Raw genomic sequence first — 109,678 nt, 5'->3', positions numbered from 1 at the left:
TCTTCTTGTATTTGTTTTGCGCCCATAAATTCTCTGGGATTATCGTTAAAATGCAGATTTAATTCAGTAAGGTCTGTTGTGGGGCTCAAGAGTCTGCATTTCTAGCAAGCTCCCAACCAGTGCTGGTCTGGCTGGTCCTGGGACCTCGCTTTGAGTGGTAAGACCACAGATTTCAGCTTTGACTCACACATAAAAGTGAGAATTCTCACCCATGAAAGTAAGAATATTCATAGCAATATGTCTGTTAAAGCACAAATACCAAAAATAATCTAAATATTCTTGAATGGGAGAATGGATCAAGTAATTGTGGGTACTTCATCCATAACATACATCACTGAAAACAAACTAGGTTAAGGTCAATGTGGATGATTTATACGAACATAATTTTAAACAAAATGTATATCACACAAAAATGTGGAAAGCAGGGGCGCCTGGGTGGCTCAGTGGGTTGAAGCCTCTGCCTTCAGCTCAGGTCATGATCCCGGAGTCCTGGGATCGAGTCCCGCATCGGGCTCTCTGCTCAGCAGGGAGCCTGCTTCTCTCTCTCTCTGCCTGCCTCTCTGCCTACTTGTGATCTCTGTCAGTCAAATAAATAAATAAAATCTTTAAAAAAATATAGAAAGCATTTCCATAAAGCTTAAAATTATGCAGACTAATACCATATATGTAGGGATGCATATATATGTAGTAAAAACATAAAGACACACCTAGAAATGATAATACCAAATTCAAGCAAGTATTTCCTTTTGTGGGGAGAAAGGGGTATGTCACTAAGGACAGGCAACCAAGAAGATTCTATTCTATTTTATAGTTAACTCCCTGAACTGGGTGATAAAGGTAAATTTACACCTTTGAATGGCTTTAAATATTTCATAATTACATTTACAAAGCATTCTAAATCCATCCAATGTAAGTTTACCCAAGTTACAAACATTCACGAAGGAGATCTCTAGTAGATGCTGCACTTCCCCAAGGTCTTGCGGGGCAGGGGCATAGGGGAGCAGGAGACGAGCCTTAAATCGGGAAAAGAGATCTGAAAGAGGGAAGAGGCTGGTTTTGAGAATTTCGGCTTGCCTCCCCTCCCCCTCAGATTTGTTCACGTCCGGTCGCGGTCAAGCTCGGAGGCAGAGGTCGTCATCCATCGCCACACCCGCTGCTGGTCAAGAGTTCCCACGCCCCGCCTGTCCTGAGCGTGGTTAGTCCAGCGCTGACCTATTGCACAGGCGCTGACCGGCCTCCTTCAAGCACCAGCAGCTCCTGCCTAGGTTACTGGCAACCTCCTGGTTGGCCTTTCTGCTTCCACTCTTGACCCTCAGATGGTCTTTGCCTCATGAGGGTCAAGGTTGTTCTTTCAAGACAAATCAGAAAAGTCATGTATGTACTCCCAACCATCCCTGGCTGGCTCATCGTAATATCTAGAATGAGGTCCCCAGGCCTTAGCATGACCTGCTGGCCTCCGTGAACTGGCCACGCCCACCGCTCTGACCTGGTGTCCTGCTCTCCCCTCTTGACCCTACACTCAGGGGCCCCGGCCTCCATGTACATATCCAATGCACAGACTCATTCTTATTTCAAGGCCTGTAGTGCCTGTTCCCTGCCTGGATTTTCTCTTGGGTCGTTCCTCCCCATCATCCAGGTCTCTGCTCAAATACACCTCCCAAAAGAGGCCCCCCACCACCGACCATCTCATCTAAGGGGGCACTCCTCCCAGCACCTCTCTCGCCCCCTTGGACCACTCCATTGTCCTTCCTTGCCCTGACTGTCATAGACCATTGCCCCTGATCTCAGTTTACCGTCTGCCTCTGCTGAGGCTTGACCATAATCCCTTGGAGAGCAGGGACTTAACTATTTCTTTTCTTTCTTTTTTAAGATGTTATTTGTTTGTTTGACAAAGTGAGACAGAGAGCACAAGCAGGGGGGAGTGGGAGGCAGAGGGAGAGGGAGAAGCAGGCTCCCCAGCAAGGAGCTGACGTGGGGCTCAGGCCCAGGACCCTGGGATCATGACCTGAGGAGAAGGCAGACGCTTAACCGACTGAGCCACCCAGGCGCGCAGGACTTAAGTATTCCATTCTGTGCTTTATCTCCAGGGCTTGGGATGGGGCCTGGCACACAACAGCTCGTCCATAAATCTTTGTGGATCAAACAGACGAATGAATCAATGAATGAGTGGGATGAGTGAGCCAGGGGCTGAGCTGGCCACATTTGATCTACGAATGGACAAAACTCAGGGACAATCTTGATAAAACATATTGGTCATTGATTGTTCTTAGACCTTAAGAAGTTATTAAGCCTTAGTAGCCGCCTTTCCCAGCATACAGTTGAACAAATTTGTATTAAGAAGCAGGATTTATACATTCTCAGGGAAGAATTACCATTTTAGTGCTCACCATGTTCTAGGTACTTTGCATATGTTATAATTTCATTTATTATTCCGTGTCACTTTCCCCCCTGGCAACTCTAATGAGACAAATGTCATCACTTTGTATGGAAGAAATCTGACGTTCAGAGAGGTGAGCTGTTTGCCTAGAACCGCAAAGCTGGGTCCACAATCCACATAGTCTTACACTTTACATAAAGTTGTCTATTTTTTTTAAAGATTTATTTATCTATTTAAGAGAGAGACAGAGCAGGGGCAGAGAGAGAGGGAGAGAGAGAATCTCAAGCAGACTCCCCGCTGAGCACGGAGCCCAATGTAGGGCTCGATCATGCGACCCTGAGATCATGACCTGAGCCTAAATTGCGAGTCAGATGCTTAACCAACAGATAAGTCTGTCCACTGCATGATCACGTGAGGGACATTAACTGCATCCCTGAGTGTTAGTGTCCGGAGGAAACTGAATCCAGACTGTTCCCTGGGCAGCCAGGAGACCGACTTGGATACTTGTCCACTCACCTCCCTGGCAGGAGAGCCCGTCTCAAGGCTCACAGCCCTCTCCCGCGGGGCCTCTCTGGTCCAAGCGTGCACAGCCCTTCCTACACTTAGTGCAGACTCCGTGTTTGTGATGTCATTGACATTGGTGGGGAACCCTCACGTGAGGCCGTGTGTCGGTCACAGCCACAGAGAGTGGTGAACATTCCGAGCTGCCCAGCGGGCACGCTCCCGACTGAGCGCGACAAGGCGGCACTCTGCGTTCTTCCCTTGCTCGGATGCTCTCGGCCACCCCTTCGTGGTCTCTCGAATGCCTTGCTTTTCTGCATCGCTCTGCCTTTCGTGAGTGCCTTTTTGCTGTTGAAAGTGGCCCCCAAGTGCCGTGCGTGGCTGTCTGGCCTTCCTGAGCTCAAGAAGGCTGTGAGGTGCCTTTCAGAGGAGAAACATGTTAGATGCGCTTTACTAGGCCTGAGTTACAGTGCTGGGGCCCATAAGTTCAACGTTAATGGATCAATGGTGTGTGTTAAATAAGGTGTCTTTAAACAAAAACTACATAAAATACGGTGATGTACTGATTGGTTGACGAAAGTGTCTCCAGAGGCTCACAGGAACCTAACCCTGTATTTCCCCTAGGGATTCGCTAGCCCTGTTGGCAGTGACTTTCCAGAAAGTATTTTTGTAATACGCTGTGGAGCTGCGTCTGGTCACAGAGGCCAGTGAGAGGGAGTGATGTTAAAAACAAAGGAAAGCAAACAAACCCCAATCCCGAAGAGCACCCCTTAGCTGTAATTTAAAAGTATTTATGATGCTTTGTGGCTGGGAAACCTTAAAACCTTAGTCAAAACTGTGTGCTTTCGTGATTGATCTGTTTAGAATGGGGACACTGTGAGAACTGTTTTGTTTTGTTTTGTTTTGTTCTTAAAGGGAGTGAATTCTTTCTTTCTTTTTTTTTAGAGACAGCTGGGACAAGGGAGATGGCAGGTGATGGGAGGGACAGAGGGAGAATCCTAAGCAAGCTGTCCCGGGGAGCTGGACTTGGGGCTCGATCTCACCACACTGAGATCATGAGCTGAGCCAGAATCGAGAATCAGATGCTTAACCCACTGAGCCACCCAGGTGCCGCCAAGAACAGCGTTCTTGCTGTCAGTTTCTGATCGCATGCTCTAATTTCAGTGCTCTTATTTTTGACCTTTTCTGAGCGCAGCCGTACATTCTCGTTGTTAAAACGGGAGATAATTGTAGTTCAGTGGAGAGAGCACTCAGTCTGGAGTCAGAAATTCTGGGGATGAGTCAAAGCACAGATGCCTGCCTGGCCGTGTGATCTTAAGCAAATCTCTGACGTTTTCTGGCTCTCAGTTTTCTAATCTGTAAAAAAAAAAAAAAAAAAGACAATAAATAGCCCATATTGGGTAACTCACAATTCTCAGGTGTTCCAAGGGCTTTTCACTGAACCTTCACGACCCCTGTAATAGTTCATTTTACAGGGGAGGAAAGTGAAGCCCAGAGAGGTCAAGTGACTGGGTCAGGATCAGAGACCTAGAGAGAGAGCAGAGCTGGGTCTGTGAGCCCAAGACACCAGCCTTCACCCCAGCCCCTGCCTCCGCAGCCCTCACCACCTGCCATCTCAAACAACGCTGGGGGCTGGGTGGCGTACTTTTATGTGTATAATACATAATCCAGGTAGGATATTACTACTTTTTTCACCAGGATTAGCACTTTGAATGTTAGTATTTCAAAACGGAGTTTCTCCTTAAGATACATGGTTTTCAAAAAGTTTGTTGGAGGGGCGCCTGGGTGGCTCAGTGGGTTAAGCCTCTGCCTTCGGCTCAGGTCATGATCTCAGGGTCCTGGGATCGAGTCCCGCATCGGGATCTCTGCTCAGCAGGGGGCCTGCTTCCTCCTCTCTCTCTCTCTGCCTGCCTCTCTGCCTCCTTGTGATCTCTGTCTGTCAAATAAATAAAATCTTTAAAAACAACAACAACAACAACAAAAAACAACACTTTGTGATGGGATGTTTCAAATGCATGCCGGAGTAGAGAGAACAGTGCTGTGAGCCTTCATGTGCCCAGGGCGCAGCTCCCACAGTTAGCAGCCCATGCTCAGGTCCCGGCTGCCTCCCACCCCACCCCAGGACGGTGGTAAAGGAAATACCAGATAGCGTATCATTTATCCCCAAATATTCAGTATATGTTTCAAAAACACAAGAATGCTCAAAGACCATGTTCACGTCTTCCCCTTGACCATCCAATGACATCTAATGTGGTTTATTCCTCCTTAAACTCTTTTTATTTTTTTAACTGAGGTACAGTTGACATACAAGTATGTTAATTTCAGGTGTACAGCATAGTGATTTGGCAGGTCTGTACATTGTGCTGTGTTCACTGTGGGTATAGCTCCCATATGTCTCCAGACGTTGCTATTATAACACTTTTAAGGGTCCTCCTTAAATTCTTCTTTTCTTCAAATTTTTATTTAAATTCTAGGTCATTAACATATAATGTAATACTGGTTCGAGGAGCAGAATTTAGTGACTCATGGCTCTCATCTAGCAGGGTCTGTCACAAGCGCCCTCCTTAATCCTCACCCCACCTAGCCCATCCCCCGCCCCCACGCCTCCATCAACTCTCTCTAGTTTGTTCTCTCTAGTTATTGGTCTTATGGTTGGCTTTCCTCTCTTTTTTCTGCTTTCCCCGTGTTCATCTGTTTTGTTTCTTAAGTTCCACATATGAGTGAAATCATATGATATTGGTCTTTCTCTGATCGACTTACTTCTCTTATCATAATACCCTCTTAGTTCCATCCACGTCGCTGCAAATGGCAAGATTTCATTTCCCGAGGGCTGAGAGATATTCCAGCGTCCAGACACACCACCTCTTCTTTATGCACTCATCAGTCGACGGACGTTGGGCTGCTTACATAGCTTGGCTATTGTGGACATTGCTGCTATCAACAGTGGGGAGCAGGAGTCCCTTCAAATCAGCATGTTTGTATCCTTTGGGGAAATACGTAGTAGTGCAATTACTGGGTGTTTTGTCCTCCCTAAATCTTGATGACACTATTCTTTCTTACGCTTCTTGGTTGCTCTCTGGCCTCCACGTGGAGATTGTCTTTGTTGGCCCCCACCCCAACACTCCCCCCCACCATCCTCTCCCTCTCCTTGGGGCTCCTCCCTGGTGATGCTGCCGCGTCTCAGACCGCCCAGCAAGCCGGGCCCTCGCCAGGCCACACGTAGCATGTGCTCCCCAGGGTGGAGCCTCCTTTCCTCTGAGCTCCAGGCTCTTTCCAGTTCCCTGCCCCGAAACTCCCCATGATCTCTCCTGCGGACTTCAACTTGACGACTTTGGAACCAAGCTCATCATCTTTCCCTCCTCTCTGAGGTGTTCTCCCTCATTGAAAGACACCACACCCACGCAGGTGCTCAGTCCAGAAAGCCGGGAACCCTCCTTCCCACCCCCTCTTATTTCCTCCCACCCCTACCCCGTAGCTCATCCTCCCATAAATTTAACATCTACTTGCTTCTTCCCCTGCCTTCCTGATCACCGCAGAGTTACTATCATCTTCTGGCTGGGTTCCCAGATTCCTGTAGTTTCCTAACTGGTTCTCCTGCTTCCACTTCAGCCCCCGCCCACACACAGCCACGACACTGAAAATCCTACCTTGTAAGCCACCATCTACAGCCTTTCAGTGACTCTTCATTGTTTTTAGGATAAAGACCAAAATCCTTGGCGAGGTTCAGGACGGAGTCCCTCACCCCGTGGCTCCTGGCTCTCTAGGCTCAGCATGGACTCCCAGCTCTCTAGTTACTGCCAAGGTTTTACAATTATTTTCTGCGGTTTATTGAAAAAGCTGGATTAGGGGGGCACCTTGGTGACTCAGTCGGTTAAGCCTCCAAGTCTTGATTTTGGTTTAGGCCACGATCTCAGGGTCAGGAAATCAAGCGCCGAGGCGGGCTTTGCACTGGGTGTGGAGCCTGCTGAAGATTCTCTCTCTCTCTCTCTCCCTACCTCCGCCTCTCCCCTGTCCCACTGCTCACCTGTGCATGCATGCTCTCTTTCTCACAAAGAAAGAAAAGAGCAAGCTAGATTTAATTGCTACGTATAAAAGAAAATTTAACTGTTAAGCTTACTCTGTGGACCCATTCTGCCTCTGTCTTAGATGAAATTAATGAATATGTCCCATAGCTTTTTTGGGTTTCTGTATCTGTCACCTGAATAACACATTTCAGAAAATTTAAAGTCCCATTAAGAGTTATACTGAAACTCCAAACTTATTTAAATTCAAAATCTCCCCCCTTCCCAAGCTTGGGTCTACTTCAGACTTGGAAATCAGCAGCGAATTCTCACCCCTCCCCCTGGGGGTGGGGTTGGGCAGCATTTCCCATGGTGCTCAGGGCTGGAGTCTGCCATGGGGGCCCTCTGACCCTGCCTGTAAGTGGTCCTGCTTCTAGGTGGTGCTCTTAGTTGAAGTCCTTTGATGACAGCAGGCAGCACGCCACCATGGGTCTGCATGACCCACCATGGGTCCGCATGACCCACACGCCACATTTTCAGGCATCCCTGAAAACAACTCCCTCTGCATGGCCATCAGTGGAAACATAACTCATTCCCAAGTGATTCTCTCTGCTCTGCCCACAGACGGGCAGTTCTGCTATGACCTCTCACCTTTCAAATGCCTGCTGCCATGACCCCAACTCCCAAGTCCTCTTGGGCTTTTTGGAGTCCCTCTGAGTGAGGAGGAAGGAATCTCATCTCTTCCCCTAAGGTGGAGAGGGGACATAGCCCAACTCCAGTCTCCTGACTTCTTACAGGTTAGAACCCAGTGCTGGTGGCAGTGGCCTGGATGTCCCCCTTTACAAGCCCGGGAAAGCTGGTCTAGTCCAGGTGATCCATCAACCAACAAAACAGGCGACTTGGCACCTGTTGTTCACCATTTGGTCTTTGGGGCCCTTCCTGAGCCTCTGGCATTGAGAAGGGTTACTTACCTAATCATCTGGGCACCACATTTGATACTTTATTTGGGAACTCTTTAAAGAACTTTTACAGGGCACCTGGGTGGCTCAATCATTAAGCCTCTGCCTTCAGCTCAGGACATGGTCCCAGGGTCCTGGGATTGAGCCCCGCATGGAGCAAACAGAGCAAGTAACAAAATGAACTCTTGAGTGTCCTTCATCCACTTCAACCATCAACCTCTGACCCTTCCACGTTCATGTGTGTCACCCTAACCCCCCTTTCTGGCTAGAATATTTTAAAGCAAGTCCTAGACATTGTGTTATTTTACCATAAAGACTTCAGTAGCTACCTCTGAGCCATAAGGGCATTTAAACATTTTTGATGTGTCTTTTGATGGTGTTACTACACCTAACCAAATTACCGGTTCCGTCAGCTGGAACCCAGTCCATATTCACATTCCCCTGGATGCCTCAAAAATGTCTTTTTACTTCAGATCGGGACCCAAACAAGGTTCCTGAACTGCCTTTGGTTCCATCTCTTCGAGTTTCTTTTCATCATCCCTCTCACCTGCCATTTTTTTCTCATGACATTTATTAGTTGAAGAAGCCAGGCCATTTGGCTGTAGAATGTTTGCCCTACATTGGATTTGGCTGGTCGATTTCCACTGTGTCATTCAGCTCTATCTGCCGCCCTCCTGTTTCCTGTAACCTCATAGGTACACCCAGGGGCTTGCTCAGGGGCAGGTTTGCAGCTGGAAATACTTGATAGTTTGCCCCGTGCTCCCCATTTCTCACTCTCCAAGATTTTAGTTGAGCGGTTCGTGTGGTAGCCTGATCCCCCCATTTTAAAGTTCCTTTCAGGGGCGCCTGAACCAGGTGGCTCAGTCGGTTGGGCATCTGAACCTTGATTACCATTCAAGTTGTGATCTCAGGGTCACGGGATCGAGCCCCGCGTCGGGCTCTGTGCTGGGTGTGGAGCCTGCTCAAGATCCTCTCTCTCCCTCTGCCCCTCCCCCCATCTCTCTCTCTCTTGAAAAAAAAATTAAAGTTTCCTTCAGCTGATGGTTTTAGTAGCTATTGATGATTGTGGCTTTGACCCATTATTCAATCAATGGCTATCATGGCTTCTGGATTTATTAACCGGATTTCTTCTCAAAGACCTTCCCTTTATCAGCTATTTGGTCACCTGGAAATACAAGCTGAATGGGAAGGCAGGGTCAGTGCTTGATCTGCCTTCATTTGCCAACTTTCAGGAAAATGTGTCATACATTAATCACCTCCACAGACAAGCAATGAGGACTTTTTCTGCTGGTGATGGGAGCTGGGCGGGAGGAGGGTGATCAGTGCCGTGAATGCTTGGATTTTTATAATTTTGTTGTTTTTAATTCACTGGAGTCATTAGTCCTTTTGATGTTCAAATCGTCCCGCTTTTGGCCTCATCAAGTGGGATCCTGTATCTTTTTTTTTTTAAATTTTAAAGATTTTATTTATTTGTCAGAAAGAGGGAGAGAGAGCACAAGCAGGGGGAGGGGCAGGGAAAGGGAGAAGCAGACTCCCCACCGAGCAGGGAGCCCGATGTGGGGCTTGATCCCAGGATGCTGGGATCGTGACCGGAGCTGAAGGCAGACACTTAACTGACTGAGCCACCCAGGCGCCCTGATAGAAATATTTTTATTACTACTTTTCAGATGAAGAAACCAATTCTCAGAGAGGTCAAGTAACTGTTCAAAGTCACATTGTGAATAAGTAAAAAGTCCAGAATTCAGTCACGAGTATGTCTTGTCTAAACCTTGTATTTTTTTTTTTTTTCTATTCTGCCATGTTACCTGGTCAGTAATAATCCCCAAATGTGGGGCGCCTGGGTGGTTCAGTGGGTTAAAACCTCTGCCTTCGGCTCAGATCATGATCCCAGGGTCCTGGGATCGACCCCCGCATCGGGCTCTTTGCTCAGTGGGAAGCCTGCTTCCTCCTCTCTCTCTGCCTGCCTTTCTGCCTACTTGTGATCTCTGTCTGTCAAATAAATAAATAAAATCTTAAAAAAAAAACAATCCCAAAATGTGTGTGATCCTTCAGTCTGGAATCCGTTCTGTCCCATTTCAGGACAGGGTTAGCGTGTTTATTTTCTACGGCTTAAGACTACATCCGGCGAGTTCTAGCAGCTTTCTTGGTAACGGCCCAAACTGGAACCAGCCCAAGAGCTCATCGGCAGGAGAATGAGAAGGAAAGAGTACAACATGGTGAATCTCAGAAATAGAAGGTTAAGCGGAAAAAGCCAAACATAAAAGTATGTACGCTGTAGGTGACCATCTGTGTCAAGTTCTAAAGTAGACAAAAGAGATCTGTGGTCTGCAGGGCAGGGGTCAGGTCAGTGAGTGGGAGCGGGCTGCTCTATTTCCTGATTTGGGTGTTGATTCCAGGAGAGTGTTTGCTTTGCAAAAGGAAATCAGTCTGACTTCGGTATCATTATCCTTGCCCTCCTTGTTTGATGGAAAAGGAAAACCGAGCCTTGGAGAGGTTAGGTGATTTGCCCAAGGTCACACAGAAGTGGCTCGGCTGGGACTCCAACTTGGTTCTCTGGGAGGCCGGAATCTGTTTCTTAACCACGGCAAGTGCATCAGAGGAGGGGCCCCCGAGGAAGGGCCCCCAAGGAGGCTTTCCGGGTGCAGGAGGGGGCATCCGGGGTGTGAGCTGGGAGGAAGCTGAGGGGGTTGGGACACCGTAGGGTACCCAAAGCAGGGGCAAGCCCAGAGCAAATGGTATGCCTGAGGCTCCTGGGAATGTTGTTGAGTGAGAGAGGCTGGATTTTGGCTCTGGGTTGAAGCATGGGGGTCCCGAAATGGCACCAGGGAGTAGGGACAAGCCTTGGTGTCCACCGAGCAGGAGTTCTTCAGCAGCGACCCTCCAGACGTGGCCCTGCAGCCCGTCCCCTCTGCTCTCCTTTCCCTGTTGTCAATCCGCGTCCGATCTCCCCAGCGCCGAGGGGAGGGGGTGTCCTCACGGCAGGAAGGATGTGTCTCTGATGGACTAAGCTGTCAAATCTCAAAAACTCACCAGAATGAGGGGCGCCCGGGTGGCGCAGTTGGTTAAAGAGTTAAAGGGTTGGTTAAAACCAACTCTTGGTTTTGGCTCAGGTCATGACCTGAGGGTCGTGGGATGGAGCCCCATGTTGGGCTCCAAACTCAACGTGGAGTCTGCTTGCGAGTCTCTCTCTCCCTCTCCCTAACCGCCACCCCCCAGCAGGAATTCTCTCTCTCTTTCTCAAGTGAGTAAATAAATCTTTAAAATAAAAAACTAACAAGAATGAGTTTTCTAATGCATTCTACACATACACATCCACGTACCTCATATCATACCTACCGCTGGAGACGTATAGCGAAATGACAGAGTAACAATCAGGTTTCTAAAGAGCAAGATTAACGGCTGAATTATCTCCTGCAGCCTTGCAGCAAAACTGGAAAACCCGAAGCATCTTTTTGTCTTGGCCTATGAGCAATTCATAACCTTTCTATCTCCTTAGCAATACAAAGCACCTGAGACCCATGATTTATTGTGAGAAAGGGGTTGTATGACCCCTTCCCACACTGTGCGGCAGGAGGAACAGGTCTTGGATCCACCGTCCCAACGGCCCCATCTTTGCTCTCTCTAAAGCTGTGGCCCTTGAGAGACCATCACTCACTCCTCATTGGCCCTCAAAGGCTACTATGTTATTCACTGTCCTCCCAGAGCTGGGCGACAAGTTCGATGGAGCATCTGACTAGCCCTTGGGAATTTCTGATCCAGGGACGCCTGGGTGGCTCAGTCGGTTAAGCATCTGCCTTTAGCTCAGGTCATGATCTCCGGGTCCTGGGACTGAGGCATGCGTTGTCGGGCTCCCTGCCCAGCAGGAAGTCTGCTTCTCCCTCTCCCTCTGGCCCCTCTCCCTGCCCCCCACCCACCCCTCATGCTCTCTGTCTCTGTCTCAAAAAGATAAATCCTATCTTAAAAAAAAAAAAAAAGTTCTGGTCCTGCCACCGGGGTGCTCTCATCTCTTATTCAACAGGGCTCTGAACACCACTCACCTGTCCTGCTCCACATGGTAGGTCCTAATGTTTTGTTATGATGGCTCATGAGATAATAATTGATTAAAGAAATTAAACCTTACTCTAAAGGAGAAGACAGCTACACTATTTTTCAGCATCTACACTGTATTTACATCATGAGTCTAATTTTCCAAATAAAATTTGCCAGTAGTGACCCTCACTTATGTAGATGGTGATCAAAGGACAATGGATAAAGGATTGTTTTATCCCAATCCTCACGTGGCATTACAGAAACGTGTGGGGGGGACCCCCCAAAACCCTCTTTCCCAGTGTAAGCGCAGACAGCACACCCTAGTGGCCAACCCTAGTAATTGTTACTACCTTATCAACTACGAAACAAAGTTCCAGAAACCCTCTGTGTGCTTGTGTTGCTGTGAGGAGATATCACAGACTTCTGCCATCCAATTTCTTTATGTTACTTTAGGGATTTTTGTTGGAAAACAAAACACAGATACAGAAACAAAATAAATCTATTGCTTGATCAATCGTAAGGTGTATGTTAGTTTTTAATTTAATACTTAATATTTAAAATTGAGTTGCTAAATTAACATTGAATTTGACATCCTATTATATTAGTATTTAATGTATTATTATTTAATTATAAGGCATATATTCTTATAATGACTATTTACAGAATGAATTATTATAACATCCTCGTAACTACTATCCTGGTCAAGAAAATGGGGAAGACCTTCCACGTGTCTCAATCTCCATCAGACCCTTTTCTCCAAGTGACCAGTGAGATAATCACTTGCTCGTGTTACCTTGTCCTTCCTTCCCCCAGGTGAATACGCTAGGGCTTTACAGTTGTCCGTTTGAAATTTTTGATATGATTTTAAGTATCTAAATTTCCAGGTTTGCCCTTGATCCCTTTCTCAGCCTTACAGTTTATCTGCTGAAAAACCCGAGTCCTTTGGCTGTGGAGATGCCCCGTGGTCTGGATGTGGCCGACCACATGCTCTGGGTGTATTTCAGCATGTTCTTGATATCCTACCACCCGGCGGCTGGCTCAAGCTGAGGCCCGAAGAGACTTAGGTTCATCCCTTCGGCAAAATCTAAGTGGCGACCTTGAGTCAGGAGGCACAGGACTGTTACATTAGCAACCCTGATGCTTAATGCCTAAATCCACTGATTCACCAGGACTGGCAAGTAGTAATATTCCATTTCCATCTCTTCTTTTTTCAATTATTAGTTGTAATATTTTCATAAAGAAACGCTACTCTTCATCCGCCATGTGGTTTCCCAGTGGTTCAATTCATGTAGGGAAGGTAGGAAAAGTGCTTCATTCTTTCTGTTTACATGTCAGTTTTTCAAATTAAAATACTGGTTCCGTAGCAACCTCCAAACGTGATGATTTAAGGGTTTTGTTTGTTTGCTTGTTTTTTAAACTAAGCGCTGTGCTGTGGGTCTTGAACTCACAACCTCAACATCAAGAGTCACATCCTCTATTTTTTTTTTAAAGATTTTATTTATTTATTTGACAGACAGAGATCACAAGTAGGCAGAGATGCAGGCAGAGAGAGAGAGAGGAGGGAGCAGGCTCCCCACTGAGCAGAGAGCCTGATGTGGGGCTCGATCCCAGGACCCTGAGATCATGACCTGAGCCGAAGGCAGTGGCTTAACCCACTGAGCCACCCAGGCGCCCATGAGTCACATGCTCTATGGAATGAACCAGCCGAGTGCCCCAAGTTAAAAAAAAAAAAAAAAAGTAACTTGGAACCTATAGATTTAAACAATTTCAATGCCTTGGAATTAGTGGAGCAGAAATTGCCCCAACTTCGGCAAGTGGATGTCTCTTAAAATTGGCTCCCGAATCCTTTTTACAAGATCTAGTGGTCTACCACAGCTGTGTCGCAATCTGATATGATGAGGTGATACGATGGGGCCAACGTATACATTTTCCAGCCCAAATCAGGAATCAGCCATTTCTTCAAGAAGCCTTGGTTTCTGTTAGTGGGAAATGCCATTTCAAAATAAAAATCAGTACTAAAGATGCTCATTGCTACTGTGTTGGTTATTGTTTTCTTTCTGAGCCTTTTCAGTGGAGGTTATATAAAAATATAATGTAATAAACAAAAGTCTCATCTGTTCATGCTGATGCTTCAGATTCAGAACTACAAGATTTTGCTTAACCTTTTCTGTCTTACAGCTGTATCGCCTTTCTTTCAAAATTGGGCAGATGATTCTCAAAAACATAAATAGATGAGAGAATATCCCATACTTACCCATTTTGCTTTATCCTTAATACACAACGGTCCTAAAGCAACAAGAGTTCTATCACCCCTGCCAACGTGATGACTCAAAACCGGGGGCCCCTGGGGGCTCCGTCAGTTAAGCGTCTGCCTTTGCTCAGGTCATGATCCCAGCGTCCTGGGATCAAGTCCTGTGTCAGGCTGCCTGTTCAGTGGGGAGTCTGCTTCTCCCTCTGCCCACCCCCTCATTCTCTCTCGTCTCTCTCAAATAAATAAAATCTTTTAAAAAATATGATTACTCAAAACAGTTAAAAAAAAAAAACAACAACACCTTTTTTGAATGCTCCCTCATCTTGTTCTTGTCCTATTTTAAAAAAAAATTGTTAGTTACAAATTATACTCACTCTCTTTTAACTCTCATTTATTCTTTTTTTTTTTTTTTTTTTTTTTTAAGATTCTATTTATTGAGACCGAAAACACAGAGGGGTAGAGATTCCGCTCTCATTTTTGTCGGTGGTGTCGTGGGTCATTTCCATCCTCCAAACACAAGAAGATATACACATGTGTGCATAACTCTGTGACGCGATTCTTACATTTTCCTTTTTAGCTAATTTTCTTCGGGGCTGCACCAGGATCCGCCATTACAGGCGGCTCATGACGTTATTGCAAATCGTACCACCAGGTGTCGCCAGAGGACACCTACGCGGGTTTCTTCCGTGGGTGAATTCCGAGGATTGGTATTTCCGCGGATTTTAAGTAAATCTCTCATGCAACTTAAAACAGCCCAAAGACTGTAATGGGGGCTAAAAGGGGTGAATAGAGACGCTGTACAAGAAGACCAATGAAATAGAAACCATGGTAAAAGGGGATATTTTTTCCACCCTGCATCTGGCTTTACATGTAACAAGAAGGCAGATGCTTGACCTTCATTGGGATACATACACTTTTCAGAAAAAGAGTTGGGGAACTGAATGTTTGTGTCTCCCCTCAGAAGTCATATGTCGAAGCCCTAATCCCCAGTGATGGCACCTTGGGGAGGTAATTTTAGAGAATGGGACCCTTATGATGAGACGGATGTCCTTGTAAAAAGAGAGACCTCTCCCACCAGGACCCGGTTCAGCGGGCACCTGATCTTGACTTCTCAGCCTGTCAGGGATAAATTTCTGTTGTTCAAACCACCCAGTCTCTGTGGTATTTTGTTGTATCAGCCCGAGCACTTGAGACAAGTGTCCATATTTCAAATAATGGAGATAAGAAATTTCCAAGGCCCTTCGCATGTTGCTTTTGTAATAGGAAATCCTTGGGCATAATTCGGAGCAGAGTGTTGGGATGGACGATGGGGGAGGTGTGGGATGGATGCTAAGGACATGGAAGGGCAGCTTCTGCTCTCCAGAAGCTTCCAGTCTATCTGCTGAGATAGGCAGACTCTTGTGAAAGCAAAGTAGGCGAGGCAATTTGGGATCCAGGACCAAAATGACTTCAGATCACAAGGGCTGTTGTTGAAGGTTCTATCCCACAGAAAGACGACTCTGAGAGAGACTTTGATGTGCAGAGTACTCATTAAGGATTGCCCTTGGGAGGGGTCAGAAGCAGGACCGTGCAGAGGAAGAAGTCAAGCTGGGATGCAGATTCAGTCAGGTTCAATGACAGCCCTAGCCAACACCGCGGGGAGAGGGGGGACTTCTGGAACTAGAAGGGCCACCACCTTCAGAGATGTCTTGATTTGGGCAGAGATGGTTAGACCATTATACTCCACTGTGTGTCAGCAGTGAATGCGGGTGACCCCAGAAAAGGAGCCAGTTTTTGAAAGTGAATGTGGAAATGTTAATACAAGTCAGAATGACACGCTTGAGTAACCCTGCCATTTGTATGCTGTGAAGACAGATGAGTAATTACACTGACCAGTGTCCAGTATGTGGATGCCATTAACATAAAGGACAAGGAAGTGGGTAGTTGGTCTTCCAAAGGTCAAGACAATACCAAAGCCAGTGAGCAGACTGGGGCCAGATCGAGAAACCGAAGCCCAGTTTGCCTGCATCTCTGAATTTGACCCAGAAATCCCATTTGGAGACATCTATTCTAACCATCAGGGACAAATGTTGACTCTGTCCGGTGTCCATCCTTGTGGGGACAGCATCCCTCCCCCTGGGAAGCTTTCACCCTGGACTAGGAGGCTCTTTGTGGCAGAGCCCCACAGCCCTTGAGCAGCTGGGACGATGAGTTGAACTTGGAGGGGCCATCACAGCGTCCCTCACGGGCTGTCAGAGGTTGCTGTCATGGGAGGGAGGAGCTGTGTGGCAGGAAGTAAGGAAAGCTCCTGAGGGCAGTGGGCTCTGATGATGGGGCGGGGAAAGGAAGCCTTCCAGGGGAAGGGGCTGGAGGAGGGGGTGCCCGGAGGCAGACAAGGACAAGAGTCTGTCAGAGGAGGCCAGTGAGGAAGAGTCATCACGTCTTGCTCGCTTGTGTGGAGGGTGAAGGGGAAGATCGTTAGTTTGTCTCTAAGGCTGTTGTGCCCTCAAGGGCTATGGCCCTGGCGACCTCCAGAAGTAACCTGACTTTGTAACTAACCATCAAAAGACACAAGACCCCCAACTTCAGGCTTGCTTCCTCGGCGGCCATCTTTGTGGATACACCCCTGGCAAATGGTGTAAAGTTTGCAATGTTTTCTCCACTTGGAGGACTGTTACTGAAGCAGAAACGTCTTAGAGAGATCGCACAGATCACAGAAGGAGCTATGGTTTCTACTCAGCTGACTCAGGTGATGTGAAGTCACACACACCTCCTTTCAGGGTTCAAAGATAAGGTATGTGCCGGCAAATGGGAAGGTGAGCTGTAAGCGTTTATTGCTGTTGTGAAAAGGCAACCTGTTTAGCTTTAAATTTGGTGTAAAGAAAATATGTACTAATATTTAAAAATTATGACGAAATGACCCCAGAGTCCTGGGATTGAGTCCTGCCTCGGGCTACTTGCTCAGTGGGGAGCCTGCTTCTCCCTCCGCCTGCCACTCCCCCTGCTTGTGCTCTCTCTCTCTCTGACAAATAAATAAAATCTTTAAAAAATAAATAAAAATGATGACAAAAGACAAAGACTGCTTGATCTCACTTACATGTGGTATCTAAAAAGAAAATAAAAAAGGGAAACACCAAAGTCATAGGAAGAGAGATCGGAAGCGTGGCTGCTAGAGGTGGGGGCAGGGGAGAGGTGTGGGGGGAATGGGGGAAGAAGGTGGACACTTCTGGGTGCAAGATAAATAAATAGCAGGATGTCTCATACAGCACGGTGACTATAGCTGGCATGGCTGTGTCGAATGTAGGGACGTTGTGAAGAGATTAGATCCCAAGGGTTCTTATCACAGAGAAAACATTTTTCTTGTGGTGTATCTACCTGAGATGATGGACATTCGCTGGGCCCGTGGAGATGACCGCTCCACAGTAACATGTACATCAGACCGTCAGGCTGGATGCTTCAACATGGAGAGTGACCTGTGTCAATTATTCCTCCATAAAAGTGGAAAAAATAACAAAACATTATGACAAGACACGAAAGCATGAAACTAGAATGCCGGTCACCAGGAATATTCCACTTTCACAGATGCGCATGTTTGTGTGTGTAAGTTAGAATCATAGTATTTATTTTAGTTTTACACCTTCTTTTTATTTCACAGCATAAGCATTGCCATATCATTGAATATTTTTAAAAACCAATTCTTAAGGATGACACAACATTCTATCAACAGATAAACCATACTCTGTTGAGCCCTTCCCCTTGTGAGGTCTTTTTCTTTGAGGTTATGTACATGGCAGCCTTGTACATTCTTGGTGTGCATCTCTGATAATTTCCTTAGGAAATTAAGGAGAACCTCTGTGGCCAGGGACAGAAGCCCACCTCAAAGTAATGGAAACAAAAAAATGGAATGCATCCCCCCCCCTCAAAAAATGAAATGTGTTTGCTTTTATCATGGACAGAAAATGAGCTGCCCCAGGGACTCAAAATGGTGCCAAGGGCTCCAGCAAGGCACACTCTCTCTGTCGGGTTCGTTTCTCTCTGGGCTTCGTCCCATCGCCTCCTTGGCTCTATAATCTTCCAGTATGAGTCAGCGATATGCCATGAAGTAGCTTTGGGTGGATGTCATCCCACATCATAAACCCCAGAGTAAACAAAATACTTGATTGTCACCCCAGTACACAGCAACCCCTGGAAAGGACCCTGATTCCCTGGCCTGGGGTGTGTGCGGACACCCACTTTGGACCAACCACTGTGTCCAGGGGCTGGTCACTGTGATGGGTAGACTTCAAGAACCACATGGTTCAAAAGGAGGAGAAAAAATTCACCAAGGGAGGGGATGCTGTCCCCACAAGGATGGAGTCGGGACAGAATCAACATTTGTCCCTGGTGGTTAGAAGGGACGTCTCCAAATGGGATTTTTGAGTCAAATTCAGAGATGCACGCAAACTGGGCTTCGGTTTCTCAATCTGGCCCCAGTCTGCTCACTGGCTTTGGTTTTGTCTTGACCTTTGGAAGGCCAACTACCCACTTCCTTGTCCTTTGTGTTAATGGCATCCACGCACTGGACACTGGTCAGTGTGATCACTCATCTGTCTACACAGCATAAAAATGGCAGGGATACTCAAGCGGGTCATTCAGACTTAGTATTAACATTTCCACATTCACTTTCAACTCTAGGTCACATTCTTGAGGTACCTTGGAGTGGAAAATCTCCTTGTCATGTCTATCAGTTAGTGGGGTATACACGTAACATGGAGGCTGCCCACCAGATAAGGCCATAAGCATGGGAAGGAGGAGAGTTCAAAGGGCCTCAGCTGACCTTGGATGACCTTGGATGTTGGGCTCCATCCATGTCTGTTCAAGAGATCAAGAGCCAACGGCTTGAGAGGTGGAGGAAGCCTTTCACTGAGTGGGAAGTTTTACCCAATCTTTTAAGATGATTATTTAAAATGTTTGCACCCATCAAATTTCTGTGCCCGGAGGTGATTCCCCACTGCCATTCCCCGGCTGTGATTCTGTGAACAGGGCATGGTGCAAACAGAACTGCTGGAACCAGACCCTATACCCCGTTCCTTAATACTTCTCCCTTGGAGAAGGGAACGAGAAACAGGGAGATACAGCATTCGATCTTCTTATCCAGGACAGTGATCTCCACCTCTGTTTACCCGGGTAATTTTTAAGACTTTCAGAGGGTTTCAACTTTCCCAAGGGGTGTCTGATTGTTCATCTATAAATAAAATATTTGAGAGTCATTCCCCATGATCGATTTTGCCTAATTCTGTCTCAAGTTCGGATGACCATTGACCCGCCAGTGATCACACTGACCAGTGTCCAGTTGTCCCTTTGCTACTGTCCTATTTGGCTCTGTCGTCCTCCTTGTGGGACCCAATTCAGAGTCATGTGGGGCCCATTCTGTTGTGTCTTGTGTTCATGTTTATTCCAGGGACATTACAATAGCACCAACTCAGTGTTAGTGGTGTTAAAATCCTGGCCGCTAACAACAGCTGTGCCGAGCTTAAAGAGATCACAGGCTGTCAGCAACATTTGGGACTGTGCTCGTTGTCCTTATGGGCGACGTGGTGGCCTCAAGTTGACAATACATTTTTCTTTTCTTTTACTTATTTATTTTTTATTTTTGACAGTACATCTTTCAAGTGGGTTTCTTTTACTTTGTTATTCATATTTTTACTTGCAGTGAAATACACATAAGGTAGCATTTGCCTTCTTGCCCATTTTGAGTGTACAGTTGACTGGTGCTAAGGAAATGCCCATTGCCATGTAACCAAGCTGCAGAGCATTTTCATCTTGCAAAACCGAAACCCTGTTCCCACTAAATATTAATCGCCCTTCCCCTTTCTCCTGAATGAGGTCCTTTCCCTTGAATCCGGGCAGGGTCTGTGTCTGCTCCAACCACTAAAATATGATGGGAGTGATGCTTTCTCAATGTGGGCTCCATGCCTTAAGAAACTGGAAAGTTCCACCTCCTGTCTGTTAGAACACTCTGGGGGGCTCAGACCACCGTATCAGCAGACATCCCGCTACTCAGCCAGCATGCTGAAGAGGCACATTTAGCCTTTTTGGTGGACATTCCTTGTCTTCTAGGAATCCCCGACACCTCACCAGGCAGGTAAAGGAGCTCCTTTGGAGCCTCTTGATCAGCCCATCCACCAGCCAAATGGGATGGTGTCCAGAAGAGCAAGCTTGCAACAGAGGGGTGTGATGGACTCCCAACCCAGCCAGTGCATATGGTAGGGGGAAGGGAGACCTGGGGCCATGGGATGAATGGGTTAGGTGGAGGTCATTTAGGAGCACGTCTATCATGTTTGAATAAAAGTGTAAACATTTGCTGTGGATGGCTCAGTTGGTTAAGCTTCTGGCTCCTAATTTTGCCTCAGGTCATGATCTCAGGGTCCTGAGACTGAGTCCTGCATCAAGCTCTGTGCTCCAAACTCAATGGGGAGTCTGCTTCTCTCCCTCTGCCCATCTCCTTGCTCACATGCTCTCTCTCTCTCTCTCAAATAAATAAATAAATCTTTTTAAAAAAATGACAAACACTTGGGGTGCTTGGGAGGCTCAGTCGGTTGGGGGTCTGCCTTGGACTCAGGTCATGATCCCAGAGTCCTGGGGTGGACCACCACCTTGGGTTCCCTGCCGGCAGGGAGTCTGCTTCTCCCTCTGCCTGCCGCTCTACCTGCTTGTGCTCTCTCTCTGTCAAATAAATAAACAAAAAATTTTTTAAAAAGTGTAAACATTTCTCTCACAGCACTACCCTTGATCACCAAATAAATAAAAAAGACAAAGTAATATTTAAAGAAATAGAAAAGTGCAGCACACGTTATATATATCCTCTTAATCTCTATCAATTACTATGTTGCTCCAGATTTTGTTTCCTGAGTCTGAAGCCCTTCGGTACTTCTCAAACTTAAGTGTGCCCACGGAATGTTTGAATATGCAGATGTAACAGGTTGATTTGAAGCCTGAGATGACACACGTCCACTCTCCACACTTGAAGAGGAAAAGTTGAGGTTCTGGTTGGTGCTGGCTGACATCCAGTGCTCAAGGTGTGGCCTCACCAGAGTTTTTGTTTATTAAAAGTTTTAATGAGATTTTAGTTGCAGATCATGTGATTCACTCAGGTGGACTGTCCAACTCGCTGGCATAGGTGCCAGTCACAGAGCTGAGCAACTGGCAACACGATCAGCTGTGGAACATTTCCTCACCGCAGAGAACTTCCCGTATAAATTAGTGGTCACTTTCCTCCTCCACCCTCCGGACCTGAGGCAAGCACCAATCGGCTTTGTCTCTACAGACTTGCCTATTCTGGACCTTTCAAATGGATAGAATCATACTATGGGTGGTCTTTCATTTGGCATGTTTTGGGGTCCATCTTTCAGGCACGCATCCCTACTTCGTTTCTTTTTTATTGCCCAGTAATATTCCATCGTTCGGATAATCTCACATTTTTTTTTTATCTGTTCACCAGTGGATAGATAGGTGGGGTTGTTCATAGTTTTGGGCTCTCAGGAATAACGCTATCAATGTTCTCATGCGCGTATATGTGCGGACAGTCTCAATTCTCATGCGTGTGTATCTACAAGCGGAATCCCGGAGTCACATGGTAACTTGTGACAGTCTTCTAAGCTGTTGTCTACAGGGACTCTGCCGTGGTTACACTGTTGCCAGGAGTGTGTGGGGGTTCCATTTCTCCACCACCTCTTCAACATTTGTTACCTTTTCTTTTTTAAAATAGGTAACCCTAAAAAGAAAAAAGTTAACACCTTCATTTATTTTTTTTTAGTAATCCCTACACCCCGTGTGGGGCTCAAACTCGCGACCCCAAGATCAAGAGTCATGTGCTCCACCTACAAAGCCAGCCAGGCGCTCCTGTTATTATTATTATTATATGTTCTGAGTGGATGTGAAGTGATATCTTATTCTGGTTTGAATTTACATTTCCCCAAGGGCTAAGGAGCCACTTTTCAGCATCTTTTCTTGTGCTCAATGGCCATTTGTATGTCTTCTTTGAAGAAATGTCTCTTGGTATCTTTTGCTTATTTTTAAATTTTGATATTTGTTTTTTTATTATTGAGTTGTAGAAGTTCTTTGTATGTTCTGGGTGCGCATTCCTCATAACAGAGATAGGACTTGTCAATATTGCCCCCCAATCTCTGGGTTGGATTTTCACCTAGGATATTATTCTAAGAGGCAGAAAAATTTTTAATTTTGGTGAAGTCCATTTTATTTTTTCTTTTGTCACTTATGCTATTGGTGTCACATGTAAGAAGGCTTTCCCCAGGCCAAGGTCATGAATATTTATTTATTCCTATGTTTTCTCCTGAGAGTTATGTAGTTTTTGCTTTGACAACATACATCTTTGAAGAGGGACCACTGTTAAAATCAAACTACAAATAGTTTGGTGCCACTTTAGTTTGCCAAAAAAGGGGCACCTGGGTGGCTCAGTCAGTTAAGCATTGGCTCAGGTCATGATCCTGAGTTCCAGGATTGAGCCCTGCGGGGGGCTCCCTGCTCAGTGGGTGTCTGCTTCTCCCTCTTCCTCTGCTCCTTTCCCTGCTCATGCTCTCTCTCTCTCTCTGTGTCCCTCAAATAAATAAAATATTTCAAAAAAAAAAAACTGAAAAAAAAAAAAAAAAGGAAAGAACACAACCCAACTGTCCACCTACCGTGGATGCGTGACTAAATTGTGGACTTAGGCAAAGAAAAACTCTACAGCAATGAGAATGAGGAAACTGCAGGACCCTCTAGGATCTCCATTAGTTTCACCAACAAAATGTTGAGCTACAGAAGGCAGAGCCAAAAATATATATATATACTCCAGGGATTCCATTTACATAAGGTTCAAATAGTGGCAGACCCAGACAAGCTTCTTTTAACTCGCCAGTGCAATGCTCAGACCCAAACCAGCAGCTCCCCTCACTTTTCTCACTGCTGATATGTATAGTCTCCATTCTGAGGGCCTGCGTGTGTCAGGCGTCATAGCAAGTGTTTTACACACGCAGTGTCGTTTAATCCTTCCATAGACCTCTGATGCCGGGACCATTATGCCCATTTTACTGATTAGGAAACTGAGGTTTAGAGCAATCAAGTGTTTTCCCTGAGATCAAACTACTAGCAAGTGCCAGAGGCTGAAATCAGCTCATTCCCTCCTGGCTCCTTGCACCGGGTTCTGGAGGGCTCTCGGGTCCTCAGTAGCTGGACAGCAGGGAGGCCCACGTAGGCGCTGAAACCTTGCACGTTTTTAAATAACATTTTCTCTCGCGCCCTTACTTTATTATAAGAAGGCAGCGCGGAGGGGTGCCTGGGTGGCTCGGTTGGGTAAGCGGCTGCCTTGGGCTCAGGTCATGATCCTAGGGTCCTGAGCTCGAGTCCCGCCTTCTCCCTCTGCCCCTCGCCATCCCCTACTCCCCCGCTCGTGCGCTCTTTCTCTCTGATAAATAAATAAAATTAAAAAAGAAAGAAAGAAAGAAAAGAATACGGCGTATAATACACATAACACACGAAGTGTTCATGCTGGCCGGGTCGACCGCAGGTGGCTAGTAGTTGGGTTTCCCGGGGGGTCTAAGGTGACACGATTCATGCTGGCCGGGTCCACCGCAGGTGGCTAGTAGTTGGGTTTCCCGGGGGTCTAAGGTGACACCTGCAGTTTTGACTGTGCAGGACGACAGTGCGCCTACGCCCCGGGCTGTTCAAGCGTCGAGTGTACATGGCATTTAAGGCCACTAGACTAGATGGGGGTCGGGGTGGGGTGGGGGGAGTAGAGGGCCAGCCTGGACGCTTTGTGCAAGGGCCAAGCAGCTGTGTTGGGGGCGGGGGCCTCCGAGTGACCACAGGGAGGGAAGGGACGGCCGGGAGAGTCTGCTCTTGCTCCGAGCGCCGTCTTCATGATTTTGTCCCGTGACTGTGTCTCCCACGGTGGACTCAGGGGCAGCTGATTCTTGTCGGAGTGGCTGATGGAGCCAGTGAGGTGTTTTCTTCGTGTGTGCGCCTCGCAGCTTGAGGCTGGGGCCCGGAGGAGGGGTCGGGTGCTCACCCTGTCCGGCCTCGCCCGCGGTAGCTGGTTTGTTTTGCCCGAGGAGCCTGCAGGGGTGAGCAGAGAGGAACGTATCCTGCTCCCGGCTGGGCAGGGGCGGGGGGTCAGGCACGAGGGTGCGTGCGGATCTCGGGGGACAGGGACACGGGGACCCCGTGAGAAGAGCAGAGGTGAGCTGCTTGTGTGGCCTGGAACCCACCCACCCCCCTTAGCCGGGGTGTCCTCCGCGCCTGTCCCTCTCTGGGGGGCCCGTGGACCCTCCCTCTGCCTGCGCCCTGTGGGTCCCGGCACCCTGCTGCCGGCTCTGCAGGTTGCGGTGCTCTTTGCCTGCAGAGAAACCCCGCCCGCGCTCCGTCTCTTGGCCTCTCAGCACCATCGCTCCAGCCTCCTGCTGTGACACCAGGCCGGCGGGGGGCCACCAAGCCCACGAGGGGTTTGATGTCCTCGACGGGGCAGAAGGAGGTGTCAGACCTTGGGAAATCACTGACGCCCCCCGAGGCCTCGCTTCCCAACCCGGAGAATGGGTGCTAATTTATATTTTCCCATAAAGTCGCTAAGATGCTCAAATGAGGTTATTATGAAAGTGCTCTGTTAAGCGTGAGACTCTAAAATAATGACTCATTAATGTTATCGCTGTAGAAAGAACAGCAAATGGAGGCAAGAACCGAGCTGGAGAGAGAGGAGTGAGCAGGAGCTCCATCCTGCGTGGAGGAAAGCCCTAAATAACGCCGCCGGCCGGGAGCCAGCCAGCCCAGCCCAGAGTCCCATAAAAATCAAACGGCAAAGAAATAAAGAAAAGAGGTTCAAGTTCATGGCTGAAAAGCCATGTTTTTCTGCTGGCCCCTGTGGGAGGGGAGTTATTTTCTTAGTGTGGGAATAGGAATAGAGCAGAATCTCTCCCAATCAGCCTTCGGAGGGTTTACTATGATTCACAGGCTGTGACTCAACATATGAAAATTCTCAGTAGTGTATTAGTAACAGTTTCTATCCCTAAAAAAGGAGATAAGATAAGGCAGAGGGATTACGTAATGAGTTTCTTTTCAGCTTCTACCTTGGATTTATCTGACACGCTAATTTCAGGAAGAGAAACTTTCTCTCCTTCCTGCACAGAAAAAAAAAAAAAAAATCTCATTACTTTCTTCAGTAATCACATTTTCAAAATACTTGTTAAGATCAGCCTCCGTGCTGCTGCTGTCACACTTTGCAAACATGGTGTAAGAAATTAATTTTCTCCCATGGTGCCCCCTCAACCCAGTCAGCTTTGCTAGGAAGACGGTTACATTGATATGATCCCTCTCCCCAAGATACCATCACTGCCAATAGTTATTCTAGAATGCACCTGTCATATGTTTTTGAGTTACAGTTGTCATTTTGACTTACGTTTATCAAGACTTAAAAATACAGTTCATGAAAATGCAGTTAAGTAGAATAATTCCCTACCACTTATTCATGTCATCGAAAGGATCGATCGAATGTAATAAAAACATCAAGCCAGCCATGCTAAAGGGATTTAAAAGTAAATTTCATTTGTTCCGTTTTATTAAAGACTTAGGCATACCTAATCACAAATACTCAAATCTGGTAGATTCCAGACCTACAGACGATTTGAACCTTGTCTAGATTCTATAGAAGTGCGTCCTGTTGAATGTAAAACTACAAACTCCCTGAAGAATACAGAGGTTCATGCACTTTTAATTTAATTTTTTAAGATTTTATTTATTTATTTGAGAGAGAGACAGAGAAAGTGAGAGAGGGAACAGAGGAAGGGGAGGGGCAGAGGCAGAGGGAGAAGCAGACTCCCCGCTGAGCAGGGAGCCCGATGTGGGACTCGATCCCAGGACCCCGAGATCATGACCTGAGCTGAAGGCAGACGCTTAACCACCTGAGTCCCCCATGCACCCTATTTGAAGGATGCTAACAAAGGACTTGATTTAGGCCAAAGCATTCATTTGGAGGCCAAAGAATCTACTTATTTTTAAAAAGATTTTATTTATTTAGAGAGAGAGTGTGTGAGCCAGGGGTGGTGCAGAGGGAGAAGGAGAGAGAGAATCTCAAGCAGACTCTTCACTGAGCAGGTAGCCTGATGGGGGGCTCCATCTCACAACCCTGAGCTCCCCAGGTGCCCTTGGAGGCCAAGGAATTTAGATCAGCCCTCTGCCTTGGTTAGCCTAACTGGTCAGTTTCTGCTTCACTAGGTCCCTGTGGATTTGAGTCTCAAATATGCACTTGGAAGGATTAAAAGGGGAAAAAAAATTTCTTTGGCCAGTACATCTTCAAAGTTTATCCAAACTCCCTTTTTGCTGTGGGTCTCCCCCAGAGCCGGATATGAATCAGATTTATAATCAACTTCTTTCTGCCCAGAAATTTCAAAGCAACAAAGGCCCCTCAGAAGGAGACTCAGGGAGAGCAGGACAGCAGGATAAATGGAAGAAAACTTGGCTGCAAAGTTCTTGCACTGTGTCACCTTGATCTGGTCTTGATTTGTGGAGGTTTTCCAGCTGTGGCCTCCGCCAGGATGGGCCTGGATTCCTGTGCTTCCCGCCATAGTGCGAGTGTCCCATAGTCAGGGTGAGCCATTGTCCTTCCTGTTGGGGTCCTCACGTGAGGCACAAGAGATGCCCCTCAACATAACTGAGCTTTAGGGTAAGGGAAACAAACCAGGACCCCATGCCAGGAATTTTGAGAGAATGAAAGATATAGCCAAGAAAACACAGGTTCTTGGAAGGAATTGATGTCAGGATTATCTTCTATTATCTAGATAATTCAATAGATGTTTCCAGAAGAGCAAACACTCACAACCCCCTCACTGCCTACCTTTTAAAATATGCTGAATTGAAACATAACATACTTTCAGAAAAATATATAAATACCTAATGTATACAAATCTTCACAAAGGAGATGTCTATGTAACCAAATTCAACTCCCAAACTACCACTAACAAGTAGCAACTCTCCCTACGTTGTTACATAATAGATTCATTTAGCCCCTGTTTTTACTTTATATAATGAAGATATGTTGTTGTACCCTGTGATGATTACTTTTAAGTATCACCTTGGCTGCGCCATGGGGTTTCTGGACATTTGGTCAAACATTATTCTGTGTATGTCTGAGAGGATGGCTCCGGATGAGATCAACATTTGAATTGGTAGACCGAGTGAAGCAGATTGACCTTCCCTAGCATGGGTGGGCCACACCCAATCAGCTGAAGGCCTGAATACATCAAGAAAGGCTGAAGCTCTTCCTGCCTGCCTTTGAGCTGAGACTCAAGTTTTTCTTACACTTGGACTCACACTATTCCTGTGTCTCCATCCTGCCAGTCTTGGGCTAGAACTTAGATCATCAACCCTCCTGGGTCTCCAGGTTGCTGACGGCAATCTAATGACTTATCTGTCTCTATAATCACATGAGCCAATTCCTTATAGTAAATAAGGAGCTTACTTATATATTTATATATAAAAATATATAATACATAATATATATAATATACATAACATATAAATATATATGTATATAAAATATATGTATATATAAATATATACATAATATATAAATATATAATATAATATATAATACACTATATATTTATACAAAATAAAAAAGATGGTCTCTTTCCCTCTTTCTCTCTATATGTATTTATAATTAGTTCTATTTCTCTAGAGAACCCTAATACATACCCTGCTCACTTCTGCAGTATTTTTATATAATGTAACGAATAAAGTTCTTGTTAATTAACCAACTGGAACTGAGTATGTGGAGTACTTACCTAGCATCTCTCATGTCTTACAAATGAAATGCTCATTTTTCCCATTGTACTTTTTCTTGATTACAATATTGGCGAAATGCTCTGTACACCCCATTTTCAGTCTAGCTGAGATGGCCATATTCACGCCTCCGCAGTTGAGTGCAAAATTTCCCCTACACCCTGAAGACACAGGGTGGAGGACCTGGAGTGGTCCCCTGCATCCAGGCTAAGGAGGGGTGCCCCCCGAATGGATGGTTGACCCAATCTTGAGGCGACCTCAACTCCAAACCCGACTGCCGGCAACACAGTCCAAGTGAGTGTTATCAAATAGACACTTGGGACTGTCCTACACCCAGGGCCTTCCCTGGCCCTCACTTTAACACTTCCTTAAATAGACAGTAGCAGAGTGGAGGAAGAGGGAGGTAAAATACATCTGGGGCCGATGTGCCATCCGCTGGGATCTCCATGATAATCGTCCACACTGGTCAGTCATTTATGGGAATATGATCCAAATGCCAGCCAAGGCCTCCCTGACCCTCTGACTCCCACATCCACATAATGTCTTAAAGCCCCACATCACCCCTCGTATAAGTCTTGGCCCCTTCGCCGATTTCCATCAGAGATCTCTGTGTACCAGCCAGTTGGTGAGTTTTAATAGAATTTTGCTGAAGGTTTTGGAGTAGAAGTGGCTCACTGTGACACAGCGTATGCTGTCTCCGTCTCATTCCCCATGCCCTTTTTGCTTTCCCTCTTTCTCAGAGGCTCCATAAACCACTCTTCTGATCTTACGGGCAGCAATTTAACCACCCTCTTCTGTTGTTGGAGAATGCTTTGGGATGCCTTACTCTTAGCCTGAAGGAGTTGGTCAAACTATTTCTTCGAAACACGTCCAGTGTCTTCCCAAAGAGATCTAATAAAATAAAAATGTCCTGTGTCATTATAATTTGACCAAAGGCCATGAATTTTCTATATGCCCTGCATTTGTCTGGGAAGGGAAGGTACAGGAACATACACAAGAAGCTTCCCTAGCCTCAAGGCACAGAGAGCCCGCATGGGGAGGCCACGTGCCTGACACAGTCAGGAAATGCCTCAGTGCCGAGCTGGGGGGTAACAGTCACAAGTGGGGGCTGCGGAATGGTCCCAGCCGGGGGCACCCAGCTGGGAGAAGGGTCTCTGGCGGGGTCCTGTAGGACGGGCAGGATGCGGTTTGACCGAATGGTGAGGGGAGAAGGGTTCAGGGGGCGCCCACGGCGTCAACAGAGTGGTGAGTGTGGCAAGGCGTGCGAGCCCGAGTGTGAGTGTGTCCTCTGTGTGTGTGAGTGTGTGTGCGAGCCCGGAGGAGACCAGGCACTTGCCAAGAGCTGATGAGACACAGCCTTGTCTGGGAAGATGGGTGAAATTGTGAAGGGCCCCGAAAGCCAGAAAGAGATGTCGCCTCAGGACCAGTGACCTGGGAGAGTCAAAGCAGGCGTGTCTGGGCAGGAAGGGAGACACGGGGAAGCCCCTTGAAGCATCCTTGCCTAGCGGCGGTGAACAGCCTGCGCTGGAGGGGCGAGGGGGACTGGCTGTCACTCCGGGTCCCCACAGACAGGGTCCGGGGGCCGAAGGATGGGAGATGGAGAGGCAAATCTGAGAGGAAAGGTAGCGCGGACTTCCAGGGGGCACGGGCACGGGCAGCGGGGCAGGGCAGCCCCTCTCTGAGTAGGAGCCTCTCGGCCCCCTGTGGCTCTGCCTGGACCAGGCTCCTAGGGACCCAGTGACTAAATCATAAACGAGCTGATCCTACGTCCCCCTGGGAGGGAAATCCTAAGTTATCCACAACCCTGAATGGTTTGTGGGAAAGAAGGGATTATTAACCCGGAGACCTGGTTTCAGGGGGTCCGCAGGATTTGAACGTGTACAAACCTCCCGCCAAAATGCAGCATTTCTTTCATCATAAATACAGGCGACAAACCACAGTCGCATTAGCAGTGCTCCGGGCTTTGTCCCCAATGGAGTTCACAGACACTTTGTATCACATTACCGCTGTTTTGAATGTCATAGTTTAATTCAACCTGCTGCCCGATATTACGATTTTAAAATATTTCATAGTGAAGCAAATACAGTATTTGTCATAAATTGTAAAAAATACTTGATTTGATGTCTTTCCTTTATTTTTTAAGATTTTATTTTTGTAAGCCATCTCGGAGCCCCATCGGGGGCTCGATCTCACAACCCTGCCCTCGAGAGCCTCATGCTCCCTTTTAATGTATATAGAAACGTTATTCTCAGGAGAGGTCTATGAACTTGATGGCCGGACAAGTCTGTGGCCAAGATGGTGATGAACCCCACACGACATTCTCATCAGCGGGAGTTGAAGCTGTGTGCAGAGTTGCCGCAGTTCCCAAAAATATGACGCACGCATCCAAGCACTGCCCAGACACTGCCCAAACTCACCGGAACATGGTTGCCTGGAAACTAAAACCTGCTTAGATTGTTCTTTTTCTTTTTTTTTTTTTTTTTTTTTTTTAAGGAAAGCAAGCTTCAGATGCCTGTAGAAGCAGGTCAGGTGGTCTCCTTAGAAGACCACCCCTGGGGACCTCCAGCCCCCGCCAGAGGGCAGAGGGCACTCCCCCTCCCTGCATTCCCCCACTTGTGCTCTCTTTCATTTCTCCCCGCTGGGGGCTGGGGAGGGCGATCAGCACACCTTAAAATAATCTTAACAATCCTCCTTGTCCAGAAATATTGATTAAGTACTTCCTGCCTGAAAGACCCCGCACTGGGGACTAATGGGTCACAGCAGACCTCGGGGTCCTCGTGAATTCGTGTCTCTCAGTTTATTGCACTTCCCAAATACTTTCGTGTTTCCCATTTGATTCTCTCACTTCTGAAGATGATCCTATAATAATCCCCGTGTTGCAGATGGGGAAGTGAGTCTCAGAAAACAGCAGACACTCGTCCCTGGCCGGCGGCAGAGACATGACTTGAGAACAAGCTCTTTGCTCCCAACCGTCCTCATGATGCTTCTGCAGGGCTGGGGTCTGGTCCGGGATCCTGCTGCAGGGATGACCCCTCCCACCTCCGTCCAGCCTGGGATGGGGTTTTCGGTGGACCCTGGTGACTGTGGTCCCCGGGGTTTTCGGTGGACCCTGGTGACTGAGGTCCCTGCATCTTGACTTCCAGCTGGTTGACCCTGTCACAGATTATCTCCATCCGTTCTGTGTTCATGATGCTGGAGGGGAAGGAGAAATTCAGCCCTGGTCGAGCTGACTTTAAGGAGACCCCAGAGGAAAGTGTCTGCTTGTGAGACGGATCCTTTCAACGTTACCTGGAGACAGGAATTTGGTACCTCCCTTATAGACATCAAAGCCACCAACACGAATCTCTGTGGTGAACCTTGTTCTGGCCCTACTGCCTACCTTTGGATGTTAAAAAAAAACCAGTCCTTCCTTGATTCAGACTTCCCACTAACTTCCTGCCTGAAACAGAGGAAGGGTTGGGGATTTCATTTACAGACCTTGGGGAATGTTCCAATTACAAAGTGTTACCGATTCTACTATCAAGAGTTTACGAATCTATTTGTGTTACCTTCCAAAAATATAAAAGCGCGCCCAGAGACTTTGTAGCATTTCTGCCTGGAGACACCAGGTGAATGGTTCACTGGTAATTCTGCCGCAGAGATTTTTCTCTGTTCTTACAATTGCTTTTGTAGGATGGGAGAGCTAAAAATAGAGCTGAAGATTACATTCATCACTGAAAATACACGTAATTTGGAAGGTGGGCTGGGTTCAGTGATTTCATGGGCTGGCAATTTTCTGCTGGATGCTGGCTGTTTTGGGGGCCCAGCAGCCCCCCTCCCGGATTTTCAGGTCCTAGTGCTGCTGAGTACTTCCGGCCGCCGGCCCTTTTAATTCACATTATCTGGGTAACTGAAGCCGTGTATATGTCATGCCAAGGGAGGTAGCCGCTCTTATTCACAGAGTATGAGCTGACTTTGGATTTGAAAAATCCAAATTCTGGTTTGATTTTCTAGTGAAATGCTGTAGGACCTTGAGACATGGTTTCTCACGACTGTTGAAAAATCTTTGTCGTAGCCAACAGCATGAGTATTTCTTGCTGAAGAGGGTTTTTTTTTTAAGAATTTTATTTATTTATTTTGGGAGAGACAGAGAGAGAGAAGGAGAGAGCATGAGCAAGGGGAGGGACAGAGGCAGAAGGAGAAGGAGTCTCCACGCTGAGCAGGGAGCCCGATGCGGGTCTGGATCCCTAGATCCCAGGATCATGATCTGAGTCGAAGGCAGATGCTTAACTGACGGTGCCACCCAGCACCCCTGGAAAGGGTTTTGAATACATCAAAGGGATAGATAGACACCTCCACATTTATATATATATATATATATATATATATATATATATATATTAAAGATCGGTGTGATGGTGTCCTCACCCCTGAAATCGACACAACTTTCCGGGTCCTGCACCCCCACACATGTCTAACCAGAAACCATCAGGATTCCAGTTCTTGGGGGAGACCATTTCTGGGATGCAGTTTGGGTCTAGCTTGTGGTGGGAGAGGAGCAGAGTCCTTTAACATCAGGGCTGGAGCCGGGGGCAAGGCTCAGACGAGGAAGAGTCCGTGGGACAAACAGTCCTCTCCATCTCCCGGGGCCTCTCCTGGAATCTGGACTGAAACAAATGTTCTGGGCTTCCTTAAGTAAAACATTTGCCAAAGTAAATGCAGCCGTCTGCCTGCTCTTCCAGCAAGGCTGAGGTCGGACGTACTGCTTGTCCGTGTTACCAGGGCTCTGCCCCTGCCCTCGGAGTCCCCCGACTTCATGCCGGGCTACTCTGGGGTTTCCAACAGCTTTATGCCAGCGAAGTCCTCGTCCTCCACTTGACGTTGGCAACAAAGTCTTTGGCGCCAAGGACGGGGGGCGACACCTAGGGAGTTGTGTGTCTTGTCATTAGTGTCCCATTTTGCTGCTTCGTCACCCTGGGTCTCTCAGAGCCTCACAGCCGTTCCAGGCTGCGAGCAAACGTGGGTGTCCCCATCCCGTTATTTCCAGTTTTTTCCCAGGTGTAGAAACTGAGACACAGAGAGAAAGTATCTGGACCTCATGATAATCATTTTGATTTTGTGATTTAGAAATGCCAAGGAGAGTGAGAACGTCATCCCCTGGTTTTCTGGAAAGACTTACCAATTGGTTGGCCTGGCTTCCCCTGCCCTTCTGTGGTAAAAACATAGGGCACGCGCCCCTCCTTGGAGATCTTGCCTCTTGGGATGTCCTCTGGCCTTTGAGGTCTCCACTTTCCAAATTAGGTGACAGTCTAGGTCAGTGTCCCAGGCACATCTCACTTGCCCCTACAAAGGGCTCAGAGTTGAAACTTGGGTGTTTTCAAACTTCGGTTCAAATGACCTGACAAGTTGTCTCTCTCCCCCACCGCACTGCAGCAGGGACCACAGCGACAAACTCTCTGTACGCCAGCCTCTCCAAAGGTTTTTCTTTGAAATTTTCCAGATGTGCAAAACAACAGAGTAGAACAATCTCCACGGACCCCTCACCTCAGCTTTAACAATCACCAACATTTTGCCAGACTTGCTTCATCTACCCATTCTCCCTCTTTTGTTCCTAGATATTTAATTTATTTCTTTATTTCTTTATTTGAGAGAAAGAGTGTGTGACAGAGAGAGAGCACAAGCAGGGTGAGCGGCAGAGGGAGAAGCAGGCTCCCCACTGAGCAGGAAGCCTGACTTGGGACTCGATCCCAGGACTCCGGGATCATGACCTGAGCCAAAGATAGATGCTTCACTGACTGAGCCACCCAGACACCCACCCTCAAAGTTCCACGTGGAGAACTCAGGCAGAGGGTAGAGGAGTGTGGCTGTGTCAGGGTCACAGACCTCTTCTCTCTGAACGTCACCGTTCCTGTAGGAATTCTCTCTGATTCCCTTGGCCATACCCTGGCATGGATATAATTTGTACATAATTCCCATTTAAAACTCTTAGTAACTATTTTTTTTAAGATTTTATTTATTTATTTATTTGTCAGAGAGAGAGAGAGTGAGCACAGGCAGGCAGAGAGGCAGGCAGAGTCAGAGGGAGAAGCAGGCTCCCTGCGGAGCAAGGAGCCCGATGTGGGACTCGATCCCAGGACACTGGGATCATGACCTGAGCCGAAAGCAGCTGCTTAACCAACTGAGCCGCCCAGGCGTCCCTTAGTAACTATTTTTGAAAAAATCTCCTCTTTCTCTATCTTCTTTATTGAAAATTAAGTAGACCGACATCATCTAAAAGAACATTACAAAGAGAGCAAAGAAATTGAAATTAATAAGCCACAGAAAGAACTCAGAGTGTACAAAATTATGTTTGCAAACTGTAGGTCACCAACCGCACAACAGTGAAGGTGAATAACAAGCAAACAGCTGGTTCCTTAGCACATCCGGGTTTAAAACAACCATATTCTCTTCCCAGAAACCTGCTGCAGCTTTGTCCTGGGCCCCTTTCTCCCAGCTCCCTGTCTCCACAAGGCCAGGATCTTCTTTTCCCGACACAAGGCTATATCTAACTGTGTTTTGGCCTTCTCCAAGAACAATATAAAAGGTCCTTCTTGCACAAAAGTCATATATCTTTGCCTGGTTCGAACCTTCCAGCACCCCTTCACCTCTTCCTGGTGGTTCCTGGTTGTCCATCTGTGAGGGCAAGCCCAAGTCCTAATCAAGTCATAAGGCAGGAGCTGTATTTGCGGGCTCTTCCTGCTTTAACCTACTGTCTCTGCTTAGTTCTAGCGCCTTCAACAGCCATCTACGCCTCAAGTGTCCTTGCTTGTGAAATGGGATGCCGTTTCTTTTGCCTCAGAGCCTGGCGTGACACTGAAATGACATCATGCGTGTTACGCCCTTCTATTACAGTGTAATGGCCGGAGCCACTGAATGGTAGTGATGGTGATGGTGATGATGGTGGTGATGGTGATGATAATGATGGTGATGATGGTGGCAGTGATGATGATGGTGGTGGAGATGATGATGATGGTGGAGATGATGGTGGTGCTGCTGATGATGTGGTGATGATGATGATGATGATGGTGCTAATGATGACAATAGTGATAATGATGATGATGATGATGGTGATGGTGGTCATGGTGCTAATAATGATGATGGTGATGATGGTGATGGTGGTGGTGGTGATGATGATGGTGATGGTGGTCATGGTGGTGGTGATGATGATGATGGTGATGATGGTGATGATGGTGGTGTTGGTGATGATGATGATGATGGTGGTGGAGATGATGATGATGGTGGAGATGATGGTGGGGCTGCTGATGATGTGGTGATGATGATGATGATGGTGCTAATGATGACAATGGTGATAATGATGATGGTGATGATGGTGATGGTGGTGGTGGTGATGATGATGGTGATGGTGGTCATGGTGGTGGTGATGATGATGATGGTGATGATGGTGATGATGGTGGTGTTGGTGATGATGATGATGATGATGATGATGGTGGTGGTGGAGATGATGATGATGGTGGAGATGATGGTGGGGCTGCTGATGATATGGTGATGATGATGATGGTGCTAATGATGACAATAGTGATAATGATGATGATGATGATGATGGTGATGGTGGTCATGGTGCTAATAATGATGATGGTGATTATGGTGGTGGTGGTGATGATGGTGATGGTGGTCATGGTGCTAATAATGTTGATGGTGATGATGGTGGTGGTGGTGGTGGTGATGATGGTGATGGTGGTCATGGTGTTAATAATGATGATGGTGATGATGATGGCGGTGGTGATGATGATGGTGATGACAGTGGTAGTGATAATGGTGACAGTGATGATGTTGATTCAAAGTATTCCTCCTTCTTCACTTACCCACCTACCACCTCTGATCCCACAGGGAAGTTGCAAAGGTCTACATTTAATAATAGAAATGTACTTCATGGGGCCCCTGGGTGGCTCAGCTGGCTAAAAGTCCATCTATGATTTCAGCTCAGGTCTTGGCCTCAGGGTTGTGAGTTCAAGCCCAACATTGGGCTCCACGCTGGGTGTGGAGCCTACTTTAAAAAAAAAAAAAAAAGAAATATAGTTCATGTGAGAAGATGATAAGGTATTCTTTTTAGATGGAAAAAAAAAAGAAAAAAAAAGAAATATAGTTCATGTGAGAAGATGATAAGGTATTCTTTTTAGATGGAAATATCTCTCTTTAAGGAAAATATCAAGCTGACTGAGGTAGGTAAGATTCTGAAGTCAGTTGTCCCCAAGAGTCAATATATCAGTAGAAAACTCGTTTGCTATGAACAAGGCAGAGGATTTTGTCTTTCTTCTTTGAAGAAGGAGGAAAGAGACATGGAGAGGAGAGAGGGGCAGGGTTGAGAAGAGCCAGGCAGGGTGAGAAGGCTGGGTTGGGTCAGGGTAGGCCACTGAGGTTACAGAGGTAGAAATCCTGAGCAACATGTCCTTACTGTTGTCCTTATGAAAGTCATTTGTATTTTTACACTGTGAACCCCTTATCCATCTCTGTGTCTGAAATTTCCATGAAACTCTATGAATTTCAGAATGCTTCATGCTTCAAGTGGTAAGGGGTTTTGTGAAAGTCAGAGAGAGAAACGTGTACATAGAGAGATAAAGAATTTGCAGAAATCTGAGGGGGAAGCTTTGGATTTCCACAGGCCATGGTTTTGGGGGTTTCCCTAGGGGAGGCCCTATGTGACTTCAAGGTTGCGCTGGCATTTCAGTAGCCTTGACACAGTGAGGTTAGGATCCACCCGCACACAATAAAGGGGAGAGAATCTAGAGATTGTTCCCTTGTTGTTACTATAATTGCACACAAACATTCAAGGGTGCAATTAGCCAATGTCCTTGGATGCAGAATTGGCTTTCCTGATATGGGAACCAGGCTTTTCCTAGGATGCACTTATTTCATCAAATTTTATCTTAAAATATCTGGGGAAAACATGTGGTTCTTATAATAAAGAACCATTGCGAAATAGTCACCTTGTCAAGTCTGTATACTAGAAGGAAGGCCAAATCCATAAAGAGAAGAGATGAAGTCTGTTCTGTTTTGTACAGATTCCACACTCCACTGCCGCCTGGGTGACTCTGTCGGTTAAGCAGCTGCCTTGGGCTCAGGTCATGATCTTAGGGTCCTGGGATCGAGTCCCACGCTGGGGTCCCTGCACTGCTAGCTCATATGCTCACGTTCTCTCTCTCTCTCTCAAATACATAAATAAAATCTTAAAAAAAATTTCATGCTCCACTTCTGGCCCAGTTATCAATGTAATGGCAGGCGTTGTCCTGGGTGATCTCGCTCTCCCATCACGTGTCTGCTTACAAACGTGTCACCTTTCATATATAGGGGTGATGTCACAGGCTCAGCCTTGATGGAACCGGATGCCGCCTTCGTCTTCCAAGGCTAGGGCTTGGCTGGCGTTGCTCCGCCTGTCCCTGGCTGCACGGGCAGCAGGTGCGTGAGGCGGGGGAGCTGGCTAGAGACGTGAGCAAGAGGTCTTATGGGCTGGGTCCTCTTGGCACTGCACTCGCTCCCGCAGAGCTACCTGACCTTTCACTGTCCATGCTTCACAAAAACCAAAGCCATCTGCTTTCTCCCATCTCGTGTCTCTGCATGCCACGTTTTCCTGGGAAGGTTTCCAGGAGTTTGAGCTCACAAAGCTGGTCATTAGCTCTGGGGCTCCAGAAACAGAGACCCTAATGGGACTCGCGTCAGGAGAACTGTATGTGCCGGGAGTGCTTGGGACAGGAGGTGCAAACTGGCCAAAGGGGAGAGGATTTCAGGACAGCAGAGCAACATTTGTCGAGCACTGGTTTTGCGTCGGGCGCCGTCTAAGGACACACATGCTTGCCTCCTTGCTTGTCATAGTGATGACAGGCAGGACTAGAACTCCCACACTCCAGTGGGACATGAGGCAGAGAGACAGGTCTGTATCATACTCAAGGCCATTTTGCTAATTCTGTTGAGGCTGTATGACCCCACACGTTATGCTTTTAGTTGTGCTATCCCTTTTTTTCTGGATCTGGGGTTACCAAATCTTCTGTCACTTCCTTAAAACTCAGAGGGAAGGAAGGGGGTTCCCATAAGCTGCTCCTGCTTGGGGTTGGAGAATGTGGACAGTGCTCCAGTCTCTGGCCAGTTTTGAAGATCACGTAAGGGACCTGGAGGAGAACCAGCCCCAGAGAGCCTTTTAGGCAGTGTGCCCTTGACCCTCCCCAGGACCCTGGTGGGGTAGAGAATAGAAATACAAATGACCAGTTAAATAATTTATAGAGCCAGTATGCCTATGCAATGTTTGGAATATACTTATAACCGAGAATTGTTCTTTATCTGAAATTCAGATTCTACTGGGTGACCTGTATTTCTTCTGGCCACCCTAGACCCAGGGTCCCCTAGGGCTAGCCCAAGCAGCTGTGGACGGTGACAGGTATCAGAAAACTCCAATCTTTAAGACAGGCCCGTGGCTCTGTCTGAGGTCACCCAGATCTTCCCCAATTGCCTGGTCAGAGCTGTAAAGAGAGCATCCCTAGAAGGTAGCTTTGGGGAACCTGAGCACTGGGATGCCAAGAAAGTGCCTCTTGGTGTTGTGAGAAGGGAGGGCATGGAGGGCTTTATGGCAAAATAATACGGGAGGCAAAGCCAGCGAGCCGGGGTGCCATTTACTAGGGTTGTCATAATAAAACAGCGCATTGCGTGGCTCAGCCACCAGAAATTTATTTTCTCACAATTCTGTAGTCCAAGAGTCCAAGATCAAAGCGTTGGCACCTTTGGTTTCTTCTGAGACCTTTCTCCTCGGCTCGTAGATTGACCACCTTGCCCTGTGTCTTCATACAATCTTCCCTCTGTGTTGGCGTCCTATTCTTCTTATAAGGACACTAGCCATAGTGTCATAGTGAACTAGGGTCACCCTCAAAGCCTCGCTTTAACTCAATTACCTCCTTGGGCCCCATCTTCTCATTCTGAACTTCTAGGAGTTAGCACCTCAACACAGGACTTTTCAGGGGACACAGTTTAGTCCGTGACGGCCAGAAAAAGATTCAGGAAGCACGTGAATTGGTCTGTGCAGGTGAAGGCTCTGTCATGGTACCTGGGGAGGGTCCCAGTAAACATCCACACAGGCCTCATAAGCCAGGCTTGAATGACAGCTGAATCTAGGTCTTGACAGAACCCGTGGTAATTGTCCCAGAAGAGGAGGGCCCGGGAAGCTTGTGGAGCTGTCAGAGCCATCGCTTGCCTCCTAGCTGCCCGGAAGGCTGTTCTAGAAAGTTCCACATCATCTCTCGGCTTCTGATGATGCGTGAGGCTGTCTGTCCCCCCCCCCCCCCACCCAGAGCACAGATGCTCACTGGACTCTAGCTGCAGCAGCCTCAGCAACAGGGGGTCCCAACACTGATGTTTGAGTCCCCAGGTCCCTTTCCTTTCAGGGTTGCCCGGAGCGCAGGGTGTCTGTGGGCATCTGGTATCTCTGGCTCATTCCCCTTTCACTGTCCACGTACATGATCCCCCTGACTCAGGGCTTGTTTCTTTAGCCGCATCTGTCAGTCGGGATTGACCTTGGACTTGACTTCGTGGTGCAGGCAGCAGAAAGCTCACACAACCCGAATATAAGGAGGAAGCACCCGTGGAAAACCCTGGAAAGAGCAAATGAAACAAAGGTGGGGGGGTGCCTGGGGGGCTCAGTGGGCTAAAACCTCTGCCTTCAGCTCAGGTCATCATCCCAGGGTCCTGGGATCGAGCCCTGAATCAGGCTCTCTGCTCAGCGAGGAGCCTGCTTCCTCCTCTCTCTCTCTCTCTGCCTATTTGTAATCTCTGTCTGTCAAGTAAATAAATAAAATCTTAAGAAAACAAAAACAAAACCAAAAAAACAAATGTGGACTCTGTGCCCTCCCACGGAGGGGAAGCGGCAAACAAAATCCGTGTCAGTCAGGATATGCTCAGGGGCTGCGGGGACCAAAAGGCTTCGGCCCAGATGACTGCGAACTTAAAACGTTTCTAGAAATAAGGACTGGGCACAGCTGGGGACTTTTTCCTCCTGTTTTCTGTGCCCAGAGTCTACACAAACATTAAATGCTGACCCTTACCCGTGGGCTGTGGACATTTGGGACGATGGGTGTACTAGAAGGAGGGACATGGAACTGCTAAGGTGAGTAGCTGAGCGCTTAACAGCAGGATGGTCATTTCACATCCTGGGACTCAAAGAATCTGGGTTCAAATCTTTTTCCTTAATTTATAAGCTATGTTTTCCCAGATCAGGGATTTTTAACCTCTTTAGGCTTTACTTTGCTCAGTCAGCACAATGGGAGTATCCACCTGGGAAACACTTCTCTTGAGTTGTGGTTAGGATTGCGTAATAATTGACTCACATGCACTTACTATGTGCCCAGTGTATACCAAATACTCTATATTATCTCATGTAATTCTCACAAGACTCTCCCAGAGGTAGGATTGCTACTACCTCAGTTTTACAGGTGGGTAAGGTGAGGCGCTGAGAAGTCAAGTAACTTGCCGGAAGTTAAAGCTGGTGAATGCTGGAGTCAGCATTCAAAGTCAGGCTTATCTCAGAGCTTGATCACTTACTTGGTGGTGGGCTACCAACGGCACAACTAACAAAACCAAAACCAAAACCAAAACCACCAAACCAAAACAAAAACCAAACCAAACCAAACCAAACCAAAACAACAAAAATCAAAAAACAAAATCAAAACAACAAAACGAGACAAATAGACATGCTAGGTGGACTGCTTAGGACATAAAGACACGACAGATGCTAGCTTACTCTTCTTTTTCCCTCTCCTCCCTTGAATTTGAGAAATTGACAAGTGCAAAAATTTGTATACAAAAGCAGGAAAAAGAGGTTATCTCTTATCTTTTAAAGATATTTTATTTATTTGAGAGAGAGAGGGAGAGAGTGCACAAGCAGAGGGAGTGGCAGAGGGAGAAGCAGGCTCCCCGCTGAGCAGAGCCAGAGAGAAGGGGACTTGATCCCAGGTGAGCTGAAGGCAGATGCCTAACCGGCTGAGCCAGCCAGGTGCCCCAAAAGATGTTTTCTTTGCTGTATTTGTGTTTTTCGATTTTTTCCACACACAAAAAATCTTAACGTCTGCAATCAGGAAAAAATCCTGGAAAAAAAAAAATCGATCATCATCCCACAAGGAAGAGATCCGATGAAGAGTATCAGGTGCTGAGGTCTTTCCTGCAACTCTGGTTCCCGCTGGTGGAAAGCTACAGAACCCCTGAGCCCAGTCCCCCTAAACGACCAGCCTCCAGGGCAACCCAGGCCTGGGGCTGACGTCCAAGCTGGGATCCGGTGGGGGCCGTGCGCGGGCTTAATGTGGGGGTCGAGGGCGGGGGAGGGGGTGCAGGGACCCCGGCAGGCCCTGGAGCCGGTGCCGTCTGTCCGAGGCCGCGGATCTGCCCCTGGAGCCTCGGGCCGACGGATCCCGTTCGCGGCCCGAGAGAGCCCCCGGCGTGGGGGCCGCGCGCTCGACCCCCGGGAGTGGTGGTGGGGGGCGAGGACGGCCGTGCGGGGCATTGTGGGGTCAGCGTTCGGGTTTCCCCGGAGACCGCAGACCGCAGCCCGAGCGCAGGCGGCGGCGACCCCCGGCAGGCGGCGGCCAGGACCCCTCGGCCGAGCGGGGACCCGAGTGCGCGTGCGGAGGCCGCGTGCGGAGGCGGCGAGGGCCGGGCATGGCGGACGTGCGGCCCGGCGGGGCCCGGCGCGGGGGCGCGCAGCACGGGCTGGCGGAGGGGGCGGCGCGCCTGAAGCGCGGGGACGCGGGCGACGGCGGCGCGGGCTGCTGGTGCTGGCGGCGGCTGTTCCGGCGGGGCGCGGCGCGCGGCGGGCGCAGGAAGAAGGCCAAGCGCGCGCGGGGCCGGGCGGCTCCGGAGCGCGGCCTGTGGGCGCACCCGCGCCTGCAGAGGCTGATGCAGCGGCTGGCGGCGTGGAGGAGGCGCTACCTGCGGCGCGGCGAGCGGCCCGAGCGGCTGGAGGAGATCCCGCTGCTGGTGCTGGAGCGCGCGCCGGGCGGCGACTAGGCCGCGGGCGGCCGCCGGGACCCCGGGACCCCGGCCCCTACCCCCCCACCCCGGGCGCCCCAGAGCCTCGGTTTGGTTTGGTTTGACAAAGGCGAGAAAGAAAAATAAACCCGACGTCCTGTGAATGAAAGACCGCGCGGGCTCTTTGGGGCTGGGCGACCCCCGCGCGGGCTTTCACCGACTGGAAGGGCCCGTCCTTCGTCCTTCGTGTCTCCAGGCTGCAGGGCCTCAGGCCTCGAGGCGCTGGGAAGCCCTGGAGGAGCTGGCGGGGGTGCCCGTACCCCACTGCAGCCTTGTCTCCTCCAGGGGCTTCGCATCCTCCTGGGGCCCTGCACCTTCCCAAGCACCAGACCCCCAGTTCCTCTGCCCCCCCCCCCACCCTTGGGGAGCCTCACACCCCCTCTGCTGCTCCTTCGCGGCTGGACACCCCCAAAGGGGATGAGGTGAGAGCGGCCGTTGTTGACAGTCTGTGGATTAAGAATACGTTTGTGTAAGCAGCGGATTGCTGAGCTCCTCAGCCCACATGGAAGTGCTCCAACTCTGCTTTTATCTTTTGTTTTCAGGCATTTGTGAGCTCTGACCTAAGCCAACATTAGAACTAAGGTTTGGGGTTTGCCTGCAGGGACTTTGAAAACCAGCCTTGGAGATAAAAGAGCACAGAGCAAGGAGGAATCCGAGGAATCTGGGGGACCCCTGGATGGGTCTTTAATTTCTTCTTGTGCCTCATCAATAAAAGCCAGCTAATGATACTCTCCACAGGCTTGTGAGGATGGAAGTCAAATATTAGAAGCACAAGTGCTCGGAGCACTTTCTGAAAAGAAAGAAGGAAGGCGGTCAGGGTACTTATTAAACTGTTATGCTGGCCTCTCCTGGGAGCTATTCCCAGATCACTGTCCACACCTGCGGCCCGCCCTCCCCCCATGCCCCCTCTACCCTCCCCCAAACAGCCCTTTGAACTAGCCAGAAGCATCCAGCAATGGGTCTAGAGGCTCTCCGCTTGATGCGGAAGTGGCCCCTGAGCTCCTGGTCCCTAAAAGGGTTCTCCTGGTGCCCTTGACCTAGAAAGTCGCTCCCTTCAAGGAAGGAAGTGCCGAGGATCACCATCCCTGTCCGGTGCATTGTAGTGAGAGAGCAGTGGGCAGGCCTGAGAAGGGCAGAGAAAACGAGGCCTGGGTCAGAAAGCTGGGGACAGGACTCTGTAATTGAGGTCAGGTGCATTTTGAACTTCTACTACCTCTTCATTCCTGACCTTGCCCCCACAGCTTAAATTATTCCGTAGGGCTTCGATAAGGGGATGTGTTTTCAAGGGGAAAGCCATTAAGCCACGTAGCCAGCCGCCCTGTGTGTAGGGGAAGCAATCCCCACACCCCCACACCCCACCCCGCATCTCTCTAGCCGATTAGACAAGGATCCTAAGAAGCCCGAATTAAAACCTCTTCTGTAGGAAGTAGCCCAGTGAAAACGTCCTTGCTTGGAGAGGTCAGAGGTGAGGGACTTAGAAAAGGAGAAACACCCAGTGGCTCAGTCTGTCAGGCGTCTGTCTTTGGGCTCAGGCCATGATCTCACAGTCCTGGGATTGAATCCCGAACCCCTCAAATAAACAAAATCTTAAAAAATCAAAACAAGGAGAAACCCCTCAAAGCAGATACCAAATCACGGAATCCTCCGACCCGGGAAAGTGGGTTCTGTTGTGTAATACGCAAGTCCAGGTTGTGTTTCCTGGATTCCTTTCAGAAAAGCAAGAGCCGCATTAATGCACAGTGAATTCTCTCTGAGCCATCATTTGGCTGTGGCTTTGCCTTTTTGTTTTGACTGACCGTCGACTGCCCCATCATACTTCCCTTTTCAGGAGGCAAGGGAAATTGGGTTCATCTCCGTGAACACATACACGGACTCTGTGTACAGGCACGGGGCCATCACGTCCGTGTGTCAGAGAATCACTGTGGTGATATAATGGGCGTCCTCTGGCATCCGCCCAATGCCACGTGTTTTTGGTAATGCTGCCTGCCTGTGATCGGAGCCTCCTGGCCGTGGGCCATCATTGTTCCCTCCCAGGCCAAGAGAGGGGTAGCTTTGCCTAAATTTGTGGGTCGATATCTCCTATCAAAGACCAGATTCAGCAGAAACAATGGCCTTTGGGTGCTCAGGCTCCCTCCCGGGGTTGGGAAGGAGTATCTGCCCGTGGACACCCCCTTAGGGACCCCCCTCCCACTTCTCATGAACTTGACTATTTCATGGTGACTGTTTGTACTTCTGATCTTCTGGGGCTGGAGTCCGACCAGCATGTGACTCGTTCTTCCTCTTATATCCATCATCCTCCAGGCCGGAAGCCAATAACAAGAAACGCAGTTTTTCATTAGCCGGCCATTTGGGGTGGTCTTCTGGTGCATTCCCCAAACCCTCCATGTGTCCCTGGGGAAGGACCTCAGCCTCCTAAGCAGTCCCACACGCTGAGCTCTGGGCGGTGGCGGCCAGCAAAGAGGGCAACTCGTGGTGGGACTGGTCTTACTGGGATGATCCACAGTGCTCGGTGTTCTTGGAAAAGAGAGTTCCAGATGGTGAATTGCTTTACCCTCTGAAAGAGAAGAGGTGGGGCGCTGTATATTTGGGTCACCACCGATGAGCCCAAGAGGAGGAGCCTCAGCTCTGTGAATCAGCCAGTGTGCTCAGTGTTCCAGAAGCTTCACTCTGCCAGGGGCTCCAAGGAATGTATAGAGGACTAGGCATGCCTAGCAAGGGAGTGCAGTGAGATTTAAGATGCCCGCCACCCCAGTCTGATTTCCACGGGTTCAGGTAGATCTTACTTTGCCTTTATACAATATATTTCTGACCACTACTACATGAGTTGAATCATTTTTTAAAAATTATTTTTAATTGTAGTAAAATGCGCATAACATTTACCATCTGAACTCTTTCTGCATTCGGCGGTATTACACACTTCCATGTTTCGTAGCTATCAACATCCCCCAACCCAGAACTCTTTCCATTTTGCAAAAGTGAAATTCTGTGCGCATTAAACAATGACTTTCCCTGCCCTCGCTTCCCTGAAAACCTGGCTACACTATTCTGCTTTTTGTCTCTCTGAGTTTGACTCTATCCTATAAATGGAATTGCACACTATTTGTGATAAACCACCATGACAGGCTTATGGCTTATTTTTTTATTACTTTTAATTCCAGTTAGTTAACATAGCAGTGACATATTAACTTCAGGTGATCAGTGTAGTGATTCCACACTTCCATACATCACCCAGGGCTCATCACAGCAGGTGGCCTTCATCCCCATCACCTAGTCCACCCCCCCCCACCCACATCCCCTCTGGTGACCCGTCATCGTGTTCGTCATCCATGGACACTCGGGCTGCTTCCATATCTTGGCTCTCGTAAATAATGCTGCTACACACATAGGGATGCATGTATCCCTCTGAATTCGTGTTCTTGTACTCTTTGGGTAAATATCCAGTAGTGGAATTCCTGGATGGGAGAGTCGTTCTATTTTTAACATTTTGAGGAACCTTGTTATTGTTCCCCACAGTGGCTGCACAGGTTTCATTCCCACCCACCCTGCACGAGTCTTCCTATTCCTCCACATCCTCACCCACACCTGTTGTTTCGTGCGTTGTTGATTTTAGTGGTTCTGACAGGTGTGAGGCGAAATCTCACTGTAGTCCCAATTTGCATTTCCCTGACGGTGAGTGGTGATGAGCATGTTTTGAAGTGTCTGTTGGCCATCTGTATGTTTTCTTTGGAGAAATTCCCTTCGTGTCTTTTAACTGGATTAAAATTAATGTTTAATTGCATTATTTGTTTTTCGGCTGTTGGGGTTATAATGTCTTCAGATATTTTGGATACTAACCCTTAATCAGATAAGCCACTTGCATATCTCTTCCCCCATTCCAGAGGTTGCCTTTTAGTTTTGTTGATTATTTCCCTTGCTGTGCAAAAGCTTTTTTATTTTGAGTCCCAATCGTTTATTTTTTTCTTTTGTTTCCCTGGCCTCAGGACACGTGTCTAGAAAAATGCTGTTGTCACTGATGTCAGAAACATTCCTGCCTGTGTTCTCTTCTAGGGTTTTATGGTTTCAGGTCTCACATTTCGGTCTTTAATCCATTTTGAATTCATTCTTGTGCATGGGGTAAGAAAGTGGTCCAATTTCATTCTTTTGCATGTTACTCATCACTGTTCTCAACACCGTTTGTTGAAAAGACTGTTTTTTTTCCCATTGGATGTTCTTTCCTGCTTTGTCAAAGACGAATTGGCCAAATACTTGTGAGTTTATTTCTGGGTTTTCCTTTATTTTCCATTGATCTGTGTGTCTCTTTTGGTGCCATTACCATACTGTTTTGATCACTACAGCTTTGTCATATAACTCAAAGTCTGGAATTGCGATGCCTCCGGCTTTGCTTTTCTTTTTCAAGATTGCTTTGGCTATTTGGGGTCCTTTTTGGGTCCATATCAGTTTTAGGACTGTTTGTTCTAGTTCTGTGAAAAAAGCTGTTGGTATTTTGATAGGAATTGCATTAAATGTGCGGATTGCTTTGGATAGCACAGACGTTTTGACAATATTCTTCTAATCCATGGGCATGTAATGTCTTTCCTTTTCTTTGTGTCACCTTCAGTTTCTTTCACGAGTGTTCTTTTGTTTTCAGAGTACCCTCTTCCACCTCTTTGGTTAGGTTTACTCCTAGGTATCTTATTATATTGGCTGCAACTGGGAATGGAATTGTTGTCTTAATTTTTCCTTCTGCAGCTTCAGTGCTGGTGTACAGAAATACAACAGATTTCTGTGCGTAGAATTTATATCCTGTGACTTGACTGAATTCAAGCAGTTCTAGCAGTTTTTTTGGGTGGAGTCTTTCAAGTTTTCTATATAGAGTAAAATGTCATCGGCAAATAGTGAAAGTTTTGACTTCCTCCCTACTGATGTGTATTTGGAGATTTGAAACCTTGAACTCAGCTCCTGGCCGCTTCAGGCTGGGGCTCCCGGGACAAAGCAGCCCTCCTGGGAGTTCCCATCTGAAAAAACTCCAGGCTGTGGGAAGAATTTGCTGTTTGTTCTAGCCAACACCTGAAGACAGGCCCTTGACCTGCCTTTCTTAGAACTTATACTAAAATGGGATTACAAGTGTGAATTGCTCTTCTGTCCCTTTGAGATGTCTGTATAGCTTCTCAGACTGACCCGTCTCTTTCTCAAGGACCCGAGAGCCATTCCTTTGAAATGGAATCTGCGGGAGCTGCTGGGCAGACTGTGTGGAGGAGAGATTCCTAACTGCGGGGCTTGCCAGCTTGCAGACTTGATCGCCCGATCACATTTCCACTGACCAACCCTTTGTCATTCTTCACTTGAGGCACCTCCCCGCCCCCACCCCTTGTTCCCCCTTAAAAAGCCCGGTCACTTCTGCACAAATGGAACGAGCTCTTTGACCCCAGCCCGCAGAGGCTGGACGCCGTTGCTTAATGGTCTCCTTTTTCGATTACGGACGGATCTACGGACACTGAGAAGTGGTATCAAACTGGACGTCGCAACTGGGGTTTCATTTCAGAATCGGACTAGTAAGAAGCCTGGGTTCCATGTTGAGTACCTGGAAAGGGCGTGAGATTGACTCACTGTGCTGTTTTCCTAGCAGAGCCCTAGACTCTGACTCTTAGTCTCCCCCTTCGCCCTCAGGGGCTCTGGGGGTTGCAGGAGGTGGGAAGAACGTTAAGACTCACTCTCTCACCTGGGAAGGAAAAGTGCAGCTGAGGCGGAGATGCTTATCTCCATATTCAAAACAGAAGCCAGTCAGCAGCCACAGGAAAGGGAGGAACACGGTCTTTTTAAATCCCAGAGCTGTGAGCTCCTGGGATAGGAATCCAGCTGGGCACGTGGTCCTTGACAGTGGCGTTCGGCTCTCATGGGTACACGCTTGTTTGCCACCGAGCATTCATTTCTCAAGCTGCTTGGTAAGAGCATCCCACGTTTCCTTTTGGAACCAGTCTCAGCCATTAGTTTGCAAAAGGTTGACTCTACTCCCAGGTCCAAGGATGGGTTCCAGCTGGCTTTACCAGTGGTCCCCAATCCTGGCTGCACACAGATTCTGCGCCCAGAGATTCTGGTTTAACTGTTATGGTTAGGCCAAGAGAGAGGGTAGAGAGAGTGAGAGAGCATGAGTGTGGGGGAGAAGCAGAGGGAGAAGCAGGCTCCGATATGGGACTCGATCCCAGGACCCTGGGATCCTGATCTGAGCCAAAGACAGACACTTAACCGACAGAGCCACTCTGGAACCCTGGTAGACTTTTTTAGAGCAGGTTTAGGTTCACGGCAGAACTGAGTGGAAAGTACAGAGCTCTCAAATGTGCCTTCCCTGCCCCCTGCCATGGCTTCCCCTCTCAACAGCATCTTCCAGCAGAGTGGAATATTCGTCAGAGTCGCGGACCCTAAACGGACACCCCATTTTATCACCAGAGTTGATAGCTCACACTACGGTTCGCTCTGGTGGTCCACATCCGTCGGGTTTGGACAGACGGACGATGACACGTACCCATCAGCCTGCCATCATCCAGAGCAGGTTCACTGTCTTGAAAACTTTCCGGATATTCAAGGGCGCCCGGAGGGTTCAGTCAGTCAAGCATCTGCCTTCAACCCAGGTCATGATCTCGGAGTCCTGGGACTGAGACCCATGTCGGGCTCCCTGCTCTGCGGAGAGTCTGCTTCTCTCTCTGCCCCTCCCCCCGGTGGTGCTCTCTGATGATATCTCTGTCCCTACTCTGTCTCTCTCAAATACATAAATAAAATCTTAAAAAAAAAAAAAAAAAAAGCTTTCTGATATTTAAATATTTTAAAAGGCTGGGGGGGGGGGTTGCCTGGCTGGCTATGTTGGAAGAACATGCAACGCTTGATCTCAGGGTCATGAGTTCGTGCCCCACACTGGGTGTAGAGATTATTTAAATATTAAAAAAAAAAAAAGAATTTTCTGTGCTCTTCCAATTCATCCCTTCCTCCCCACAGATTCCTGACAACCACTGTTTTCTTGTTGTTGTTGTTGTTACTATTGCTGTAAGTTTGCCTTTTCTACCATGTCACCTAATGGGAATCATACAGTATCTAGGCTTTTGTGATTAGTTTCATACGCATTGTTAAGACCCTTCAGGTAATTCTAATATGCAGCCCTAGTGGAGAGTCTATCTGAAGCCAATTAGCAGATTCCATTTTGTGGCTACTGTTGAGTTCAGGGCCGGGAAAGTTTCCCCAGTGGGTCTAGTCAAGATAGACCTTAGGACCTTGGGACACAGGTTCTTTTCTGTTGGCTCTAAACAAGGGACCCGTACCCTGATACCAGCTGCGGCTACAGTGACATCGCAAGGCGAGGGCCTGTCTCGAGGAGGTGGAGCTAAGAAATGCAGAGGAATCAGGTCTGGGAGAAAGCCACGCACAAAGCCAGCCTGGGCCCTTTCAGATGGATGAGTCGGAATGCTTTTGGCAACGACATAAGAAAGTCAAATCAAAGTAGCATACAAATAGGGACATTATCTCACATTATAAGAAATCCCTAGGGAGACCGGTTCCAGGTTCGGATGATCAGCTCAGCAGAGCGGCAAAGCCCCAAGTTTGTGCATTATTCACGCTCTGCCTATCCTTGGTGCAAGGCTCTGCCTTGAGGCTATTGGATGCAAACCGGCCTCAGCAGGCCCATGTGCCTTCCAGGTGTAACAGTCCAAAAAGAAGAGTATAGCATCTTGCGATCTTCCAGGAGGAGGAAGCCTTCTCAGAATCCCTCCAGCTGGCTCTCCTCCTGTTGCAATGACCAGAAAGGAAATGTGTTCACGGCCAGCACCATCTGGCTTTACCTTCAGCCTGGGGAATATGGTCCAGAGAGTTGAATGTCTGAATAAAATTGGAGTTTTGGGGACCCCCAGTTCCCTAAGGAGAAAATTTTAGAGGTGAAAGGAAGATGAGGGATAAAGAGGTGGTATTTATTGCTCTCCCCCCTCACCCCTTCCTTAAGCCGATATGCCTGTTTAAGTAGGGTTGGCTGTCCCGAGTTAGAATCCCCTGGGGAGCCGGAGAGAAATGCATATTTCCCGGGGCCCCATCTGGTCTGCTGACTCTGCCTAACTGGAGGCGATGCCCGTGGGGATCTGTTTTAAGCTCCCAGGTGATTCTTGGGTTCACAGTTTGGGGAACATGCAGAAGGGTAAGAGCTGCCGGGCGGGGGCACCTCTGGGGGCCCTCTCTTCTCTCTCCCAGCCCCATCTCCTGGGCTGTGCCAGAGTCTGCCACGGCCCCTCAGGCCAGACCCAGAGGAGGAAACGGGCACTGAGAGGGGATGTGAACTTGTCCAGCGGGTCGTGCTGTCTTCTCCTGTCTGCACTGGCAAACGGGACTCTCCATCGAGCTCCCGAAGCGCCAGCTTCAAGCCCCTCGCGGTCCGGCTCCAGAGTCCAGGCGGGGAAGGGAGTCAGGTGCTGAGCAGGAAGCTTTTCCACGCAAACGTTTCGGGGAAACTGCCTATCGCGATCTTGAAAAACAAAAACAAAAGACCTAGAAAGCTCCAAGACTCTAGTCATTTATTCTAATTCCTTTTCTCCTTTGGGCTCCATGGGGACTTGGATGATGTGCAAATGTCACGCCCTGCCCCGCCACCCCCACCTTCCACCAGCGGCTGGGGAGGGTCACTAACTCAAGGCTGTCTCTTGCTCCAAAGTGCCCTTTTGCAAATCAGCACGTGGGAGAGGAAGGGCCCCCTTGGCACGGCGGTGGCTCCAAGTGCACCCCAAGCTGGCCACCCCAAGCCAGAAGCCGAGCTCGCAGACCCAGCTGAGATGCCCAAATGACACGGTGTATGGAGTCCTTGTAAAACCTACGAGCCCCAGCCAGAAGGATGAGCCGGGTAACACACGCAGGGAGAGGACAGGCAGGGCGGAAGGACCAGCCTCCTGAACCCAGGGAGACCCCCTGTTCATCAGGGAAGACATCTGGATTCCGTTCCTCACCCGAATGCTGAGGATCTGGGGGTGCGGGGCTCGAGGCTTGGGTGCCGTTAGCCTCACAGAGAATCCCATCCTCTCACTGTCTGCCCCATCAGCTGGCCCCGCGGTGAGGGGAGGCTTCGAGGACCAGAGCTGAGGACACCCAGGGTGGCTAAAGAGACTGAAGATGTCTGAGGTCATGTTCACTGTCGAGGTGGCCGCAGCTGACTCATCAGGTAGCCGACAGAGCAGCTGGGCGGGGGCAGCTGGGAGGGCTCAGTCGGTTGAGCATCTGACTCTTGTTACTGGCTCAGGTTGTGATCTCAGGGTCCTGGGATCGAGCCCTGCGATGGGCTTCGTGCTAAGCGAGGAGCCCACTTAAGACTCTCTCCCCTGCCCCTCCCCATCGCTCACTCTCTCTAAAACAAAACAAAACAAAACAAAACAAAACAAGTCTTTCAGGGCACCTGGCTGGCTTGGTTGTTAGAGCATGGAACTCTTGATCTCGGGGGTTGTAAATTCCAGCCCAACATTGGGCGTAGACATTACTTAAAATCTTTAAAAAAAAAAACAAATTTTTTTTAAAAAAATGAAAAAAGTCAATTGCATTCATACGTATGAGGAACAATGGGTCTGAAACTATAATTAAGAGATAAAAGATATTAACCGTAGCAAAAAAAAAAAAAGTAAGGAATTGAGGCATAAATCTAACAAAAATATATAAAAGGCCTTTATGGAGAAAACTATAAACCTTTTTGAGGGTCATTAAAAATCAGTGTATATGGAGCGATGTATCATGTTCTTGGATAGACTCAATGTCATTCAGATGTTGGTTCTTTACAAGCTGATCTATAAATTCAATGGAATTTCAATAGGATGTGTGTGTGTGTGTGTGTGTGTGTGTGTGTGTGTGTGACTTGTGAAGCTGATTCTGAAATTTATATGGAAAAAAAACCAAGACTAACCAAAGCACTTCTATAGTAGTTGGGGAGACTTGCTTTTTCACAGACTGGGGCTTATTATAAATCTTAGCAGTTAGGAGAGCGTATCATGAGTCTGGAGATCGTAAACAGCCCAGCGGGACTAGAGGGCGCCCAGAAGGAGGCTCATCTGTGCACAGAAACCTGGTTAACAGGAGATGGGGATGGCCAACCGGGGGGAGACTGACAGGCCATTTGGTGTATTGCGTGAGGGCGAACAGTTATCCATCCGGAAAAAAACTAGATTGAGCTCTACCTCACTTACACACACACACAACATACAACTCTGGATGGATTGAAGACTTAGCTGCGCAAAGGAAACATTAAAATATTTAGAAGAAAATGTAGGAAAATACCTTGATGATCTAAGGGGAGAGATGAATGTCTTCAGATATAAAAAATATTTACCATAGAGAACATTACTAATATTTCTGGCTGCTTTTTTTTTTTTTAAAGATTTTTATTTATCTATTTCACAGAGAGAGATAGTGAGAGAGGGAACACAAGCAGTGGGGGGTGGGAGAGGGAGAAGCAGGCTTCCAGCCGAGTAGGGAGCCCGATGCAGGGCTTGATCCCAGGACACTGGGATCATGACCTGAGCTGAAGTCAGACACTTAATGACTGAGCCACCCAGGCACCCTTATTTCTGACTACTTTAAAATGAACTTCGGTTTCTCCAAACACACCAGAAAGATAGTGAACGAAGTCTCCAGCTGGGAGAATATATCTGTAAGACACAGAACCATTAAAGAAGAGTAGCCAGAATATGTTACTATTTCCTACGAATCAGCAAGAAAAAGACACGTAACCTAGTCCTGGGATCGAGCTCCGCATCAGGCTCTCTGCTCAGTGGGGAGCCAGCTTCCCACTATCTCTCTCCCTCTGCCTACTTGTGATCTCTGTTAAATAAATAAATAAATAAATAAATAAAATCTTAAAAAAAAAAAGTCGAATCGATAAATAAAATTGTGGTATATTTGTACGACAGAATACTATACAGCAATGAAAACCTAGTAGAAAAGGAGACATAAGTACTTAGCCCAGAAACCCTTAAGAGTCTCAATCCTACTAATAATCAGGAAAATGCTGATCAAAAGCACACCTAGGTGCCGATTTCCGCTGGCCAGATTGGTGACCAGCCCCGGAGAGTCAGTCGGTATCAGGTATTGGCAAGGGTGTGGAGTGTCGGGACGAGAATCTTCCGCTGGTGGGACTGGACAGCGTTGCAGCCCCTTGGGAAAATAATTTCGGTGACCCGGTGCTGACAGGAGGACAGGAGAACTTTGGGCTGGTTTGTTAAACAAGATCTCTAGCAGGGGCTTTGGTTTCTCCAAAACGCATGTGGCAGAGAAGTCGCCTGCAGGAAGACTGACTTGCCCTTTGCAACACTGTACGTAAACCAGCGAATTCTCACCTAAGATAATAAAGTGCTAGCAGACGCAGCCGTCCCCCGGAGGTTACGCTCATACGGTGCTTCGTGCTTATCCGCACTGGACACGGCAACGATCTCTAAAGTGTGGACGTCGAACGAGGCCCTGCTGCTCGAACAGAGCTGCAAACAGCTATGAACGTTCACACGGGTCCACTTAGAACCAGGCCTGCTGCAGAACCTTCTTCCAACCACGCCACTCGGACTCTTTGAACTGCTTTTGTGTCTCGAGTGATTTCCTTCCTGGCGGCCGTGTGGGCATACGATACAGTTCTCACCTCTTTGACTCCTTCAGTTAATAATGAAAAAAAAATTTTTTTTTAAAGGCCAGGATCTGAAATTTCATTATATAACATGATTAGAAAATAGCTAGGCTATGGAGCTCTGTTTGGTTAGCAGGCGGAGAGAGGATTTTATTTAATAAAAGGATAATAAGAAGATGGCCTTGTTTCTTCTACATGAATCAAGTTGGGCAGGAACACTCTCTACAGCCTTGCGATTCCCTTCAGGGAGACATCTCTCCACAAGCAGCAGGAGACATGCATTGTAATAGTCACAGAAGCATCGCTCTAAGGGCAGTAAACCGGAAATGCCCCAGATATCCATTAAGAGTCGAATTGATAAGGGCGCCTGGGTGGCTCAGTGGGTTAAAGCCTCTGCCTTTGGCTCAGGACATGATCCTGGAGTCCTGGGATCGAGCTCCGCATCAGGCTCTCTGCTCAGTGGGGAGCCAGCTTCCCACTATTTCTCTCCCTCTGCCTACTTGTGATCTCTGTTAAATAAATAAATAAATAAATAAAATCTTAAAAAAAAAAAGTCGAATCGATAAATAAAATTGTGGTATATTTGTACGACAGAATACTATACAGCAATGAAAATGAATGAAGTATCACTACACGTACTCATGTGCACGAATTCAAAAAAATAGATGGAATTTAAAAAATCACAGGAAAACATTCACAGTGGGATTCCATTTGTATAATGTTTTAAAGTAAGTAAAACCAAATGACATGCCGTCTAGGGATGAAAATGTGGGTGTAAAAACCATGAAGAAAAGCAAAGGGATGATGAGGACAGAGTTCAGGATGAGGGGGGGTGGGGGGACGTGTTGGGGCAAGTGCCTGGCAGATGGGGGAGCCCGGGATCCAGTGGCGAGGGAGGGACTGGTCTTTGGAAAGACTAAGAGACCTTCTCCCATTGGGACAGGGACAATGACTCCGATTACAAATTCAGGTGAGTTTGTAGACTGGGAAATTGGAGGTTGTGAGGTAATAGAAGACAGATACAGCGGGCTTTGCCCCTGGTTCCCGACACGGGCGCCTGAAACCCCTGTCCGTCCTACGTGGTGAGAGCACGAGGAGCAACTCCCGTTCTCCTGAGGTGACTCTGCGTGGGCTCCCGGACGGGGGCGGGTCGGCTGAAAGGCCAAGCCATGATTAGACGCTTGGAATTCGCGGCCCTCCTCACCCCCACTTACCCAGAGAGGGGCAGGGGCTGAAAATGGAGTGGTGATCGGCCCCGCCTGCTTGAAGAATCCTCCGTAGAAATCCCGATGGCACAGGGTTGCGAGAGCCTCTGGGTGGGGGTCGGGGTGCGTGTGGATACTTCCACGGGCGAGAGGGTGACACATTCCAGCTCCACAGGGACAGATTTCCCGCACTCGGGACCCTCCCAGATTCGCCCTATGTATCTCCTCATTCTTTATCATGTCCTTTAGTCAACGGTAAAACTAAGTAAGTGTTTCCCGAGTTCTGTCAGCTGCTCCAGCAAATCAGCTGGACTTAAGAAAGGGAACCTGTGATCGGTCGCTAAGTCAGACAGAGGTTGTGGTCACCTGGGAGCTATTACTTGTGACCGGCACCTGAGCCCTGACCTGGGGGCTGAGACCACCCCCAGGTAGACCACAGCATCACAGCAGAGTTAAATCACTGGACATCCCACTGGCGTCACACAGAATTGCGTGGGTGGGGGCCTTCCCCCTACGTGGGGTGACCAGATGTGTGGGACGTGGACGTTCTGTGTGAAAGTAAAGGAGACGCACAGAGGAGGCAGTACTGGGTTTCGTAATACAGGGGCAGCTGCCTCCGCTGTCTCTGTTGGAGGAAGCACACAGGGAGGGTCTCAGCTGACGTGTGTGAGGACATGGGGGACATCTGAAGTGACCGGGGTACGGTGTTATCCGGAGCATCAGAGCCGTGCGGGCCGGTGGGCAAAGACTTAGAAGAGGGTCAGTCGCGGTGCGGACACGGTCAAGGTTGGAGTGCCGGTGGAAGTGGGGCAGAGACCTTGACCCTGGTTCTCAACCAGGGAACCACCGGCTACCCCCTGGAGGCAAGATGTGTGGGGACCTTTGACGTGGCAATGACTGTGGACTGTCTTGCAGGAGGCACTGTCCCACCCCCGTGGCAACAGACCGGGGGGAGAAACACAGGGCCAGGGTACAGGATGGGACATCTGTGTGACTGGAGTCCCTGCAAATGAATGAGGACAGGAACGTGGTGGAGGGGAAGGTAGGCAGGAGGAGCGAGAGCAGATGGCCGCGCTGAGGGTCACCAGGGAACACGGGCTCAGCGGAGCTGCTGGTTTGGGAATCTTGCATGATATCGTGACACCAGCGGCGCAGAGCTGGTGGTTTGGGAGGGAGGAGGAGGAGGTGTTGGAAGCAGCAATGGCAGGTGCGGGGGGAGGGGGCACAGGCTGGGAGTGCGCACCTGCAGGGGACAGCTGGGCTCCAGAGGAAGCAGAGGAAGCAGTCTGCCTGCTGCAGACTGGGAGTCCCAGTGGGAGGGGCCCAAGCGGCGGGGCAGGCTCGGTGCAGTCAGTGGAGCAGAGTACCGGGTCCTGCACAGACCGCACAGACGGGAGGTGCACACCGCAGGGCTACAGTAAGACCATTTCTCTTTTGTCTGGTCTACAAAATCCACTGACAGATGCAAAGTGACTTTTTTTTTTTTTAAGACTTTATTTATTCATTTGACAGAGGTCACAAGTAGGCAGAGAGAGAGAGAGAGAGAGAGGAAAGCAGGCTCCTTGCTGAGCAGAGAGCCTGATGCAGGGCTCGATCCTAGGACCCTGAGATCATGACCTGAGCCGAAGGCAGAGGCCCAACCCATTGAGCCACCCAGGTGCCCCCAAAGTGACTTTTTTTGCAGAGATGCTGGTCTTCTGTGGATTGTCGGCTGCCCACCAGGGGCCTCTGCGTGGGCCTCTCCCTGGCACCCACCCGCTGACCCTGGTGGGGCGGGGGGTGGGGAGCAGGAGGCTGCAGGGTCCTTCTGCCTTTGATTAGGGCCGAGTCTGGTAGCCCTGTTTGCCTTAGTCTTTCTTGCTTCGGTTTGGTGACCTCAAAACCCCAGTCCCCATTTGGGTGGATAATCACATAGACAGAGCCCTGGGCGGACAGAGTAACTTGTCCTTGTCTAATTTTCTGCTGCCCTACCCAGTGCATATCCCTTTCCCAGCAGAGCCAGCAGAGCGGGTTGTAACCCCTTCCACCTGAGGGGTCTGGCTTCCGGCTTTGCCACCATATTCCCAGGTCCACCTGTCCGCAAAGCTAGGCCAGCCTGTTGGGCTCCCTCTGCATGGCAGCAGCTTCTGGAGCCTCTGAAGGTTGCTCAGGCACTAGCTCCCACCAATCGCTGGGGGTTAGGGGGTGAGGACGCTAGTGTGGTAGCCACTGGCTCCCCTAGTTGGGCCGGCTGAGTAGCCAGAAGTGTTTGGTGGAAACAGGCAACTGCTCCCGAATGAGGGGGTCACAGAAGAGCTCTGGGTACAGGGCTCTACTGTGCTCAACAGCATGGGAATGGAACGTTCCAGATTGGGGCTGTAGAGCCCTCCCCATCGGGACATGGCTGCAGGGTACAGGTACGCCCGTCCAGCCTCTGGAAAAGAATGTCTGCATGACCAAGTTGGGAGAAGGCCCTTCTTAACTCCCGTTAGCTCCCCTCCTTGGTGCTGAGAAGAAGGAGAACATGCCCACTGCCCAGGGTAGGGTCAAGGTGCCATCTTCTTGGGGAGGATGTTCTTTTTGGGGGAAAGGATCAAAGGTAGGAGTCTGGGAGGGCTCAGCAGTTCTCTGGGCTCAGAATCTGTAAGGAAACGGGTAGCTGCCTGCATCCAAGTTACCTCTTGGAAGTACAGCCGAAGCCATTCATCTTTATTAGCACAGATTTCCGCAGACTCAGAACAAGGCCAGGGTCTGGGTAGTGAGAACTTGGGAAGGGTAACGGGGAAAAGGAGCTATTGTCTCTCCGTGTACTCGGCATCTTCTCTGTAGGCAAGACCAGCTGCTTGACCAGATCTGAGTTTGGGACCAACTTGTTGGAGGCTGTTCGGAACCTACTCAGATGGGGCACTGGGAGGGGGGGGAGGTTCCCTTCGGTCCCCGTGCTTGAGGGGAGAACACATGCCTGTCCGTCATTCCTTTTTAGCAGGGAGGGGGCCGCCAGCAGTTATTTAACAGTACTTAATTTAAGAGTTTTTGAGTTAGTGGAGGGACATGCTACTCGGCTAGGTACAAAAAAGCCAGCGGAGAAGGGCAGGGCCATGCTGAATGCACTAGACAGAAGCGGAGCAGGTTTACGGGGAACAGGGAGCCCGCGTGTGCAGCGGGGGCTCTTCCTCTGCGGGCCACCCCCCTGCGCTCTGGGCGCAGAGCAGAGAGGATGTGTTTTCCCTCCCAGCCTGCTCCCATGGCCCGGGAGCCGGGGCACTGACACCCGCCGCTGCTGTGAGGAGTGTGGCCATGCTCTCTGGGAGCTAAGGACTTGGCCAGTGGACTTGGGCTTGAGGGAAGCACGTGAGTCAGCGCGTGGGTTGACCAGAGGGCCGACCGCATCCACAGAGCAGATGGCAGCCTGGGGTTTTAAGAGTCACCGCCCACCGCACCACAGCTGTAGTCAGAAAGCACTAGGAAACATTTCTTATAAAAGTATTTTTTAATAAATTGATGTATTTCAATGTTGTTAACATGATAGCCCAATGCTATATCAAGGTAGCAAAAGTGAAATTCCTGGTATTTTTTTTTTTTTATATATATATAAACACTATGAATGACCGTACATTTGCATTCAACTTCACAAGAAATGATCTTCAGGTTCATGAAGATTCTTTAACAGCTGTAACACCTCTCGAACAGTGAAGATGTGTATGGACTGCGTAGACAAGGCGAGTCTGATGACTGAGCCGCACCCTAAGACCGAACGGAAGGGGAGGGGACGCCGCGGCAGCGTGGCCAGCTTGCGGAACAAAACCCAAAGGAAATACAGCACGGATCGAAACGACCGAGTATCTTGCAGAAACAGAGCCATAAGAAGACAACACAGATTCGAGCCCTGAAGCAGTGAGTGTGTTTCTACCCGTTTCGTGATGGAGAGAAGCCACGGACACGGAGTCCCGCAGCACGTGCAGCGAGGACTCTTCTGGCACACACGAAGGCGCCCATCGGCGAACCCCGGGCCTCCCTGCTCTGTACAGATGCTGGTGAAGGGAGCTGGGCGCTACTGCTGGGGCAGAGCGGCGGCCGGCTGGGGGCAGGCCTCCGCCGGAGCCTCTCTCCGCACCTCCTCCTGCAGTTCCAGAGGCCGCTTTCCAAAGCCGATGCCCCCTTCTTAGGGTTGACAAAACAAACCGACCGACCCAAGCAAGGGCACCGAAAACCAACAGAAACCAGAAGCTCTGACCCCCCCACAGTCTGTCACTGTCCGACCCACCGTGAGAAATGTGTTTCGCTTGGTTCCCACTACAAAGAGCATCTCTAACTCCGCCACGTCATACGTACCCTAATGGACACGGATTTTTCTGAACAGGCCGAGAACAAGGGACAAGGAAGAGCTGGTTAAGTGCTAGTCCATTAAGTCCAACCGCAACTTTGAACTATAGAGGGGAACTAGTTTAAATGAGAGTTTCCAAAGTAAAGACGTTTCTTTCTTTTTCAACCTCAAGTACCCCTGGACGGCAAGCAATCTCACACCCAGGATTTTGGCTGATGACTGCTATTATGAGGAGCAGCCTCAGGCCACTATTTATTTCTACCAGGCCCCTTCACGCTATTTTTCACTCCAAATGCCGCAGATGAAAGTAAATACAACAGGACGATGGAGAAAACATTTGTGCGCGAGGCGCTGGGCTCCGGCTAAGCACTGACGGGATGTCCCTGGCGTTGTAGAGGGGTCTAACGGGCGGCCACTCCTTCATGCGGGTCAGCAGCGCAGACTAAAATCACGTCCACCGGAATGGACAGGAAACAACCGTCACCCACCACCGTATTTAAAAAAATCCCAAGCAAACTGCCTCCGACACTTTCCACTCCCTTGGCTTCTGGCGCTAGGGCTCTCCTCTGAGGGAACACATACCTGGCCAGAGTCTTAGTGTTTGATTCTAAATCTCCTTTTGAGGCCTGAACCGAGTCCACTTCTCACAAAGACCATATACTCCTTCCCTCCTTCGGCCGCGGCTCGTCTCTGAAACCAGCCCTCTGCACCCTCTGAAGAACCAAGGGCAGAATGGCCGAGGCTTTCCTCTCCAGAAACGGAACAGTCAGAAGCGTAAATTAGGTTAAGTGGCTTCATTTTCCTCGGGTCAAAGCTTCTAACCCAAGGTTTGGTTTCCCTAGGAACAGCGTGTGCTTCAGTTGGTAAAAATGAATCAAAATCAGCTGAATGGAAAAGTTAAAAACGTCCTTTACTGAAAGGGATGGATCTTCACAAAGCGCTCTCGCAAACAACCCAATCGAGAAGTCTGCGTGAGAGCAGGTGCCTTTGAAACTAACCGTCTCGACAGAGCTGAAGTCACTGCCTCGGATCAACTTCTACGCTGCATCCAATATTCTATGTAGGACATTCATTCTTAAGGCAGAAAAATTGAATCTGACACGTAATGACTTGGCTCTTACGTCCAGGGGTCAAACGGGAAGCAGCCTGCGCACACCGAGTCCTTGCTAATGAGGACCCGTCCGTGGCAGCCAAGTTCTCCCTCAGAGCAGGTTCTGTAAGAGACACATCTGAGAGAACAGAAAAAGATGACTTTTAAGACACACGAATATCTTCCAACAAAAAGTCAACGAGACTCGGTTTCCTATGATGAGGGGACGCGACTCTCATCACGAGCCGCGGCCTCCGACGTGCTCGGTCGCGAATGGTAGGTAAGACCGCGGGACGGCGGAGTCGCTCGCTGGACGGTGTTACTTCAGCCCCCGGTTCTCAAGGTCTCATGTAACAGGCGGCCCGGCCAGTAAGAAAGCAGCTGCACGTCGCCTCACACGGCTACTCAGAGGTTGTCGCCTGGACCTCCCCCCCCGCCCCCCCCCACCCCCGGCATCGCAGCCCGGGGCGGGGAGGGTAGTGGATGCAGGTGAGGCCCCCAGCGCGTGTGCAAAAACACTCCTCAGTGACCAGCAAGGGAATCTTCAACGAAAACGAACTTAACGACAGAATCCGAGGTGTCTGAGCCGGACGGACCCAGGAAGGGGCCTGCCTGCTGAGCTGGACCAGTATTTGGGACGCAACTGTCCCCCCTTCCCCTCCCCCCCCACCATCCTGGCCTGGATCTGCCTGGGGACCGCGCTCCCTTGCGGGGCTGCGAGCCACCGCCCTCAGCCCCGGGTGCTCCTTCCCCCCTGCGTCCCGAACATGGACAAACCAAACACGAACCTAAAAGACCACTCGTAAGCAGGGGACAGTGACTGGTTGCTCTGGGACCTGTCGCGTGCCTGGGGGCCCCACTGCAGCTCCGGCTGCCGTCGGGAGGCTACAGAGCTGGCCCGCCTCGCCCGCTGGGGCCGCGAATGCTTCCTTCTTCCACGGTGGCAGGAGTCCATGCACGATTTGTAAACAGCGATACAAAATACTGTAAACATAACTGAACAGAGCTCGTATAAAACAGAAGGAAATCCAAATTTACAAGTGGGTAAAAAAAACCAGAGGGCGGCTTCATACAAAGTTCTCCCTCCTGCGCCGAGTGATTCTTTTGATTACAAATATAATCCTGAGCTGAAAAACTGGGATGGGGGGGAGAGCCATCTTTGCATACAGAATGTCCAGAGGACGCGTGCTCTTGTACTTTTCTCTAGCTGACCGTCCCCTGTCCAAGACAGCTCTGGGGGGGGGGGGGGCTTTGGAGACGCTTAGAGTTTGGTGTGGCGCCCGGGCCTGGGGCCGGCCGTGGCGCTGGCCACGGAGGCGGACGCGGCGGCGTCCTCGGCCTCCTCCAGTTCGTCCTGCAGCTCCTGGCTGACGCTGGACTGCAGGGCCGCGGGCGTGAGCCACTCCTTGGGGAGGCAGCTCTGTAGGAAGGGAATGCAGGAGCTGAAGTAGGCCAGTCGGTTGATCCAGCGAGGGATCTCTTTCCCGCAGAGGATCTGCGGACGACAAAGGGTGTCGGGTTAGGTGAGAAGGATGACGTGGGCCTGGCCCGGTGCCAGGGAGTGGGGGACGCAGGGGGCGCCCCGGAAACCTTGCACCCGGGCCTCCGGGGACACGCGGCACCTGCCTTGGGAGCCTGGGCCCTCCCGGCAGCCCCATCCCCCCTTTCTGCGGAGCCTTGTTCGAGGAGCTCGCTCTCTGCATCTCTCTCTACCCCGTGGACTTCTGTCCCTGACCCACTTCTCCCAAAGCACTCGCATCAGCTGAGAAAGCCCATCTCCCCAGACGCAGCCCTGGCTTCGGGAGTCCGGGGCAGGAGCAGGGCCATGCCCAGGACGAGGCCACGATGCCCGGCTGCTTTTTGTCTGCAGACTCCGCTGGGGGTGGCGGGGCGACGTGGGGCCAGGAGGGTCCCTCTGGCTGATGGTGTGTGGCTCTCTGCCCACTTCCTGCCCTGACCCTGTCCTTAGGACTCCGGAGCCACAAGCCACGGGCCACCTATCTCAGAGAGTGAGAATTGGGTCTTCCACAGCGAACTTGACTCTTTCTAACGCTCCTGCCTGTCCGCGGGCAATGCTGGGCTTCCTGAGCCCCCACCCCCGACCCCTGCCCTGCCCTGTCCTCCTGGCAGTTTGGCCTCCAGTCGCGTCACAGTCACAGGCTAGGGTCCGGACATCTTATCTTAGCTGGTGACTCCGGAAAAGATGTCAAAGTATCATAGTCCAAAAATCACTAAAATATAAACAAACCAGGACCTGTAATTAAGCAAGGTATCTCCTCTCTCTGAAGGGGTAGCCCTTCCCTGACAAACGTCACTTTTCCTCACATACAACGTCTCTGACTTAACCACAGGGCAAGTCTCACTTAGGGAAGTGGTGGCCTTGTTCTGACCAAATTCGGTTACCCGCCAGGCAGCACAGAGAGACAGTACTCAAAGTTATCTGGGAGGGGCGCCTGGGTGGCTTGGTTAGTGAAGCGGCTGCCTTCAGCACGGGTCATGATCTCGGGGTCCTGGGATTGAGCCCCACGTCAGGCTCCCAGCTCAGTGGGGACTGAGTCTGCTTCTCCCTCTCCCTCTGCCCCTCCGCTCGTGCTCTTTCAAATAGAATCTTTAAAAAACAAATACATGAGAAACATGTCCGTGAACTTGATCTGGGGGGAAGCTGAGGGGTCACCTTACACGATACCACTCCCGTCTCTCTACCGTCAGAAACCCAGGCAAGCAAGTTTTACGTTGTATTTCAGAGCCGAGATGAACCGGGGAGGGACACCCACACAGCTGCAGGGGAAGCGCGGAGGCGTGGCGAGCACCGTGCGGGGCAGCGACAGCCACCGCGGACTAGTCTCTTCCTCCGAACTACTTCCCAAGTCCTGGTTCTACCCAATGAGCTACCTTCTTCCCAACACCCGGTGGTGTGGCCTGATCAGCCGAAAACATGGTATGAAGAACGACAGCCTCCTGTTCTGGTGGGTGGATCGTGCTGCGACAGGCCACACCCGTGGGCTGAGTTCTTGGTGGCGGAGTCCGGTCTGGGACCAGTCCCTCTCCCCCCGACCCTCTCAGAGGCGTGCTGGTCCTCTGCCAAGCCAACGTCTCGCAACTTCGAGTCCATCCATGAGTCATTCGGCATCGTGACTTGAAGTCTGAAGAGAGGAGGGCCAGCTGTGACACTAAATGCATTACGTACGCCCGTGTACCTGCTGCATCCAGATGTAAAACACACTTCTTACAGTGGGTGGTGGTTTACGGAGCAAAATTACTTCAACCAGTAATTCCCCTTGTAGAAATCCCCCCACCGACACACACTCGCTGGGGGCGAAGAGACAGACGCCCAGGGAGAGCTGGTCCAGCGCTGTGTGGAAGGGCAGGAGGCCGCCCCGGTCTTGTTCGGGATCTTTCCCCACCATGTACGACGGGCACAGTGGGCCTGTCGCTTTCGGCCTTTATTATGGTGAGGTAGTGACCGCTCTACCCACTTCACCGAGAGAAAATTATTGTTAAGCAGATGTTGAATTTTGTCGAGTGCTTTTCTAGACCTACTGAGATGATCATATGATTTTGATTTTTCACTTTAAGGTGGCGTATCACACTGACTGATCTGCAAATGTGGAACTACCCTTGAGTCCCTGGGAAAAGTCCCACCTGATCCTGGTGTAGAATCCTCTTAATGTAGTGTTGGTTCTGGCTTGGTCTATTCCATTGAGGGTTTCTGCGTCTCTGTTCATCCGGGATGTTGGCCTGTGATTTTCCTTTTTTTGTGGTGTCCTTGTCCGGTTTTGGTACCGGGGTGTTGCTGGCCTCACAGAAGGAGTGTGGAAGTGTTCCCTCCTCTTTCTTTTTTGGGGAAAGGTCGGAGATTAGGTATTAAATCCTTGAAGTTCGGTAGAATTCACCAGTCAAGCTGTCTGGTCTTAGACTTTTGTCTGCCGGGAGGTTTTTGATGCAATCTCCTCAGTAGTAACATGTCTAGCCAGATTTTCTATTCCTTATAATTCCGCCTCAGAAGACAGTGTTTCTAGGAATTTGTCCGTCTTTTCTTGGGTCGTCCAGTCTGTTCACAGCGTTTCTCTTACGAGACGGAGAACTTCTCTCTTTTGTTGAACCTGAAGTATTGATTTCGGTTATACCCTTTAGGGTTCCTGGCCTTACGCCAGTTAAAACAAATCCCACTAAGCATCGAGGTTCATTTTAGAAAGCCGGGTGGCGCCCACCTTCAGTGTCGGTACGAACCATCTTTACCGGGTCGGACGCATCATTCAGAACCTGCGTGATCTGGCCAGGAACCCGAAGTCGGCCCAAAGAGGTTTTCAGGCCCGAAGCAATGTCATGACGGGGAACACACCCAGAAAGTAAAACCCCAGAGGGCACGCGGGTTACCCCTAGAACAGTCAGTTTATGCTGTCAGGGCACCCCAAGCAGGACACACGGGTCAGGCAGTCCGGGTTAAAAGGTCTCCAGCCACTGCACTCTGTCTCTGGGAGTGAGCACCAAGGGCCTTGCTCTAGACCGAAGCTTTCTGTCCCCTCTAAGCTGGCGTGCTGCCACCATCCACTATCGTGCATGGAAGAGGGGCCTTTGGGGGACTCGGCCCTGGGGCACAGATTGGTGCGCCAACCAGGGATCTGAGTGCCTCCCACCTCTCCCGCCTGTGACCCACGACACAGACCTCACCAGTCACTGAATCTGCCAGAGCCTCGCCTCAGACCCCTGGCCTCCAGAATGGTGAGAAACAAAGGTCTGCTGTGGAGAAGCAGCCCGGTCTGCGCTCTCGGGCCCCAGCCACCAAACGCACGAGAAGACGGGGCTTCTGCCCAAGGGTTTCCAGTCGAGCCTGGAAAACCGGCTGAATCTTGGTTCCGGAGGGTCTGCCTAGAGACGGTCGGATCCAAAGAGCTGTTTGTCCGCGACGCCAGGTCGTGGGCCTCGCAGGTGTGGAAGCCGCGTGCGGCAGGTGTAGGAACAGGGCGGCAGCCCGGTGGGACTCCAGGTCCCCGCAGCGGCCCAGAGAGGCCGAGCGCAGTGTTTTTCTTTAGGACAAGGGAAGGCGCGGTGTTGGACAAGAAAGGTGATGACGGCCGCTCCACTTCTCTCCTCCTGAGGGGCTGCGGTTTGGGGCTTGTTTGTTCTTGTTGTGAAATCAGCGTGTGCCGTTCAGCAATCCTAACTTTACTTTTTAAAATTGTCCCTGCTCTCATCCAGCTCTCTTTCTGATCTGAAAAGGATGCGCACAGGAGGGACAAAGAGTTCTTACTGGAAATATTTTTATGTACCTGAACTACACAGCCCTATCATGTTTAGGGATTCGTCAGGGTAAAATCCCGAGTTTTCAGAAAATTTCAAAATGGGTTCATACAGCCACTCCCTCTACCCTGACCACTTACCTAGCAAACAGCCTAGAGAAGATGGGCCCGTGTCTGCGGGAGGAGGGCCGTCTGGCTGCCAGGCCCCAACCGCACCAGTCGTGGCCGGAGCCACCCCGAAGCACCCGGGGAGGGGGGCGTCGGGAGCAGCAGGGGCTCACAGTCCCGGTGATGCGCTTTCCCCCCACTTGCAGTTTTGGCAAGAATCACTGGTTACGGATTCAATCATTCCCCGTATTGGAAACTCGAAGCTGATGAGCAACTCAACGCAGCCAGTCCCAGCAGGAAAAAGCCCTTCCCAGGGGCATCTGCAAGGAAGCCAGGCCGGCCGGTCAGCGTCCCTAACTTTCATGGTGTAAGGGTCCGAGGACAGTGTCCTGACCTGCAATGGTCCCCAGGGCCAAGTCCCGTTCCCTGAGCCTCTACCTCTCAGTATAGCAGGGAGGGTGGCAGATGGCACTGGGTTTCAGTCTACGAGTCAAGCCCAGCCAATTAGGATTGTGAATTCAGAATTAAAAAATAAAAAAATAAAAAAAGGCCACGGCATTTCTTCTGGCAGGAGTGAGGCTGAGATGCCTTGAGGCCAGGAAGCAACATGCAAGTATTCCCTAAAGCCCTTTTCTTAAAACCTGCTACAAAATGTGCGCATCAGGCCGGATAATCAGCAACCTCGATGGGTCAGACATCTGATTTTACAAGAGCTCATCAGTATCTAAAAACTGCTTTTTAATACTTTGAAGTCCCCCTGGAAATGGTCTCTTTCACGTCATCTCCCTCACAGCCTCCCAGCAGCAACCTCAGACAGAGGTGACGGCCGTCCGGGGAGACCCCAGCTGGGGCAGGGGAGCAGGGATGCGAGCAGCAGGGAGAGAGTCAGTGTGGTGTCCGCCCTGCTCCCCTTCCTACTTGGCTCAGGCCTGGAAACCTTTTAACCACATTCCCTCTCACGAGGAGAGCAACACAAAAGTTTTAGCACTTTGGGCTGCCTCCAAACTCAATTTTGGGGATTTGGGGGGCTTTTCTCTTCTTGCCGGCAGGAGAGGACAGATCCGGGCATCACCTGGGCCACACTTGGTCCCCCTAACGTCTGCAGCCTGGCGGAAACAGCCGGGGGAGCCAGACGCCGGGTCTCCTGGGGCCGGATCGACCGTTCCAGATCGTGTAGGCTGCCTCCCCTGTAACAACGGATGACAGCCCAGCGGCTCCTCCAGACCCCAGATGAGGCCCAGCGGCCCTGTCACATGAGGTGACTGGACTGGGTGCTTGCTACTGTCTCTGCCAATTTTAACATTTACGGATCCCTATGGGTCCCCGCATGAGGGGACAAGCAGTGTCAAGAAGGATCTGAACCACCTTCTCTCGTTCCCAAAAGGCAACCGGGTCACCTCAACAGTGTCAGCGTGTCGACAAGACTGGTGCTGCCTCTCCGGCTTCCACACCCGGGCGAACCGTCGGGGATCATGCGAATGTGCAGACGCCGACTCCATGCACCGTGGCGGGACCCTCCGTGCGGCGGGCGCAGGACGCATCCTCCAAGCAGCACAGCGTCCGCACCGTGGGTCTGTCCGAGAGCCGAGCTGTGGCAGCTGCGAGGGCCGGCGAGTCGGGGAGCCGGGCGCCCATGCTCAGGCCACCGAGGCAGTGGCTCCACCTGTCCTGCCCGCCGTCCGGGTCCTGCGGGGCCTGGCGCTGCCCCGGCCTCTGGCCGCCCAGAGTCGGCGAACTGGGAAGCTCATCTGCTCGACCTTGTTTCCTAATCTTGTGATTTCTTCCCTCCGTCTCCTGTGTCCAGGTCCTACGATTCTGATCTAGCTCCGATCTCCCACTTGGGACTCAAAAACTCCCAAGGCAAGTGCGTGCCCGTGTGTAAGCCGGCGGAACGAAATTTCCAGAGTGGCAACACAAACAACTTAGGAACAATTTTCAGAGCTGGGGGGACAAAACCTCACACCGGAACTGAAACAGAAAAGGAAGAATCTCGTGGCTGAGAGGCAGCCGTCGCTCAGCCATTGCTTTCTTTCAAGAGCAAGTTCCAGGCTGTAAGAAAATGAATCGGGAGCCGAGGAGACGGTCGTGGGTCATCGGTGCGCCCTCTCCCCGCGGCCGCGGCGTGGTCGGGGGCACGGTCGGAAACTGCGCCCACTCGGAAGCCGCGGACCTCAGGGAGCTCATTCATTCCTACAGGACAAGGGGTGCCACGCTCCCCCGACACGAAGGCCTGTGCTTACAGGAGACACGCAGGCGGCGGCGAAAGCAGACAGCGAGGACGCGGGGCCGTCTTTTGCTCGAAGGATCTGCGGAGAAAGCGGCACTCACCTCCGACAGCGCCGAGGAGAAGTGATTGCAGTTCTTGTGCATGAGGTGGTAGGCGTTGCCCTTGTACTCCTTGCCCAGCTCCTCCACGATCTTCTCGATGTCGTCCTCCAGGAAGTCCGTGCTCCCTAACACCACAGCTTCTCTTGAAGAAAAAGGAGGAGGAAAGAAACACGATCGTGTGAGTCTGAAGTATTTCTAAAGTATTAAGTATTTCTTAAGTATTTCTAAAGGGCACGTTTAAGGACTGGCTTATTCCCGGGACTACTGTGACTGGCCTAACAAAGCCACAACAAACACGACTACAAGGTCAATGCGATACTTTTCAAAAGTTCTGTAGAGGCTCGACTCTCCTACAATAAACTCCGAGGTGCACTACTTCTGAATCATACAGACGCAAACCTAGTCATTTTCTTGATGAAGCAGTGTGTCGTGTATTAAAAATGTGGGAACACATTATTTCCCAAGGCCTGTGTATGCCGTCAGGTTATCAGAGAACCAGATCCATGCCGCAAATTTTCCCGCTCAATTACGCCAGCCCCTAAAGAGCTGGCCACAGTCACGTTCAGAAATTGTCTTTTATGTCATCTGCTTTTGTGCCACTGTGAGCAGAATTAAAACCAACCAATCAACCAAGCCCACCAATTAAAAAATAACCGCCCTGCACCTGACTCCCAGCTACCCTGGACTTGCAACAGACAATATGCAACAGAAAGCAGAATTTTAGTCACATACAAGTTAGGAATCCAAGAAAACTGAAAATACTTAGAAAACCCCTTTACCAGTAGTCCTGTTAAAAGGGAAACCTAAGGATGGCATTATAGCCAATCTGTGACCGGCCAAGAAAACCGATGAACTTCATAGTGATAAAAATGTGTAGCCCTTGAGGTGCCTGGGGGGGCTCAGTTGTTAAGCGTCTGCTTTTGGCTCAGGTTATGATCCCAGGGTCCTGGGACTGAGTCCTGCATCGGGCTCCCTGCTCAGCGGGGAGCCTGCTTCTCCCGCTCCCACTGCCTCTCCCCTTGCTTGTGCTCTGTCAAATGAATAAATAAAAATCTTAAAAAAAAAAAAGAAAAGTTGCGTCCTATCCTGAATTTCAAGGTTATAACCTCATTTCACCACTTTTTACTTGGCAAATTAACGATCACAGGCCCAGAAGTTTCTTTAAAGCTCTTCAAATACAAACCTTCATTAAAAAATGGAAATTGGATTATCAAGCATTCAAATTCTCAGTGCTGCTGACTACTCATAAGGCTCCAGAGTATTTTGGTGTATCCAAACACGTGATATACACACACCTTACTAATAGTTTCTCAGCTAACCAACTGCTCCATTATTTCAAATGTATAAACAGTGTCCCTTTCATTGGGAAAAATGAAAAGATAAAAAAAAAATCCTACTGAATGGGGCACCTGGGTAGCCCAGTCGGTTAAGGGTCCCGACTCTTGATTTCAGCTCAGGTTGTGAGATCGAGTCCTGGGTCAGGCTCCACAGTGAGTGAGGGGCCTGCTTGGGATTCTCTGTCCCTCTGCCCGTCTCTGTCCCTGCTTGCGCTCTTTTGCTCTCTCTTAAACAGGAAAAAAAAAAAAATCCTACCCACCATTTCTTTTCTCTTCATGTATTTTTTTTTTTTTAATTTTAAACTTTATTTGAGTTTAAAATAAACTGTATTTGACACCCAATGTCACATTAGTTTCAGGTGTATGCAGAGTCAACAGCCCCATATGCTCTGCTCACCCCGAGGGTAGCTCCCACCTGAACCATACAGACACCCGTCACTCTCTTCCCTCTCCCCCTGCATGGGAGGTCGAGGGGAAACCACTGCTACATACAAACGTCTTCTAAAGCAGAACCCAAGTCCTACCAAAGTAAGAACGCTTTCCAAGTACACAAGGGAACTTACGTGGGTCCTGAATACAAGCAACAGACTAGGTTACGTCAGGCATTTCAGAGGGCCGATTCCCATCTTTATACAACTTCAGACAGATTCAGTTTTAAATAGTCAGCAACTACAACACCGTCAAAGAAACATTTCAACTTCCTAGATTTTCGTCTCCAGAAGGAATTCTGTATGCTTGTAAACACACTTTGGCACCTAAGATAGCATAATAAAAATTATCCTCCCTACTTACTTAAATTTAAATGTTTCTCCTAGTTCAGAAGCATTTCCTGGGGAAATTTCAAATATTCCAGAAAAGGGGTAAGGATGGCCACCATAAGCAAATTCTGAAAAGAGAAAACTCATGATTTTTAGTATTTATCACACAAAACTTAATCAGAAATGCTGTATTAGCTTTAATAAACCATGAGGGTAATAATGATACCATCTGAACATTTTGCAGGTTATCAATACTTTCACAAACATCTCATTCGGCTGTTACTCGTACACAACAGTTGATTCAGAAAACCTGAAACCACTAAAGAAAGATACTCCGAGGTGACCCATATCTCGTGTAGGCTGGTGAGAGCAGAGTGATTACCACGGGGGAATGTGGTCTCTCTGCCTAGTTACTGTGCCAAACCAAGTGGGTGGTCCGTTCCGTGTGTTGTTTTTTTCTAAATTAAAGCGGTCAAATGTTAAACTCGCACTTTACCGGAAAAACTGTCTAATAACAATGATTTTGCACAGCTCCTGGGTTGAAGACTGTTGGTTTATCTTTGAGTAAGAGTGAAACATTAGCAAGCCTGAAAAACTGAATTCCATTCCCCTCATTCAAGAAAAAAAGAAGCTGCCACATTGACACATACACCTACACACACACTCTCCACAGCACGTCTCTGAGCCAGGAGGGGACGGTGCGTGCTATAGGCTCACGAGAAATCAGCTCTGATCCAGAACAGAAGCAGACAGTGCTTTCAGATAAGGAAGGAACTAAAATTCCTGGGAGGAGATACTCAGATCGTGGTGGACTTATTTTCAAAATCACAAATGTTTAAATGAATCTCCTCGCTGACCATTCACTAAATATAATCGTGAAAGGTCAACGAACAAGGCAGACACCAAGTTTCCTTTTGATCCAGACCTTCCAGAGAAAAAGCAAGGACGTGGATAAGGAATAAAGTGCCTGATCTTAACGACAGGATTTTATAAAACACTGTAGATAATCACGTCAGATGTGGAAAGGTAATGTTTAGTTTTTTTTTTTTTTACTTCAATTCCAGTAAGAAAAGTCATCAGCCATTTATTCCAGAAGTATTATTCCACTTTCAGGAAGATATTGACCTTAGCTTGGATAAGCCTCCCTGAACATGCTTGGACCGTGTTTTTAATTCTTCCTAAATCACTTGACGGAGGGGAGCACTGACTAGACTGGTGTGAGGGTACTGACTAGTAGGCAAGAACACTCGGGTTCAAGTCCCCGTTCTACTGATCAGCAGCAGGACTTTCAGCAGAGCTGAGCTTGGGCTTCTTTGTTTGCAAAATGGAGCAAGTGCCACTTGTCCCCATGTCCTTCTCTATGTCACAGCGGCATGGTCATGTGGCTCAGAACTGGATGGCACTTAAAAGACTGGAACACACCACAGAAAATCAGTTAAAAAGCAACACACACAACTTTGGTAGAAGCCAAATCAAACAAGGGAAGTAAACCCACGGATGACGATGCGGCCTGCAGCGACAATCTGACTGCTAAGCCTTCGGGCAGGAGCCTCCGTGCTCTGGGGGATTACTTGGTAGATGCAGCCTTTCCAGTAAGATGGAGGTCACAAGGCGGATCCCCACAGCAAACATTTCCTATGCTCCGCCGCAGCCAGGGGCAGCTAATGTGGAGCGTGAGGAGGGGACAGTATCAGTGCCCCCGACACATTGGGGTACATGAGCCTTTTTCTCGTGTTCGCGCAAGTTGGTCTGCAACCTCCATGGGTGGCTCCGGGCAGGTTGCCATCACGTGTTCTTGCAAGTCTGGTACAGAGACCGCCTGGCTGAGGCAAATAAAAGACATTTCTGCTACAGGGGGAGTTTATGATGCAAATAATACGGTCTTACAGCCCTGCTGGAACTGGCAATGTGCTCTGCGTTATGCAGACTGTTACCACTTATGGCTCGGTCTGGAGGAAATTACCCCGCACCAACAGTGCGAATCAGAACCAAGGAAAAAGCTGTTGATAACGAGCTGCTTGGCCTGAGTGGCTCCTGTCGTATTTATCGTAATAAAGGACCAAGGGGACTAAAAGGGCTGAGTTAATGACAAAGGCCATCATTCCTGAGCAAAAAGCTAGATGTAATCAAGGGTGGGATTTGCTCTGTGACATTTTTAAACTTTGTAATGACACACTTGCAAGTCTATAAAAACAAATTTAATACTGAAATTCCCTCAGGAAATTGGTTATTTCAAGTCTGACACTCTAGCACCAACTCCTCTCCAACCGCAATGACTGGTTTTCAACGCACAGGTTTTCTTAGGAACTCCAGTATCACTGGCACAAGACTGTCAATGGTAAGACAATCCCAAAAGGCAAGGATCTTTTAAGACCCTGTATGTGAAATAAAAGATAACTTCATGAATGTATGGTGTCACATACTTTCTCCCCCAATACATTCAACTTTGGGCATTTTCTCAAAATACAGTGTAAACGAATGTGGGGAGATTTTCTTCTTACCACAGTAATGTACGGAAGCAGCCGAAAAAAACAGGAAGCGCTACAGACAGAACTGCAAGTCCTCTAAAAGAAAACAATGTTCCGAAAGTCTACTTAGACTGTGTGTACACATACCTCTGCCATATACTTCAATGCCCGAATGAAAAACGCCAATTCCGATGGACGAGGTGTATTCGTTCATCCAGTACTAGGAGAAAAAGAAGAGATTCAGAGTATCTGTCCACTTACCACTTAACTCCACATGATAGGAAACTACTACCCCACGTCCTTCATGGAACAGTCAGGCACTTCTAGCTTCATTTCTTAGTATTTTTCCTTCTGGCCCCCGGACTCAACAATAATGGCTCATTTGGTCCTATCTCTGCGCTTCTGCTTGTAAGACATCCCATGTGGAACGCCTTCCTGGGTCAAAATGACTGCCTCAAAGTTGTAAAGGCTTAGAGCATAAGCCATACAGTCTAAACCTGGTCAGGTTGGGGGAAAAAAATGGATATAAAAGCTCTCCTGCGATTTAAAAAAAAAAAAAAATCACACATAGCATATGCTTTCATATCTATTTTTTTTCTATCTTAAGCCTTCCCTTTCATTCTCTGGTGAGCTCCCTGAGGACTGGGCTATTGTATTTTTTCCAAAACGTTTGAAAAAGACACATAAGACACATATATGGCATGTATGTCCTGATAAAGCTCAAAGTTTGATCACAGTAATACAGGAACAGATAATATGAGGCACAAAGGCTACCACAATCTTACCAGTGACATGCAGTAAACACTCCCAGAAAAGGCAGTATGTGAATTGGGTTTTTAGGAACAAATGAGGTTTCCCCAGGTAGAAAATGCAGGGGGTGTGGCAGAGTGGAAGGGAATGGGGAAAAATGTCTGGAATGGCAAAGAGGGTGCACCAAGCATCACGATGTGGATATCTGGGGGTGAACGCGGAGGCGTGCCAGGAGGACTGGAGAGGGTTTACCTAGAAGGCGGCAGTAAATGAGTCGACAGCTCATTAAACAATACTTAGGCAACACTTAACAGTGTTACAAACCCATTAAGTTTCTTCTAGATTAGAGGATAGGTAATTTGGCCTTAATGTTTCTGGGTTTATTCAAGTCTTAACCTGGTTCCAGATCCCTAGCCAGTTTTCCAGACTTTGGGAAGTGCATGTTCGCATACATATATATATATACTTCACTGGAGGAAGTATAAACGGATAATGTCAATTTATTCTGTCCTAAAGGTACCTGGAAGAAAAATTAAGCAATAATAAAGATGAAATACTTGAAAGAGAACAAGGAACTTTCTCATCTAAATATCAATACACTTGGGCGCCTGGGTGGCTCAGTTGGTTAAGCGACTGCCTCCGGCTCAGGTCATGATCCTGGAGTCCTGGGATCGAGTCCCGCATCGGGCTCCCTGCTTGGCAGGGAGTCTGCTTCTCCGTCTGACCAACCCCCTTCTCATACTCTCTCTCTCAAATAAATAAATAAAATCTTAAAAAAAATATATATATATATATATCAATACACTCATTCACAGGACAGTACTGCTTTAGAACAGATCCTTGCACGTGTAAGAATCTGGTATATGATCAAGATGGTGTTTAGGAACAATGTTAAAGTTTAAACTATTAAAAAGGTGTTGACAAAAAAACTCATGCATAAAAATATGTTTCATGTATCTAAAAATTCTGGTGTGTCTAAAAATAATCATAGAGAAGAAAATTGATAAAAAAAATTCTTAGATGGGAAAAGATGACCTAAGTAAAGCAAAACCTAGAATTTTTATAGGAAAACCACAGATATTCAACAAAAACTTCAAATTTCTTATTGTGTAAAACCACATGCACAACATCAAAGGATGAACAAGACACAAGAAGAAAAGATGAGAATGATAATATGTCTCGCTCTCTATCAGATTCTATTTGGTTCCTGATTTAGGACAGCCTGAATTTGGATGGCAAGTTAGGGATATTATCTGAATTGAATTGATTTTGGGTATTGTAGTGAGGGTACATACAGAAAGGGATTTCTCAAGACTTCCTCAAATCTACTTAATTCTACAGTTTAGGCAGCAAAAATTCAGACAGCAAGGGATACCATACACAAAAGCTCCAGTAAAATAACTCCTTTGGGGTGCCTGGGTGGCTCAGTCACTTAAGCATCTGCCTTTGGCTCAAGTCAGGATCCTGGGATCCTGGGATCGAGCCCCACATCAGGCTCCTTGATCTCTGGGGAGCCTGCTTTTCTCTTCCCTCCCCACTCCTGTGCTCTATCTCTGTCTCTCTCTCAAATAAATAAAAATCTTAAAACGAACAAACCTATTGACAAGTGAGCAATCATGGAAGAAATTAGTGGCTAACAAACATGAACTAACATTTTCACTAGTAAACAGAAAAATACTAATGAAAACAATAAGCTACCATTCTTTTTTTTAAATCCATCAGACTGGCAAATATAAAAAATATTGCTAAATATTGCTGGTGTTGGTAAGGGTGTGAGGAAGCTCCCACTGAAGTGTGAATCTGTAACAGTTAATCAACCATTATACTTCTTGGGCATCTATTCTACAGAAATACTTGAACATATGCAAAGACATTTTCTGGGATATGAACTGTTGTCTATAATACTGAAAACCGAGAAATAACATTGATATCGGTAATGGAATGGTTAAATAAATTATGGTAAATCTGTATTATGAACTATCATACAGCTACTAAAAGAGTAGATATGTATAACTCGATACATATGACATAAAAAGATCCCTAAGACGTATAAGGTAAAACACCAATTATCGTATCTTATCTGTCATGTGATCACATATTTGCAAAATAGATAAATAAATATGCCCTTTGTGTATATTTTGTGCTAAAATGGAAACATACTACAAAACTGTAGTATTTTACTACACTGACTACAGCAAAAGAAAGTTTGAAGGATACAGACCAAACTGTTAACAGTCTGGGAAAGGGGTGCAGACATAGCAGGGGAGGGAGTAGAGCAGTAGAAAGGGCTACTTTCACTTTTATCTGAAATATTTGAAAAAAAAATTACATTTATTGAGGTATAACTGACATACAATATTGGTTTCAGGTGTAGAATACAATGATTTGATATCTACATACATTGTGAAATGGTCACCATTATAAGTCTAGTTCGCATCTATCACCTTACAATGTTAATACTATGCTACGGACTATATTCCTGCATGGGACAATACATCCCAATGACTTATTTACTTTATAAATGGGAAGTCAGATCCAAAAAAACATTAAGACTAGTGTCAAGGAGCTTATCACTGCCTATATTTTCTTGGAGGAGTTTTATAATTTGAAGTGTTACAATCAAGCCTTTAACCCATTTTGAGTTGATTTTGTATCTGGTATAAGACAGTGGTCCAGTTTCATTCGTTTGCATGGAGCTGTCCAGTTTTCCCAACACCATTTGTTAAAGAGACTGTCCTTTCCTTATCTCTATTCTTGCCTCCTTTGTTGTAAATCTACTGACCAAAAATACATGGGTTTAAGTCTGTGAGCTCTATTCAGTTCTAATGATGTATGTGTCTGTTTTTATGCCAATACCATACTGTTTGATTACTGTAGCTCTGTAGTATAGTTTGAAATAAGAGAGAGTGGTATCTCTGGCTTTCTCCTTCTTTTTCAAGATTGGTTTGGCTCTTCGAGGTCATTTGTGGTTTCATACAGATTTTATAATTATTTCTAGGTCTGGGACAATGTCACTGGAATTTTAATATGGATTGCACTGAATCTGTAGATTACTTTGGGTAGTATGGACATCTTAACATTATTAATTCTTTCAGTCTTTGAGGATAAAATCTTGCTATTTCTCCAATTTTTTTCACACATGTATTATAGTTTCGAGTGTACAGGTCTTTCACCTCTTTGGTTACATTTATTCCTGGGTATTTTATTCTTTTTGATGCCATTGTAAATGGGATGTTTTCTTGATTTTTCTTTCTAATACTTTATTAGTGTATTAGAAACTGGTTTTTATATATTAATTTTATATCCAGCAACTGGACTGAATTCTAACAGTTTTAAAACACGTGGAGTTTTCCATATATGGTATCATGTCTTCCATAGGTAGTGCTTCTTCCTCTCCAATTTGCATGCCTTTTATTTCTTTTTCTTGCGTAATTGCTATGGCCAGGAATCCCAATATGATGTTGAGTAAAAGTGGTAAGGGGGGCATCCTGGTTTTGTTCCTGATCTTGGAGAAAAAGGAGAATAATGTTCACTTGGTCTCAAAGTACTGAACCCCACATTTCTCTGTATTATAAGGAAAAAAAGGTATCTTTTAAAAAAATTATATTTATTTGACAGAGAGAGAGAGAGAGAGAGATTACAAGTAGGCAGAGAGGCAGGCAGACAGAGAGGGGGAAGTAGGCTCCCTGCTGAGCAGAGAGTCCCCATGTGGGGCTCTATCCCAGGACCCTGAGATCATGACCCAAGACGAAGGCAGAGGCTTTAACCCACTGAGCCACCCAGGTGCCCCAAAAAAGATTATCTTTGAAAATATGAAAAAAATATGGTGACTATTACTTTATGTAGATGATTAAACACAGTATCACTGACTGATGTTATGTACCTCCTGATGTGATAAAACAGAAAGGCCACATCATTTCCTTTGTTAGTTTTGTCAGATATGTTTAATAGAATATAATCATAAGAAAAAAAATCAGTAACTGGACTGTGGGGCTTTCTATAAGAAAAGTAACCTGGTCTCTTAAAGAAATAGTGACATAAAAGTCAAAAGAAGGGTGGCTATTCTTTAAAGAAGATGAAAAAAATTATGACAACTAAATGCAATGAAGGAACCTTGACTATATCTTAGGTTAAATCCCCCTCTCCCTAAGACATTATTAGGGGAAACAGTAATGGAAAATTTCCTGGGTGTGATAACAGTACTGTGGTTAGGCAGAGAATGTCTTATTAGGAAATACATGTTGAAGTATTTAGAGCTGAAATGCTATAACATTTGTGACTTATTTTCTGCATGGGTGTGAAAATGACTGTGTGCGTAGGATAGGGTACGAGAAAGCAAGTATAGTTAAAAAACTGGTGAATCTAGGGGAAGAGTATACACATTGTACTCTTCTTTCAAGTGTTTTTTTTAAAGATTTTATTTATTTTTATTTATTTCAGAGACAGCATAAGCGGGGGAGCTGCAGGTAGGGCCAGCAGGAGAAGCAGACCCCCCGCTGAGCAGGGAGCCCGATGCAAGAGTGGATCCCAGTGGAGCACGAGCTGAGCCCAAGGCAGCCGCTTAACTGACTGAGCCACCCAAGCGTCCCAAGTTTTTGTTTTGTTTTGTTTTTGAAGTCATAAACATTTTCAAAATAAAAAGTTAGGGGGAACTGAGGAGAATGATCTAGTTCTCATCTCCTTACAGCAGAAGAGCTGCTTTTCCCTGTTGCTTGCTATCCTCCTACTTGCTCTCCCTTCTCAGAAGAGGAAGCAAAAAATCCCACAAGGTGATCAGGCGAGTCTGCATAAAAATTTTGCTAGTTTCCTTCCAGTCAGTGGTTTCCTTGGCAGCCAACTTCTCTTCGACTTAAACTGTCTTTTCCGTTTGAAAAATTCCATTGTTTATACTGTTTGCAACCAATAATTTGGTCTGTATACTGCTGATTTCCTTAACAACAGCACCGACAGCTTTTGTTCCGAACGCAGACAGCTCTCATTTAAAGGTGACCTTTTCTCTTTTTATAGTGTGAGCTTCTCTACCAAAATATAGAACGTTTTCCAAAAAGAATCCATCTTTTCCAAAAAGAAAATCATCCAAAATGGTTTGTCTGCAATAATCAAATGGTTTAAAACTCTTAGCAAATTGAGCATTTTTCTCCATTTAATGTCTAATAGCACTTAATTTTAACAATTTATCTTTTAGTTGCACACTAGTTTTCCAAAAGTGCTTTTATAATAAATTTCTAAAATGGGACTCTAAATGTTTTCTCAGGAGACAGAAAGGTTTTCAGGAAACTAAAAATCATACATAAGCAGTGACTTCTGGCCAGGGTGACAATGGGGACGCATTCGCCAGAGTGGGGATCCTGAACTCAGGAATCTTTTCTTTTCTGCCCTTCCAAGAATAAAGATCATGATCTCTCCCATGCTTAGAACTCCTTTCAGTCGCCTGGGTATGTATGCTACTACTTTAGAGTCTGAAATCTCCCTGTATTCAAGATTTTACATTCTAAAAAAGAAAGGGTATGTTGTGACACATTTTTTGAGAAGGAAAATCTGTAAAATTAGAGAAACTTAAAAACGAGAGAGAAATGTACTATCCAGAAATTTGGCTGGTCCTTTGGAATTCACTATAATAAGACCTGATCTATATAAGATTTCTCGTGAAGTGCTGACGTACCACAGTGAAAAATGAATACTCGGGAGCTTTTCAAGCTCCAGCATCTACTTCTACCCTTGGATGCAAAGTTGGACAATCAGGTCAAATGTTTTGTTCAAGGTTTTAGGAAACTTAGAAGTTGCTAAGGAAAGGCTATCTTTACCCAGATTCCTTTGGGTAGTATTAGACAGCAGAACCTACCTCTCCTAACATCATTTTTCCCCCCCAGCAAAGGTTTTGTCTTAATATTCTGGGCCAGGCAGGAATCAATGGTGATGCTACATATTCACTGTTAGCAGTAACAACGAAGGGCTCAACAGTCCTCTGATGATCACGTTTCTTTGTATTTTCCATCCCTAGAAAGCCCCCAAATTTAGAGTTAATTTCTTTGTGAGATTAAGGTAACTATTTATTAGTTATAAATCTATGAACAGACAGCTTTATGGACCTTACAGAAAAAAAAAAGCATTATAAGAAATGCTATGAACAACCATATACCAATATTAGATAATAGACGGAACGAACAAATTCTTGAAAAGACACAAACTGCCAGAACTGACTCAAGAAGAAATAAAAAATCTGAATTGATCTATAATCAATGAGAATGAAAGAGAACAGATTAGTAATTTAAACCACCCACAAATAAAAGACTGTGACCAAATGATTTTGGTGAATTCCACCCAACATTTAATTTTTAAAATATTATTTGTTTTAGAGGGAGAGAGAGTGCATGCATGAGAGGGAAGAGAGGCGGGGGTAGGGGGTGGGAGCGGGGAGAGAGAGAGAGAAAGAGAGAGAGAAGCAGACTCCCCACCAAGCGCAGAGCCCGATGCGGGGCTGGATCCCACAGCCCTGAGATCATGACTGGAGCTGAAATTAAGAGTCATGCTTAACTGACTGAGCCACCCAGGTGCCCTTCCACCAAATATTTAAACAATAACCAGTACCAATTCTTCACAAACCACTCCAAAAGACAGAAGGGAACATTTCCCAATAATGTGACACCAAAACCAGACAGACATCATGAGAAAACTACAGACCAACATCTCTTAGGAATTTGAACTCAAAAATCCTCAACAAAATACTAGAAAATTGAATCCAGCAACATAGAAAAAGCAAGTGAGAGCTATTCCAGGAATGGAAGTTAGGTTTAATATTCAAAAAAATCAATTCATGTCATATACCATATTGGTAATACACCATACCAACAGAATAAAGGACAAGATCCACAGGATCATCTCCTTAGATGCAAACAAGCACTTGACAAAATCCAACACTCTTTCATGATATAAACACTCAACAGACTAGGAATATAAGGAAACTTCCTCAGTCTGATAAAGGGCATCTGTGAAAACCCACAGTTTGGCCTTTTGGCTAAGATCAAGTGTAAAGTCACACTTAATGGTGAAAGATACAATGCCTTCTTTCCCTTTCGGATCAGGAACAAAACAACGATGTCTGCTCTTGCCCATTCCAAAGATCCTGTCCTGGAATTTCCAGCCCAGTCAATTAGAGAAGAAAAAGAAACAAAAGACACCCAGATTGGAAAAGAAGAAGTAAAATGATCTCTACTTGCAGATGGTGTACTCCTGCATATAGAAAATTACTGGAAGTCCACTAATGACCTATTAAAAACTAATAAACAAGTTCATCAAGACTGCAGGGTACAGGATGATACATAAAACATCAACTGCATTTCTCTATACCAGCAATGAACAATATAGAGATGAAATTAAGAAAATTCCATTTATACTGGAAAGGTATGTGCTATGATGAGTGCTGTGAAGTGTGTAAACCTGGCGATTCACAGACCTGTACTCCTGGGGCTAATAATACATTATATGTTAATAAAATAATTAAAAATAAAAAAAAGAAAATTCCATCAAAAAAATATTTAGGGATAAATTGAACAAAAGAATATAGCTCTGCATCTGAAAATGATTAAAACCTTCCCAGCAGTATTATTTCTAATAGCCAACCAATGGGAACACCTTAAATGCCCGTCAACTGATGAGTGAACAGGGTGTAGTGTTTCTACAATGTAATATTTCTCGACAAAAGGAATGGAGCACTGACGCATGCAATGACATGAAGAGCCCTTGAAAGCATTATGCTAGGTCAGAAAAAACCACCTACTGTAGGATTTCGTTGCCAAGAAATGCCTAGAATAGGTAAATTTAAAAAGCAGTATTATTAGTGGTTATCTACAAAAGGGAGGTTTGCAGGGAAATGGAAGTGATTGCTAACGGGATGGGGTTTCTTTTTTAGGGTGAAGACAAATTTCTAACATGGTCTGATATGATGGTTGTAGAACTCAGTGAACACACGTGGAAATGTGTCCACAGTAGTAAATAGTTTCTCAGAGTAAAGAACACATGAGTTCACATGTCCACTGAATTGTGCACAGGGTGAACTGCATGGAATGTAGATTAAAAACCCGTTTTAAAAAGGCTAGGAATAGAAATAAAGGGTGTACTAACTTGTGTCAAATGGCAGAAAGCCTATTATTTTACAGTTGGCAAACTTAAACGCAAACGGTTCTATAAATAACGTGTCCCCCAAGGATAAGTTTTCCTTTAAATACAATCCACACTTAGCTTCTTGGGAGGGGAGGGAAGGAAAGATGGCATTACAGGGAAGTTTCCCTATATTAACAAAAGGAAAACCAAGAAATTCATGAGGAAAAAAGTTCCCATTTCCCTGTTCTTAGTCTTACAAATGGTCTAATACAAACTTTACTAGGAGTGAAAGAAAACAAACAATTATGAATGTGGGAAATTGACCAAAACCAAACAAAACAAACAAACAAGCAAACACCAGTTAAAAATATATTCGTGACCTTAAAACATTTTATAATAACAGAAAAGATGGTCCAATTCGTTCTTGAACTCTTATCCCCAGTCAAAAACCTTGAAATGGGCTACTTCTCAAATTACAGACTGCATTCCGAAGTCCAGACAGCTGCTTTCTAAAACATGTAGAAACCAGGCTATAAACAAATAACACATCAAGAACAGAAAAAACCAACTCTAAACAGATGTATTCTGGTCAGCTACCAGAATGAACATATGAAGAGCAGCGCGCTGCTGCCAAAACTTTCAGAATTTACGCTATGAAGTAGATTCGATGTTTTTTCCTTTGGTGTGATTTTTTTTTTCCCCCTGAATGAATTCAGAAGAAAAGATGGTAAAGCCTTCCAGGGAACACCGGTCATAGAGAGAGACGCCCTCCAAATGTTTCTGCTCCTGTTCGGGCTTCCTTGCTCTATTATTAGAGCACACGCCTGAAAGGCTCGATCTTGAAAAACTGGCCAGGCTGCTGCTTAATTCAAGGTCAGCGTGCCTCGCCTCCGGGAGTCTTTTGGCCTCAAAGTCCCGCCCAGGCTTTGCAGACAGCAGGAATGGTGCCTGTTTGAAGTGGGGATTCGATCAGGTAACTGGAAACAAACACCACCCTCTGGAGAAGCTAAGCCTTTTACTGAATGGTCTCAGTTGTCAGACTTCCCCGCTGGTTTAACGGCCATCCCTTCCGAGCTCAAGGTGGTTGAAATTAATGGTAGTGCTTCTCAGCGCTTCTCCAACGCTTGCTATTCCTTGGCTTTACTTTGGGAAAGTATTTACTGCTGTGGACACATTTCACGTGGCATCTCCACAGTGAAAACCTCCCTACAAAGCTCAACAGGGCTTCTCGAGCCGCTGTGGGAATTCCTGCTTTTGCAGAACGCCGTAAAACACGGACTCTTCTAAGAGAAAGAAAAATCTAAATCTGCAACATGAAATCCCAGCCAAGAACACGCACGCACGCAAAACAAACAAACAGAACAAGCTGCCGAATTAGACGAGACTGGATGGTAGTGCGACTTCTGTGAATTGTTGCTGGATAACGTCTTCGCTGATTTTGTTGTCTGAACCGTAGCAGCTGCCAGAGTCTACAATGACACACTTGGGGGAAACGCGATAATGCAGAACAGTGTTACCCCAAGGCGTTTCGCTTGAGCTGGAGCAGCCCGCTCCCATTCCTGGAGCTTGGCGCAAGCCTAAGAGGTCGACTAGCAATCCGGGGGTTAGTTCGAGAACTGTGGCTCCTAGAGCTCTAGGGCATGACACCAGGGCCGGCCACCAGAGACCAGGCTGTGTGACACAGAACCTCAGGGGCAGGTCCACTGCAGGTGCCTGGATATCTAAGTTTACCCCGTGCTGAGAAAGGGAGTCCCTCAGAGGCTTCCAGGAGAAGTCAGATGTCTGCATTTGAGAAGTGAACTTACTGTTTGATTGCTCTCAAGTCCTTCCTAACATACTGAAGGAAAACAGTAAACCTGCCGGGCGCTACCACAAAATCCGCTCTCAAACCACGACCCAACAGCAGAGTCACCACGACCCGGCTGCAGAACTGCCCACCTAAATCATGTATAAGAGGCTGTCATGAGGTCTGCTTACTCCAAGGCTCTTTCTCTCGACATCTAACAGGGAAGCCCACAGTGTTCCTCTGTTCCGGGTTAGATCACAAGGATCCGGCTTCTATTATATTCAACTTTCCTCCCGAGATCATGGCTCCGATAAAAAAAAGGCTGATCCAAGTATGACAACTCACCGGAGCTAAAGCCCGTCAATTACAGAGGACAAGACAGTGGACGGAGGGTCGGGGGACTGGAGCACTTTGCCTCGGTTTCTTCTTATACATGCACACACGCCTGCTTAAGGAACCCGATCGGTCTCAGAAAGTGTCTGATTCCAATTCAGGTCCTGGAGCCAGCATGGGTTCGACTTCCGGCTTCACTCTTTGCCAGCGGCACAACCTGCATAACCCCATTATGATATGGGGATGAAACACAGCCTCTACCCCAGGGGACTACTTCAGAATTAACGAATATATACAGACTTAGAACACTTGTCTGGCCCGTGGTAGCCACGTTAGGAGTAGCAAACACATACATTTACCGACCTACACGATCCTTCCCTAATACTTCTGTTTCCCATAGCGGGAATGCACATGTAAATAAGCAGGTTAGCTCTAGCTCTCTTTTAATTCTCTGGAAGTTGATGTCAAATGATCAAGAGCAGTGACTCATTAAACTGAATGGCAAACAATGGCAGAATTAATTGGATTCTACTTTAAGACTCTGACAAGCAATTATTTATGCTCTTGAGAAGCACCGATTTGAGTAAAAGGTCTCTGTTCAGCGAGGCAGCAGGACGACAGCTACTCGAGCCAGAGCAAGGCGCTGCGGAGCTGACTGTGGCACAAGGACCTTAAGGCCTTGCACTTCCTCAGTAAACAGGGAAGGATCACTAACCCACACTTAACCTCTTTTGACACCAAACCCTGCCACTCGAGTTCACAAGGCTTTTCAAAGCATTTTAAGCATTAACATAAAGTAAAAGAACACACTTCAGAGAAAAATTATCTTGAAATATGTGGGAAGGCAACCAAGGCATAAATAAACTATAATTACTTTCGAACTCGATTTTTCCTTAATGCAAAAAAACTGGCCTCGGGATTTCCATTTATTACTTTAAAGCAGTGTTTACAGAAGTGACTTCACTGCGGGATATTATAGTCCTATATTAAAATGCTACATTATTCTTCTGGTTGAGAACTTCCATCAAACTTCATTTTAGTCAGTGATTTGTCTTATCAACTTAATAAAATTTTAAATTTCCTGTTTGAAAGCAGCAATGACAATAAATGCAATCTTTCTAGTCTGGAACTTAAAACACTTAATATAACCACTTAGGTCCTGGGCCTGACTCCCTTAAACCGATCTCAGTATGAAGTGTGAGCATTTCCCCTAAAAATCCTAGAGCCAGTGTTCATATGGATTAAAGCAAATGTCTTTTACTTACTTCCCACAAAAAGGTGCTTAGGGAAAAGACAAGGCATTTCAATTACGGAGTTAAGAATTAAACATAAACGGTGAGCAGTGGAGGCTGTGGGGTAATTACTAGAGGGCAGACTCGCGGAAAACTGTCCTCGGGGTTCACACTGTAGAATCAGCTCAGGAGGTCTTTTTGGCACCACTGGGTTGAGTCCCAGATAATTTTACAGTAAATGCTATTTAATAGTAAATCATATTAAAATGCTATCTATAGAGCCTTGGCATCGAGCTAATTGTAACACAGAGTCAATAAAAACTCACTGAACGAGCGGAGACAGTCTAGTATCTTTTCCAGATGAATCCATATGCATCCGGGGCTATCTGTTAATTTGTGTTGAGCCTGTAAGAAAGATGGCACCACACGGAGACCCTACTCTATTACTGTTTTTAAGAAAATGTCCAATCTTTTCATTACCAGAGAATAATATCTAAAATAAGCATATCACTCACTTTGTAGGTCTTGGTGGGGGGGGGGCAAAACTTTATATTAACAAAAACATTTTCATTATACATTATGTGTGTGTTGTTGATAATGTTGGGTATTAAGCTGCAATCTCTGGAAATGATCTCTCTGATTACAAAAGGTTTGCCAGTATTTTTTAGTTAATAGTGTTTCAAGGTTTGTAAACATGCTGTCAAGTTTATTACCTTTTTGAGACAATGTGATCAAACATACACATGTGCACTAAAGTTCAGGCACGGGTGCTTCCCGATTGCCTGGGACCGTCCCAGTTCACATGTGTTTCTGCGTAACTGTTCACCCTCTTTTATTCCCGAGTCCCAGTTTTGATACATTTTAAGGTGAGCCCATGGCTGGACTTCCTAAGGACTGTCCTTCGAGACTCAAAAGCTCCTAAGCACTGCCCCGGGCTCCCGAGGGGGAGTACACACACCTAAACACGTGTGCGATAATGGAAAACCAAAGAAAACGCAGTGTTCTGTATTTCGTACAAAGTTAAGGTTTCCTCCTCCAATTTTGAAAACACATCATCGTGCTTCTCAAAGGACCCCATTTTAGGACCCACCACAAACTAGACACAGGATCACTGAACCAGTAAGTTATTTAAAGGAGAATTGATTTTTTTTTTTTTAAGATTTTATTTATTTGACAGACGGAAATCACAAGTTGGCAGAGAGGCAGGCAGGGGTGTGTGGGGGGGAGCAGGCTTCCTGCTGAGCAGAGAGCCCGATGCGGGGCTCGATCCCAGGACCCTGAGACCATGACCTGAGCGGAAGGCAGAGGCTTTAACCCACTGAGACACCCAGGCACCCATAAAGGAGAATTGATTTTTAAAAGTCAAATTGCTGGCAAACCAAATGCCCTTTGAATGTATTTCAGACTAAACCTATTTTAGAGAACTTACAGTTAGACTCTTCTGCTGATGAAAAATAGATGGGCGAGGTACTGGGTCCTGATACCACATCTGCAGCAGAAAATCAAGTTCTTGGTAAAACCTCCCTATCCGGCCTTAGCTTTGTTTGTACCTATGGCTGGTGTCAGATATTTCAGTAAAATCTGAAAACTTCTTGTATGGCTTACGTCTACCTGACCATCCCCCTGGACTGGGCTCTAAACTGAACGAGGCCTGAAACTGAGCCTTCGTGCTGCCTAGGACCTAGCAGACCACTCGAAAGCTTGAAGAATCGAAGCGTTGCAGCAAGGAGTTTGCCATGTTCTCCTTTTACTGTCTTCTTAACTGTGGCCCATGGAAAAGAGCACCTCCATTCTTTTACGCACTCAAGCAATGTTTATTGAACACCTACTACGTGTCAAGCACTGGCAATGAAGAAGCAAACATGAAGTTCTTGCTCTCACGGAGCTTGAGTTCTTGACAGGTGTCTTCAACTGTAGGCTGCAACCTGTTAGAGGATCCCAAAATTTTTTCGGGATGTTGTTACCAGCCTTATGCATGATATATATGATTGAAATATAATGGATGAAAAGAATGAATGAAATATAACAGATCAGAACTAATCAGAGGACATGATCCAGAGCAAGGCTGTTTCCTGAACATTTGGTCTCCGTTACCCGTGTATAATTACATGATGTAAAATGTATTTCTGAGTGGGTCCAGGATAAAATTGAGAACCACCGCTCTAGAAGGGTCCCCCCTAAACTGCACCTCAGTTTAAATCTCATTTAAAATCTTTGCTTACAGCAAAGCTATAAATAAAGCAAGTCAGACAAGTCTGATTTAATAACATGCGGGCACCCCTCCTATGTGGCAGGGACTGCTGGGCGCTGGGGATACAAGGATGATTAACTCACAGTCCTTGTCCGTAGGGAACTCAGTAAGAATGAAAACAGTCACAGCTTAGTGTTTAAACAGAAATATGTATATATATAGTAAATTAAAAACTCACTTTTTGAATGTTACCCTACAACACACTTCCACTTACTCTGTCTTCCATAGTGACAGGAGTGCATGTAAAATACATAAACTACTTTAGGGACGTTCTGGCAAGTCACTTGGCCACAGTCACATGACGAGGGGCTGAAATGCAAATGGAGCGCGGGTTTCACAGTTTCCACCTACCGTTTTCCGAACACAGGGCTCTACCTCCAGCAGAGAGTCTCACATGCTCTTGCTTTTCTTTACACGATCTTGAAACTTCCTGAACAACCTCACAGTAAGATGGAGACCATGACTACTAAGTCATCATTTTTCCTTAAGAGTGAAGTTACAGTGACCCCTCAGGCACCACCACAGACCCAGTCTTTGCCTAAATGCCCTATAATGTGTCCACCCGGTCGCTAATTTAGTAACGTAGAGAACTATTCTGGGAGCTGTCCTTCACATCTGAAAGGAGGGGGAGAAATCTAGAAGATACGGTCCTTTCGGAAACGAGCATTGCAACCGTACTCCGAGTGGACCACTCTTTTTATACCGTTTAGGAAACGAGTACGCGCGACAGATTATACTGAGAACCGGAGGAAACAGCGAACGTAGAAAATTCTTTATCTGGTGGTTCCTTTAACTTTTTGCTGGACAATGAGCTAGAAATGATAACTAGGCTATGGTACACAAACCAGTCTCAGGCCGAGTTGTTTATTTTCACAATTTCCATCAATGTTTAAAGGCTTAGAAATAGTTCCCCTAAGTTCATCTGGTCGAAAGGCTATAGACCAGCTGTCAACGCCAACATTCAAGGGGGGAGAAAAGGCTTTATGTAATTAACCCAAGTGTCACGCACACACTACGATGGAGATTTTGGAGCAAATGTCAAACATCCAACAGCCTGCTTCTAATGCCTCAGCTTGGGTGGCACTTTGTTCCCTGAAGGAGAACACTCCTGTTGATCCACTGAGGAAACGCCACAGATCGGGTTACTCAGGTGTCGCATGCAAAGGTGCAAAGCATACAGACAGCTCATTTTGCTCCCATAATCTGGCAACAACTACACTAACACACTGCTAACGCTTTCTAGAGCTTATCATAGGCCACGTCCCATTCTGTGCATTTCATTTAAGTTGCCTCAAGATCATACAACCCTACAGACTTGATACCCTCTGATTTCCGTTCCAGCAAGGAACCCTCTGTTTAGCAGGAAACTTTCCTAGGTCACACAGTTAAAAAGCAGGAGGCGGGATGCAAATTCATGCAGGCTAATTCCAGACTGTGCCACAAAGACAAAGAACTGCACACACTACTTAGGAAAACAGATTCCAGACGACAGGCAGATGGCAGGCCTGACCTGGGAGGGCTGGCTGTCCCAAGCCTCAATCGTGGCTCTTTGTCACATCGATACTCTTGTTTCGAACCAGTGCAGGTGTCTGGGGCTCTCATGTGCCACCTGACAGGCTAGGGAGGTCCGTCAGGACTGCAGAGCAGCAGGTCCCTCGAGGGGAGCAGCAGCTGCGAGCGAGATGACACAGTGGAGAAAGGAACTGTTTCAGGATGACAGGTCCTAAGGGGAACCCAACACACCTTTTAAAAGCCATTACAAAGTACCAAGTTCTGGGAATAAAGAGTAAGACCCTGTCTCCGCCCTCAAGCTCACGGCAGAGTAAGAACTTCAACAGGTGTGCTGCTGAATTACTGTTTATACCCACAGAAGAGAGCAACTGGAATGGATGAAGGGGCCTCACACCCCACAGCTCCGGCTTGCTTCCTTGCTAGCCTTCTGAAAGTGGCACACTTCTAAAGAAGTTGATTAAAAAGACACCCTCGGGCTGGAGGGCATGGTACACAATGGTGGATGGCCAGTGGGGATAATGCGGAAGGAACTCTACTCAGCTCCAAGAGGACAACAGGTACCTACTGCAGCATACGTGCATATACCAACTGGAAGGCCAACGTCGGAGCGAGAAGTCCTTGCACCCTTGCACCTTGCACCCTTGTACCGGAGTGCAGTGCAGGGCTGCGATCCAGCACAGTGGGAGGTCTGACCTCGGATGGGTGGTGCTGACTCCCACCCTGCGCACAGGAGGTAGGGCGGAGCACACCATGATGGCAGACTACAGAATCTAACTCAGATGAGGATGTAGTAAGGGAGTGATTATTTTAAGGCACCAGCTCAAACGACTTTGGGGGGTGCCAAGCATAAAGTTGGCAGGGCCAGCTGGCAGGTTGGAGACCCAGGAAGAGTTGATGTGGCAGCTCCTCTGGAGGCCGGATTCCTTCCCTCTTAGGGGACCTCAGTATTTTCTTGGGGTCTTCAACTGATTGGATGAGGCCCATTCACAACATAGAAGATAATCTGCTTTATTCCAAGTCTACTGACTTAAATGAAGAGACTCTTAACTACAGAGAACAAACTGAGGGTTGCTGGAGGGGCGATGGGGGGCGGGCGATGGGCTAATGGGTGATGGGGACTAAGGAGGGCATCTGTAGTGATGAGCACTGGGTGTCACGTGTAAGTGATAAATCACTAAATTCTACTCCTGAAATCAATATTATACTATATGTTAACTAACTAGAATTTAAATAAAAACTTTTAAAAAATGCTAATCGCATCTGAAAGATGCCTTCACAGCAACATCTAGACTAATGTTTGACTAAAACCTGGGGACTAGCTTGGCCTCATCAAGTTGACACATAAAATTAACCATCCCAGAAATAATCACAGATATAGGGGATTTTTTTTTTTTTTTCCTACTGCCCACTCATGAGTTCCAGAAAGCACAGAGTGGAAGTCAGTCTAGCAGAGGGGTGGGAGAGGCGGTGAGATTAGGACAAATTAATAGAGAAACAGCACCTTCCAGGGATGGGAGGAGGGGGAGAAATACAATGTGGTGGTGAAGGGCACAGACGTCACTGTCGGAGCTCATGGTTCCAGACTGTGCGCCACCACATACGGCGTGATTCTGAGCAGGTTCTTCAGGTAAACCTGTGTCATCATCTGAAAAAGGGATAATAATATGGGGCAAGGGCTCGCATGTTGTAATCACTCAAGCTTAGTCCTTATATTATGGGGCGACTTGATATTCTAACACCTAACCCCAATTACCATTCGTGAATTTAATGTCATTGCTCTTAAAATTTCAGTGAGTTTTTTTGACAAACTGATTTTAAATTTTACTTGAAAAACTAACATGTGAGAAACATAGAATTCCAAAAGAGAGAAAGTCAGTCTTCCCTCACCAGTATCAAAACGTGCTGGAATACTGTAGTTACACATCTGGTAACGGGGCAGGAAGAGGTAGCTAAATACACAGCTGGCCCAGAAAGTCAGGAATTTAGATTCCTAGATCCATGATAACTAAGTTTAGGATGACTGTGGTATGTGCCTCCAGTTAGCATAGGGAACCACGGATCATTCAATCAACAGTGTTGGGATAATTGGCTTTCCACTTGGGAAAGTGGAACGCCTATTTCTGTAATTTTAGACCAGGGAAAGCCTCTCCAGGGCTGACAGAAGCCAGAAAGGTCCTAAAACAATAACAGCTTTGACCACATGGGATTTGAAATTTCTGGAAGGCAAATATGCTTAAGAAACTTACAAGGGGGATTACTGTATTTACGACCATTTCATGATCTCTGTATTTGGTCCTACTTGTCTTCATTCAACATTTTTCTCTTTGTTTTCTCTCTTACACTGTATGAACTGTGTTCTTTCTGCTGTTTTGCCTCTCGATGTAACTTTATCCCAACAATACTTACGTTTATATGAAAAAAACTGTACACATACAATCTTCCAATACCAACCCAGACCAACTGCCTCTGCTGACCAAAGATTTGGGCAATATAATCTGGGACTTAATCCTCTTAACATCGTGTTCTCTGTGAAGAGCAACTCTGGACACTGGCACTGGAACCATACATAGCATTATAGATAATATATTTATATATTATATTTTATATACACATACACATATATATAAAATAGGAGATAGCAGTGCTAAATGAGAAGTAGAGCCCATGGGCTTTTCTTTCAGCCATTCTCAAGGTCTGAGTCATTTTCAGCTTCCCAAAAGGTGCCTGATACTCTCTAGGTCCTTTTGCACGAGTGACAACTTACGAAGCCACGGCATTCAGACAGAAATGTCTGCCCTCTCCCTCTGTAGCTAAGGCTCCATTTTATTTAGGCTTTGGTGTCATGAAAAAAAGTTAGCTTCATTTTGTCCACTGGACAAAAGTTACTGGAGTAACTTTTTTGCCTGTGTGTATTTGTAGGACCTTCTACTTTATCCTTAACATTTAAAAGTTAAGCCAGGCTTTGGTCGAATGTTCCTTTTTTTGACTTAAAAATTTTTTTTTTAATTTATATTCAATTTAGTTATCATCCGTGTATTATCAGTTTTAGGGGTAGAGTTTAGTGATTTATTAGTTGCAAAGAACACCCAATGCTCCTTCCATCAAGTGCCCTCCTTAATGCCCACCACCCAGTTACCCTGCCCCCTCACCACCTTCCCCTCCAGCAATGCTGTTTGTTTCCTAGGGCGAAGAGTCTCTTAAGAATTTGTTTTCCTGCTTTCTCTTATTTTTCCTTCCCTTCCCCTGTGTTCACCTGTTTTGTTTCTCAAATTCCACGAATGTTCCTAACTTTTAGCAAGTTCTGCCTGGCACTCAATCCTTTTAGAGCCTAACATTGACCCTTCTACTCAGAGTTCTCACAGATTTTCTTAATCTTGCTATTTTCTCCTTAGTTTTCAATATCCTGTGGTAGTGTTCAATAAGGCAATGTTGCTCTTCAGCTCTGTGGAAACTATCCTCATCTCGGGGTGCTCTTTCTTTGGTATCAACTGCTCTATTTTCAATGGTCCTCATGAACCTAAGAACATCAGAAATTCCCCTCAAAATCTCTCTTGCTTCTTGCTGTATGATTTACTTAGGAGGCCCGTGGCCTGACTTATTACCCTTTGTACTTGCACACCCTCTGCCTGGAACATTCTCTCCCTACACAGCCACGTGGTGTACCCCTTCACATTTCCGGAATGTCTTCTTGGTGAGGTCTTTCTGGACCACTCTATTGGAAACTGGAGTAGAAATTGAACTACACCATCCTCACCTACACTCTCCTACCCCTCCTCTGTTTATTTTCCTGTTTAGCCCTAATGCCACTTAATATACCGTATTATTTTTCACTCATGTCTCGTAGTTTTGCTACATGCATCTTGGCCATGGAAGATAAAATAACTGGATGACAGTCTGGCTTCATTTCTCCAAGGACGCATGGCGTGCCCTGGGCAGGGTTAATGTACCGAAGCTAGTTGTCAGTTATTTCTCCATTAACAAAGCTCCTATTTTTAGGTTTGATAAATCTTAGCTAGCGATCTCTACACTGACACGTAGACGTGGCGCTCTTCAAATAGTGGCTGGTAACAACTATATATATCGACTTGATAAAAAATACGGTGATGGAACCTACTGGAAGTGTGAAGTACAGAGTGTAAAGCCAGACTGCATACTGTACTGTGCTAGCACATGAGAACATCGCAGTTACCGTGCTAACAAAGCTCAGTCACAAACGCATCACAGCACTGGCGGTCTTCCATGCTTCCCCGAGAACTTTGGAATGTCTGTCAACGAACACGTGACAACACGCCAAGACAAAAACCCAGCAGTGCAGAAGGCTTGCACAATGCCATGTAAAGCTCAGTTCCACATGTGCATCCCGGTATCTGGCAACTGATACCTCTCTTCATGCAGGAAGAAACTTTAGTGAAAGAAGCAAAATTGTGATGCTGAGTGAGATGAATCAACAGGCCAAGAAAAGAAAAGAAAGGAGAAAAGAAAAAAGATACAAAAGGAAAGAAAAGAAAAGTGTAGTGTACTGCTACAAACTAAAGACTTCGAAGACAAGTGCCTGGTACAATCCACAAGATCAAATCAGTTGTTTGCACAATATTGCCATGAGTCTACACGCATTTTAAATGCATTCAAATATGTTGTATTTTGCAATAAAGTCCTTTAATTTTGTTGCTCATTTTTCATGATTATGTCCTTTCAAATGAAAGTACCTCTTTTATATTTTGTGATTTTTTTTTTTTTTTTTTGCAAATTGCCTTACAGTCAATTACTTTTGTGGCAGAAATGTTGGCAGCAAAGATGTCTGTGGCAAAGATGTTTATGGGGAAATCATCTAGAATATTTTACTTACTTTTTCAGTTTATTCTGTTAATAGAATGGCTCACATAGATGGGCTTGCAATGAACCTATTTAGCGATTTGCATATATTCACTATTTGCATTTTCTGGATTAAAAATTTCAAAGAGCGAGAAAAACCCAAACAAACCCATTTTCCTCATTGGGGAAGAAAAGAATATGGAAACAAGAAAGATGTCAGTTCTTCCCAAGTTACTTTAAACTGCTCAAGAACCAGTGTGATTCTGATTAAAGCAACAAGAACAATCTACAGACTGTGGGGCATACATCCACAAGAACTGAAAGCAGGGACGTGACAGGTCTTTGCACACTTACATGCACAGCACGATGACTCCCATTTGCCAAAAGGTGGGAGCAACTCCGATGTCCGCTGACACATGAACAGATAAACAACGGGGTGGGTACACACGTATACAGCGAAACACCATTCAGCTGTGAGAAGGAAGGGAACACCGGCACGTGCTACAACACGGATAAACCTTGGGGAAACTACGCGAAGGGAAGTAAGTCAGCTATGAAGAGACGAGCACTACCGGGTTTCCCTTCTTCGATGTATCTAGCCAAATTCACAGACACAAAGTAGAATGGTGGTAACGGAGGTGGGGGGGGGGTGTTTAATGAATACAGAGTTTTCAGGTTTCGCAGGATGCACACGCCCTGGAGACTGGCTGCACAGCACTGAGAATGTGCGCTACTGAACTATACGGCCATCAGCGGTCAAGGCGGTAACTTCTAGGTGTATTTTAACACAATTAAAACAACAGCAACAACAAAGTGACAATGTCTGGGATTTTTCAGAAAGCCTAGAAAAGGAAATGAGTAACAGCTAATAAAAACTTGGGAAAAAGAATGAAAGGAAACTGGCCCAGCCATATACAAAGATATGCCATGAAATTATAATAAAAATAGTGTAGGAACGAGACTCACCAATTCTGTACAGGCAAGACTTTAGTGTTATGACAAGGATGCCATCCTAATTTAGTGAGCAAAGACTTTTATTTCAAACGATGGGGGGGGGTCAATCAGTTTTTAAGTTATTGTTTTGGGAGGCCGGTCACAGTCATATACCCATGTCCATTTCAGATTAATTGAAACTTACAAGTTATTTTCATGTGTCTCATCTCCCTCTATTATTTTTCTGCCTTTCTTATAGTTTACGATGATTTATTTTGGCCTTCCTCCCTTTACACTCTATTCACCAACTGGGTGAGACTTGGAACGAAATTGCTGCTTTGGAATGTAAACAATCTTGTAGAAAATCAGTCAACAAATGAAAAGTAAAGTATGTCCTGTTTTAAAAGAACATCTATTTAATGGAAGAATTCACCTACAATAGTCGGCTCTCCTTGGTATTTAATAGTATTTAATTTACAAGTTTCGCTGAATTCTATTCTGTGAACTTGAGCACAGATGTGACGTCAGGGCGGACAGACCAAACACCAGCACGGTTTGAAGGGTCTTCGGTCACCAACATGCCACTCACAAAAGGTTTCCATGCTTTATTTTTAAACTCTATTTATTTAAGTAATTCCTACACCCCACTCGGGGCTCGAACTCTCCATCCCAAGTCCAAGTAGTCGCACGCTCCTCTGACTGGGCCAGTTGGGCACCCCTCCACGCTTTATTGTTTGAATACTTCAAGTCTTCCACTTGAAGTTAGTGAGTTAATACTCATTCCATGCCGAGTCCAAGGACTGCTAAAAGGTATTTCTGGGTTTACAGAATACAGTTCCTAGATGGTGTGATATGGAAAATGACTCTGCGGGGGGGGGTCTACACCCTCGTTTCCAGAACTTGTGAAACGGTCACTGTGAATCATGGCAAAGGGTCTTTGCAGACACGTAAGCCAGAGACACCTGACGACAGGGAGCTTACTACCGTGGCATATCCTCATGGGTCCCCTTTAATGACACGAGCTATTAGAAGCGGAGAAGTCTCTCTGGATGGAGGTACAAGAGACGCAGCAGAAGGGAAGTCAGAGACATGGGAGCTGAGAGGCAGACTCCAGGCACCGCTGCTGGTTTGAAGACCGGGCAGGCAAGAGGCTTTAAGCAGCGGAGAAGGGCTCCCTGCTGCAGCCGGCAAGGACTGGGCCCGCGACCCTACGACCACAGGCAACTCAGTTCTGGCGACCCTCTGGATGGGCCTGGTGGTGGGTCTGCCCCCGGCACCGCGCCGGCTGCCGGCCACTTCAGGGATCTCAGGCTTGCGAGAGCCCGAGCAGAGGAGCCCCTGGGCCCACCCGCCCTTGTGACCACACAAGGCACACCCCATGTACCCTGTTTTAAACTGCTAAAATCTTGGCAATTTGTTACTGCAGCAATAGAAAACAAACACCTAGAGAGACTGAATTCTTTTCTCATCTCTACTAAATGGGGACAAAGAAAGGAGAATGCCACGGGTCATGTGGGGGGCAGACTTAGGGCTGCCGTTCCCTCGGCGGGACTCGGACTCACGGGTCCCGGGTCAAGCCGGCTGAGGCAGCAGAGGAACGTCAGCTCCGAGGAAATGAGAACGAGCTCCCGTTAACCGGTGACTCCACGTTAAGATTCTGACAATGTTTTCAGAAAGATTATGTTTCAAGGAGGGGCTCCTTGTTCTTGGTTTGTCCCTCTTAGTTGTCAAATGACCGTCACTGCGTCAAGCAGAGCGTCCGCAGGCGGCAGTGCAGGAAGAACACGGAGGCGAGCAGGGCCTCTCACGGGGCGCCACACCCCCACCTCACAAAATAACCCGATTAACACCCACTTCCTCAGTCTAGGCCCACAGTGTTTAAAACAATAGAAAACTATGTCGAAGAAGAATATCTGATGTTTTTCCCGTCCCTTCCCGTGATCCCCACCCGCCTCGTTTGATCAAAAGCTAAAATCTAGAAATACATTAAGTAAAAGTAGGGGGACAAATGCTCAAATAGGTATCGGCCCAAAGAGAAGGGATATCTGAAGGCCTCTCTGAGCCATTTCTCAGTACGGGCGCCATTCCTAATAAAAGCGCCTCCCGGAAATCCCATGCATGTGGTCAATGTTTATGGAACACGTTCTCACGACAGATCCTGTTCTAGACACTGCTGTCAAGGAAGCTGGCCTAGCGGGAAGCAGGCAACTAGAACACGTCTGTTGGAAGGTTTGTGCAAAGTACTAAGAGGGCACAGGAGTTCACTCGAGTCTGCTGACTGTGGGCTAAGCTACAGGCAGGAGGAGCGGGAGGCGGCCGCTGGACAGAACATTCCAGGTGAGCCCAGCAGGAGTAAAGATACTGCGGCATGAACTACTAGAGTACAGCCCATTCATGTAACTGAACAATCCCATCACGTGAGCATAAAGCATCTATGCTGGGGAGGGAACCAGTGGGGGACCAGTAGGAGGTCGGCCCCTAATAGTCAGGTAGGGGTCACATCATAAGGGGCATTAGCCTCTACCTCGCAGGTGAATGTGAAGCCGAGGAATGGCACAATCATTCACATATCAGGAGATCGCTTTGGGAACAGAAGAGGAAAGAGATTCACATGAAGACCAGAGACCGCAACCGGGAGAAGGCTATTATATGAACAGAGATAACCAGGACCCGAACTTAAGATGCAACAGTGGAGATGAGCATAAGGTCCCCAATTTAAGGAATACTCAGAAGGTAAAATATGTGACAGACATCACAGGCTTCCAGCTGACTTCCGTTCCAACTCCCTGCCTTCCTTGCTGCGGCTCAGCAGGCGGGCCAGGAAAGCCAGCTAGCCCCTCTCTCGGCTTCAGTAGCCACAGGTGAGCCCATTCCAGACCATTCCTTAGGAGGGGAGGGTGGCTCTGGCAAAGCATTTTCTGTGAAAAGGAGAAAAAGGCTCTACTCGCCTCTTTCTTCACACCCTGCTGGAGGACATTGTTTGGTGCCGGGATGGTCATTTCCCAACTAGGAGGGGACAAACCAGAACAAAAGCCAACAGGGAAGGGACAGACAGCAGCTCGAAGGGTGGAAAGTCTCAGTCCTTGGTGCCCCCCAGCTGAGCTGCTGAACTAACCCGGGATCATTTATCTCTGGAGTCAAGAGGAGTATCCTTCCGGATTAAGCTACTGATGGTCAAGCTATTGCTTTCAGGCAGAATCAACCAGACTTCGAGCGGTGGGGCCTGGGGACTGGACTCTGATGGGCTTGTAATACAGAAGCAGCAGTGGTTTTACTCCCAGCATTCTGGCTTGGGAAACCAAGCAGAAGGTCATCAAGACAAAATTATAATCCAAGACTGGGGGTGGGCAGTGTTGGGTCGAGTAAAGGGTGACGTCTGAGCTGGGAAGGGAAGGAGCATGCCGCATGCTGACTTAGGTGAAGGGTGTATGTAGATGCGTCTGGAACTCATTTAAAAAGTCTGAATTAGACGCACAGATGCATGCGAAGTCAGGTCACACGCATATGCCCTCACGTGCTCTTGGAGGACTCAGACGGAAGCGGGATGGTCAAAAGAAATACGGACCCAAACTTCCTTATTTGAAGAGTCTTAGTGCTAAGGCTCTGAAGATGTACAGATGCTATTTGAAAATAAGAAGAAAGCAGCTTACTGAATGAATCTACAAGTATTATCGTGCTACCTCATGTTGGTATTTTGTAAAAATTCATTAGTGGCCAAGATGATCCGAAATGGCACAAATTCGGGGTCTCTGGCAAATGAAGCCCTCGTGGGAGAGAGCCTACACCAGACACTGGCCCGGCACCTGACCCTCAGCTGAATCACCTGCTTTACGTGTGCCCGTAAACTACGAACATGTGAATAACCTCATTCCAGGACCCGGAAATAACCCAGGCCATGTTTTATTGGCAGCAGATTACCCCAAAGTACAAAGAGGAACATAATCACTGAGAAAGCAGCAAGCAATAATTTAGCTGCACTGTGTAAGATTAAGTAACCTTTTAAGGATTATCCTATCCCTCCATGAGAAGAAGTTAATACAGGTGACCCTGATATGATTTCTTTCTTACATGCAGCAGTTCTGGAAGAAGAGAAATGATCAGCAATTCCCCATCTAGGGAACAGGAAAAATGCAGTCCGAGCTGGAGCAGGTGACAGTCTCCCAGAGAGCCACAAGGATACAAGGCAAAGGGTCCCTATAAACTGATTATGAGTGAAAAACAGGGGTTGATTTTGATGTTTGCAAAGTCTAGTCTGGATGGACTCTGCTAGACGAGGCCTGCACAGACAAGAGCGATCCCCATCAAAGGCACCTATGATGCATGAGCAGTACAATCAAAGATAAAAGAGATTTGACCTTGATATCAAGCAGAACCGTTTCAAAACCAAGACAACTTGAGAAAGAGCAGTTTAAAAGACACGATCTTCTACCTCAACACACTGGTCTTCATTCAAAAACTAACTCTGATCACCCTGCTCCCTACCATGAAAACTTTAGATGGTTCCCCTGGTTCAGAGACCAGCCCCCGCTCAGTCCTTGTCCCAGCCCCAAACGAATCAAGTTCTAATCAGACTGTCCATTTTGTCTCTTTCACGCAGGCTACACTGTTACAGGGGACCAGCTGTTTCCCAGTCCCACCTGCGCTCTCCTCCCGCCACTGTTCCTGTGGACTGTTCTCTGCCTGTAGAGGTCCTGGTGCCCCTCCGCAATCCCTAATTCTACAGCCCACATGTGGTCTCCTCCTTCACACCCTCTTCTGCCATTCCATGATCAAAATCATGCTACTTTGTTCCGAATTGTTACTACTGTTGTACCTCCTCTGAGAGTCGCAATTCCTCAAAGGAAAAAGGATAATTCAATCATTTTTGTGACTTCTCCAAGGTCATAATAATTGCAGGCTGCTGAATTAGTGACACGAAACAGCCACAGCCTGAAAGCTGTCCAGAGAACATGCAAGGGCAAGTTTGTTAGAAGTCTAATAATTCAATTAGTTACCACGCTGATAGACACTCATATTCTCCTTCTCCTTATTGCTAGGAAAAAGCAATTGATAAGAAATAAACACAGAAATTATTCAGTAGAGGAGATAATGAATCAGACTGCAGTCTAGAAATTCTAGATCCTATTTTTAGTTATCTGGGTAGGTTTAATTTACCCCTTTCTCTACCTGCCTCCTCTGTAAGTACCGACTTTACAAAAGTGATATAAGGAATACAATCTTTATTAAAAGACAAGTTAATATTTTTAACATCTTTCAGATCACTCTTGCCTTTGAAATATACTGGTTTACGTGTGCCTGTAAACTAGGAATATGTGAATAACCTCATTCCAGGACCCGAAACACCAATATCATCTCCAGCTTTTCCTACAGTCACCACAATTAGCAATGCTTTTTGTGATTCAGAGAGTCCCTAAGTGTAATGAAGCCTATTACATGCCAAAGAATGCACTGGCAGTTTTATTTTAACAAGCCAAATTTCTCTATAACTCTACTTTCAGATTTTAGTCTACGACCCTCTGGCCATTGCATAATCCTAATTTATATAGGGGTTGAATGACCCAGAAGAAAAAAACATACTGCGCTCTCAAAAGAAAATAATGCTGTGAGATATTTTGTAATAGTCTTCATGAATAAACAAGAAACCAAATGCACATCACCGGGGTAGAGACAGGCAATGAAACAGTAAAAAGGCAGTAAAAACTCTTGAACAATAAAGGCATCCAGTACCATAAGAAGTTGACATCTAGAGAATGATTTCTAACCCGTGACCTAGGCCAAAGACCTTACCAAGTGCCCTGCTGTTCTAGGCCCTCCAGTTTGCCTCTAATTTTTTTCTGCATGTTTCACTTTCCTCAGCCTGTCAACCCACCTCCGAACCCAGAACCCACGTCAACGGAGACCTCACCTCAAGTCCCCAGCAGTGTCTAGCCCATCCTGACATAATTCCCAGACTAGGGCATGGGGAGCTCCTCTCTACCCAAGAGGTGACAGGGTAAATTTAGAAATGCAGGCGCAGTGCCAGGGAATGCAAAGTTCAGATCTGCGAGTGAGAACCATGACTTCTGACATCTAGCACTTCGGCTCTTCTGCCTCTTTAAGCCAACAAAAATGATGAGGACTTCTTCCTCCGCCAAGAGATTTCGCACCTCGAAGGCAGAGGCGACTCTCTCACAAAGCAAAAAACGCACCAAGCGAAAGCAAACAAACCCAAGCTCGCATCTTAACTGCCACGACCATCCCCTACCGGGAACTTCAGCTGCGACTCTAACAAAGCAGTCCTGGGACTCGGTTCCGTGGGCTGGCCGTCCTGCAAAGTTAGGTGACCTCACACACAAGCTCTCCCCTTCCCTCTCCTGCGGTCACGTCAGGTACCTGTTGCATCACCTGGCGAGTGGTCTTCAGAGGCCAGCGCAGGAGCCCCCCCAGGACCCCCACTGAATTCAGCGGGGCTTGCTCAACTGGAGCCTCGTTCGCGTGGACGAGGTTGCCCTGGAGGCAAAGGGGTGCTGGCGCCCGTTCACCTTGGACGAGATTCTAGCACCGGCACCGACAGATGGGACTTTCGGGACTTGGGAGTTCCTGAGGACCCGGGGCAGGAAGAGGTGCTCAGGGACGGGGCGGCCCGGCGTCCGGGCGGCAGGAGAGGGCGGTCGGGCGCCCCCGACGGAAGCCTCGCCCGAAGGACGCCGATCCGCCGCCCGGGGGTCGGGCCCGGCGCGGACTCCGGGCGCGCAGGGGCCACCGCCGGGGCTCCAGGCGCCGCGAGCCCGGGCGGGAGCCCTCGGGCGGACCGGGCAGCGCTGCCCGCCCGCCGACGTGCGCGAGGATCCCAACAGCCTCCGCTCCCCTCCCCCACCCCGAGAACTAAGCTGGAGGCGGAGACGCGAGGCAGGAAGCGCAGGGGCCGGGGGCCGGGGGTCCGAGCCCCGCGCCGAGCGGCCGGAGGCTGCCGGCCTGGGCCGCACTCACCATGTCGTACACGTTGAGCACCACTAACTGGTTAGCCCCCATCCTCCTCCCCGCGGCCGCCGCCTCGTCCTCCAGCCGCTCCGTCTCCGCGGGGCCGAGGCCGCTCCCACCCCCGCGGGCACTTCAGGGGGCCGGAGCCGGGCACTACGCGCACAGCCCGGCCCGCGGCAGCCGGCGCGGGAGCATCGGGGAGCCGGGCCGCTCCCGGGCGCCGCCGACAGGACCCTCTGCGCCGACGGGGCCGGACCGCTGGCGGGCCCGCTCCGGCTCAGGCGCCTCCCCTCGGCAGCGGACACGTGGGGAAAGGCGGGGCCTGAGCGGGGCGGGGGGCGGGCGCCAGGCGCCCCGGGGGCGGGGCCGGCCCGGCGCCGGGGCTGAGCCCGCCTGCGCTCTGGCTCCGCGCGGCCGCACCTCGGGACCTAAAATGGCGCCTCTCACGCTGCAGGAGCGGGGTCCTAGAAATACTACAATTCCCGGCATGCAGTGAGGCCCCCCCCCCCCTTCCTCCTTCCTCACTCTCCAGCTCGCGGCTGGAAGCGCAGAGGCCGAGTCTCCACGACTACGGCTCCCAGCATGCCGCGGGCCATCCCCCCCCCCCGGCCCCCCACCCCCACCTCCCGCTCCTTACCGCACCAGGCCTCCCCAGGAGACTACAGCTCCCAGCATGCAGTGCTTGGGATCCGCGCCGGTCCTCTGCGGTGCGCCCTTGGCGGCAGGTGAAGTCCTCTACCTTCAACCCTTTTTCGTCGGTGCCACTGTTGGTTTCCGTCGCATTGAGCCCGGGGAGGCCAGCTGAATGTGGCAAAAGACCATAGTGACAACCCTGTTTTCCAAGCCCTCTGGGCTGCTTTTTTTTTTTTTTTTTCCTGGCACGTGGAACGGTGGGGAAATAGAGGAAGACAGGTTGCTGGGGGGGTGGGGGTGGGGGAGGGGCACAATGTGCCTCGGATCCGGTTAGTACTCGATATGAAATCTTTTATGAAACTATCTTGTCGACAGGGGAAGAGAGAGCAGTACTCACAGAGGGGCATAACCCTAGGACACAGTAGTTGCTTTTCCATTTATTCAACAAATATTTGTCGTGTGCCTGCCGTGTGCCCGGCCGTGTTGCAGGCCCTGGGGAATACCGTCCACAGGAGGAGGAAGGACATCTACGGGTGATAAGTGCTTTGCGGAGAATCAGAATAGGATGAAGTGATTGACCGTAATCTTAGATTAGCTGCAGCTGGAAGGTCTTGGGGACGAGGTTTGGTTTAAACAGATTTGAATGGCAAATATCCGTCTGGACAAATATCCCCTCAAAGGGGAATAGCAAAGCTAACATTCAGGCAGTTGGGGGGTTGGGGGAATGAAGATGTTCTCTCCTGATTTGCTTTGATTTTTTGCAACATATAAGAGGCAAGACGATCACTGGAGAGCCAGAGGCAGGGCGAGGGATATAGGGAATTTGGAGAGGTGTAGAATAGGGAAAAACAAATATGCTAGGGAAACAGGATTCACGTGCCAGTGTTGTGTGAAGGTAGGTGCTGTGTGGGTGATATTTGATCAAGTGTGCTGTGGACAAATTTCTGAAATTAATTTCGGGTGTATCCTCCTGCTTTGCTTCCCCTCCCTTCCCTTTCCCTCTGTGGCCTCCTCTGCACCTAACCCTGTTGAACAAACTAGAGGTGTGGGGGAAAGGCTCGATCTCTTAACACTTCACTTAGTCTTGGCTGCGCAACTGAGGGCTCGCACCGCCGGTTCACTTCACCTCTGACCCCGCCCACTTGCCTTACCCTTTGTGATCTCAACGGCTCCTAGCTGTCGCTGTCCCAGGCCAGCCAAAAAGTCTGATGCCCGCCCGCATCCTCATACCCCTTGTCTCTCTTGAGCACTAGGCTAGTTTAACCTGGCACCTATAGGACTTCTCCACAAGAGGTATTAACTTCCTATTCTGTTATTAAAATGATCACCTGCTTAGTGGTTTAAAATGACATAACACAAATTTCTTGTCTTAGAGTCCTACCGGTTAAGAGTCCAAAATGGGTCTCCCTGGAAAAGTCAAGGACTCTTTTCCTCCTGGAGGTTCTAGGGGGGAGAATCTGCTTCCTTTCTCAGCTTCTAGAGGCTGCTCTCATTTTTTGCCCTGACCTCTATCATATCTTCTCTGACTCCTGTCACCCTCTTTCACTTAGAAGGACCCCCGTGATTACATTGGCCTACCTGAATAATGCAGGATAATGTCATCTCAGGATCCTTAACTAATCATATCTGCAATGTCTTTATTCCTATGTAAGGTAATATATTTGAAGGTTCTGGAGAATTCGATGGGGACATCTCTGGAGAGCTATTATTCTGCCTACCACACAGGATGTCCCATGATCATTTCACATTCATCAGACACAAGAGAATTCACTGTCTGATGATGAAATGACTTGTATTGCTTGTGTAATTTAGGTACTGATCTACCAAAAACTGAAATTATCCATCATTCATTCATTTTGAGCAAGTATTAAAGGAATACTTTTTACATGTCAACCACTGTTTATCACTCATATATTGTGATAAAACAAGACTGCTGCTCTCATGAAGTTTACAAACAGCTTACAAACCAGTTTTATGTCTTCCACTGGTTTGTGTGTGTGTGTGTGTGTGTGTGTGTGTGTGTGTACATATATATACACACACACACATATATATATATTCATTAATTTATCATTTAAATTGAAGGAGACAACAGTAGTTGAGCATAAAAAGGAGGCTTTTGGGGGGGTAGTTGCCAGGAGTTGCTCTAGGAATATTAAAGAAACTAGCAAGAGAAATTTAAAAATAAACAGGAAATGTAATATAAATATTAACACATAAAATTTAATATAAGAAACATTTCCTATAAAATGTAATATAAATGTAAATTGGGTACTGGAGGCCTAAAAAGACAAAAAAGGGAGCACTGAGGTGTCACAGAGGTAATCAGCACCAGAAGCAGCTGTCATCCCCAGGTCTTGGGGAACAAAGAGGTTGGAATTTTAAGAGTTTTGAAGCTTGGAGGAGAGTCCCATTGAGTTGTGTTTAGTGTCTCTCAAGGGCGCTATGATGCCGGTCCTGGAAGGTTTTTATGAATTTGAGTTAGAGGGGCGCCTGGGTGGCTCAGTGGGTTAAAGCCTCTGCCTTCGCTCAGGTCATGATCTCAGGGTCCTGGGATCAAGCCCCGCATCGGGCTCTCTGCTCAGCAGGGAGCCTGCTTCTCCCTCTCCCTCTGCCTGCCTCTCTGCCTACTTGTGATCTCTCTCTGTGTGAAATAAATTAAAAAGAAGAAGAAGAAGAAGAAATCAAACAGTGCTACTCAAGCCTTCTGCTTTGCTAGGGTGAATAAATATGGCTAGGTTCACACAGACAGGAAAGGTGGGGACAGGAAGCCCTTGTTCCTCCTCCTTGCTGGCCAGTATCCCTCTGGCATGTGGTGCCCGAGAGACCGACCAGAGTTCCAGCCTTCATCGCAGCCAGAAAGGCAGATCTGAGACTGGTAGGAGCCTTGATATGATCTCCCACAAAGGATTCCTTAGGCAACGTGGAGGGAGATACAAGTTTCCAAAGCAGCATAGAGAAAAATAAATGTTAAATTTCTTGCTCCGTGAGGCCTGTTGTAGAGAGGAACAGAGTCCAGCTGTGCCTGATTCCCTGTTATGTGCCATATTACCCCCAAACATAACAGCTTCAAGCAAAAACATCTTAGTTTCTAAGTCAGGAATCTGAGAACATTGGATTCATGTTTAGGTGAATATTTTTGGCTTATGGTCTCTCCCAGGGTTTCAGTCATCTGAAGGCTTGACTGGGGCCGGAGGCTCCACTTCCAAGCTTTCTTAGGTAGCTTTAGCGGGAGGATCCGGTTGGTCACCAAAAGTCACAAAGGTGGAGTCTAGAGTTCATCTTGAAACAGTCTGTTTTCCACTTCAGAGTTACCAGCGGAAGAGGAAACGTTGTTGAAAAATTCAGAGGCTACTTGTATTTTTTTTTTTTTTTTGTCTTAGATGATTTTACTGATGAAGTGGCTTTTTAAGCCATTGATAATTGAACCAGCTTATGGGCGTGACAGGGAAAGCAATGATCTTTGATCAGTCTTTGATAGTGGTCATTGAAGTAGCCGCTCAGGTAGGCACTTCTGCTCTTGATCGCCTTATGCAAGACATTTAGTTGTTCCTGGCTAGGTGATAAGAGTTCAGTGTAGCTCACCTATCCATGTTGTGCTTCCCATGTCTCCAGAATTATTCCATATTGGCACTAAATATAGAGCTCATTCTTGTTGAAGTCTGGGCAATCAACTTCCCTAGGGACTGTTCCATTCTTAATTGGTACAAAAAAGCCTGGGTCCTACAAGAATATGGCATCCCACACTCTGTGACCAGACCAGGCAAGGACTTGGCTTGCCATTTTGGTAACCTGTATGAGGATGTGTCCTTGCGCATTCTGTAAGATGGGCAGATAATGGAATATTGTTTTCCATGTGAATATGAATTGTTTCTGATCTTCTTTTCTCATGGGACAGAGAATGCACTGCCAGATCAATAGTTGCACATGGGATACCTGAGCTCCAATGAACCCACCCTAACACAGATACACATCTAGCAGCTGGAGCTGGTGCTCCTACTTGGCTAACTCTGAAGGAGTCATTCTCCTTTACTTTTACTTTTACTTTTCTGCATGAACCAGCTGGGTCATTAAGTAAAGATATGACAGAGACCACCAACCCTCCATCTTTTTAGGTCCTTAATGGTCTAAGCTGATCTCGGCTATCCCTCCTGGAAAATGGTAATGATTTTCTAACATGGCTAGGTGTATGTGTAGGAGATAGTTTTAAAGGTTTGCATTTGACCTTCCCCACTATGATCATTCGTACTCCACAGACTGGGAGTCCAATGTAGGCTTTACTCCAACTGCCACATATATTAATTTCAGTTATGTGCTTGAGAATGGGCAAAGGACCTCTGGGTGGCTGTGAGGCCCTGTGGCCCTTCAAGGTCCCCACCTGTAAAGGGGGGCTTGATGACACGTTGGGTCTCTTTGCATCAGTGTCAACTCAGACCTGTATCTAATTGTCCTCAAAATGCCTGGTTGTTTCACTGGTACGGTCACCTGAGTAAATGGCCATAGGTCTCACGATGGTGGGTGGTGGGGGAGATTGTCATCATATAGACTCACCACAGTGTTGTACGGTCCTTCTTCCTTGGGAACTGGCAGATTCCAGATCTGGTAATCTGCTTACTTCTGGGGACAGGAGCAAGGGACTGTGACTTTTTATTGGGACAATTACCCTTAACCACCACCTCTATTTTTCCTCCTTTAATAGATATAATCAAGAGCCTTGTTGGCTGTCTGACAATTTTGCCACCAACGCCAGCATATTCTACTGACCACAGTTCCCTCCACATCAGGTCCCCTTGACCACTCCTTGTCATCATGGTAATTTTGGTCTCCCAGCTTCTAGAAGTAAAGTGCCTTCACCAAGCCTCTCTCACTTTGAGGCCTCCTCCTTCCCATGAGTGTTAATAAACCCTGTCTCTGACTGCCTCCCTTGCCCTCATCCCTGGCTGCAGTGGCCACCACCACTGGGGGCTTCAGTGATGCTGGTGGTTCTCCCATCCCATCGTCTTTGAGAAATAGTGAGCCCTCTGGACCTCATGCAATGCCTCCATTCCAGCCCGTCACCTCCCTGAGCTGCTTTATTCCTTCCTCTACCACCTGCCAGGACACTCGGGCATTTCTACTTGCTGAGAGTTGGCTGCCATTTCTTTCCAGGTTTCTAAGAGCCAGAAGGAAGTTTGCCCCATCCTTCAGGGTCCTTGCTAGGGTGTTAGTTAAATCCCGTATCCTGAGAAAGTGCCTGCAAGTCAGCAAAAACTTGCTTATCTGGTTTTAAAGAACCCTTGGAATCCAATCTCAGGTGTACTGCTCTGGCCCTGGGCAGACATGCAGGTTTGTTTTTGTCCCTCTTCCTCCCTTATCAGGTGCAACATGTCACCAGCTGGGTTAGGCTAGGATTTAACCCAGAGCATCAGGGTGGGGGGCACATATTCTCTAGTGAGGGAGTGGCTTCCGCAGCATCCTCGAGAACAGAAGAAGTAGTGGCTCTTACTAGAGACGGACAGGCAATGTCTGTGCCCAGGAGGTGGGCATGGGAGGGGCAGGTGTGGAAAGCCATCCATCCAGCCGACCCTGTCCCAGTTTTCAGGACCCCAGTTTGTCCCATGAGCACCTTGACCTCTGCGTCACAGATCTGCCTTGGTCAAGGGTTCAAACATCTCTAGAGCCCTGGGATTGAAGGTCTTCAATCGTATCTTTCATCCTGCTGCTGGTGATAATGATCTCTTTATATAAGTCACCGCGGAGACGCTGTGGTTCTCACGCTTCGCCTTCAACTGCTGGGACTCTGTCTCTCACCGAACTTCTGCAGGTTGTCAAGCAATAAAAGGCGAGGTTGGGGGAGAAAAGGGACCCTTTGCGCACCGCTGGTGGGAATACAAATTTGTTCAGCCACTAGGGAAAACAGTATGGAAGTTGCTCAAAAAATTAAAAATAAAATTGCCCCGTGTTCCATTCTGGGTCTCTCGCCAAAGGAAATGAAAACATGATTGGAAGAAATAATAGGCATTTCCCCATGTTTATTGAAACATAATTTACAGTAGCCAAGATATGGAAACAACTGAAGTGTTGAGGGATGAAGGAATAGAAATGATGCCGTATACATATATACACATAATAGAATATTATTCAGCCATGAGAAAGGATAACTTCCTATTTGCAAGAACATGCATGGAGCTTGAGGACATTATGCTAAATGAAATAAATCCAAATAGAGAAAGACAAATATTGCAGGATCTCACTTATATGTGGAATTCTAAGAAGCCAAATTCATAAAAACAGAGTAGGATGGGGGTTACGAGACGCAGAGAGCTAGGGGAATGGGGTAGGGGCTAGGAGATGAGCCCTGGAGAGCTATTGCACAGCATCACCATTATAGGCAACGATCCCACGTTATAAACTCCACAGTTGCTGAGAGATCAGATCTTAATTGTTGCCATCGCAAAAAAGTGAGACGATAATTATGTGACATGACCGAGGTGTTAGCTAATGTCATAAAGGTAACCCTACTGCAGCATATAAATGGATCAGAACAACACATTGTACATCTAACATTTATACAATCATACAATATTACACGTCAATTATATTTCGATTTAAAAAACACATAATTTAGGGCGCCTGGGTGGCTCAGTCATGAAGCGTCTGCTTTGGGCTCAGATCAGGATCCCAGAGTCCAGGAATAGAGCGCGGCATCAGGCTCCTTGCTCAGTGGGGAGTTTTTCCCTCTCTCTCTGCCCCCAGCCCCTGTCCTCCTGCTCATTCTCTTGCTTACTCTCTCTCAAATAAATATAATCTTAAGAAAAGCCACGTAACTTAGCAGTAACTCACAGACTTTGCTGTCTTTGTCAGCCTATGTTTTTCAGACGCTTGCTGCATTTACTGCACCCGCTAGCACTCCCCTCCCCTGGGACACTTCCCCAGCCCACTACCAGCCACTTTAGCAACTGAACTACCAGCTTGAGCCAGAAACTCCGGGGGGTGCCGCATACCCGTCAGGATGGTGCTGTGTCTACCTGCTGGGCGCTGGATCAGTCTCAAACACCCTCTGACTCCGTTTCCTCAGGCCACTCGTGTCACCATCATCACTGCGTTACTCCAGGTCCCCTGAGAAACGGTCACCAATGTGGGATTAGCTGCGCAGTGACTTTTATTAGAGGAGGGACTCAAATGAAAGGAAATAGGAAGTTGTGGCGGGTTGGGAGACTCATCAGATGCCCAGGGTCCTGGGATTGAGTCCCGCATTGCGTTGGGCTCCCTGCTCAGTGGGGAGCCTGCTTCTTCTGCCTGCTGCTCCCTCTGCTTGGGCTCGCTCTCTCGTGCTCTCTCTCAAATAGGATAAAACCTTTCAGAAAAATAGTGTAAGTTCAATGTGGCAGGAAACAATAGCAAGAAAGAAAATACCACCTGGAATTAGGTCATTTTAAATTGGGTGCCTGCAATTAGGAGCAAATTTCTCGTGCTGTTCCTGTTTTGTTACCCTCTTCACAGTTTTAAGGGTTCGGTTCATCACTTCGCCTCTGCATACATCCCCACTCCCAGTCCCACGGTGACACACGCGTGCGCATGCACACAATGTCAGCGAAATGATATGCATCTTTCCGTATGTTTCTTCACGCTCTCATGCACAGGGCTTTTCTTTGGTTTGTACGATAAGCTCGTGCTGTAAATACTTCTCTGTGGCTTGCTCTTTTCATTGAACAAAACCTTGTGGAAAATCTTTTAAATCAATTGCTACAGATTGATCTGTAGGGCCAATGTACAATCATTTACTCAACTATTCACCTATTGATAAGCATTTTTTTTTTTTTTGGTAGAGTTTTGTCATAACAACCAGTGATACAGCATTTATATATACATATAGGTCCTCCCCATCCCATCTCATCCCATAAATAGATCCCTAAGAGTGGAATTTCTGGGTCTGAGAGTATGTATATTTTTAATAGATCTTATCGGATTGCTTTCCTGGGGGCATGAGCCCCGCATCTGGATGCCCGAATGTGAATTCTAGC

At 47.5% G+C, this 109,678-nt stretch overlaps 2 protein-coding genes across 3 annotated transcripts; one reads left to right on the top strand and one right to left on the bottom strand.

The window, feature by feature from the left end:
* The first annotated feature begins 41,391 nt into the window (after window positions 1-41,391).
* LOC309849562 (uncharacterized protein C1orf202) lies at window positions 41,392-42,660 on the top strand. Its single transcript, XM_082702202.1, has 2 exons — window positions 41,392-42,359; window positions 42,480-42,660. Exon 1 carries the CDS (start codon window positions 41,569-41,571, stop codon window positions 41,914-41,916), a length of 348 nt encoding a protein of 115 aa, XP_082558328.1. The 5' UTR covers window positions 41,392-41,568; the 3' UTR covers window positions 41,917-42,359; window positions 42,480-42,660.
* Window positions 42,661-58,191: 15,531 nt separating this feature from the next.
* Window positions 58,192-101,354, bottom strand: DESI2 (desumoylating isopeptidase 2). Of its 2 annotated transcripts, none has more exons than XM_082702328.1 (5): window positions 101,052-101,354; window positions 72,521-72,593; window positions 69,940-70,033; window positions 67,811-67,952; window positions 58,192-61,629 (listed from the first exon to the last, which is right to left on the bottom strand). In XM_082702328.1, the coding sequence occupies exons 1-5, from the start codon at window positions 101,091-101,093 to the stop codon at window positions 61,396-61,398; spliced, it is 585 nt and encodes a 194-aa protein (XP_082558454.1). In that variant the 5' UTR covers window positions 101,094-101,354; the 3' UTR covers window positions 58,192-61,395. The 2 variants fall into 2 exon arrangements, with proteins under 2 accessions (XP_082558454.1, XP_082558455.1); XM_082702329.1 differs by lacking the exon at window positions 101,052-101,354 and adding an exon at window positions 100,455-100,768.
* Between the last annotated feature and the right edge of the window lie 8,324 nt (window positions 101,355-109,678).

This window comes from Mustela nivalis (genome assembly GCF_964662115.1).
Source record: "Mustela nivalis genome assembly, chromosome: 16".
Classification (NCBI taxonomy): domain Eukaryota; kingdom Metazoa; phylum Chordata; class Mammalia; order Carnivora; family Mustelidae; genus Mustela; species Mustela nivalis.
The sequence above is the reverse complement of the archived record's forward strand: the minus strand, read 5'-3'. Positions and strand labels throughout refer to the sequence as shown.

Bases quoted from the DNA above. Each gene is read 5' to 3' on its own strand.
- LOC309849562 (XM_082702202.1), top strand. From the start codon at position 41,569: ATGGCGGACGTGCGGCCCGGCGGGGCCCGGCGCGGGGGCGCGCAGCAC.
- DESI2 (XM_082702328.1), bottom strand. From the start codon at position 101,093: ATGGGGGCTAACCAGTTAGTGGTGCTCAACGTGTACGACATG. The intron at 70,034-72,520 runs GTATGTGTACAC...TTCTCTTTTCAG, and splicing joins CATTGAAGTATATGGCAGAG to AATTTGCTTATGGTGGCCAT. The intron at 67,953-69,939 runs GTAAGTAGGGAG...TTTTTCTTCAAG, and splicing joins GGAGAAACATTTAAATTTAA to AGAAGCTGTGGTGTTAGGGA.